Raw genomic sequence first — 144179 nt, forward strand, 5'->3', positions numbered from 1 at the left:
GACTATTGGATCCACTATTGGTGTCCACTCAATCTGCTGGAGTCTGTCTTCGCATGCAGGGGGTACCTTAATGTGTGGCAAACCCTAACATTTGCCTTCTGTTTGTCCAAAAACAAATTAACAGTTCTGGATAATTTGTAAATAGTAACTGACCAACTTCCCCCCAAATTGTAATCCTGGAGCATGTCTCATTGTTACAGTATCATTACACACTCAGCTTGCTCGGCACTCAAAAAAATAGTTCAAACTGTTTTTGTGCAACAGGCTCATCACAGCTATCTGCCAATCACCCATTCCCACCACCCTTCTGAGTAATACCCCTCCCCACCTTCTCACTATATAGAAAGGTCTGGTGACTTCTGTTTCAGTGTATCTGAAGAAGTGTGCATGCACACGAAAGCTCATACCAAGAACTAACTTAGTTGGTCTTTAAGGTGCTACTGGAAGGATTTTTTTTTGTTTTGACTATGGCAGACCAACACGGCTACCTAACTGTAACTGTTTTTGTGCATTACGTTCCTATTATTAGCCTGCCACTTTGAAATATGCAGTAGGCATACAGTGCAGCCTTTTTCATATTTACTCAAAAGTAAGCCCTGTGTTCAGTGGGGCTTACTGCTGAGTAAGTGTAAATAGGATTGTAATTATATTAAGTGTCACTGTAGTTTGAATATATTTTCAGAAAAGGTCAGGTTAACTCATTTGATGCAACTGACATTATGAATTTAGCTTTAAGTCTTATACAAATGTGAAGTGACCTTATTGTGCTATATGTCCTGAGCATTGTTTTAAGGCAAAGCTGGTTTAAAAAACATTTAAAATCAATAGAGTATATTTTCCCAGATAATGTGACATGACCTTGTGATGCTGGAAGGAGAAGGTATTGGGGTAAAGTGAGGGGAAAGTGGTGTGTAGAGAAAATAAAAATGTGTTTTTATTAAAAAAAATGTCTATGAGTTCAGGTCAGTGGAGTCGAAGAAGAATGGGTGTATACATGGAATATTGTTAATCCTGTGCATAGTAACTGGTTATCCCAGTTACTAACAAATGCTAAAGAGAATAATGTGGGTTTCCAAATTAATTGTCTTTTAGTATGTTAGGGAAATGATTTTTGCAGCACTCTCTTACACGTCTACTTACACCCAGTAAGTAAGCTTACTCTCCAGTACATGTACTGTATATAGAATTGCAACCTCATTTTAAACTTAAAAAATCAGCTAAAGGTAGTTCTGACTATATCCAATGTGATATTGTCACTAAAATCCTAATGCTTTCAGTGGAAGAAAATTCTATGCATGGTTTATTTAGTGCAATCCTATGCATGGTTTATTTAGAAATATCCCACTGTGTTAACTGCTAAGTATGCATAGGATTTCCAGAATAACCTAAGCACATTTACTCAGAATTTCTGATGAACAGTACCAGCTCCACAATAATCTCCTGTGTAGAAATGTCTTTCATCTTGACTATTTTCAGCTGAATTGAGGTCTTGGTATAAAGAAACATGAATCTGTTTCTTACAGTTTAGGACTTCATTGTGAACTTAAGCAACTTGCTATTTTAGTTTTTGTTCAACTGTCTAAAATGAGGCAGCAGTTCTTTCTGAAGTTCCCCTCTTGGTTATCATAAGCAATTAACTCTATGGCTGTTCATCATCATATGTTACTGACTACTGAAATCCATGGGATGGAAAGCAGAAGGCTTAAATGAGAATGCAGAAGAGAAGAGTTTCAAATTCGGGGACTTTCCATGGTGTTGGCAAACCTATTTAACAATTATTTCTTATACTGTAGTTAAGAAATATCTACAGAAAAGGGACATCTTCAGTGGAAAAAAACCCCATTGAGCTGCTAAAAAAGAAGAGTAATTTCTATGCAGTATTTGAGAACATATTGGCAGAGCTATTCATGGACAACATTGTTTTAAGAAGTGAAATCATGGTTTTGAAATTTCAATACCAACAAAATCATAATCCTGAAATATCAAATAGATTTGGGGCAGAATATTTTGCTCTGATTTTTTTCTGTGCAATACTATACCAGAAATTGTTCATGCACATTTGAAAGACTTTTTAAAAAATGTAACGAATGTATTCATGAATGCCTATAAAACTTATCTTCAATATCCCACTACAGAGATATAAGCATTGGTGTGTTTCAAAAAATACTTCACTATACCATATTACAGGAATGTAACCTTACAGTATCTCTCTGTCTCAGACATAGTTCTTTGCTAGCACTTCCTTTGGGAGAACCTTTAAGTGGAAACTGAACCTGGAACCTCATGAATACAACTTATGAGCTGTACTAACGAGCTCTAACACCACCTCTGCAATCACTAACTTGCATGCTTTGGAACAAACACACTAACAGCCTAGTACTGTACTAAATGTCATAGATGTAAAGGAATTCCCCTTCTTCATGCCTGCTCCATAAGATGTCCGGAGGTTTGCAAAACAGGAACAACCTTTTTCTGCAGTAGCTCCTTGCTTCTGGAATGCCCTCCCCAGGGAGGCTCGCCTAGTATCTGTTACATATCTTTAGGCACTAGGCAAAGGCACTCTGCCCATGCCTTTGGCTAATATAAACAATCCACAGTGGTATCTCGGATACGCTTCAGGTTACAGACTCCCCTAACCCAGAAGTAGTGCTTCAGGTTAAGAACTTTGCTTCAGGATGAGAACAGAAATTGTGCTCCGACGCGGCAGCAGCAGGCCCCATTAGCTAAAGTGGTGCTTCAGGTTAAGAACAGTTTCAGGTTAAGAACAGACCTCCGGAACGAATTAAGTACTTAACCCAAGGTACACTGTATAGCCTTTTAAGCTGGGAGGGGGGTTGTTTTTGTTTGTTACTGTGTTGTGTGTTTTGATACTGTAAACTTCCCAGTGCTCCTTGGGTGGTATAGAAATTTAATAATTTGTAGAATCATAGAACTGTACAGTTGAAAGGGACCCAACCCCCTGCAATGTAGGACTTTCAGCTAACGCATCCATGACAGATGACCATTACAGTAATTAAAAAAAATAAGAATTACTTACTAATACGAAGCAGAAATATTTTGGATCTTTTAAAAATATACCTGCGTGCCTAGAGAGGGATAGAAGTCCTGCCTAGGCCAAAGACATTGAGGCAGGATACACTTGTCCTCTTTGGTCAGAGCCCTCCCTTGGAGTGTTTTCCCAGTCTGCATCTGTAGCAAACTGTTTTTCTGATGTTTGTTTTTAAGGTGTTTTAGTGTTTGTTGTTTGCCGGCCTGAGCTCCTTTATTTATTTCATAAATACATAAATAAACAAACCTGAAGTTACTGGGAGGAACCGATGGTCTGGGGGGTTTGGAATTTAATCCTGAGGAGACTGAAGTGGAAAAGAGAAACTTTGCCACTCTGGAGAAAGCAGCACACTGAAGCAGCCACCCTGGGAGAGGAGGCCCGCTGAAAGCTTTGTTGTTGGGAAAATATGCAGACCATGGAGTGGAGCAGCATTTCCAAAATGAGGGCTTGCATACAGCTGACCCAATGTGTTCAGCTGCCTCCTTTGACTCCTTTGCCAGGTATGGTCCATGTGCCCCTTCCCCAGAATTACAACACACAGTGTATAAGCAATTGTATGCAGTCAGAATATCTTGATATTCTATATCATTGATATTAACTTCTCTTTTTGTTGCAGATCAGTATCGTGCCATTTAGTAATTTTATTCAGTTTCAGTTTTCACATTGTTTGGATGTATTTGTATTGAAAACACTTGCTATGTTGACACATGATACTTCGGCACACAAAGTTCTTGCATGTGAAAGCACAGTGTGGATTTCTGGGCAAAGGGGCTGTTTACTTCTTAATATTAGAAGCACAGAACCTGTTGGCATGTGAAATCTTACTTCTTTCCCCCCTAACACTGCAAAGAAGAATTGTGCATGGGACTTAAGGAAATAAGCTCCCATATTTGCTGTATCAGATGAAAGGCCCATCTAGCATCTTATTCTCACAGTGGCTGAACAGATATCTGTTGAAAGCCCAAAAACAGGCCATAAGTGCAATGAATGCTTGTCATTCATAGCAACTGGTATTAACTGGCATATTGCCTCTAACATGAAGGCTCTAAACTTAGCCATTATGGATAATTGCAACTGATAGCCTTATCCTCCACGAATTTACTAAACATCTATTAAAATCACCCATGTTGGTGGCCATCACTACATCTTGGCAGAGAGAATTCCATCATTTAACTATGCATGGTGGGAAGAAGCATTTTTTAAAATTGTCTGTCCTGAATCTTCCAACATTCAACTTTACTGGATGTCTATGTTTAAAGTATTGAGGAATATTTTCTCTCTTTAAAACTAGCCCCTCCCCAACTGTAACCTTTCACCACAAGGGATCTGCTTCATCCCCTTGCTCTTTTTGGTTGTCTAATTGTGAACCCTTTCCAGTTCTAGTCTCTTTGATGAGAAGTGACCATAACAATAAACATCATCCCAAGTGTGGTTGCCCTGTAGTTTTGTAGAACGGTGTGACAATACTGGCAATCTTATCTTCAATCCCTTTCCATTTATCCCTATCATGGAATTTGCCTTTTTCAAAGCTGTTGCACAGCTATCCACTGTGACCCAATGGTCTCTCTCATTCCTAGTCAGCCAGCACCAGTTCAAGCTCTCTTAGCATAGCATATACCTGTGAAATTAGGATTTTTTGCCCTAATGTGCATCAGTTTTCACTTGCTTACACTGAATTGCATTTGCTATTTTACTGTCCATTCAGTTTGGAAAGATCCTTTTGGAACTCCTGGCAATCTTATTTTAACTGCCCTGCACAATTTGGTGGTTATCAGCAAACAGGGCTACTTCACTGCTCACTTGTAACTCTATAGGGCTCTTCTTATGTTACATTAAGTGTGCAGTCTTTGTACCTTGGTACACAAGTAGTAGAGCTGTACATGTGTGGTTATTCACATGTAACATTCAGCAAGTGAACAATCTTTAGTCTGCACACATCTGCTGCAAGCAAAAGGAAATAGATTCAGTGACTTATTACAATTGAAACAATTCCATTTTACTGGCAACAAGGCAGGGCATGTCAGTCATGTTGAACTTCCTGGAAAAGTTTCTACAAAGGTTTACATTCAATAATAAGAATTGTGGCAGTGTGGAATTTAGTGTTGCTCTTCATTTCCCCTTTCTCAAACTTGCTCTAGTGAGCTTTATAACTGAAGTTCTTCTCACCCAGTGGGGTGAGAAGAACAGAGGTCATAAGACTATAAAGTCCAAGGTCTAAAATTAACTAGCTTCACCACTGGAGTTTGGAAAATAGGAAAAAACGAAGAGCAACATTGCATCCCACTCTGCCACTATTCTTACTTGGTAGGAAACTGTTTCAGGAAATACATCAGGACTGGTATGCCCTTGTCTTGCTGCCAGTAAAACGGAATTGCTTCAATGACGCATGTGACAAGAGTCATTGAAGCCATTTCCTTTTGGTGGTATCAAAGGCATGTTGACTAGCGATTGCACATTCTGTGAAGGATGCATGTGAATATATGAATGAGTGTACACTCATTGAATGTAACGTGTGAATATCACTAATGAGCAAGTTAAAAACAACAACTTGTTCATAAAGCTGATCTTTGGAGGATCTGCATCTCCTACATCCCCCCTCTGGGAAAACTGTCCATTTTCTTATTCTCTTACTTCCAGTTCCTTAATCATTAACTGATCCATAGGAGAACTTGCTGTGCCGCAGAACAAGATGTCCTAGACCTTACTACAAGCGGAGAACAGATCTGAACTCTCAGGATCCGGGTAAGGCGGTGATTCGCACCCAGCACTTAGCACAGGTATCTCCCGGCTCAAGAGAGGCAAAGGCATCATTCTGCGGGAACAGCCCAAGCCTTTGAAGAGCACGCTGCTTCCCGATTGGCTGGAGCCGCCTTTCTGATTGGCTGAGCATGTCCGGCGGGGGCTGGAGAAGAAGGAAAGCCCTTTTCCCATCACACGGCCGCCGGCGTTCCAACTTTCGGGGACCGGCGGGGTCCTAGCGCCCTCTCCCGAACGTTCCGGCGCAGGGCAGAAGCGATGGAGGGGAGGGAGACGCCGGCAACGGACCCCGCGGGGGGCAGAAAAGACGAGGAGCCGCTGCCGAGGCCTCCCGCTCCGGAAAGCGGCCCCCAGGAAGAAGCGGAAGACTGCGGGGGCCTCTGGGAGCTTCCCGTGGAGCTCAGCGCGCGGAGGCCGGAGTGCGGCCGTTGCGGGTGAGTGACGCGGCGCGAGGCTAGAATGAAGGCAGGCCGCCGTGGCGCGCGGAGGTCACGTGACACCGCCTGTCCGCCCGCCCGCGCCCCCTAGTGGCGGAGAGGCGGCGGTGCACCTTCGCCAACCTCTTTCCACCTCCCCGCTTCTCAGTTTTATGGCGCCTCTGAGGAAAAGGAGGATCTCTGTCTCTCTTTCCCTCCTCTCCTCGCTTTGTTGCTGTCTTTAAATAGAGAAACAAAATTAAAAAAAAATCCTTCCAGTAGCACCTTAGAGACAATTTATTAAGAATTAAATTAAGGACTAAAAGAATTAAGATACAACATGAAGTGTGCATGCACACGAAAGCACAATAGCAAACTTAGTTGGTCTCTAAGGTGCTACTGGAAGGAATTTTTATTTTTATTTTGTTTCGACTATGGCAGACCAACACGGCTATCTTCCTGTAACTTTAAATAGAGAGAGAGATTAGATAGGCGGCTCGTTTGGATAAGATAAGATATGATAAGATACTGCTTTTATTTCCTGCTGCTGCTGCTATCAAGAAAGACAGCTGTGGTGCATAGTGGTTAGAGCAGGGGGTCAGCAAACTTTTTCAGCAGGGGGGCGGTCCACTGTCCCTCAGACCTTGTGGGAGGCCGGACTATATTTTGGGGGGGAAATGAATGAATTTCTATGCTCCACAAATAACCCAGAGATGCATTTTAAAGAAAAGCACACATTCTACTCATGTAAAAACACCAGGCAAGCCCCACAAATAATCCAGAGATGCATTTTAAATAAAAGGACACATTCTACTTATGTAAAAACACGCTGATTCCCGGACTGTCCACGGGCCAGATATAGAAGGCGATTGGCACAGATGCATACCCATGTGTTTAGAAGAGCATCAAACTGCGAAGTCCAAAGTTCCAATCCCTACTCAGCCACGAAGCTCAATGGGATGCAGTGAGACATACCTTTGAGGGAATACTCATAGGATCCCCCATTACATTTGGGTTTGACAGAATATTACAACTAATGATCTAACCATAATGTGACCTTTTTGAAGGCATATGCGATTGCCACTAAGCAACATGCATTGGTGGCACTGTGCTGCCATCTAGTGAGCAATTGTGTTCTTGCAAGTTTTTGTATTAAAAAAACACCCCTGAATCTAAAAACACCCCATGCATCTTATTTATTTTGGCAATTGAAGTAATTGTGGTTGACTGTGGTCCATGAATTTCATCGCATCTACTCAGAGTACTTACTTAGCAGTACGCAACCCCTTGCATGTTTATATAGGCACATCTGTGCTGTTACTGTTGTCGATTCCAGATAGGATAGGATCTTTTTTGACGAAAGGTACTATTGGAGACGGAGGAAAAAGTCATTTCCCCATGTTTCTTTCACCTTCCACAAGCAGCCCACTTCAGCAGCATTTCAAATAGAAAACTACAAATGGGACCCCCACAAAAAGTAAATTAAAATGTCTTAACCTGGCACCAAAACAGTTGTAATGTTAGCGGAATATTTGTCTCCTTGGGGGTGGGGTGGGGCATTTCAAAGTTGGGTGTGCCACCACAGAAAAGGCCTTCTCTTCCTTGTCACTACATAAAAATTAAACCAGCCTCTTCACCCACTTGCGCAAACTGTGGTGTTCCTTGCCTTTCTTGCACCCTTCCCCGCTGTCCCAGGAAGATGATGCAGCCCTGCAAGGAGCTGTTATAAAACTGTTAGACCCAGGATGCTGGAACTGGCAGCAGGGTCTTTGGAGAAGGTCACAGAGGAGAGGCAAGCAGGTGCCAAAGCTCACCTTTCCTCATTTGGCCCAGGGCAGGATTAAAATACTCTGAGGCCTTAGTAAGGTAAGGGTAAAGGGACCCTTGACCATTAGGTCCAGTCGTGACCGACTCTGGGGTTGCGGCGCTCATCTCGCTTTATTGGCTGAGGGAGCCGGCGTACAGCTTCCAGGTCATGTGGCCAGCATGACTAAGCCACTTCTGGCAGGGACCGAGCAACGGGAGCTCACCCCATCATGGGGATTCGAATTGCTGACCTTCTGATCAGCAAGTCCTAAGCTCTGTGGTTTAACTCACAGCGCCACCTGCGTCCCTAAGTGGCCACATAGCATTACCTTAAAGGTTGATTGTTCAACGGACAATGAAAATGGAAAGAATGAAGTTTTGTATTTGCTATATAGGTATGTAGGTGAAGATGCAACTAAAAACTGACTATCTGACTAGCTTTTGGGGGGCAGTGGTATTTAGAGGCACCTCATAAACTGAGGCCCTAAAATGTCGACTACATAGCTTGTGCAGAAATCTGGCATTGCTCAGGTCAGATAGTCTCATCCCTTTCTCTTATTGGTGGGCTGCTGCAGTTGCTTAATTTGTTCTTCTTTTTGGGGGAGTTTTTGATTTCTCTTGAATTGTGAGAATGGTGGACTAGAAGTTACGGTAAATTAAATCAATATATACTTGGCCACAGAAGTTAGCCCTCTTACCTATTTTATATATCCTTGGGCTGACTCTGGCTTCAGTTCACCTAAGAAATTAGAAATATATATAAAATTTGCTTGTCTGCTTTACCTCCTAGGCTTTCTTGCTGCCTCCTCAATTTTCTAATTGGATTATGAAATCTTAGCTTGTATTCATGAAAGTAGAAAAGAAGAAGAAAGAAACCTGTCTAAAATTATTTATGTATTACAGTATATGTATGTATGTATGTATGTATGTGTCAGTCCAAAAACTATGATTCTAATGTTTTAACAGACCAGGTGGAGGATTCACTTAATTTGCACAGTGGAGTCTTGCAAATAACTGCCTTGTGCTCCATAGCTATGAAGTTGACTGAACTGGTGAAATTTAGTAAATCAGAGTTCTGTTATAAACTATTATTCCACAGTCCCTCTGTGAACTTTCTATCATAATCATGCCGGTGCTTCTGGGCCTTAGAGATATCTGCTAGCCTTGACATTTTTGCTCGTGTGAGTAACGGCTGCCATCACCAAGAGAGGTTTATTAAATTTAACTTTTGAGATTTGTCAGTCAGAGAGAGAGAGGAGTACCGGTATTTGAAATGGCTCATTTGTAATTCAGCGGAAAGGCTGCCTTGATTTAGAGAATTAATGCACTGGCTAATGTGCTAGATGGTGGGAATAAGCTTTGCAGGTGATGAGAGATGTTTTAGTCCCTCCTAATTAAGTCCCTAATGGGTATGTTTACAAGCCATCAGAGCTTTTCAGATGTAAGCTTTTCAGAAAAAGATAGGCCTTTCAGTCCATCTCAGTGCCTTGACAGGGTAGAATTACTTATATGTACTTCTTGCAGTGCTTCCTGGATAACTGTTGCATGGTGAGGTTAGGTGCTCTTTTTGCAACAACTTTCATCATTTAATAGATATATCTGTATAATCCACCAGTTCTTTGAAAGTCCCTGCTATTTCAGGAAGCCTATCTGAAGACTTTTTTAGAATCAGTTTTTAGTTCCAGTCCTCTTTCAGACATCCCCTCCATGTTCGTCCTAGTAATAACCTCGGTTTGTAGCAGGTATGTGTATGTTTTGGTGTTGTGATAACAATGTTACTGTATGTATTGACACATGAGCAGCATTTACCAAACTTCTCCAATTCCATTTCCCTTTCTAAACCTACTCTACCTTTCCCCTTCTCCCAATGTTTTGCATGCAGAAGATCCCCAAGCTCAGTCTTTAGCATCTGTCCCAAGCTGTGAAAGACCCCAGTCTGAAATCCTGTTGAGCCATTCCCAGTGCTGAGCTAGATAGATCAGTGGTCTGGATTAGTTGTTTGATTCGGTATAAGGGAGCTTCACCTGTTGGTTGGCAGATGTGCGTAGATCCTCGTATGTAGCAGAGTGCACATTAGTCTGCTTTGGTGTACAAGGATGTATAGATGAGATAATGGGATATTATTTTGTAAGAGAATGTGTCCCAGTCCTCCAACTCTTTTTGCCCATCTTCTGCCATTCATCTGCTTATGCGATGCATACAGCTCTGAATTTAGTATAGGAACGATGCTTTGCACTTCCCTAGAGCATCTAATGCATGGGTAGGCAAACTAAGGCCCAGGGGCCGGATCCGGCCCAATCGCCTTCTAAATCCGGCCCGCGGACAGTCCGGGAATGAGCGTGTTTTTACATGAGTAGAATGTGTGCTTTTATTTTGTTACCGGAAAAATCCGAGGGCTCCCTTGGACAAAACAAAGACACCAACCAGGATAACTTGGAGCAAAACAGCAGCCAGTAGGCTTGGCCTTTATTGAACTGTTGCAACAGGGTGTTCCCCTCACTTGCAGGAGAGAGGAAAAGACCAAGAAGAATAGTGTGCAAGGTCTTATAAAAACTTTTGAAATTCCCCTCCTCTAGGTCAAGCCCACCCCCAGAAACATCATGCATACATTACAGAAAGGAGGGGTTGAGGGAGGAGTTGATGGTAACCTGAGTGTCCTGTCACCTGGCTGGTTCCTCCTTTCCCCCTCCCCATGAGTCACTTCCAGGAGACAAAGTGGAGTTTGCAGTTTCCTGCCCCCAGAGGGAAGATCTGATCATTGTCCTTTGTTTCAGTCCATGATGAATCCACTCCCATATGCAAGTTCTTTGTGATCTTGATTGTCTTCTGTCTGGGATCATCAGGGTTGGCATAACAACTGGGCAGGGCTCCTGTGGATGTGCTGGGATGGTGAAGGGATTATGGCTGACCAGAACCAAGCCATCTCCCTTTGATAGTCCTTGTCATATGGAGTAAAATAAAAATGGAACAGTGCAAATCCAATGTATGGCTGATTTTTCTATGAATTTATAACAGAAGTGTGGCGTATGTAGTGTGTGAGTGTGAGTGAAGTTTGTACAAACAGAATGATTGGGGTGGGGGGGTTCCTGCTACAATTTAAAATGCTTCTCTGGGTTATTTGTGGGGCATAGGAATTAGTTTATTTTTTTTCCTTTCAAAATATAGTCTGCCCCCCCCAGGGTCTGAGGGACAGTGGACCAGCCCCATGCTGAAAAAGCTTGCTGATCCCTGATCTAATGCCTGCGAAGGGGACATAAAGATGCTCTTGGAATAGAAGAGGACGCAAGTTTTTCAGGAAGTGACCTGAAGAATTGGAGAAGTGGTCCCCCTCCTCCTGCTTACTTAAGCTGCTGAGTGTTCCCAACTCTCTCCTCAATGTACACTCCATGTACCAGAATCAAAGTTGTGTGGCTTCTAGGGATGAGCAGTTCTGGCAGTGGTAGCTATGGGATGTGTTACAAGTGTGTGCACATGCTGTTCGTCTTGCCCAGATGCATTGGACCATCGTCTCATAGTTTCTGTACCAGCCTATTTTTTTCATATGGGCGAATAACACCATTTCACTTATATGAAAGGATGTAAAGAAAATCAAATGAATGCATCCTTGGAATAGGAGTTAAGCAGTTTCCTGCCTCTAGTAACCCCAAATGAGCCTAACTTCTGAACCCTGTCTTGGGTCTTGTTTTGAAACACTGCAGTCCTTTGCATATGTACTCAGAGGTCTTTTGAGTTGTCACACAGTGTTTAATCCTGTGGTTTAATCCTAGGTAAGTGTGCAGCTTCATCTTGCAGCATTGGTAGTCCGGGAAATTATGTTGGGAACTGGATGGATATTGGGAATTCTTAGATAAACTTAAATAGGAATAGTTGGTTTCACATACCTTCTGATTTGTTTGGCATTTGTTTAACAATTAGGATTATTACCACTACTTGAACATCTGTTTGACTAGTAAAATCTAGTCACTGGAATATAACTTGGATATCTCCCACTCTCTGACACCAGAGAAATATGAACTAACATATTTGTTTTTATTTCAATCTCATACTTGCATCAATATTAGTATTTGTTGTTTAGTCGTTTAGTCATGTCGACTCTTCATGACCTCATGGACCAGAGCACGCCAGGCACTTGTCTTCCACTGCCTCCCGCAGTTTGGTCAAACTCATATTAGTACCTTCGAGAACACTGTCCAACCATCTCGTCCTCTGTCATCCCCTTCTCCTTGTGCCCTCCATCTTTCACAACATCAGGGTCTTTTCCAGGGAGTCTTCTCTTCTCATGAGGTGGCCAAAGTATTGGAGCCTCAGCTTCAGGATCTGTCCTTCCAGTGGGCACTCGGGGCTGATTTCCTTAAGAATGGATAGGTTTGATGTTCTTGCAGTCCATGGGACTCTCAAGAGTCTCCTCCAGCACCAGAATTCAAAAGCATCAATTCTTTGGCGATCAGCCTTCTAATATTAGTATACTCGGGGCTTTTTTCAGTTGGAAGTTGCCAGAACTGAGTTCTGGCACTTATCAAGTAGGCGCCATTGCCATTATAAGAGAACAAGGGAGGTGTTCATGGTGAGATCCGACATCTCTTTTTCTAAAAAGATTACACTGGGTATACTGCATGTTCAATTCTTAAATGTGGTAGCACACTGAGTTAGGATCACATTTTAAGACTTGGTTGGGGGTTGATTATTACATGATGAGTTTTGATCTTTTCAGGCCATCCGCCCCGCTCTCATTCCATTTGGCTGCTACCTGATTTGATCTGTTGACATTAAAACACACACACACAATTAGACATCATTGGATGGCCATGTCCCTTGACTGATAGAACAAAGAGCCTCTGCCTGTAGCAGTGACTAATCTTGTTAATTAATGTCATTACCTTTTGATTGGCTTTGTCTTCTGTGATTGTATTAACTGTAGTCTTGCCTTGAGGAGTATGGGATTGAGAAAAGAAGGATATTTCAGTGCAGATTGAAACATCATAAGCTGTATCAGTATTGTTATAAGAATCCTAGGGTCCCAGATATAAAATAAGCGTTCATAAATTTACAAGGCAAATACATACATAAGTATATAAACCACGTGTCTAAAATAGTACAGGAGAACAATCCTGAAGTCATTTTGACTCTCCCAGTGACCTCAAATATTTCTTGGCAAGGGGGAAGGAAATGGGAAAGTCTCTCCATTGTCTTTTGCTTACCTGTCTTAAGGGCGTACTTGTGTGGGTGAATAGGATCAGCTTGTGATTCAGGAATTAAAAGTATTTACCGCCACAAAAGAATGGCCTGGCTGTCCAGGTAATGCAATCAGTGACCAGTGATCAGGTATCCTGGCAGACAGGCTTTCTTCTGTAGACCGCCTCTTTCTGTGATGTATGCATGGTGTTTTGGGGGTGGTCTCTGGCTACAGGGTGGGCAACTTCAAAGTCTTTATAAGAGTTTGCACACCATTGTTCTGGGTTCCTCTTGTTGTAAATAAAAATATGCCCTTTTCCCTTATGGGGTATCCAAGAGCCCATATAGAGTCCTTACATAGGTTCCCTATTGGTAGGAGAAAATAACAGAGGCCAACCAGAGAATATTGAGAAGCAAAGCGGCTAGTAAGCTTGATCTTTATTGATCTGTTGCAACAGGGTACTCCCCTCACACGCAGGAGAGGAAGAGGACCCCCAAAAATGCTGTGCAAGGGTTTGTAAAGACTTTTGAAATTCCCATCCTCTAGATCAAGACCACCCCCAGAAACATGCATACATCACAGAAGGGGTGTAACCTAAGACCACCCCTCAGATACATCCCACCTACATCACAGAAATTTAAATGTTGTTTTTCTCCTGTCACAGTTTATCTCCTGTCTGGCAAGTTACTTGACTGGATTTCCTGGGGAGCCTGGCCATTCCTTTGTAGTGGTAAAGTATTTATTTCCTGGGCCAGGTCACAGGCTCAAACCTTATTCAAACAGACATATCCTTGAGACAGGATTTGTGAGGAAAGAGACAATGGGGAGGCTTTTCCAGTTTAACCTTGCAGAGAAAGGATTTGGTCAGTTTAGGAATCAAAATGGTTCCAGGTTGGTCTTCCTGTGTTGATCTATGTATGTGCAGTTATGAACATTACCATATATTTAAGACCATAAAATTCCTATCACACTCTCCTCCCTCCCTGCATTGGGGGGGGGGAGTGAGGGACCCTGTTGCAACTGTTTTAATAAAGATCAGGCTTACTAGCTGCTTTGCTTCTCCATATTCTTGGGCTGGCCTCTGTTATTTTCTCCTACCAATACAGAACCTACATAAGGACTCTATACAGGCTCTATACGGGCTCTTGGATACCCCATAAGGGATAAAGGAGCAGTTTTTCCCCCTTATAACAAGTATATTCACTGAAAAGATGACCTATTTTTGGATAACCTATTTTTTGCCTTTCACCACATTTCACATATTGTGGTAGTGGGAAAAGAGAAAACTATCCCCCCCCAATTGTCCACTTACGAAGTGTATTAATATTTTCCCAATAACATTCCATTTAATGAGAAATTTGAAAACAAAACAAAACCACTGTTCCCAAGATTTGTATTAACAAACCTTTGGATCATAGACTGGAGGTGTCTTATTAAACATGTTAGAAAATGCTAAGATTTTTTCTCTAAAAATATACACTCTTATAATTGGTGAAAGGCTTTTGTAGTATAGTTTGTAAACTCTTACAAAAAACAACAGCACCGAGAGCAAAATAAAGTCAATGAATGATAAATCTATTGATATCATTGGAACAATTATATTTGCTTTTGCATCCTGAAAAATCCTTTAAAAAAACATATTTGACTGACATATATGTTGATCATTATCTGGCTGTAATAACCCTAATAAAGGTAAGTCGCCACTTGCCATTCTTGAGGCAAAAATGTCTGTCTTCATCAGCATTTACATCCTGCTTGATATCTCTTTAATCTTAATTGCTTCTGCCAAGTCCTCAAAGTTTAAACAAAGATTCTGGCTGCAGGCTGTGCGTATAAGACATCTAGCCAACTGCAGAAATGAATTGTTGCCCGAGACAAATGTGATAAGGCCTTCAAAATGCTGAAAGAGAAATGTTCAAGAGGCTTTTGTTTAAAGCAGCAAACCGTGTAAAATACTTGCTATTATTCTTGCCCTGCCACAAAGATATGTCCTAAGTATCGGATGATTTTTTTCAATGGAATATAGTGAATAGTTTTCAAGAGGAAATGGGCTCTTGGATAATCTCCTTTGCTGCTGCTCTCACAATCAGTTTAGGTACTTTTCTCCATTGGCTGCTTTTTTCCTTTGTTTTGGAAATTCTTGGCAATATTCTCCGATTTGCAGAGTAGGGATTTGCAGTGACAGAAAAGGGAGCAGTGAGCCAAATGTATTTTCTCTGCAGGTACTCCTTGTAGAGAAATATTAGAGTAGGTGGGCCTGTGGCAACACAACCTGCTCTAAAATGGAGATCTCCCTCCCGTGAAGGATCCACAGGGAATAGCAACGAGAGGCTCCTGCATCCTGATTCACAGTGTTCTATAATAATAATAATAATGTTGTTGTTTAGTCGTGTCCAACTCTTTGTGACCCCACGGACCAGAACACACCAGGCACTCCTGTCTTCCACTGCCTCCCGCAGTTTGGTGAAACTCATGCTGGTAGCTTCAAGAACACTGTCCAACCATCTCGTCCTCTGTCGTCCCCTTCTCCTTCTGCCCTCAATCTTTCCCAACATCAGGATCTTTTCCAGTGAGTCTTCTCTTCTCATGAGGTGGCCAAAGTATTGGAGCCTCAGCTTCATGATCTGTCCTTTCCAGTGAGCACTCAGGGCTGATTTCCTTAAGAATGGATAGTAGTAGTAGTAGTAGTAGTAGTAGTAGTAATAATAATAAATAAAAAATTTCTTATTTATACCCCACCCATCTGGCTGGGCTTCCACAGCCACTCTGGGCAGCTTCCAACAAAATATTAAAATACAGTAATGCATCAAATTTTAAAAGCTTCCTGTGATGGGACGATGAGCTGCTTGTGCGTAAAATGCAAGTCCCTCAGAGTTTGATCAGGCTTTCAAACCTCTGCCTGTGACGGAGCCCCTCCAGCATGGCTGCGTCAATCACTAGTAGAATCCGAAAGTGGCTGCTTTCGGAAACGTTTCCAACATAAAAGCTCCTTAACGGAAACACGTCGTCTGGCCTCTCGGCGTGACAGTTTCCGTCGAGGTGTGGGTGTCCCTATAGGAGGTCCTGAGACCTCCCCACTGGTTTCGCTTGAAGCGTCTCTGAGCCATCCCTCCGACTCACTTTCCCTTGGAGTTCTTGCTCGCCCTCTACTGGTTCCCTCTTCCGCTGCTACTGCTCTCTCACCCTCAGTGAGCCTTTGCGCCTCCGGCGCTTTAGATGTCAGTTCCCTGACATCCACCTCCCCTCCAGGGCCCCCTTCACCCCCTCCCGTCTCCTCTCCTACTGGCGGTGAGGAGGTAAAACCCTTGAAAGAACCTCCCTCATCTTCCGACGTCGCGAACACTTCCTTCCACTTGTTGCTGTTCCTACTCTCTAGGTACTCTTCGTCATCAGAGTCCACTCCCTCTTCCAACTCCGACTCCGCGAACCCTTCCATTTCCTCTTCCTCATCGGTGGTGCCGAAATACTCCCTCCTAAACCTTGCTATCGGCTGAGGTTTCCTCGGGAACCTTTGGTGGAACGTTTCTGTTAAAACCTCGTCATTGACTTCCTGCGCACTTACCCAGGTGTTTTCTGACTCCGGTTCCCCTTCCCACGCCACTAAATACTCCACCTGATTTCCCTTCCACCTGGAATCGAGGATTTCCGCTACATGGTTGCGGCGTTCCCTCTCTTCCAAGGCTGGTCCCCTGACGTGCTCCCCTTCACCTCCTCCCCTGTATGGTGACAGTAACGACCTGTGGAACACTGGGTGCAATTTCATGTGATTGGGTAATCGGAGTTTGAAAGCTACCGGGTTGACCTGCTGAATCACCTCAAAGGGTCCCAATCTTCTGGGCCTCAGTTTCTTACAACCCCCTTTGAACGGCAACCCTTGGGTTGACAACCACACTTGATCCCCCACCCTTATGGTTTCACCTTCCCTTCTGTTCTTGTCTGCCTGCTTCTTATATTGTGCCTTAGCCCTTTCTAAGTTGAGCTGGAGCTGCTGATGGATGGCTTCCATCTCTTCTACAAAATGTTCAGCCGCTGGGACGCTCCATCTCTCCCCTCCTTCCCCTGGAAATGCCCTGGGGTGACACCCGTAATTAGCCAAAAAGGGACTCATCCCTGTGGACACATTCTCCGCATTATTGTAGGCAAATTCTGCCAACGCCAACTTTTCGACCCAATCGTTCTCTCTGTCATTGACATAACACCTAAGATATTGTTGAAGAATGCCATTTGCCCTTTCCGCCTGCCCGTTGGTTTCAGGGTGCCGGGCAGTTGAAAAATTGACTTCCACGTGTAACAAGCTCATGAGCTTCCTCCAGAACCTGGAAGTAAATTGTTTGCCTCGATCTGAGATCACCCTCGAGGGAGCCCCGTGCAACCTAAAGATATGTTCCACAAACAACTTCGCCGTTTCTTCCGCTGTGACTGCATGTGAGCATGCTACAAAGTGGCACATCTTAGTTAACAGGTCTACTACTACCATGATGGCTGTTTTCCCCTTGGACCTTGGCAGATCCGTCATAAAATCTATTGATATCGCTTCCCAAGGCCGTTCTGGTGTGGGTAAAGGTTCTAATAACCCTGCCGGCGCCCTTCTTTCCCCTTTGGCTCGCTGACATTGGTCACACCCTCTTACATACTCCCTTACATCTTCCCTCACCTTAGGCCACCAAAATTCCCTGGTAACCAACCACATGGTCTTGTGTTGCCCAAAATGTCCCGCCGTGGGGCTATCATGCAACTGCTTGAGTACTCTCCCCCTCAATTCACCTTCGGGTATATACAGTGCCCCTTTGTAATACAATGCCCCATTTCTTTCCTCAAAACCTCCGGGGCTCTCGCCCTCCCCCCTGAGACCTCTGAGCTTATCCTGGGCATATTCATCATTTTCCGTTTCCTCCACCAGTTCTCGTTGCCCCACCATCGCCGCCCCACACACCCAGCGGTCCTCCGGGATGACATGTCTCTCTTCGATCACCCCCTCCCCTTCCCAATATTCTGGTTTGCGTGAGAGCGCGTCCGCCCTGACGTTTTCTGGGCCTGGCACATAACAAATCTCAAAGTTAAATTTGGAGAATTCCTGTGCCCATCTCACTTGTCGTTGGTTGAGCACTCGAGCTGTTCTCCAATACTCTAAATTTTTGTGGTCGGTGCACACTTGCACCTTGTGTTGTGCCCCAATTAATAAATGTCTCCACCTCCGGAATGCTTCGTGAATGGCAAGCAGTTCCCTGTCATACACCGTGTAATTCCTCTCGGACTTATTCAGCTTCCGCGAGAAGAAGGCACACGGTCTCCACTCCGACGCACTCCTCCCCGGTTGAAGAAGGACCGCCCCTACCGCCCGGTCGGATGCATCTGTTTCCACTCTCATGGGTTTTCGTAAATCCACATGCAGAAGTTGTTCTTCCGAGGCGAAAGCCCTTTTCAGTTCTTCAAAGGCTCGATCCGCCTCTGCCGTCCAAACAAATTTCTTCTTGCTGCTGAGACAGTCGGTGATGGGCGCCGTCAAGTGGGCAAAGTTCTTGATGAACTTCCGATAAAAGTTCCCAAATCCCAAGAATCTTTGCACGTCCTTCTTGGTCTTCGGTGTCTTCCATTCCAGTACCGCTTGGACCTTGCCTGGATCCATGGCCAATCCCTTGTCTGACAAGCGGTACCCCAGGAATTCCACCTCCTTGGTATGAAACTGGCACTTCTCCAGTTTCACCCACAGCTGGTTGGCTTGCAGCCTGCCCAACACTTCTCGAACGTCCCTCACATGCTGTTCCTCATTTTCCGAATACACCAACACGTCGTCTAAAAAGGCCACACAATTCTTGTAGAGCAAAGGTCCCAGAACGTGGTTTATAAAAGCTTGAAAACACGCGGAGCCCCCTTGTAGACCGAAGGGCATAACGAGGTATTCAAAGGCTCCCAACGGGGTAAACATGGTGGTCTTCCATTCATCTCCCTTCCTTATGCGTATCAGATTGTACGCCCCCCGCAGGTCCAGTTTTGTAAAAATCTTTCCCTTCCTTACTCTGGTCAAAATGTCATCAATTCGGGGCATAGGGAAAGCCAGGGGCTCCGACACTGCATTGAGGGCCCTGAAGTCACACACCAGTCTCGGTTTGTCTGTGTTCTTTTTGTCCACAAAGAACACTGGGCTGCCCCCCACCGCTCGGGACTCTCTGATGAAACCTCGCTTCAAGTTTTTGTCAATGAACTCCCTCAGCTCCTGCATCTCCCTGTCTGACATGGCGTACAGCTTGCCTACTGGGAGTTGGGCCCCTGGGAGTAGGTTGATTTGACAGTCAAAGGGTCTATGCGGTGGCAGTTTGTCTGCTTCCCTTTCGCTGAATACGTTGCTCAGATCTGCGTATTGCGGGGGCACCTTCCCTTTGTCCATCACTTCCATCCCCGCTAGGGTGACTCTGTCTCCTCCCGAAACCTTCCCCTCCTTGCAGTGTTCTAGGCAATGCGCTGACCCAAAGGAGACCACCCTCTGATGCCAGCCCACTAGCGGATCGTGTAGCGCCAGCCAGCTCATCCCCAAAATGATGGGCGCTCCTCCCAGGATGGCCACATTAAACGCTATCTGTTCGGTGTGCCTTGCCACTCTCATTATCATCGGGACAGTCTGTTGGCTAACTTCTCCCCCCAACAGCTCTCTGCCGTCAATCGTAGTCACCTGCAAGGGGTTACTTAAAGGGATAGTCTGTATCTGGTGCTCAGCTGCAAACTCCTTACTCATGAAATTACAGGAGCTGCCTGAATCCAAAAGCGCCTTGACCTTTAGTGGGTGTCCGTTTGGCAGTTCTAGTAACACCTCTATCACTAAAGCGGGTCTGGGGGGTTCTGGCATGGGCACTTTCATTGCTCTTTGGCCTGGCTGCTGTGCCCCAACGGTGGCAGCCAGGCGTTGGCTTTTACTTGCTCCTTGCCTTCCTCTTCCTTTCCCCCAACAGCTCCTGCCATCCCTTGCCATTCCTTTCTTTGTGGGCAAACTCTGGCAAAGTGCCCTGGCTGTTGGCAGAGATAACATCTCTTGGCGCTCTTTCCCTCCTTTTTCCGCCCTTCACTGGGATTTGAAACTGCGCGCGCCCGCGCTGTTCCAACTTCCATCGGCTCTGCCGGCGGGAAAGGTGGCTCTGGAATGTCTGGAATGCGGAACTCCCTCCAACGGTCTCCTTTCCCTTCCCGCTTTTCCATAGCCCTCGCCTCCTGGCGCGCTCCTATGGCCAGCGCAGATTTGGTTAACTGGTCCATAGACTCCGCCCTGGGGCCCCGGGAAAGCTCATCTTTGACGGTTGAAGAAAGCCCCTCTTCGAAAAGCATTTGGATGGGCTCCGCCGATAGGTCCCACCCCAATTTGTGAATCAACATGGTAAATTCAGTCCAGTACTCACGGACAGATCTGCTTCCTTGCTGGCAAGCCATTAACTGCCTTCGCACCACCCCCTGCTCAATATCGCTGGAAAACATCAGGTCCATGGCACGAAAAAACTTCCTCGTGTCCTTTAAGATCTCATTATTCGCTGCCATCAGGGGTCTAACCCAATCTTTCGCCCCGGATTCGAGATGGCCAATCACATACGCCACTCGCGATTCCTCATCGGGGAAGTCATCAAACTGCAAGTTTAGAGCGTATTGCATCTCTGTTCTAAAGGCATGATAGTTCCTGGGATCCCCCCCGAATTTCTGCACCAATCCTGGCACCTTTCTGGCGAGCGGGGTGGTTTTCTCCTTTCCCTTTTCTGCATCCTGAGCCCTCCTCTCCTCAAGCCTCGCCGTTTGCAGCGCCAACTGGATCTCCAACGCCCTGTACCTTTCTTCCAGGCTTGGACCTCCTCCAGCTGCTCCTGCTTCCCCGGTTCCGGCTGGATTGCTCATGATGCTTCTCCCTGCACAAGCTGGCTTTCGGAGACTTTCGGATTGCTGTGATGGGACGATGAGCTGCTTGTGCGTAAAATGCAAGTCCCTCAGAGTTTGATCAGGCTTTCAAACCTCTGCCTGTGACGGAGCCCCTCCAGCATGGCTGCGTCAATCACTAGTAGAATCCGAAAGTGGCTGCTTTCGGAAACGTTTCCAACATAAAAGCTCCTTAACGGAAACACGTCGTCTGGCCTCTCGGCGTGACAGTTTCCGTCGAGGTGTGGGTGTCCCTATAGGAGGTCCTGAGACCTCCCCACTGGTTTCGCTTGAAGCGTCTCTGAGCCATCCCTCCGACTCACTTTCCCTTGGAGTTCTTGCTCGCCCTCTACTGGTTCCCTCTTCCGCTGCTACTGCTCTCTCACCCTCAGTGAGCCTTTGCGCCTCCGGCGCTTTAGATGTCAGTTCCCTGACACTTCCCTTAACAGAGCTGCCTTCAGATGTCTTCTAAAAGTCTGGTAGTTGTTGTTCTCTTTGACATCTGGTGGGAGGGCATTCCACAGGGCGGGCGCCACTACCGAGAAGGCCCTCTGCCTGGTTCCCTGTAACTTGGCTTTGGAGACTCTCCTTCAGATATACTGGGCTGAGGCCCTTTAGGGCTTTAAAGGTCAGCACCAACACTTTGAATTGTGCTTGGAAACGTACTGGCTTTGACAAAGTTTTTTGGGTGTGGCTGCATCTCTAAAGGTACTCAGGGCAGTATTCAAATAATTACACTCGTGGGTGAACAACTGCTTGCACAATGGGATGTTCCCGCTCGCCTCCCGCTTCGTGTCCCCTAACTCTGCAGGGCAGGTTTGGGACAGCAAGGGTGGAGGAGAGGGGGCAAAGTCCCACTGCTTCGAAGCCTCGAAGTATAGGTTAAAGATAGACAATATGTTAAGGAGTTTAACAATAAAGAGTAGAGTGTTTTGAAAACTGAAGTATGATACCAATATTTTTATTGTAAACACCAAATTACACATGTATTCACAATTTCTGATAAAAACGTGATATTAACAATGTGTCTCTTAGGTGAATTGTGTATTAGGTAAAGGTAAAGGTACCCCTGCCCGTACGGGCCAGTCTTGACAGACTCTGGGGTTGTGCGCCCATCTCACTTAAGAGGCCAGGGGCCAGCGCTGTCCGGAGACACTTCCGGGTCACGTGGCCAGCGTGACAAAGCTGCATCTGGCGAGCCAGAGCCGCACATGGAAACGCCGTTTACCTTCCCGCTGGTAAGCGGTCCCTATTTATCTACTTGCACCCGGAGGTGCTTTCGAACTGCTAGGTTGGCAGGCGCTGGGACCGAGCAGCGGGAGCGCACCCCGCCGCAGGGATTCGAACCGCCAACCTTTCGATCGGCAAGTCCTAGGCGCTGAGGCTTTAACCCACAGCGCCACCTGCGTCCCTGAATTGTGTATTAGTTCATGCTTAAAATAAATAAAAAGTGTTGCTGATCGCCCCCCCCCCCCGCATCCCTAATGACTAGGAATTCTGTTTTGGTGCCCACAACCCAGGTCCCAGGAGTCATTTGGCTCCTAGCTTTGCTACCCAGTTTCTAACACTTATGAGGAGATGCAGTTTTTAAGGCATTGAGGTCCTGCGCTGTGTACAGCTTTATAGGTCAGCACCAGCACTTTGAATTGGGCCCAGAAACTAATTGGCAGCCAGTCTCACACACACACACACACACACACACACATCATCCAAAACAGTTTCAAAACAAGCCAGATTCCCAGTGTGGAATGAGAATGCAAGGCAATTAGTCACACTAAAATTAGCCAACCCAGATTAATGTATGTAAAAGAGAGAGAGAAACAGAAGTCCACAATGTGAGGAACACAGACTAGTTGCATGGCTCTTTGGGTTCAGAAATTCAGTTTTCTATTTACTGTAAGGCAGAAAGCAAGCGGGAGAAGAGTTCAAGCAAAGACACTATGCAGATAGGGCTGAGCGATATATCACTATATCCAACACCGGTTTGAAGTTATGATAATAGTTTCATAATATTTGAGCTGGCGATATATGGTGAATCACAATGTGTGTAAGGGCTAGACTAGGCAGTATCTGGTTTTCAGTATTGCGATAACTCACCAGTTAAACGTTGCAATGTTATCACAGCTAAACACTGCAATCTACCGCAATGTCTGAAATAAGGATGGAACTATACAGAGGCAAACAGGACAATGTCCTGGCAACTGCTACTACTTAGGGCAGGGGTTGCCAAAGTTTACCAGTTCACTTCAGCGGAGATCCCTTCATGGGTGTGATTTCCAGCAGACGTGATTTCCGGCACCGCAGAAGCAAGTCCTTGCGCCGTGCCAGTTTAGCGCAGAGTCCAGGGACTCGCCAAGTGGATGGCTCGGTTCGGGGGTGGCTCGTGGGCCAGTTAAACGACCCCTGTGGGCCGCTTGTGGCCCATGGGCCTTAGGTTGCCTACCCCTGACTTAGGGTCTAAAATGGATAAATGACAATATTATCAATCATCACACAGTTTCATCAGATGCTGCTTCTTCTGTCACCTAGTAGGCCTGCTGGCAGTCTGGCAGTCCCAGATTATTTGTATTCACTATGACTCATCACTGTACTTTGGATTGTCCTGAATACCAACATTTAGTAGCCAAGCCCAAAACTAAAAGTCTCAATTGGATGCATTTTGCCTTGCCTGCTGATGAAAGTTGACCATGAGGCGATTGATAATCATCATTTATCAGTTTTAGACCCTTAAGTAGTAGCAGTTGCCAGGGCATTGTCCTCTGTGTAGTTCCTTCCTTATTTCAAATATTGTGATAGATTGATATATTGTGATGTTTAGCTGGTGATATATCATGATACTGAAAACCAGCTATGGCCCAGCCCTATATGTGAATAGGAAGAAGTCTCAGTGGTCCTTCCTTGGAGCTTTGTAGATTTAAAGGGATAAGCATGCTCTCCATTTCAGGCTAATAAAAATACATAAGCAAGGTAGATATTGGCTCAGATTCTTACTGTGTGCATGTACTTTTGTGATAGGCTTTTATTCTCTTTAAATAATTACCCTAAGCACTTAGAGTGATATGGACAGCTCTTTGTGGTTCTCAAGAAGAGAAATCAATAGAGTAAATAAATAGAGATGAGTGTCCTTTAAAGCTTCATTGAGCAAGTGATCGTCTCAATCCTTTTCCACATCTTTTCATTTTGACGTGCTTGCAAAGTAAATCTATATAAAGCTTTCTTCATAAGTTATTATAGGCAAGGTGGGTGGGTGTTCCAAAATACACAGATAACAATTAAAGAGGCTTAACAAAACAAAACAATAAACTCCCACAAGCTTCTGTCTTCCTTAAAGCATGAAAGTGCTCTGCAAGAAAGTATTTGGCAGAGATGCTATAAAATAGCAGTGGTCTGTTGTTATCTAGATTGTTGCCAAGGGACCAGAAATCACACTGAGTCTTCTCCAACCAAGCACTCGCTGCAAAACATATTTACCTAATTGTTTCTCACTTCAGAGAGATAATAATTTTATTTGGCAATCTTGGATTTTAATATTGCTTTTCAGTGAACTTTTCTGAAGTTTGACTCATAAAGGGCATACCTTTGGAAAGCAAGCTGTCTTGTTAGCTTTCTTAATAGAACAGCAGGTTAATTATACACCTCGGTAGCTCAGGTCTTTATAGGATGATGAAAGTAGCTGTGTGTTTAAAGCCAGATGTAATTCTTCGTGCATTTTAAAAGCCTCATTTCAAACACTTAGGTTCTCACGGTTCAGACATCTGAAGGCTCCTTTTTTGTTTTGCATACAATATATGACATTCTTCATGGCAAATGCATGTAGCTGCCTGCGTCTGGACCCAGACAAGGGACATAATCCTGGCTCTCCTCTGTACTGAATAGTGGATGTGCTAGAGATGGTTGTCTTACCTTGATAATGGACTGAATGAGATCCAACAAACTGAAGCTCAATGCAGATAAGAATGAGGCATTGTTAGTGGGCGGTTCCCTAGACTGGTTGGCTGGAGGTTGGCTGCTCTTAATGGGGTTGCACTCCCTCTGAAGGAGTGGGTACACAGCTTGGGGGTCCTCCTGGATCTTTTGCTGTCCCTTGAGGCTCAGGTGGCCTTAGTGGCATGGAGTGCCTTTCATGAGCTTCGGCTGGTGGCCCAGCTGTGCTCCTGTCTGGACAGGGATAGCCTAACTTCTGTGTTCTATTCTATGGTAACCTCTAGGTTAGATTACTGCAATGCCTTATATATGGAGCTGCCTCTGAAGAGGGTTTGGAAGCTTCAGCTGGTCCAGAATTCAGCAGCCAGGTAACTCACTGGGGCAAGATGATTTGAGCATATTACACCGATCCTGGCCCTACTGTACAGTGGTACCTTGGTTCTCAAACTTAATCCATTCTGGAAGTCCGTTCCAAAACCAAAGCGTTCCCAAACCAAGGCGCGCTTTCCCATAGAAAGTAATGCAAAATGAATTAATCGGTTCCAGACTTTTAAAAACAACCCCTAAAACAGCAATTTATTATGAATTTTACTATCTAACGAGACCACTGATCCATAACACGAAAGCAATAAACAATGTACTGCAGTCACACAATCAATCAGTAGCTGAACTGGGTTCCACAAAAACAAAACAGCCGCAAAAACGGAGACGCAAAATAAATAGCAAAAACAGACAGACCTCAGGGTAACGCTCAAAACGAAAGTGTGGCACTCAAATCGGAAGCACAAGACTCAAAACGGAGCTTGTTCATCTTCCAAAATAAGTTTGCAAACTGGAACACTTACTTCTGGGTTTGCAGTGTTTGGGTTCCAAGTTGTTTGAGTACCAAGGCGTTTGAGAGCCAAGGTACCACTGTACTGGCTGCACTGGGCCCAATTCAAATTTCTGGTTTTGACCTATACATCCTTAAATGGCTCTGAACCGCAGTACCTCAAGGACTGCTTGTCTCCTGATGAACTGATCCAGACCGTGTGATCATCATCTGAGCCTCTTCTTCATGTGCTACCTCAGTGAGAGGCCGGGATGGCAGCAACACGATAACAGGCCTTTTCTGCAGTGGCTTCCCGTTTGTGGAATGCTCACCCCAGGGAAATTCATCTGGCACCTTCATTCTACAGTGGTACCTCAGGTTACATACGCTTCAGGTTACAGACTCTGCTAACCCAGAAATAGTGCTTCAGGTTAAGAACTTTGCTTCAGGATGAGAACAGAATGCTCCGGCGGCGCGGCAGCAGCAGGAGGCCCCATTAGCTAAAGTGGTGCTTCAGGTTAAGAACAGTTTCAGGTTAAGAACAGACCTCCAGAACGAATTAAATACTTAACCTGTGTATCTTTAGGCACCAGGCGAAAGTTTCTTTAGGCCTTTGGCTGATTAAACATTATATGCCCTTTTAAATGTCTTTGTGGGAGCCAGTTAGGTTTTTGGTTGTTGGTTTTTTGGTTTATTATGTATTTAGTTTATTATGTATATATGTAAATACATCTCTCATTTTGTATTTTTATGTTGTGAACCACCCTGTGGCCTTTGGATGAAGGACAGTATAAAAATTTAATTAATACTACTACTACTACTACTACTACTACTAATATTAATAGTGGCAGCAGAGCAATTTGTTCTCAGCTACTCAGTGTTCATAATACACTTGTTAACATGAAGTGAGGAGTTCCAAAATATACATGTAATAATAACAATAATTTATTATTTATACCCCACCCATCAGGCTGGGTTTCCCCAGCCACTCTGGGCGGCTTCCAACACAATATTAAAAAGACAATAAAATATGCTAATCGTTAAGGAAAGTGGTAAGATCAAACTATATTTATACCGCAGTTTTCTTGTCGTTGATTTTTTTTAAAAAAAGATTTTGAGTGACAATAGACCAGTTTTCAAACAGCAAATTATAAAAAGTAGTTTTACCCTGAGCTGAGCCACATACAGTCTAAACCATGGTTTAGTTTTGCACATGCAAACTTCTGGGAGCCTGTGCAAACCCTTGGATTCAAGCAATCTCTCCTGCTCTTACACAGCCAGGAGGCAGAAACCATGATTTGGTTTCTCTCTCCCTGATTTCTGGCTTGTCATTATGTACAAACCAGGAATTGTGGTTTACAATAAACTCTAATCAACTGCAAAAGCAAGTCAGCTTCAAATGGGGGGTTATGAGCCTGGTTAATTTAACACACTGGAGTTTATTTTAAACCATGATTCCTGATTCGCATGTAATGAAAAGCCAGGAATCTGAGAAAATGAAACTGAATCCTCCTTTATTTCTTCTCCCAGCCAGACAGCAGGAGGTTAGTGGAGAGGAGCAGAGGACTTGAGCCTGAGGTTTCACTTGGGTTTATAGAGATTTTGTGCACATCAAATTAACTCATGGTTTAGTGTTGCATGCAAACTGGGCCATTGTCGCCTCCATCTCTGTCCCTCGTCTAATACATCTGTTAGTTGTCAGGCACGAGGCTGTATTCGGTCATCAGACATTTTGAATGGGTAAAAATAGATGAAGACGCCATTTTTTATCTCGATTCCAGACACAAATTTAGTGCATGAGACATGTGGAGCTTCCAAACTTGCTTTGCGAGTTAAGGACGTCGTACTTGCACTGGATCAATCTGGTGTGGCAAATCTGTGTCTTTAGCCTTTCTTATCCTATTCCCTTCAAGTATCATAAAATTTGCACACCGCTTGATTGTAAACAAAAAGACAAAACCCTCAAAGCTGTTTACAAAAGATAAAACAGTAAAATCAAGAAAAACCCACAACCCTAAATTAAAACATACAATGCTAAAACATATTAAAATCCCCCCAACCTTCAGAGCATTTGGGTAGGTTTGTCTACAGAGGGGTGATTTTAGCAGGCACTGAAAAAGAGTACAATGAAGGCACTTGCTTGATCTCAGTAGGCAGGGAGTTCCAAAGTAAATGTCAGTTCTACCACACTAAATGGTCAAGTTCTTTCAAATGCAGAATGGGTGCTATGTGGCACATGTAGTAATGCCAATTCCACCCATTGAAGCGGTCGAGTGGGCACTTGTGGGGTAAGGTGATTTCGTAGATAAACTGGTCTCAAGTTGTGGTGCTGTGGTCTAAACCACTGATCTTCTTGGGCTTGCTGATCAGAAGGTTAGTGGTTCGAACCCTTGCAACGGGGTGAGCTCCCATTGCTCTGTCCCAGCTCCTGCCATCCTAGCAGTTCGAAAGCACATCAGTGCAAGTAGATAAATAGGTACCGCTGCAGAGGGAAGGTAAACAGCATTTTCGTGCACTCTGCTATCCGTCACTGTTAAGTTGTGGGTGAACATATCAGACAACACAGCGATTCTTCAAACAGCTCTTGTTTATTCACAGGCCAGAACAGAACTGAACTGAAAGGTTCAGTCAGCCTGCTTATATAGAGCTCCAGTACAACGTAACTGTCAGGGGCTCAGGAGCAGAGGCGCAGGGAAGAGAGGAGATGGAGAGCGAAGGGGAAGAATCTGAGGGCAGCGTAGGAGAAGATGACAGTGGCCCGAGAGATTCCATGAGTCTCTCCAGCGAATCAGAAGATTCACAGAAGGGGGCGCCCATGGCCAGAGCAAGGGGGACACTCCAGGAGCAAGGGGCCAGCGGGGACTCCCAGAGCAGCAGTTGGAGATCAGGACCAGCTTCCCCACCAGAGCGTAGTGGGGGGGGAAGAGTCCCAGGTATCGGGGCGAGCGTCTCCCCCAGCAGGGAGAGGAAATGAGTCAGGGCTGGCCACGCCTCCATCGGAGAGTCAGGGTACGGAGGGGGAGTCAGGTCCAGCTAGCCTCCCGGAAGAGGGAAGCAGTGACAGAAGCAGTGTAACGGTCAGGAGGAAGGTCACTGGCTGGGCGCGAGCGCCAAGTTCAAATGTAAAGGAGCGCGGGACAGCAGAGAACCCAGATTGGGAACCAGGTCCTAAAGCCCGCCGGAGGCAGGGGGAGGAGTCCGGGGACTCTTCAGCATCGGAAGAGTCCAGAAGGGGCAGTACCCCGGCGGGCAGACGGACCCAGAGGAGAAAGGAGCAAAGGAGGAGGTGGAGCAAGGCTAGGGTCTTGAAGTGGTGTCTGGGGGGAGGAGATTCAGACGGAGCTTCGGCGGTCTAGGGTTTAAGACGTAGAGCTGCACGCCACGGCTGTGAAATAGAGTTTGAACTTCAATAAAGACTTTTGTATATAACAACGACCTGGCGTTGGTCCTCTGTGAGCTGGGACCTTGGGCAGTTCTGACAGTAACTGTAACAATTTTCTAAAACTATCCAATCTCACTTTCAATCCCAACGTCACTTTCGATCCCTTATTTGCATAACTATCTACAGTATCCCCCTGCTGGCCCAGGGTGAGAACTTCAGTACATAACAGTCACAGTGTTCTGTTGCGCCAGAAGCGGCTTAGTCATGCTGGCCACATGACCTGGAAAGCTGTCTGTGGACAAACACTGGCTCCCTCAGCCTGAGAGTGAGATGAATGCCGCAACCCCATAGTCGCCTTTGACTGGGCTTAACTGGCTTAACTGTCCAGGGGTCCTTCACCTTTACCTTTTTATAATACAGTGGTACCTCGGGTTAAGAACTTAATTCGTTCTGCAAGTCCATTCTTAACCTGAAACTGTTCTTAACCTGAGGTACCACTTTAGCTAATGGGGCCTCCTGCTGCCACTGCACAATTTCTGTTCTAATCCTGAAGTAGTTCTTAACCCGAGGTACTATTTCTGGGCTGTAACCTGAAGTGTCTGTAACCTGAAGCGTCTGTAACCCGAGGAACCACTGTAATAGTAACACATTGAACATGGCCCAGTAGCAAATTGTCAACCAGTGCATATTTATGAGCACAGGTGTTATCTGCCAACAAGGCTGGATAGCTCAGTCCATAGAGCATGAGACGCTTAATATTAGGGTCATGGGTTCAAGACCCACACTTGGCAAAAGATTCCTGTATTGCAGGGGGGTTGACTAGATGATCCTCGTGGTCCTTACCATTAGGGATGCGGGTGGCGCTGTGGGTTAAACCACAGAGACTAGGGCTTGCCGATCAGAAGGTCAGTGGTTCGAATCCCCATGACGGGGAGAGCTCCTGTTGCTCGGTCCCTGCTCCTGCCAACCTAGCAGTTCAAAAGCACATCAAAGTGCAAGTAGATAAATAGATACCACTCCAGCGGGAAGGTAAATAGCGTTTCCGTGCACTGCTGTGGTTCGCCAGAAGCGGCTTAGTCATGCTGGCCAAATGACCCAGAAGCTGTACGCCGGCTCCCTCGGCCAATAAAGCGAGATGAGCGCCGCAACCCCAGAGTTGGTCATGACTGGACCTAATGGTCAGGGGTCCCTTTACCTTTTATGATTCTAAGGCCTCACTTTTGTCAGCCATCACACTGCAGCATTCTGCACTAACTGCAGCTTCTCGATCAGGCATGTGAGAAGCCCTATGTAGAGCGCTTTGCAATAACCCAGTCTTGAAGTAACCAATACAGTAGTACCTCGGGTTAAGTACTTAATTCGTTCCGGAGATCCGTTCTTAACCTGAAACTGTTCTTAACCTGAAGCACCACTTTGGCTAATGGGGCTTTCCGCTGCCGCTGCACCGCCGGAGCACGATTTCTGTTCTCATCCTGAAGCAAAGTTCTTAACCTGAAGCACTATTTCTGGGTTAGCGGAGTCTGTAACCTGAAGCGTATATAACCCAAGGTACCACTGTACATGAACTACTTGTGGCAAAGCTTTCCTGGACTAGGAATGGCCAGAGCTATGATTTTGTACTAAATGTGCTTTGCATCTTCTTTAAGGCTTATTCTTTTTGAGCTTGGGCAAAAATTGAGCTTTCAGGTTTAAATCTGGACTGTAGAGGGCAGTGGTGTATTTCATCATTGCATATTTTTCCTGCTTTAAAAATTTGATACGGAAAAATTCTCACTGGCTCTTTAAAACAATTTCCTTATGCCTGTATATGTCACAAGAATGCTTAATGCTTCTCTTTCTAATTCATTTTAAAGATATCTCAGCTAATGTATTCCCACTCATTTGACCTACAATACATGCATTCCGTGTTTTATAAACTAGTAGGAAAAATCCATGTAGTAAGTTGTGCAGGGACTGTAAAAGCAAACACAAAACACATATTTTAAAAAGTATTGAACCCAATTTTACAGATATTTAGTGTTGTTGTTTTTTAACAGGTTTTCTATAAGGGGCGGAAGGAGGCAGTTTTTGCAAATTCCACCTTTCTCTTGCAGCCCTCAATGCCATCTCTGCTGCTCCCACCAAATGCTGTCACAAGGGTTTCCCCAACCCTTGGATCAGATTTGGGGATGGGGATAAGGGCTGCAGAAGGAGTGTGAATGATAGAAAATAGGCTTCTCAGCGCCCCTTCATGGAAGCCTCCACAGGATCAAAGACCTTCTATGAATGGTTACAATCAGTGGCGTAGCGTGGGTTGTCAGCACCCGGGGCAAGGCAAGTAATTTGCACCCCCTAACCCATGGATTTGCGCCCCCTAACCCTAACCCCCAGATGTTGCGCCCGGTGCGGCCGGCCCCCCCTGCACCCCCCACGCTACGCCACTGGTTACAATGGGGGGGGGCAATAGCTAAAATGTTTTGATTTGAAAGACAGTTAAAATGATCCTTGAATCTACTCCTTGACGACACCTGATGGGTGCTTATTTTTATATGTTTTATTACAAATATTGTGTGTTTTAAATTCTATTTTCCCTCTCTGATTTTTTTTTGGGGGGGAGGGTGTTATTGGGTTGTTCTTATTTTTTATTCTGTTTTTATTTTGTTTATGTATTTTGTGTTTTTATATTGCGATTTTATCCTGTGAACCACCCTGAGACCTGTGGGTATAGGGCAGTATACAAAGTTAATTAATAATAATAATAGAATAGAATTCTAAAAGAAATGTGTTTATAATTCCATGTGTTGTCTAGTTTCTTTGTTCTGGAATACCTGAAAACGACAGGTTCTCCTGCAGGTATGAAGTTACAGGCAACGCATCCTTTATTAAAATGTGCATATCTATGGTGTTTTGTTTTGTTTTTTAAAAATCCTATGCCCAGAAAACTGATTAATCTTCTTCTTCAAGTACAAAACAAAACCCCAGTCCAAACAAGGCATATAATAAAATAAAAATAAAATAAAATAAAAATAATTCTGTTTTGCAGCAGCTGGTTGCAAATTGGTTCTAATTAGTCTAAAACAAGGAGGCAGTGTGCTCCAGTTATTCGTAAGTGAAGGTAATTGTCAGTTGCGGACGTCACTACAATTATATATTGTATTATTATTTCTTTAAAAGATTTGTATACCACCCTTCATCCAAAGATCCCAGGGAGGTTCACAACAGAAATACACAGACTCCATTAGTTTCTCCAAAGGTATAAACTCTCAGTTGTACACAGTAAAACCAAACAAAGCTGCTACTTCAAGGTTCCACTTCATTTCCCCAATTATTAAGGTTATTATTATTATTATACTTATGCGTTTTAGTGAGAGTCCTGGAGTCCTTGCCTCTAGCATTGACTGATAAATAGCTCTGAAAATAAGCTGACCTAATGCGTACCTTAAAAGCATTCAACAACCCTTCCTCCCTTGACACATGTCCTTTATTTACATTAATCTCAGGCATTCTCCTCCGTTTTGCTTTGCATAGATTGTGAGCCAGTTTATAGGATTCAGCTGATAAACAAAAGAGCATCCTTTTAGCACCGAAGAGAGATCTCCATCAGTGGAGATAGTCCATTTTAATGAGTACCTGTGTATTATATTAATACACAGATGGGCTTCTGTGGAAGAAAGTGGCTTATTTCACTTGACCCCAATCCATATACTGTATGCCCTTCTACTGGTTTCTGAGTGCCAGGGGTAAGGCAGATAGAAGGTATCCAGGGATAAGACCTTCTCTAGGGTGGTAAAGGTACCCCTGCCCTTACGGGCCAGTCTTGCCAGACTCTAGGGTTGTGCGCTCATCTCACTCTATAGGCTGGGAGCCAGCGCTGTCCGCAGACACTTCCGGGTCACGTGGCCAGCGTGACAAGCTGCATCTGGCGAACCAGCACAGCACACGGAACGCCGTTTACCTTCCCGCTGGTAAGCGGTCCCTATTTATCTACTTGCACCCAGAGGTGCTTTTGAACTGCTAGGTTGGCAGGCACTGGGACCGAACGACGGGAGCGCACCCCGGCGCAGGGATTCGAACCGCCGACCATGTGATTGGCAAGTCCTAGGCGCTGAGGTTTTACCCACAGCGCCACCCGCGTCCCCTCTAGGGTGGTACACTGAGGTTAAAAAAAGAAGTCCATAAAAATGTATAGCCTTCATTGTGTAGTTTTCTTGTATGCTAAATACACACCTTTTCCCCCTAGCCTGAGATTGATTTTGCTCTTTGCTTTTGACTAATTCGTTTTAATAGATTTTAAAATAGTTGAAACTTGGGACACTACAGTGAAGGGCAGCTAAGAAATCTAATAAAAATAATAATTTCAAGTACAGTATAAAATCTAGCACTAAAGATCTATTATTATTCTCCCGTAAAGCAAGTAGGTCTATTCTATTGTTAGTTTGCACACATTCAGTATATAATGTAATTTCAGAGCATATAAAGACACTCAGCTTTTAATGTGCTACAAGATTTCCAACTACTTAAAATATATGTAAGTTGTCTGCACACATGTTCCAATACTCATTTTTCAGAACCTACGCCTCATTTTTCTGGCCCTAGTCTTGTCCCTTTTAATACCAACTTAATATGCAGAAATTAAGCAGCTACAGTGCTTCCAATATTTTATATCTGTTCCAGGAAAGAAACTCCATCAGCCTAATTTCTGCAAGTTCTGCTGAAGGTACAGGTCATTAAAAAACGTTGGCAATTCTAGCTCTAGCTTAATGAAAAGCAGTGTTTTCTAACCCAGAGTTATGTGCTGATGTCCTTTAATTACTTGGGTCCTATTAAACTCAGCTGGAATTCAGTGTATAATTTACTTGGTATTTTAAAATTCCATTCTATTTTGCAGAAAAAAATACGTGAGCTACAAGTCACTTTTGATTGGTGTTGGTATGTCAGTGTTGGGAAACTAAGAACATATTCCAGAGATGGGATGGCTCAGTTGGTAGAGCATGAGACTCTTAATCTCAGGGTCGTGGGTTCAGTCCCCACACTGGGTGAAAAGGGGGTTGGACTAGATGACCCTTGGGATCCCTTCCAACTCTACAATTCTGAGATTCTATGGGAAAGTGGTATAGACAGCACTACTTTAAACCTGCTTTTGAGGAAATTGGGAAATAAACAAAGTGAACTGATGCTGACCTAATCCTGGAACAGAAGGTGCTTTTGAGAAGTTTCTCACCAAATAAATGACTAAATAGTCATTCTGCTGCTTTAAATAAGGTGTATTTATACAAATATAGCTGGGACGCGGGTGGCGCTGTGGGTTAAACCACAGAGCCTAGGACTTGCTGATCAGAAGGTCGGCGGTTCGAATCCCCGCGATGGGGTGCGCTCCCATTGCTCGGTCCCTGCTCCTGCTACCCTAGCAGTTCGAAAACACATCAGAAGTGCAAGTAGATAAATAGGTACCGCTCCGGTGGGAAGGTAAACGGCGTTTCCATGCGCTGCTCTGGTTCTCCAGAAGCGGCTTAGTCATGCTGGCCACATGACCCGGAAGCTGTACACCGGCTCCCTCAGCCAATAAAGCGAGATGAGCGCCGCAACCCCAGAGTCGGCCACGACTGGACCTAATGGTCGGGGGTCCCTCTACCTTTATAGAAATAGAATGGCAATTCCCAAACATACTGTTGCCACTAGAGGGCATATAATATACTGAGACCTCTTTATCCAACAGATCTATGTAAATTAAAATGTCCCATGTAGTAGAAAGTCATGTTTGGGTATGTATTCCTCATATTATGCAGATCAGATTTTTTTTTTTAAAAAAGGCTCTTCTATACTCTATCACTTTCTGTTCCATTTTAGTTGATACCACCTGAGAAGTCATATTCTGATTTGTCTCTCCACCTTCCCCCCCACCCCTTTTGCTATATCTGAGCTGTGGTTAACATGCAGCCACCCAAATGTTGTTAGACTCTTGCTCTCATCAACCCAGCCAACATGGTCAATGGTCAGGCATGACAGAAGCTGCAGTCCAACAACACCTGGAGGACCAAAGGTTGACTACACCTGTTGTATCAGTTTCAGTGAAGAGAGTGTGTGTGGCATCGTTCAAAGAAATTGGTAGTGACTGGAAAGTAGGACAAAGGCATCCATTTCAAAATTCTGAAGGAACACTGCTTAGTGGTTCCCCCCCTGAAGTTTTTCTTAATTAAGTTTTCCAAAATTTAACACGTACATTTCAATACATAATAAAAAAACATTTCCCCCCCCCGATTTCCCACCCCCTTTTCTATGGTGTTTCTCTCCCTCTGCTGCACCCTACCTTCCATCTTTTAAACCTTAACTACTATAATCTTTAATCCCTTCTGTTGCTCATCATTCAAACCCTGCTCATGAGTTCATCATATAATAAAATTTCTTTAAATGATCTGTAAAGGATTTCCATTCTTCCACAAAACCTTCACCATTACGTTCTCATATTTTAGCTGTTAACTTTGCCATGCAAAGACTGGAGTTCTAATTATTTCAGGAGGCCCATCGCAAAGTTAATTCCATCAGCTTATCATGAGGTTATTTTACATGTAATGTCTTCAAAGTTTATAGCCCTGATTAAAATTTCTCTTTAGCAGGAAGCATCTTGAATTCAAGATTCAGTATCAGCGGATGTTTAGCAGGTTCAAAACATTTCTATAGGGTCTTATTTTAAGGTGTAAAAAAGGAACTTGCACACCTGGGAGGTCAGGGAGTGAGGAAGTGGTAAAATCCTATACATCAGGTGTTGTTGGACTGCATTTCCATCATCCTTGACCATTGGCCATTTTGGCCAGGCCTGATGGAAGTTGGAATCCAACAACATCTGGAGAGCACCAGGATGGGTAGAGCTGCTTTACTTATCTACTCAGAAATAAGTCCTGTTGAGTTCAAAGGGGCCTACTCCCAAGTAAGTGGGTACAGAATTTCAGCCTAAAACATAAAGGGGAGAGGGCTATGAGATTTGATATCTAAATGGAACATTCCATGTGCATGAGACGTATATGGAAACTGGACACTTAGCCTAATTTAGCAAAGCTTTTCTTATGCTCTCAGGTACAGTCGTACCTTGGAAGTTGAACTGAATCCGTTCTGGAAGCCTGTTCGATTTTCAAAACATTTGGAAACCAAAGTGCAGCTTCTGATTGGCTGCAGGAAGTTCCTGCAACCAATTGGAAGTTGTGGAAGCTCCATCGGATGTTCGGCTTCCAAAAATAGTTCAGAAACCAGAACAGTCACTTCTGGGTTTGCGGCGTTCAGGAGCCAAAATGTTCAAGAACTAAGTTGTTCGAAAACCAAGGTACGTTTGTGTTCATATGAGCTCTGAGAGGGGAACTGGGAATTTCAGCCAATTCCCTTTCTGTGATTTTTATTTTATTTTATTGGTGCTCTGAAAAACGTATCTGACAGTGTGAATATTGCTGCCATCAAAATCCACAAACTGCTGTCTGATAACTCACACTGCTCTTAGAAATGCGGGTGCTGGTGGTGATGTGTGGAACAGAAACATCCTCTAAAGTCTTCATTAATGAATTGTTCTTAATGGCTATGTTTAAATACCATTAGCACTACACCTTGTTCAGCAAAATGAAGACAATAAGTATATCATGTCATGCTCACCACTAAGTCAACTCACACAACTAAGCAAGATGCATTAAAAATGACAACACTAAGGTTCATTAGTTCTTGACTTTCCCAGCTAAGTTAAAAACAAAAAACAATAAACTTTAGCAAATGTCCCTGGCATGAGATTGGTTTTTAGTGCTCTTGGTGTCGTCCAATGCCATTCAATTAAAATATAGACATAATTCAAGTAATCATAACACTGTTCCCTTTTTACTTGTGGGCAACTTGCATTACAATTTGTTAATGGAAATTACCCGCATAAATCCTTTCTTTTTAAATGAGCCAATAGAACCCATAACGTAGAGTTCTTTCTATTCTTTATTTAATTCTCCCCCCATTTCCCCCTCTCTGTTCCCTTTCTATCAAATGGTCATTGGAATGGAAGAGTGAAGAAATGCTTAGTCAGATTTTCTGTCATCATAATGTTCGAGTAAATAATGTGTTACGATTTGTTCTTTGCAGCGATGGATAGGCAATGTTCCCCTAGGCTAGATTTGAAGTAGCCCTGACTGAGACATACTAATTAGGACTCCATTTTGATTGGGTCTAGATTAGTTTTAAATTTTAATTGGGACCCATCATCTCATGGCTTCAGATTGTCAGGATCAGCCACCTTTTCTTAAAACCATGTTTGCAAAAGGGGTGATGGTGGGGAGCCATGGCATTCCAAGGCCTCAGAATTATGACCTAAATGCTGTTGTGCGAGTATGCACAGCCTTATCTATTGTTCCTAGAAACAAGAGTGTTAAGTTGTGGGCGAACATAGCAGACGACACAGTGATTCTTCAAACAGCTCTTCTTTATTCAGATGTCAGAACAGAACTAAACTGAGTAGCTCAGTCAGCCTGCTTATATAGAGCTCCAGAACAAATGTAACTGTTGCCATTTTCTAAAACCATCCAATCACTGAACGTCACTTTTCGATCCTTCATTTGCATACAAAACTATCCAATCACTGAACATCACTTTTCGATCCTTCATTTGCATAACTATCTACAGTATCCCTCTGCTGGCCCAGGGTGAGAACTTCAGTACATAACAAAGAGGATGTTTTTGTTTTTTCAGCATAACCTTGGCCTTAATCAGGAGACCTAAAAATGCTGCAAGCTCTTCTTGCTGCCCAAGTTTGCAGGAAATAGCCGGCTGGCAGGCAGCTTAGTTAAAAAAAGAACTTATTTTGAAATGGACATGAATTTAAAGGGATTCGTGGTTGTGGGAGTGAATAAAAGAAATTTGGCTTTTGAACTCTATCAGTATCTAAACTGGGTGCTACCACTAGTTCTTTGCAAAGCAGACAAATAGCTGTTTGTCTTCCCATTCTATAGCAAATTCATCATTCCATTTTGCAGGGATTAGAAGCTTGTGGAAATAACATATTTGTTATTTCCAAATAACATTGGAAGCTCCTGCAGCCAATTAGAAGCCCCATCAGACGTTCGCAAACCAGAATAGTCACTTTCGGGTTTGCGACGTTCGGGAGCCAAAATGTTCAAGAACTAAGCTGTTCAACTTCCAAGGTAGACTGTATTTAATAACAAGTCACCCGCTTTTATGGAACGCGGGTGGCGCTGTGGGTTAAACCATAGAGCCTAGGACTTGCCGATCAGAAGGTCAGTGGTTCGAATCCCATGACAGGGTGAGCTCCTGTTGCTCGGTCCCTGCTCCAGATAAATAGGTACCGCTCCGGCAGGAAGGTAAACGGCGTTTCCGTGTGCTGCTCTGGTTCGCCAGATGTGGTTTAGTCATGCTGGCCACATGACCCGGAAGCTGTATGCTGGCTCTCTTGGCCAATAAAGCTAGATGAGCGCCGCAACCCCAGAGTCAGCCACGACTGGATTTAATGGTCAGGGGTCCCTTTACCCGTTTTTATATTTTTCTTACATACTATTTTAACTTTTTACTTGCTACCCATTTTCCTCACTTTCTCTTTCTGTACAGATTTATCTTCCCTTCTTTTTCTCCAAAATATGGTTGTGGCACCATAGGTGCAGCTCACATGGCAATTCACACCTTATCATGGGTGAAGCTGGAGTATGGAGTTATGGAAGACTTACACAAAGTTTTAATGATGTTTTCTCCCAGTGCTGTTGGGATGCATTTAACCTCCACCTGGACAGCAAGTTAAGACATTATCAGCTGCTTCTGCAGCAAATGCAGACAGCTAATTACTTTGCACCTTTCCCCAGGAGGGCCTCAGAGCAAGGAAAAGGTAAATAGAAGAAGATTAAAGCTCCTTCCAGATTATCTCTGGACTGCACTCAGAATCAATCCTCTGATTATCATAATTTTCTGCACAGGTGCCTTTCACATCAGCCCTGACTATTGGCTCAGCTGGCTGGTGCTGACAGGTAGTTAGGTCTCCTGGAGGGCCAGAGCTTCCTTATCCCCAATTTACTGAGTCTTGACCAACTCAAAAAAGATACAAACAACAGATGTCTTTACAGAACAAATCAGGAGACTTCTGACATGAAGGTATTAAGTTGTTGAGCTCATTGAACACAGAACTGAACGTTTTTTTCTTTTTAAAGAGCTAGACATACTGCAGATTATGATGCAAATCAGAGGCACTGAGGCACCACATGCTTGCCTTGGGCCAGCCCCAGTCGCTGATGGCAATCTATTTGTGGCAAGCCTGAATTAATGGACACCTTGGCCTTTGTCGGCTGTGGCCTGCTCCTCAGTGCAGATTCTGCTTTCCTCCAGACATCTGTCTCTCTTCCTCCCTCATAACATTTTAAAATGCAGCCCAAAGACATATATATATTTATGCTCCCAATTGTGCAGAGATGATTTATCTAGTGTATCTTATATTTAAACATAAGCTTGAAATGTGGTTCTTCTGTATTCTGCTGTCAGGAACGAGGCTCCACTTATATCCATGGAGACTTGTGTCTCCAGTAGCCTCAGAGCTACTTACCCATACGTAACTAGGAAGGGCTTGCATTGATTTGAGACTAAGAACATCCAGTGGCTCGCTTTCTTATTTAGGAAAGTTCTATCCAGCCGTCATAAAATATATCCCAGGGTGGGATACAGCAACCTTGGCTTCCCCTTTCAAGGGTCTGTAATTGTGTGCCTTGCAGACCCCTCATTTACCTATTTAGGAACACCAAAGAAGCTTTTTATGTTGGTATTCTCAATCACCTCAGTTATAATTACTGAAATAAGGGGAATAGCTGTAGCCAGATTCCCAGGGTCCATCCCAAATCTGAGTTTTGTGTAAGCCTCGGTACGATAATGTCTGCTTCACCCTGTGGTCCCACAACCAATACTCCCTGCCTGATGTAGATAGTTAATGCAGCCGCTCAAGTAATTTAATACCGTCCTTCCTTCCCTAGAGTTCATTAGCTGACTTTGATGTCCTAAAAGTTGAGCACGAATATTAAACTCATCAGGAAATATATTGGCTGCTTTAAAGGCCTTTCCAGTGGGGATGTACTTTTATGTGTCTCTTCTGTTATTAACTTCAGTAAGTGACACTCTACTACTGTAGACATTTTGCCACATTTGTCCCAATTTGGACTTGTTGAATTGTGACTGGAAATCATTACAATCTGATGGATCTTTGGGAGTAATGAGAAGTGAATTGATGATGTCAGGCTAGGTGTCAACGAGAGAAGAATCAGGATCAAAGCTGGCATTAGTTGTCACCCTTTTCTTTGCTTAAAAGGAAAACAACATTTAAATGGACATTGAATCCTGACTGACAGCAAGCAGTTCCTTTCTTTGAACTTTTAAGATGCGAAACCCTTCTCCTGTATTTGCCCTAGACATCTGAGTGAATAGCAATTCACTTTGCAGAAAACCTTAGTGTGTCTAGACTACTCTGCCATTAGTCTTGACCTCCACCCTTAAACCATCTTCCTCAAATCACCGCCTTGCTCAATTTTTCTGTGTATACCTTTTTTTGGTATATTTATATGGCTGTCTCTAGCCCTGTTCAATCATTCATATTCACATGGTTCTCATCTCATGAGAGAGCAGTGAGGCTGTGCTTGGTGGCCTACTGCCATGCACTGGTGGGAAAGTCTGAAAGGAAGAATCTGTTTTAAATGTGTTGGTGTGACGAAAAAGTTGGTTTTGCTGGACAGGTTGAATCAACAAGTGTTTCTTTCCCTACCAGCAAATGGTTAATGAATGGCAGCCTCTGATTGGCCGTGATTCTAGGAGGGAGAGTTTAAAAGGAGAGGATTTGAGGAGAGACAGGTAGTTAGGAGTTGGGGGTTGGTTAAGGAGTTGAGGGAGTTAGGAGGGTTGGTTTTGGACGGTTGGAATTGAGGTTGGAGAGGTTAGAAGATAGGTAGGGAGACAGGTTGAGAAATAAAGAGTGAATGGGAGAAAGAGTTGCTTCTGGATCAAAAAAACAACTTCCACCGTGAAGGACAGAGTGTGGTGTCCTGTAGGAGGAATAGACTGGAATTTTACTGGGAGACAGAGGTTGAGGCAGGAGAAGTAGGAGCTGGAAAGGAACAGCCTGCTTGGAACTCAAATCTAGTCTGGAGGGGAGAGATTCTTCCAAGGAAAAGAAGAAACTCCCAGACCCAGTGAAGGGAGGTGATATGGAGAGCCCTTTGGTCTATTACTTAAAGTACCTCAGGAACAGGATTGTTAAAGGGGGTGGATACCTGAAAGAAAGTATCGCCGTATAAAGGAACCAAACCTATACAGTCATACCTAGGGTTGAAGTAGCTTCAGGTTAAGCATTTTCGGGTTGCGCTGCGTGGCGACCCGGAAGTAACGGAGCGCATTACTTCCAGGTTTCACCGCTTGCGCATGCGCAGACGCTCAAAATGACATCACGCGCATGCACGGAAGCAGTGAGTCGCAACCCGCAGACACGGATTGCGTTCGCTTCGGGATGCGAACTGGGCTTCGGAACAGATCCCGTTCGCATCTAGAGGTACCACTGTAATTCAAAAACAACTGAGGATGAAGTAAAGTGAAATCACACTCTTTTCTTGAAGTAACCCAAGTTTAATTAGTGTGTGTTATATACTATCTTGCCTTATACAAATCTTCATTGTTTATTTAAAGAAAACCTGTCTGAGACTCCAACTTACTAGTTATCCCCTCACAAAGGTCCCCCCGCAGGATACTCAGGGCTAGAATTATAAGAGGAAAGGAAAAGAAACCTTTGGGCAAAGGGTTGTTCAGTCAGGTGGGGGCAATTTATCTGAGTGAGAGAGGGCCCACCGGTGTGAGAGGAAAAAGTGCCAACGTGCCCATCGCAGTTGGCTCCCATCATGATTTAGAACCAAATCATGCAGACCAGGTTCCCATGTATGTAGAGCAGAATCTGTGCTTCAGACCTTGCCCAAACACATGTAGATGTGGGCAGGGGGAATAGCAGGGGTTGCAAGAGCAGAACCAACTAGTGGAACCCCTCCTCTGCCCCTTGTGTATGTAAGGGTAGTCTTGCAAGTATGATTGCAAGGGCTTCATTTTCAGGGACTATGGCTGCTTCCTTGTAGCTCACACAGGACTCCCCCCGCCCCCGCTCAAAAAATGACAGTAATCTTAAAAGTGATTCCAAATCTACCGGGCACAAAGTGAAGCGATATGTCTCAAATGACGATTTGAGAATGGATATGATAGAGGTGGCAGATTGGCAAGCTTGATGCAACATAAAAGAATTTTAACAGTTAATTCACTCTCCTGCTTGTCTTTGACTCATATTCATCAACTGCATTTGAAACACACAAGCCTCTTGTTTTGGGCAATTGGATTATTAAAAATGGATGGCTTTCTCTAGAGAATTCCCTGCTCATTTTCAAATATCACACTTTATTGAATCATTCATTTAAGAGGAAAAAAAACGATCTACAATCTCATTCTTATGTCGGAAATTAGATGCATATTATATCCCTATGAATAGATTGAGCTGAAGATTGTGAGCACCTGTTTCAGTGTTTTTTATGCCTGTTTTTAATTTTTACAAGAAACATCATTCAGTAACTCTGATTTCTCCCCCATTCTTTTCATATAATTTTCTGATGGTTATTACATTGGAAACAAGAAATGTTTTGAATATTTTTCTCCCCAGTTTCTGTTTTTCTGTACACCTGTGATCATATTATTCTACTGCCAGCTTCAAACGAGCCATATGCAACTGTGTTTGAAAAGTGTCCTAATGATAGAGTTTGCAGTTGGAAAATATTTATATGAAGATGGGAATTAGTAAACATCCTTTTGAGTTCTAACCAGGATTATCCCTTTGGGTTTTGGTGCTTAAAACCATTTTATGATCTAGATGGTTAAGCTGTACTGAGAGATTAGCACATATATACAACTCCTGTTTCCTAAAACTAGCCACAATAGCTCATTTAGAGAAGGCTTTTATCACTTCCCAAACTTTCAAGCACAAATATTTACAGAGTTCCTGAAGGAATTATAACATGGGCTGGGAACTTCAGATTTGGACTCCTAATATGGCCTTCCAGAACTTTCTAGTTCACTCTCAGAAGTTTCCTCCAGCCATATCACCTCCCAAACTCCACCCCTCATCAGCCTTGAATAGAATTGTAGGACCATAAGCATCATCTAATCTAAACCCCTGCATTGCACCCTTCTCAAATGATTTTGCTTGGCTGATCTATGATATTGAACAGTTGTTATCATTACAGTGGTACCTCAGGTTAAGTACTTAATTTGTTCCGGAGGTCTGTTCTTAACCTGAAACTGTTCTTAACCTGAAGCACCACTTTAGCTAATGGGGCCTCCTGCTGCTGCTGCACCGCCGGAGCATGATTTCTGTTCTCATCCTGAAGCAAAGTTCTTAACCCGAGGTAATATTTCTGGGTTAGCGGAGTCTGTAACCTGAAGTTTATGTAACCTGAAGCGTATGTAACCCGAGGTACCACTGTATTAATTTGATGATCTGCCATTCACCAATAGATCCCAAAACAGGTTACAGCAATTTAAAATTCAGAACTAAAAACCAGCTAAAACATATTATGATCACAGGAATAAGGTGGGATACTTTTATCAAAATCTTTAAAAGGTTAATGAGACTGGGTTTACCCTTACAAAAGCCATGCTGATTCTGCTTCAGCCAGAATTCTATAGGCTTTTTATATTTTATAAAGCTTTTCACCATTTTTCCTGGAATAGATGTTAAGCTAGCCATCCTATTGTTTTCCAGATTCTGGCTGGTTCCCTTTTCAAGCATTAATGTTACATCAACCAGTCCTTGGGTATGGAAGCTGATCTTAGAGATAAGTTACACATTTTTGTTACAAGATCAGCAATTTTACATTTCAATTCTTTAAAGAACTCAGGAGAATGCCAATGATTTGTCCATTTTTAATTTGTCAGCAATCTTAGAACTTTGTCTTTTGTCACCACTATTTGCCTTAATTCCTCAGATTCCCTTTCTGAGAAATAGGGATAGGATCTGCCCTATCTCTTTTGCTGTCTAGACAGATACAAATAATTCATTATGGCTCTTATGCGATGTATTCATTTTTAACGTTCATACTCCCACCCTTTTGTCAATCAAGGACCAAGGTAGCTTACAGAGTTAAAATTTGCAGCAGCACAAATTGAACGGAAAAAAGGGAATGCGATAAAACAGCCAATTAAAACAGTTGGCTCATAAGTATTAGGAATTGGCTCCAGCCTCCAACTGAAGGCAGCCTTGCGTAGAATATGGCCCAAAATTACCTCCTGGATTCATTTTCACTTGCTTTCATCTTGCTGCCAACATCAGCCAGGCATTCTGTACATATCAAACATGTACGATGAAGATGGAACGAAAAGAAACAATAGTGTTGGAATGACTGTTGCACTTATGCTGATCTTAGATGGAATCTCCACAACAGGGGGCCTTCTGGCTTCACTTGAAAGGAAGGGAAACAAGATGGAAACTGGTTGGACACACTTTTTATCATTGTTTGACATTCATATTATATCATATTGAAGAAAAATCTTTCAGGAGTGGGAGAGAATATAAAATTCTTATCTATGAATGTCATCATACCTGACTATTACAAGCTAGACTTGGCTCAACTGAAAGCTGTATAATTTACAAAGGCTTTAATCAATATTTACTGCAGTGTGAAGGAAGCAGGGATCAATATTATTGAACAGGCCTCCACATGATAAGGCCCATGGGCGGACGATGGCCCAAATCCTGATAATTCATGCCACCGTAGAGGAATTCCAAATGCCTGCTGTTTCTGGCCATTTCGTACCACTTCAGGGAAACATTTACAATCCATATAAGACCATGAAAAGTGTTGTCTGTGGTGCATCGTTAGGTCTGATTGCATCTTTCCTACTCTCCCTGGAATTTAGATATACATAACAGAAATTGTGCCAGTTTTTCCAGACTATGCCAGCCAGCCATGTTATGTAGCCTACTTGCATCTGAAACTCCCTCACTACGAATTTCTAGGAGAGTGAAATCCTGGTGTGCTTGTGCTGTTTAATTCAGCAAGGACCATAAACAGAGCAAAAAGGATGGCACAAATGAGAAATACTACTATGCGCACTTGTGCTCAAGAACCCAACTAACACATATCCTTTTGAGTCTTTAACTCACTTGCCATAGGGTAAGTTATACTAGAAGAATTAGCACTTGGACAATAGACCAAAGCTTGGAACCAAAGAATTTATGAATTTATATCATTCTAACTGGGGCTGAAGGGACGTGGGTGGCGCTGTGGGTTAAACCACAGAGCCTAGGACTTGCTGACCAGAAGGTCACGGTTCGAATCCCCATGACGGGGTGAGCTCCCGTTGATTGGTCCCTGCTCCTGCCAACCAACAGTTTGAAAGCACGTCAAAGTAGATAAATAGGTACTGCTCCAGCGGGAAAGTAAACGGCGTTTCCGTGCGCTGCTCTGGTTCGCCAGAAGTGGCTTAGTCATGCTGGCCACATGACCTGGAAGCTGTATGCTGGCTCCCTCGGCCAATAAAGCGAGATGAGCGCCGCAACCCCAGAGTCGGTTACGACTGGATGTAATGGTCAGGGGTCCCTTTACCCTTTACCTTTTTTAACTGGGGCTGAAGGGAGTTCCTCCAACAGCATTTGAAGGGCCACAGGTTTCCCATCCCTGGTTTAGCCAAATACAACTTAGAGCCTATTTGAATGCCTACTCTGTGGAGGTGACAGTGGTGAAGACATTTTTCACCTTTCCTTAATGTCCAGATCCATGAGGACGGCCATCACCATGGATGGCCAAAATGAGGAAGTAGTCCCAGGATTCCAGAGAGACAGGAAGGGGAGACATAGCAGGATCAGGACCTTGGAGAAGAACCATGGAAAGGATTTCAGAATCACAGTTAGTACCGTATTGGCCTGAATATAAGCCGCACCTGCAAATAAGCCACACCTTTAAAATTCAAGAGGGGGGTAGACAATACCCGAATATAAGCCACTCCCTTGAAATTCTGCAGGCACTCACACCTGTAAATGGCAAACGTAGAAGAAAATCCTACGGGTACTAGAGAGGACCCACAAGTGAGTTAAACACACATTCGTAGCACCGTAAATGCAATAAAAAAATCAATACTGCACTGTAAAATATGGGGAAAGCGATGAATGACATTAGAATTAATTGCACAACAGTCTCAAGCTCACAATTCGGCAATAAAACATTTTGTTTTGTTACGTTTTACCATATGTCTGTTTCAACAGTGATATCGTAAAAGCCAGTTTTTGTAAGTTCACAAATTTAAGCCGCACAGAATTTGGGGTGGAAAGTGCTGCTTATATTCGGGCCAATACGGTAATCCCGCAACTGAGGCCGGAAAGTATCCATGTGGTGTCCTGCAGCAACTGGCAGATCCATAAATCCTGGATTAGGTATTCATTAACTAGAGACTGTATCCCCAAATGCTATATCTGGCCAGCAAAAGGGCCTGGTGTCTTTCTTCACAGTTGTTGCCTTCTTCTGTGTCCTGGAGTTTCAAGCTGTGAGGATTTCTCCTCGGGTCTCCTGAACCTCTGAGGAGCCTGTGGACCAAGAAGCAGAGTTTGGTGTCAAGAGTGTCTCCTTGTGGTTCAGGAAAAGAGATACAGGTTCCATTGAGAGTGACTCCACATGGGGCTGACCACTGAGAGTCTCCATCTCCTCCTCAGCGCTTCCATTGTCAGAAGACTCTGCCTCTGAGGATTCTTGCTCTGGGCCCATGACACCTTCATTATATACCATCTAGTGGAGCTCTTCAGAGCAGTTAAGGGGCTTATTCAACAATATCCATATCCATGCATTCATATTTTTTTAAAAAAATATTTATTAAGAATTTAAGAATTACGAAAAGAAAAGAAAAGAAAAAGAATTAAACATAACAATACAATACAATACAATACAGAAACAAAAACACTTCATATACATAACGAAACAAGACAAAAACAATTAAAAACACATCCAATACTTTCAATATTATTATCTTCCATTTACTTGTTTCAGCGACCTCCTCGCACCTCCCTTTTTTGTATTCCACTTCAATTGATTGTTTCAGCAAATCCTTTCCATCTTCCTCAATTTTCTGTCCTATAATTTATCTTAACACATTCTAACCTTATTTTCCCCTTTAATCCATTTACAATATATTGTACTTAATTTTTTATAGCATTTCTGCTAAAGCCATGTAACTTCATTCCAACATCTTTCTAACATTCATTAATTTTACAATATTTCTGTAGATAATCTTTAAATTTCTTCCAATCTTCTTCCACCGACTCTTCTCCTGGTCTCGGATTCTGCCAGTCATTTCTGCCAATTCCATGTAATCCATCAACTTCACCTGCCATTCTTCCCGGGTGGGTAAATCTTGTGTCTTCCAATACTTTGCGATGAGTATTCTTGCTGCTGTTGTTGGATACATATCCATGCATTCAAGGCAAATGTATGTAGGCTTAAAACCTGGAGGATACAAGTTGTGGCCCCACACTTGCTGGTTCCATTTCAGACCTTCCCATGTTCACCACAGTGCTCTGAAGGAAAGTTCTGAATGCAATTATAATCCTTTTCCAGGATTGGAAACCTCAGTACAGTGGTACCTCAGGTTAAGAACTTAATTCGTTCCAGAGGTCCGTTCTTAACCTGAAACTGTTCTTAACCTGAAGCACCACTTTAGCTAATGGGGCTTCCAGCCCGCCGCCGGAGCATGATTTCTGTTCTCATCCTGAAGCAAAGTTCTTAACCTGAAGCACTATTTCTGGGTTAGCGGAGTCTGTAACCTGAAGCATATATAACCCGAGGTACCACTGTAACTGAGATGTTGAGGACAGGTCTGTGTGATCTGTATTCCAAGCATATGGCTTTTCTGAAAAGGATTACACACCCCTTAAAAAACTAGGGATTCTGTTGCATTGCCACTTCTCCTGGCTGATGTTTTACTTTGCTTAAGTAACATTTCAAATTGATGACCACAGCCATCTCTGTGAAAGCTGCCCTTAGCAAATGTGCAAGCCAGGCATTGACTGGGCTGGGGGCTTATGCCAGGATAAGAACACATTGCAGTAGTGTGAATAAGATTTCTGCTTACCGGTTAGTTTCTATGTGGTTCTGATCTACAAAATCCTAGTTACCTAAGGTCAAGCCTGTCTGGGTCCCAGAGCTATCTGGCCACTTAATGGAAATGCATGTTTAGAGAAATCCAGCTCTCTCTTTTTAGGAGACCATGAAATCCTCCCAAGTATCTGAGCAAAGGGGAAGGTTTGATTCATACTGCTATTTCATTAATGGATTATTTCTGAACACTACTGATTAAATCATGTTATTTAATATTGATTTTGTGTGTATGAGAGACAGAAAAGAGCCATTATGCGTTGTTTCTTCATATATTCTAAAAGTTAGTAAAACAGTGAATTGACTTACTGCAAATCTTCATGCTAGATCTTTGGTTTTGAATAATATATGTTGGGGAGGGGGAGATGTGTAGATAATTTATGAACATATAATAACTGCCTGTTGCCATAATTGCAAGCTGAGATTACTTGAATTCTTAGAATGGTAAACAAATATAATTTTAATTGTCTAATGTAAGTATAAGCATAAATAGTTAACACCACTGGATGTTTCTTTAATGAGATTGTATTTGAACAGAAAATGTGCAGTAACTATAGAAGTTACTATAGGAATTCATAAGGTGTGTGTTGATCTTCAGACTTTGTAGCGTTTGGCTTTCTCTCACTTTCTCTCTTTTGGGCTGTTGAACTCCTAAGTATCTTTTACTGTTTAGTGAAATTGATTTCCTTCAATATGTGACATGACTTCTGATTGAATCACAAATGAGCTGCTGCCATCATTCAATCAGAAACATCTGCTTTCTAATATTACAGACGTTGGATTGGGTCCAAATAATCTGCTGGGTGAGTGGAAGCACTTATGCTAGGGGTAGGAATGTCAATTTCACACCTACCTCTTTCTGTGCTCCCTAAAAACCCATGCTGGAAAGTTGTAGATCTGCCATCTTCAGCATTTTGTACCACCCCCTCCCGCTCAGGTAAATGTACTAGAAGACCCTCAGAGGTATAGGTTCTCCTTCCAGATGTACAACAAAATCTTAATACCTTGCTGAAGTACCTCTGTGTCTGTTCTGTGCCTGGGTGGGAGATTTATATTTGATTTAAATATTTGTATTCCATTTTTCCAGTGACAAATTCCAAGCTCCAAGTGGCTCACAACCACTATACTGTCAAACACAATAAAGCAAATTAACAACAAATCTCTCAAAATGATTTGCGCAATTCCATAAAGTCATAGTGCGGTAATTCAAAATATCAGAAAATATAAGAAATTATTTATCAAAATGATTAATACAGTTCAACAAAGTCATAGCAACTGTGTACATCACATGGTGTTCCACTGAAAGAAAGTGGGATATAAATTTAAGAACGTCTAAGACATTATGGACTTCCTTTCTGTAGGACTATCAGGGCCGACCCTGCTATTGGGCAGAGTGATTTTATGTGTTATGAAAAGTGAGCAAATTGTGAGTTACATAATTTATTATTGATGTATTTATTCACTTCTGGGAGAAAGTGCTTGTGGGATTTTCCGTCTTGGAGGAAAATAACTTGGCCAACCTTGTATACTATGCTCCAAGATTTGGGAGAGAAGATGCTATTTTCTATTCCACCTCAGGCAGTACAATGTGTTGGTTCAGTGCTGACATCTATGCCATACTGAGTGATGGTGCCTTGCTGAAAGCTACATGATGACCTTTGTGGCAAGGATTTGAACACGTTGCTGGAACCATTCATCCTCATTTAGTTTCTCTGGTGTGAAGAATGAATGAATGGTAGATGCAGACTTCTGAGCTCTTCTTTTGTACAATCCTCAATGACAAACGTAAGGGCAGAAGCAGTGCTCTGTAGATTAACCCTAAATGATAGGTATGGTTTCTGAACACATGGTCTTATATCGGTGGAAGTTGGTGTGTTCAGGCAAGTTTAAAAATTACTATGCTTGGAGGGTGCGTGTACAAGTCAAATATTTCCAACTCTTCAGTGTTTCTGAATTTTCACCTAAGAGTCTGTTTGCTTGTTTTAGAGCGCTACAGAACCACACAGTTGTTTGGGTTTTTTCAAACGTAGCAGAAAAGCACTCAGGCAAAGATGCACATGTTACATAATAAAACTGCATTATGTATTAACTCCTGCTATAAATATATGCCTGCCAACCTAGCAGTTCAAAAGCACCTCCGGGTGCAAGTAGATAAATAGGGACTGCTTACCAGCGGGAAGGTAAACGGCTTTCCGTGTGCTGTGCTGGCTCGCCAGATGCAGCTTATCACGCTGGCCACGTGACCCGGAAGTGTCTGCAGACAGCGCTGGCTCCCGGCCTATAGAGTGAGATGAGCGCACAACCCTAGAGTCTGGCAAGACTGGCCCGTACGGGCAGGGGTACCTTTACCTTATAAATATATATATTTCTACTCCTTTCTATCCTATAGCCGTCCTGAGAAGGTGTGTTTGTGTCCATTCTTGCCAGTCCACCCACTGAAAGTCTCCACCTGTTTATATATCATCCAGCATCCAGCTGAGGTGAGTAATGTTGTGGGAAATGCAAAGGTTCAACTAGCAAGTTAGCTCAGCAAACAGGAAATAACGCAAGTGAAAACTGGCTTAAGCCCTGTGAAATCCAGTCACTTTTAAAGCTGTTACCAACCTCAGCGACAGTCTCTAACTTTATATGCTAAAGCTTACTTGTTTTGTGTTTGCTCAAGCTGTTTGCTGTTTTCTCCTGTGATGAGAAAAATAGTGCAGTTTAGTACAGTGGTGCCTCGCAAGACGAAAATAATCCGTTCCGCGAGTCTCTTCGTCTAGCGGTTTTTTTGTCTTGCGAAGCAACCCTATTAGCGGTTTAGCAGCTTAGCGGCTATTAAGGGCTTAGCGGCTAAAAGGCTATTAGCGGCTTAGGAAAAGGGGGGGAAAGCGAAAAAAATTGCAAGACTTGCAAGACGAAAACGTCTTGCGAAGCAAGCCCATAGGGAAATTCGTCTTGCGAAGCGCATCAAAAAACGGAAAACCCTTTCGTCTAGCGGGTTTTTCCTCTTGCAAGGCATTCGTCTTGCGGGGCACCACTGTACATACTTCCTTTCTTTCATTGTAGCTCTTTTGATTATTGGTTTGCAGATATTTCTGATTTTAAGTTTGAAATAACTTTCCTTCACTTTATTTTTTCTGCCAGCTAGAAATAGTTATGTTATACTGTATATCATATCTCCCAATCAACACACATTATTGTTGCAAGCTTCACACAGCACATGGTTATTAGGCATTGCACAAATACTGTAAATACAAATATAGGTATGTGTGGTTAATTTCCTGAATATTTTTGTTTTCCTTCTTTGTACAAGTTCAGGTATATGTTTGCTTGGTAATAGGTTGGACCCAATTGTTTGGGGATAGGTATACCATTATTTTGCCAAGGGATAATGGTTTTTAGAGGTTTTCTTCCTTATCCTGTGAGTCGTAGTGTTTTCAGGTTTATAATACAGGCAAATCCAGTTTTGCATGTGTTCAAAGAATGACGTAAATCTCTTTGTTTTGTTTTTATAATCATATGAACTGAAGGAAAGTAGAGTATTACGAACTGTACCCCTTCTGGCTGCTTGTCTACCTGAAGAAAAATGCAAAGTCTTGATTGGTCGTCGCTTCAGTGAAGACAGGTAAGGAGCACTGATAGTTTAACTTCCATTTATTCTATGAGCAGTTACTCATAATTGTAAGTTAACTTTGTGTTAATTGGCTCAGTGTTTTATAGTGCACATACAATGAAGGTGAAACAAGCTAATGTACCAATGTGCCTAAACGAAATAAAACAAATTTTAGACACTCCCAAGCAAATGGCAATTCTTCTTTTTACATCTCCATCTCCGAATCCATCATTCATTCCCTGTTTATTTACTATATGAATTCCTTCAGATCTGCTTCTTGGCTTTTTGCTATATATCTGATATATATATATATATAATCTTTGTCCAGTTAGTTGACGGTGCCTCACATAAATGTGTGTTTCACTGCCATTTTATTTGAGTAGGATTCACCTAAGTTGTTGCGTACATGAAACAATGTCTGCTCACACAGTAAGACAGGCATGGCCAAACTTGGCCCTCCACCTGTTTTGGGACTACAGCTCCCATCATCCCTAGCTAACAGGACCAGTGGTCAGGGATGATGGGAACTGTAGTCCCAAAACATCTGGAGGGACAAGTTTGGCCATGCCTGCAGTAAGAATTTCCGGTCTCCTGCCTGCTCTACGCCACTGCACCCCCTAAATTTGTTTTGGCAGGTTGGGGGAACCCTCAGAACAGGTTTAGGGGATGTGTGGGGTGGGAGCAGTGGGAGGAAACTCTCACTGCATGAGTAGCCCATGCATGGATACCACCCTATGTTCACATCTAGTATAAGACTCTGGCTTTGCGTCAGGTTTGCATCCATTCCAAACTTCTAAGTCACATATCTCCTAACTCTGTGGGGGGATATATAGATTTTTTTGCCCATGAGGAGCAGACTGCAATGTTGACTTCACTCAGCGGTATATCACAGGTGAAACCACCAACGCTTCTGAGTCCCTCTGTTAGCAGGATCCACTGGAGGGAGTCAAAACTCCCTTCCTCCAGCAGGCACTGCTAGCAGAGGGACTCACGAGTGGCGGTGGTGGTTTCACCAGAGATATGTAAAGGACCCCTGGATGGTTAAGTCCAGTCAAAGGCGACTATGGATGAGCAGCACTCATCTTGCTATTAGGCCGAGGGAGAGGGTATTTGTCCACAACCGACTTTCCGGGTCATGTGGGCAGTATGAATAAATCACTTCTGGCGCAACAGAATACCGTGACAGAAACCAGAGCGCATGAAAATGTCGTTTATCTTCCTGCCGCAGTGATACCTACTTATCTACTTGCACTGGCATGCTTTCGAACTGCTAGGTTGGCAGGAGCTGGGACAGAACAACGGGAGCTCACCCCGTCACGGGGATTCGAACTGCCGACCTGACCTTCTGATCAGCAAGCCCAAGAGGCTCAGTGGTTTAGAGCACTGGAGCTGTCTCAGCTGGGAAGTGGGGACTTTCCCAATCCCCAGCTGAGCTGCACAAACATATGCTGCGTTGTCCCAGCCTGCGAGCCCCTGGGTAAAACCGCCGCAAGGTGAGAGCTGGGGCAGTTTCACCCAGTGTCTCACGGGCAGAGGCCAATGCATATTGTTTTTTCAACATCGCGGTATATCGCCAAACCGTTTGGCTGGTGATACACCGCCATGTTGAAAAGCTGATATTGCCCAGCCCTGCTCTGGGCAATGTGTTATCATCTAGATGTCTACTGATCAGGATGCAAGTTACTTCTCTTTTCTCAAGGAAATAAACCAGGGGTCAGCAACCATTTTCAGCTGTGGGCCAGTCCACCGTCCCTCAGACCATGTGGGGGGCCCGACTATATTTTGAAGAAAAAAATGAACGAATTCCTATGCCCCACAAATAACCCAGAGATGCATTTTAAATAAAAGCACACATTCTGCTCATGTCAAAACACCAGGCAGGCCCCACAAATAACCCAGAGATGCATTTTAAATAAAAGCACACATTCTGCTCATGTAAAAACACCAGGCAGGCCCCACAAATAACCCAGAGATGCATTCTAAAGAAAAGCACACATTCTACTTATGTAATAACACACTCATTCCTGAACTGTCTGCAGGCCAGATTTAGAAGGCAATTGGGCCGCATCCTGCCCCCAGGCCTTGGGTTGCCTACACTGTGTAATAATCTATAAATGCAAGAATTAGTATTAGTAACACCTGAACCTGTTTGTGGAATCTAAGGCATCTCAACCCCTTTTAAGCTACTCTTTTTTAGTGTTCAGCTGTTACCTCATTAGAGACCACACATGGTATTTGCATCTACTGAGTTTTCCACCAGTTTGGGTTATTATTATTATCATTATTTAACGAATTTATATATCGCCCTATACTCGGGGGGTCTCACTGCGGTTCACAGAACAAAATGAAGATATAAAACCACAAAATACATAATAAAAATAAAAAGAATAACCCAATAGCCTCCCCTCCTTTCTGGCTCATGGCTAGCATCCTTTGTATCTCCCTAGTTCTTGGTCCTCTAACCAGAGCCATCTTCAGAACAGAGTGCCCTTTGCACAAACCTCTTGTCTTCTGTCTTTAGTGAAGTTCTAGCCCAGTTTATCCTGCTTACACCTAGGTAGTTGCACTCCCTAGTCTGTCACTATTTAGAGAATTGCCACCTGAGGAATTCCAACGCTGAGTCACAACCACTGAATGAAAAGGCGCTGGAAATGTCTCTTCAAGGGCTGGAGGTAGAATAAATGTGATGGCATGAGCGGGAAAGATAAGATGTTTTGAGAAGTACGGAGAAATGAAGCAAATCACGCCTCAGCCCAAAGGCACACTGAAGCAGCATAACATGCACCTCAAGATCAAATTTTAGATTTCATAGTGCCTACTATTGCTCAGTGTAATCTTCTGGCAGAAATCTTTTGAAAGAAATGTTATTAACTTCATAGCACGGGGGGGGGGGAGGAAACACCAAGCATTTTATCTATTTACCGTCATGCTGAATTTAAAGTATTTCATAAATAAATAAAGCTATATCCTGTAATGTATAATACTTTATTTAATTATCATTGTGTATTTTTGGCCAAGTGCTTGTTCTATTATTCATCATGAAAGTTCTGATGAAGTAGTGAAACTATTATCCTAGGATTTATTTAACTCTTTTAAGAGATATTTTTACAAGCATTTTTTAAATCATCAACCCTTTTTCAGTTGAACAGTAGAGTATCCTAATACAGTTGTGCCTCGGTTCTCTAATGAAATCCATTTGGAAACTGAGGCGCAGCTACCCATTGGTTGCAAGAGCTTCTTGCACTCTGTGGAAGCCATGTCGCATGTTCGGGTTCTGAAAAACGTTTGACAATGGAAGCATTTACTTTCAGGTTTTTGGTGTTTGAGAATCGACACGTACAACAACGGAGGCGTTCGGGAACTGAGGTTCCACTGTACTTTAAAGCAAACACTACCAACAGATTAGTAATAAAATAATCAATTTTTCATGTCATTAAGTTATTTTATTGGAGCTTTAAGGGTGATTTTGCACTTGGTTAAGCAAACGTTGGTGCTAATTAAATTCTTTGAAAGCCATTTCTCTATATTATCATAGTTCTGCATTTTTATTTTTATGAAGCTAAAATAAGCCCATTTGTTTTTCTGATATCATATATATATATATACATATATACTCCTTTTATTATTTTGGCATCTTTTTAAAGGTCCCCCCAAGACCTTCAATTATTATTTTAATAAATTAAAATGCTATTGATGTTTCAGAGGTACTTACAAGAACAGAATCTTCATATTTTGTGCAGACAAAAAACAAAACAAATCTAAATCTTCAAAATTCATCACAGATCAACCTGAAAATCAATCTGAAAAGTTTTCTATAAACTTGCAGTACTGAACTGCTGAAGTACAACAAAAATGTATTGGAAATTGTAATGGTTCTAGGGGTTGCTCGTGCGTAAGTTGCCGCCACTCCTGGCTAGGTTACCTGGTTGAACCCTTTCTGTCTGGACAGCCTTTCACTTCGTGGCTGTCTCAGTCGCTGGCAGAATCCGTCAGTGGGCGTTTCTTGAACCTCTTCCAGCAAAGAAGTTCTTTGACGCCAAGTCTCCTTCTACTCTCCCTGTGCAGAAGTCTTCTGCGCAGGGAGGGTGTGGGCAGCGGAGTACCCGTGCTCTCCCCGCTGGTCTCCGGTGAAGAGTCCTGGAGCCTCCTCTCCGATTCCCCCATCTGCCGCCCTTCTCCACTGGTGTTACGCCGATTTCCTTCCCCAGCAGATGGGCTGCCTCTCTCCCTACTGGGACCCTCTCCGGCATCCCTCTGGAGCCTTCCCTCCGCCTCTAGCTCCGATGGCAGTTCCCTGACAGAAATGAACAAGTTTAGTGGGGGGACACATTGAAAAGCTGCTGAGACTTTGCAGAATGAGCAAGAGTTTACTTCTCCAAATTCAAGGTGGAATGCTTGTGTCTATAGAGGAAATCTGAATAAAATAAAATAAATGTAGCTCTCAAGAGCAGTTTTGTGGTGATGGTGCCAACTAATTATGTGATGTATTTTACTGAGCGCATTGGCCATAGACAATAAGTATGGTAACTATCCTAGGAAAAATATAACTTTAGAGATAGAATGCAGAGAGTAATCCCTTTCTATGTTATCAAAGTTTGTTTCCTTTTTGCCAAAAAGAGATGCCTAAAAATAGAAGAGAATGGCAAATATAATCTGGGGTTTTCTTTATGAAATATAAGTCTGTAGTCACAACTTGGCATTACAACAGACAGCATTTTAGATTTTAAAAATTCTGCTCAGGAAAGCAAAAATATATCCAGGAATAGCATGAAATCCCTGTCCTTTCTTAGATGAAATTGCATGGCCGTCTCAGCCCTGTCTTAAAAGTGGAGCAGCATTCTAAGCGGCAAAGAAAAATGTAGTTCTATATGATAAAAAATATGGCTTCCAAAACAAAAAGGACTTAGAATTTTAATCTCTCTTTCAAGATGGGTTTTGAAAATTCCCACACCGCCCTACAAGTATCTATATGCATTCTGAAATGGAAATTCTTCTGCTGATATATCGGCAAAGGAGTCTGGTTTCTTGTCAATTTGCCACAACACACCATCCACAAATGTATGGAGGACCATTTATACTCATATCAACCTGGCTCTGCACCAAGATCTTTGGAAACCATTCTGCATGGTTTCCATACTGTCTGAGATGGGGTAGGTAGCAGTTAGGGAGAGGCCCTCATCAGTTGTTGCTTCCCACTTACGAATTTTGCCCCTTGAGGCTCATCTGGTACCTATAGAGATGTGTTTTTAAAAAATTAAAAATCTAGACTCTTTAACTCAGGCATAGGCAACCTTGGCCCTCTAGATGTTTTCGGACTACAATTCCCATCATCCCTGACCACTGGCCCTGTTAGCTAGGGATCATGGGAGTTGTAGTCCCAAAACATCTGGGGGGCCAAGGTTGCCTGTGAAAAGTATGTTCATTTTGGGGTTGAGAGGACCAAAGAAGGGAGCATGTTCCTGTGTATGTAGACCAGTTCTGTGAAACATGCACCACTTCTGTGGAGACATTTCCTTCTGGCTTCTCATATCAGTTGAGGATTACGATAAAGGCGCAAAACCCACTTTCATTTATTTTTAGTAATGCTCAGTCCTTAGCGGCTGGAAAATGCTTGAAGTGGAGTACCTCTGCCTCAATCAACGCTTTCCGTTTGTCCTCAGTTTACATTGAAGCAGCTGCCAGGCTTTTCTCAGCCTCTTTGAAGCACATAAGGCTCAAGAGGAAAGTCCTTTCTTTGTAAGAAAATCACATGTGTATATAGAATGCAACTTTTATTTTTCCCTTTACATCCCGAGATGTAAGATCTTTACAAATCTGGCTCTGATCTGGAGGGGCAGGGGAATGTTGAATTTTGGGGTTCCCCCTCCCTGTGATTCCTTGAGTCTTGGGAACTTCAAAAAGGATGAAGCCACTCTGATTGAAGTGGGATTTACTATTCAAACACCTGCCACTCTTTGGTACTGCAATATCCTTGTTTCATGCTTTGTTTCATAACGGTGTTCCAGTCTTCTATGGATTCACTCCTGCATAGGCTGATACAGTAGGACAGATTTTTTGTTTTGTTAATTTAAGTAATCTCTATGTTAAACACAAACCATTGAAGCTTTTATTTTAATAGTTAATACAGTGGTACCTCGGGTTATAGATTCTTCAGGTTATGTGTTTTTGGGTTGCACACTGCGCCAAACCTGGAAGTACCGGAACGGGTTACTTTTGGGTTTCGGCGCTTGCGCGTGCGCAGAAGTGCTAAATTGCGCTTTGGGCATGCGCAGAAGCGGCAAATCATGACCGCGCGTGCTCAGACGCAGCGCTACGGGTTGCGAACGTGCCTCCCGCACGGATCAAGTTCGCAACTCGAGGTTCCACTGCACTACTGTATGATTGGCTCAGGGATGAATGTCTTCTCAGGAGCTCCCTCAGCTCTGTGATTCTCTAGTTGCAAGCCTTTGGCTTGTCAATAAGGAGGACTTCTAAAATGATCAAACCAGTTTCTTTTGCTAAGTTGATAGCCTTCTCCAGGTCTGTTAAGTATCTCTTCCTAGTTGGTAAAATATGATTCTCTTAATCTCTTTTTTTTATAATAATATTTATTAAAATTTTGTTTAGACAGTAAAGAACATACAGAATAACATATAATTTTCCAATATCCACATTTCATTCCCCTCCTTGGACTTCCTCGCAACTCTCGTTCCTGCATTCCAAAATCTTAAATTTTTCCAGCAATTTATTAACTTGTTTCAATTCTTATAATATAATTTTCGAATATTATATTCCTAATTTTAGATAATTTAGATCACAGTTTTAAAGACTTAGTTTTAACATAGTATTTATCCAAAATTTGTCTTTTCTTTTAATTACTTTTAAGTTCATATTCCTTTTAACTAATTTATTGGTACCATGTTGTTGCTAATCTTACATCTTTCTTAGCATTCATACAGTTTGCAATGTTTTTGTAAATAGTCCTTAAATTTCTTCCAATCCTCCTCTACGGCTTCTTCTCCCAGGTCTCGGATTCTGCCAGTCATTTCCGCCAGTTCCATATAGTCCATCAGTTGCATCTGCCATTCTTCCAGTGTGGGCAAATCTTGGGTTTTCCAGTATTTAGCGATGAGTATCCTTGCTGCTGTTGTAGCATACATAAAAAAAGCTCGGTCTTTCTTTTGCACCCTCTGGCCGACAATGCCCAGAAGAAAGGCCTCTGGTTTCTTAGGAAAGGTATACTTAAATATCTTTTTCAACTCATTATATATCATTTCCCAGAAAGCCTTAACTCTAGGGCAGGTCCACCAGAGGTGAAAGAACGTTCCTTCAGTTTCTTTACATTTCCAACATTTATTATCTGACAAATGGTATATCTTTGCAAGCTTGACTGGAGTCATGTACCACCTGTATATCATTTTCATAATATTTTCTTTCAAGGCATTACATGCCGTGAATCTCAGGCCGGTGGTCCATAACTTTTCCCAGTCAGCAAACATGATATTGTACCCTATGTCCTGTGCCCATTTTATCATAGCTGATTTGACCGTTTCATCTTGTGTGTTCCATTTTAGCAACAAGTTATACATTCTTGAAAGTATCTTAGAACTGGGTTCTAACAGTTCTGTTTCTAACTTTGATTTTTCCACCTGGAATCCTATCTTTTTGTCCATGATTCTCTTAATCTCAGGTGGTGGGTTTGAGCCCCATATTGGGCATAAAGATTCCTGCATTGCAGGGGTTTGGACTAGATATCCCTCGTGGTCCCTTCCAACTCTGCAATCCTACGATTTTAATGTAAGCTAAGTAGCAGCTGACATATTGAGGTGGCAGTGCTTACTTAGCCGCCCAGAGTGGCTGGGGAGACTCACCCAGATGGGCAGGGTATAAATAATATATTATTATTATTATTATTATTATTATTATTATTATTATTATTATTACCCCCATCCTCCCGACAGCTGTGTTGCTGCTGATTACTAGGAGGAACAGGCAGCGGTGGAGGAAGCTGCTCGGGCGCCTGGGGCGGGGCGAGCCACCCTTAGGGGCAGGGCGCACCGCGGGGCCTCTGGAGTCTGCCTGCCTCTTCCCACTCAGCTGTCCTATAGCTGGGGGGAGGGAGATGCAGTGGGCAGACCGTTTGGGCAGCGCGGAGCCTGTGGGTGCCCAAGCCACTGCGTCTCTCCCACTGCAGGCCCCGTGATGAGTGCCGCCCGGCATTTTGTCACCCCTCTAAGTGGTGACACCCCGGGCGGACCACACACCCCCACCTCCTTCCTCCGCCCCTGGCAGCAGGGAGGTTGGCAAAGCGATCCTGTTGATCTCACTGACCTCTCTATTGCCTTACCCCTCTCCTACCCAGTAAGCAACAGTGACTCTGTCAGGAGGTCAGGTGAGTACTGCTGCTGAACCATGCCGTCCACTACTAGCTAGGACTATAAGTTGTCACAGAAACTAGCTACAGTGGGCGGGAGGCGTGCCTTTCTCCTCCCCTATCGTGGCTGGAGGTGGTGTCATCAAGCCTTGTTGGCATGTGGCTGGAAAACCAGCAAAGAACCCTGTAGCACCTTAAAGAGCAACAGAGGTATTATGACACAAGCTTTGCGGGCAAAGTGTGTTTCATCGCATCCTGGGAAATGCATATATAACTGTAGAGGAAAAAGTGTAAACTGTGAGACCAGAGGGAAACCTAATGTAAAATGAAAAAGAAAATGCGCCAAGGTTAAAAGCATGTAAAATAGGCACTGTGGCCATTCATAAAGTTGTGTTGATGAGAATGCAGACATCCTGGCATAGATATAAATTAACAATTCAACATTAAATGTGTTTAATGCATTGTTCGGTGTTCCTAAATCTAAGAGCTGAATGCAGTCATTGGATCATTTTATAGCAACCGCCACTCCCTAATGTCCATACATGGTTTTTGCTGCCTCTGAAGGAATGAAACTGTTCCACCATTTTATGTTTTCTTCTTTCTTATAAAATGGTTGGCTGCTTCCTTTTTTTTTTTTTAGAGGTCTACATTATACAGGAGGGTTCAAAGTTAAGCCTGAGAATTTGCCAAAGGGAAATGAAACTTATAGATTTAATGGGGGGAAAGATGTTTGGGGAAATAGAAACTATACCAAGGTTCCACTTCCCCCTCTGATTGACTAAGACATTTAGGGAGGGAGTTGAAATAATTTACATATAGGGAAGAAAAAGAGAGAGGGGGGAATATGCTATAGGGTAGAGAGAAAGAGTTGAGGCACGGGAAGCTAGTACAATTGGAGCAATGTAAAAGGAAAAGCCTAAAGAGAAGACTGCAAATGAAACTAGTCCCTGAATTCTGAAACAGATGGATATTGATAAACACAGTCTTGTCTGCGCTTAGGATCAGTTTGCCTTGTATTATTATGCTCTAATGGGGAATGGTTCAATTGTTTTATAAAATAGGTGTTTCTTTAAGAACATCTTTTTCCAGATTGTGTTACCCTGTAAAAACCATAAGTTGAAAATTGTGGTTTTTGAGTTTAAACAACCCGACCCCATGCCCAGTTGCCTTCCAAGTCTAGCCAATAGAGAGGGTTGACTGGGACATTAAAAAAATAATACTTCCAAAGATCAAAGAGCTGTTTCATGAAGGCAGCCAAGGAAAGAAGATAAAAAGGTAAAGGGAACCCTGACCGTCCAGTCGTGGCTGAATCTGGGATTGCAGGCGCTCATCTCGCTTTATTGGCCGAGGATGCTGGCTTACAGCTTCCGGGTCATGTGGCCAGCATGACTAAGCCGCTTCTGGCTAACCAGAACAGCACACGAAAACGCCGTTTACCTTCCCGCTGGAGTGGTACCTATTTATCTACTTGCACTTTGACATGCTTTCGAACTGCTAGATTGGCAGGAGCAGGGACCGGGCAATGGGAGCTCACACCATCGTGGGGATTCGAACCACCGACCTTCTGATCGGAGGCTCTGTCCTAGACTCTGTGGTTTAACCCACATCGCCACCCGTCTCCAAGGAAAGAAGATACCTGCTTGCTAACAGTGGGGAAGTCAGCAAAAAAGGAGGGGTTGGCAGAGCTGGTTTGCTTGTTTCCTGTCCCTCTTCTGGGGAAGTCTGGTCCATCACACTGCTCCTTGCACCCCACTATTGTTCTGCCTCCAAAGGCTATCAGCTTTCTGCAGTCTCATTCACCAAGGTAATAGGAGTGCAATACACAGGTTTCTTTCCCTATGCATTTAGGTAGTCCTTGAGAGAAAATGGTGTTGGGTGGAATTATTTGGGGAAGATTGTAAATAAGTAGTTTCATTCTGAAGAATGAAGAATTGGAGTTTCCTAAGCCAGTGGGGCTAAGTATGTTAAACAGATTTCATATGTGTGAATACTTAGAATCCAGGTTTATCATGAGGCGAAATGGGATAGGCAGGATCGAAAAAGACGAGCAAGTTCTATATTTGTACTCAGAAAGAAAGAAAGAAAACACTAAAGTCATTTTTTCAATATTTCTGTAGGTACCCTGAGCTGGCATCTGTGTGCAGAAATAAAAATACCTTAATATTATATCCTGGAGCTGGAGCAGCAAATTTGGAAGAGGTCGACTTGAGCTCACCTGATCCCTATGTGATCATTATCATTGATGGAACATGGAGCCAGGCCAAAGATATATTCTTTAAGAACACCCTTTTTCGAATACCTAAACAGGTAAGGTTTAACACAGAGACTTAAAAATGAAGTGTGCTTCTGCCTGAGTCAGTTCCCTTTGCAGACACCTGCAACACAGCATTTGCATATACCTTTTATTATTAATTTAATATGGAAAATGCTGCTCCAAGTGCCCCCCCCCATGCAATTATGCTTGGAATTGTTAAAAGTTGTTACTGTTGTTGTTGAAAACAATTTAAAAAAAATAATCATTGGGGTAAAATTCTTGGAAGAGATGCTTGAATAACTCATGACTGGAGTTTTTGCTGACCAATGGCTTTACATATTCACATGTTGATGTAGTAGGAGGGTCCTCGACTCCTTTTAGTAGCTGAAATACTAGTCCTGTTTCATGTTGTTTTTACTCAACTACGCATTTGATCAATACCGTGACCTAAGAGAAATTTTTACAATGATGGCTTCTGCAGCAACACCTGGTATAATCTCTCTTCATCAAAAGTTATCTTCAGCAAAGGTAACCTTTGATTACATTGACAATAGCCCTTGTGTGCTTGATAGAAATTCCGCATTTAGTATGCTGTAAGCCTTTCTGACAGGTTTTAGATCAGGCTGAGAACTGCCAGGTCAGCAACTCACAGAAGTATAGAAAACTGCCTTATACAAGTCAGATCGTGGCTCTGTCTAGCTTGATAGTATCTTTATATTGACTGACAGCAATTCCACAGAGTTTTAGGAAGGAGTCTTCCCAGCCTTATCTGAAGATGTCAGGATCTGAACCTGGAACCTTCTTCATGAAAAGCATTTACTGTACCACCAAGCTGCAGTTCTTCCCCAAACCACAAGCCTTTTAATATTAAACGTAATATGAATTAATTTAGTTATTTTGTTTATAGAAAAATATTGCATCCTGCTTTTCTCCTGCGTTTGAAAAGTATCCTGCTTTCTGACTCCAAGAAGGGGTTGCAAATGAAGTATAAAACCACAAAGGTCAAAACCAAAATACTATTATCATGAAAGCAGTTGCAAAAAAAAAGCTAAAAGCAGCACCCCCCCCCCGGGCACAAAGAACACAGAAACTGGAGGTAATGATAAAGTAATTAAATTGATCAACAGCAAAATCGAAGGCTTTTTCTCCTTTAAAAAGAGTGTTCAAATGCCAGTGGAACACAAATAGAGGAGAAAGGAACAGTCGAGTAGGGAATTCCTCACAAAGGGCACTGTCTCAGAAAAAAAGAAAGGCAAAATGACATACAGTATATCCAGATTTGTGCTTCTACAGTGGTACCTCAGGTTACAGACATTTCAGGTTACAGATGCTTCAGGTTACAGACGCTTCAGCTTACAGACTCCGCTAACCCAGAAATACTACCTCGGGTTAAGAACTTTGCTTCAGGATGAGAACAGAAATCGCACGGTGGCAGCGGGAGGCCCCATTAGCTAAAGTGGTACCTCATGTTAAAAACGGACCTCCAGAATGAATTTAGTTCTTAACCCGAGGTACCACTGTACTGAGATTCAAGAATAGAGGCTAGAATGGAGGTCTGTGAATAGAATGCCTTATATCTCAATGTATGGCTTGGCTGGCTCAATTGGTTAGAGGGTGGTGGTGATAATGCCAAGGTTGCAGGTTTGATCCCCAAGTGGGACAATTGCATATTCCTGCATTGCCGGGGGTTGGACTAGATGATCCTCAGGGTCCCCTTCCAACTCTATAATTCTATGAATACTGATCGTCTGTGTAGTGTTCCAAGTGAGTAAGAATATATATATTTTTAAAAAAGATTCTCTACCACAAGTAAGGTTTGTTACCTTCTCATCCGTTTAATGTTTTGTTTTGCTTTTGTTTATTAGTTTTATTAATTTCAGAGTGGTTTTCATGGCCTAAATAAAGCCTGAGAGAAGAGCAACTTAAGTTAATGCATCCTGAAGCATTATATAGAGACATTTAAAAACAAAAATGAATTAATGCATCGTTCTAGCTCGCAAGCTCCATTAGTTATGCTGGTCCTTATAAAATTCTCATGCAATGTAAAATTCTCATGCAATTTATTAATACGTTCCTTCCGCATATCATTTTTATTCTTCTGTTACAATTTCTTTTTTTAAAAAATTGCTGAAGGTCTGCCCCAGTGGCATAGCGTGGGTTGTCAGCACCCGGGGCAAGGCAAGTAATTTGCGCCCCCTAACCCGTGGATTTGTGCCCCCTAACCCGTGGATTTGTGCCCCCTAACCCGTGGATTTGCGCCCCCTAACCCCCAGATGTTGCACTCGGTGCGGCCGGCCCCCCCTGCACCCCCCACGCTATGCCACTGATCTGCCCATATGTGGAACTGGAACCATCAGTACAGTTCTGAGTTTGGTCATCTTAAGCATGGTGAACGGGTGGCTGAGAATTTTGTCGCATAATCCTAATTGATTATAGGTTGTTCCTGCCCACCTCCCATGCGATTGGACCAGGATCTGGCCCTTACATCCTTCAGAGATGAGGGGCCCAGTCCTTGAAACAGTTTGGAGCCAGGTTTTCCAGTTTGAAGGGAGAGAGAATCCATCAAAGAATGGCAGAGTTTTGAGATGTGTGTTGGCATGTTTAGTGCGTTTTATGAAATTCAGTGGGGGTACAGGGTTTGTGAATGCAGACTTAGAGGATCTGCTCCCTGTTTAGGAGTGCATCTTTGCTTCCAACACAAGCTGCTTATATATTTGTAAAGTAAAACAAATATCACAAAGACACCGTAAGCCCCCAGTGCTTACTCAAAGGGTCTAAATCCTGTAGCATCGCTACTGGAACTTTCCACTATTTGTGGGGTAGGGAACACATTGTCTTGCTGTTATTGATATACTATTAAAAGCAGAAAATCTTGAATCCACATGTAAAAGAAATACAGTCGTACCTTGGTTTTTGAACAGCTTAGTTCTTCAACGTTTTGGCTCCCGAACGCCGCAAACCCAGAAGTGAGTGTTTCAGTCTGTGAACTGTTTTTGGAAGCCAAACGTCTGATGGGGCTTCCACAGCTTCTGATTGGCTGCAGGAGAAACCACACTTTGGTTTTTGAATGTTTTGGAAATCAAACGGACTTCCGGAACGGATTCCATTCGACTTCCAAGGTACGACTGTATAGGGTGGGGAATTAATAAGTCTAGCACTCTCTTAGCCAGTTTAGGATTGTGTTGTGCTTAAAACTTGTGATTGTACATCTCCCTTTTGGGTTTGAAGGAACTAGAAGTCAAGGTTCAGGAGAGTCTGCTATTAGTAGGTGCAGGCTGTAGAAGGGAACTACTATTGCTAAATCTATTTAATAATAAACTCATTTCTATTCAAGACATGCTTTTTTGAGAGATACCTTTAAACAACATAACAGATACAAGGAGCTCTCAGATCTTACCATAGCAACTAGCAACATGAGTTTTCTATGAGAAAAAAAAAAATTCACTCATTCATAAAGAAGCAGCTTGAGGAAATAAAGATCCCATACAACTAGGGCAAAGTTTATATGTACTGTGTTACTAAGATATTGGGCCACACTCCCTTCAGGCATGAATCTCCCAGGACATTCTATACAAGATCTCAAAGTAGCTGTTTTACTACAAAGGAATTTCAGAAATAGACTGGAAAGAGAAGCTGCTGAATTGCAACTTATTACCAAACTTAAAACCATGGAGAGACCTGGTCTGAACAAAGACATTGGATTCTTATCTCTTTATACATGACAAAGCCATTTTTCACCTTCTCTCCCCTTGCTTTTTCCTGTAAGACCTATTGCAGTCGTTAAGAGTCGTCAACAGGCTCATCACAGGTATCTGCCAATCACCCATTCCCACCACCCTTCTTAGTAATACCCCTCCCCACCTTCTCACTATATAGAAGGGTCTGGTGACTTCTGTTTCAGTGTATCTGAAGAAGTGTGCATGCACACGAAAGCTCATACCAAGAACTAACTTAGTTGGTCTTTAAGGTGCTACTGGAAGGATTTTTTTTTGTTTTGACTATGGCAGACCAACACGGCTACCTATCTGTAACTAGGCTAAAAATTGTTAAGAAGCAATAGCTACACAGATTGTGCCTGTTTGCTGTTGTTACAGAACCTGAATACTCATTAAGTGGTCAATTCACACAGTGAAAATTGATATGCTGAGAATATGGTCAGAGAGAGTCAGACAGAGGTTGGCATGTAAGGAAATGAATATTTCAGTTGCTTTGCTGCACTCCCAACACCTAATTCAGCCCTAGCTTTTTAATACAGCAAAATTACTTAGAATGGTTGGGTCATGGCATGGTAAAAAAATGTTTTTGGCTTGGTGTAAGGGGAAACAATCTTATAGTTTTTTCAACATTTATCACTAGTTGACCATAAAATGTAACCTGTCAAAAGTGTGTGTGTGTGTAAAATTTGCTAACCTGTCAGTGCTAAACTCAAACTAAGAGCTTTCTAATAACTTTATATCTCATTCTGCATTCATTAGCTGAAACCTCTTCGGAACTGTGCTAAACAGCTGAAAATGAGACATAATAACTGTCTGCAAAGTTCATAATAATGTTCTTTTTCATAAAATTTACATCTGAGGACTGTAATATCCGGCTGCTGCTATCGGTAAAAGTTATTGTTGCATGAACTGCAGCTTCCTTTTATGGCCCCAAAGATCAGCCAAACACAGGTTTAAAAAGCATCTCCCATATTTTACTGCCATTAATACAAAGGTTATATTATGACACTATTTTCTTATACTCAAGCTGTCTAACCCTTTGAGAGTAACCTGTATAACACAGAAGTAAAGCGCAATCTATGCTTTGCTTCTGCACAAAGTATGCAGTATTTCTTTCTTTCTCTAGAGAATTACTAAGATCTTCTTCTTTCAAAATAAGTTCTCTTTTTCTGCCAGCATTTATTTGCTTCTGAAGTTATTAAAGCAAGGTTTTTATTACTAGAAATAATTTAAATTTTAATATAACAGTTGCCACACAAAAACTTGCACTAGTTGCGGATTGCACTTTTGCCAAAAAGTACATCTGAGCAAATGTTGAAGCCAGAACTTTATGTTACATTAAACACAAGTCCATCTCTAAAATGACAATTGTGTGTTTAATTCCATTCTTCTCTTTCATAATGCCTCAGATTGCAATCCTATATTCACTTAACCTAGGAGTAAGTCTCATTAAATTTAATGGTACTTGCTTCTGAATAGGAATGTGTACGATAGTACTCTAAAACAAACCACATAGTACATTTTTCTCACATTCCTAGCAACAGATAACTCATAAAACACTTTCAACGTAATACTTGGAAGATGATAGACAGATAGATAGATAGATTATTTTAAATGAAAAAGATGTCAAACCTCCCAGATCTAGAAACTTCAGTTGTTTGTTAACAATGCAGCAGATGCTTCAACTGTTTGATATTTTTTGATACCATGTTTTATATATGCTGTAAGGCACCCAGAATGGCTGGGGAAACCCAGCCAGATAGGTGGGGTATACTACTACTACTAATAATAATAATAATAAAACGTTCATATGCATTTGTGCACACACTTTGAATTGGAATCAGTGATACTGAAAATCTCAGAGCTGTGGATTGTTTTTTGTGTATTCAAAATAGCTGACATACATATCTGTAGCAGAGGTAATTATCTATATTGTGATAGGGCTGATAAATAATAGCTTGCTATCAAAGGTACTTTGGATGTGGGTGGTGCTGTGGGTTAAACCACAGAGCCTAGGGCTTGCCGATCAGAAGGTCAGCGGTTTGAATCCCTGCGAAAGGGTGAGCTCCTGTTGCTTGGTCCCTGCTCCTGCCCACCTAGCAGTTTGAAAGCACTACAGAGTGCAAGTAGATAAATAGGTACCGCTCTGGCGGGAAGGTAAACAACATTTCTGTGCTCTGCTCTGGTTCACCAGAAGCAGCTTAGTCATGCTGGCCACATGACCCAGAAGCTGTACGCCGGCTTCCTCGGCCAATAAAGCGAGATAAGCACCGCAACCCCAGAGTCATCCGTGACTGGACGTAATGGTCAGGGGTCCCTTTACCTTTACCCAAGGTGCTTAGTGAATTTGAACCTTATCCAAGTCATAATCAGAGTATGACTTCTGAAATGGAAGAGAGAGGCAATTGTGGAGAGTTAAAATTTTCATTAAATTGTTGGAAGCTGCTTACATGCATAGTTCTCATGCTTGTTTCAGATTTATTGCTGTTTATCTTGCAGATGTTGATCAGATTTTCCACAGAAGAGCTTATAATTATGATTTAAACCTTTTCAGGAAGTCAAAGGGAATATATATCCAATAAATAAAATGCAAGATTCCTCTCATTTTCTTATCCTAAAGTGTAAGTGTTGTATATTCCAAGAAGCATAAAGAATGTTCTAGGACTATAACAAAACAGTTCCCCTTCCCTTTTACATGTAAATTATGTATATGCATTTTGTATTTCAGCATAAGAGTATTTCTGGCATACTATTTTTGCAAACAGCATTTCTTGCAGATAATCACATAAAATTACAGGTTTCTAAATGTATCCTCTGTATGAGAGATTCTGTTTTATTTTCAGGATGAGAGGTACATTTTATCGAACATGGCCTGCCTGCCTTTCCTCTTACATTTTTGCAGAAGTTAGTTCTGCTAAATTCAGTGGGATTTGCCATCTAAAAAGTGCCTCCAGCTTTTGTGTAGCCCCCCCCCCCCCCGTTCTCAGATTCTAAATAGTGCCATTTGAATATAGATATAGAAGAGAATAAGATTCCACATATTTTTCAAAATACATTTTTGAGTGGGATATTTTTAGTGTATTTTTCTTTCCACTTGGTTTTAATGTATCTATGTGGGAGTTGTGGGTTTTTTGGCCTGTTTTTTGGTTGTAAGTTGCTTTGGGTTCCCCTGGGCAAGATAAAGTTACGGACAAATTTAATAATAATAATAATAATAATAATAATAATAATAGATTAATGCATGTGCATAGAGAATTGCATGCAAGAAGCTTCAGAAAACCAAGTTGACAGAGCTTGAAGAAACAAGATAATGTCTAGAAAATCCCGGACCATTTGACTACCCAGTTCTAAACTCTTGTAACTATGTCCAAATAATGTTATTATTCTGTGTGACTGACTTTTATATCTGCCTGAAAAAATTGCATTTTTCTGTTAGCATAGGTAGTCTGTGTGTCTCGCTCAGAGGATGGAAGGGGCTATATTGTCACAGTAAGTTGATAGAATATGTTTGCAAAACATAGCTTAAAGTTGTCCCCTTTTTACTGAGTATTGTTGTGTAAGGCCATCGTTTGTAACGCTTCATATACTTTTCAGGAGCACATCCATGTGCTTTACAGAAGCGTACTACCCTGTGATGTTTTGGTGCAGACACAACTGAGAGAGGCTATGAAGGGGCCTCACATGCACCACAGGCCTCCTTGCAGCAGCTGTCACAGTTGGCGAAGGGGATGCTAAAGAAGCGTTGCATTAAGCTGGCCCAGCAGATACAAATTAGTTCAGCGAAGGGAACACGTTTGTGTGCACAGCAGGCGCGGCTGCACAGTTAGGCTACTGGTATTTTGCACGAAGCAATCACTCTGCGCCGCGAGAGAGGCTGCTTTTCACGAAGGGCGATATCCATAGCAGAGTGGGGAACAGATGGCTAAAAAGCACTTGACCTTATCATACTTCGTTATACGAATAAACAAAGTTGCAGAAGCTTTTTCCTTAGTGGCAACAAACCAAATAGTAAACAGAAAACACACACGTTTAATCTTTAAGCTGTTTGAAGCCTACTTTGGGGGGCACAGCAAGAAAGGTGCATCTAAAACAAGCAAATGTTGTGCCCACTAAAAGACCTACAGTGAATTGGCCAGGTATATCCCAAACGGGCTCCATGATCACTGCAGATGGTGATAGCAGCCACAAAATTAAAATACGCCTGCTTCTTGGGAGAAAAGCAATGACAAACCTAGACAGCATCTTAAAAAGTAGAGACATCACCTTGCCAACAAAGGTCTGTATAGTAAAAGCTATGGCTTTCCCAGTAGTGATGTATGGAAGTGAGAGCTGGACCATAAAGAAGGCTGGTCGCCGAAGAATTGATGCTTTTGAATTATGGTGCTGGAGGAGACTCTTGAGAGTCCCATGGACAGCAAGAAGATCAAACCTATCCATTCTTAAGGAAATCAGTCCTGAGTGCTCACTGGAAGGACAAATCCTGAAGCTGAGACTCCAATCCTTTGGCCACCTCATGAGAAGAGAAGACTCCCTGGGAAAGACCCTGATGTTGGGAAAGATGGAGGGCACAAGGAGAAGGGGACGATAGAAGACGAGATGGTTGGATAGTGTTCTCGAAGCTGCCAGCATGAGTTTGACCAAACTGGGGGAGGCAGTGGAAGACAGGAATGCCTGGTGTGCTCTGGTACATGGGGTCACAAAGAGTGGGACACAACTAAATGACTAAACAACAACAACATCCCAAATGGAGTAAAGCCGCACAAATGTACAGCATTGCACTGTAAAGTTACTGTTAGGCGACTTCCAGAATGGTTTCTTTTCACCAACTCAAGAAAATAAAAACCATTCCAGGCTTCTTTCACTTCACTGGGGGTATGTTTGTGAGTAATTGTTTAATCACAGAAGAAAGGATGGCCCACAACCTAACCCAGGGGTCAGCAAACCTTTTCAGCAGGGGGCCGGTCAACTGTCCCTCAGACCTTGTGGGGTGGACGGCGATCTATATTTTGGAAAGGAAAAAAAAATGAATGAATTCCTATGCCCCACAAATAACCCAGAGATGCATTTTAAATAAAAGGACACATTCTAATCATGTAAAAACACATTGATTCCCAGACCGTCCGCGGGCCGGATTTAGAAGGCGATTGGGCCGGATCCGACCCCCGGGCCTTAGTTTGCCTACCCATGGCCTAACCCTTTAATGTATTCACATTCTGCCCCTTTTTTAAATAGTGAGTCCATATAGAAGGTGTTTAGTGATGTTTCCAGAAAGTACACTATCCATTCATTTTATAGAGAACATGTTTTTTTCCAAACAAACAAAAAACACAAGAGTTCAGACCCTAAATTCTTTAGTTGTACTTTAAAGCTGAACAGTCATGAAAGGTGACACATCAGTAAAATTTTTCTCCATTGTTGTTGATCTTCAATCCAATAACAAGCAGAATCCTGTTCCCAGCTGATGTGAGGCAAATCGTAATAAAATTTCCCTGGAACCAGCATCTGTATTCAGCAAGAGGCAGGCTGTGCAAGAAACTGCTGTTTTCAGTTATTGTTGCTTGTTTAGAGCTGAGCTGAAATTTTGTAAAGTGCAATTTGCATATTGAAATATTAATTTTAATCTGAGGAGAGCTTTCCATTGAACTAAGTAGATAAGAAAATGGTGTGTTTATCATTCAGTCAAATTCTAGGCCACAGCACTCCTCTTAGGAGTTGCGAAAGAAGTCAATGCCTCAAGGAGCCCTGCGGTTCTGAGCTAGTTCCCAAGGGTCTGCTGGAGTAAGCAATAGTTTTTAATTAACACCCACTGTACTCAGAGAAGACAAAGACACACTTAAGTGGTTAATGTATCTGGAAGTAGAATGGGTGGGCTCAGCAGCCTTCCTGTGTTGTGAGTTGCAATTTCTCATTCACTTTCCTCCTTGCTTCTCTTTTAACCAGTAACGCCTGATGATCCTAAGTAAAATATTCAGTTTATGCATGCAGCCATGTCACTCTTCCTTGAGGTGAGACAAAGAACCTCCTGTGCAGCAGGGCCAACCTCAGGAAAGTTCCCGATCTCAGGAGCAAGGAAGCTATATAGTCCATAGTTTCAAGGCCTAAGTTTGGGGGAGCTCTCTGACCTAACTCTGCACAAACTTGGGCACTTATGCTGTGGCAGTTTACCCTGTGTGATCTTTCTCCCAACCCATATTACTATGACTGAGGTGCAGCAGTATGTGATGTGGTCAGGACTAAAAGCCCTATGTACACAGCACAGCAATATGTGAAAGGCTATGGACAGAGCTACATATGCTTTCTTAAGCCCTTGACTAAGTTTTACATCAAGTCTGTCTATACTTTGTGATCCATAGTTATGCCTTACGCATGTAACTGGAAAACTATGTAGTCTTCTCGCAAGAAACTTTCAGGTAGCCTCAAGTGTTGTAATACAATGGTACCTTGGCTCCCAAACAAATCGGCTCCAGAACGCCACAAACCTGGAAGTAAGTGTTCCAGTTTGCGAACGCTTTTCAGAAGCTGAACATCCTACGCGGCTTCTTCCTGAGTGCAGGAAGCTCCTGCATCCAATCAGAAGCTGTGCCTCGGTTTTCGAACGGTTTCAGGAGTTGAACAGACTCCCGGAATGGATTAAGTTTGAGAACCAAGGTACCACTGTATACAGTTATTGACTCTCACGTGTGTGTGTGTGTGTGTGTGTGTGAGAGAGAGAGAGAGAGAGAGAGAGAGAGAGAGAGAGAAAGGGTTAACCTGAGCCTTGAGCTCAAGTTACCATTGTGGGTAGGGCTTAGCTTGCTCTCAGCAGTCTCTGCTCCCTCCTCCCACTGGCTTCCCACAGTGTTTCTGGGAGCATGCAAAGGAGGAGCCATGCAGCCATGGCTCCCTGCAAGTGAAACGAATCTCTCTAAAACAGATTTAAAGTCTGCATTTTTTTTTTAACCCAAGATTGCATGTTTGCTATAACTTCTGGAAACTCTGTGAGTTTCACTTATTTGCAAAGCTAAGATTCTTGTTATTCATTCAAGCCTAAGTATTTTCATGGGGAATGTTTGTTTAAAGGTGGATTAGAGAAGACGTAAAATCTTACCAAGTTTTAATGTGCTTGGAGCTATCCTCATTGCGCTAACTCTGCTACGAGAAAAAAAGAGCTTTCTCCCAAACCTTTCTCTCAATCATTGAGTGCAAAGCTCTTGGTTTATTACCTTTTGTTCATATTCATATGGTTACTGCAAACTTATATGTATGGAGAATACCTCTATATAAATTCAGAACTCAGATATGTTTTCCTGAATATGGGCTTTCTCAATCTTTCCTCTTCATTATGAACAAAACCATAAATACTTGTAAAATCTGCAGCACCTTCACTCGCAAGTGCCATCATTTATCAGCTTTATTTATTTTCTGCCAGTTTTCACTATTGGAAGAGGTTTAATCTTCTCATACTGTCACTGATGAATTTTTTCTTCACAGAACTGGACTGCAGGCTTCTGATAAGAACTAAAAAACGTTGTCATCCTGCTGGTCATTAGTTGGAAAAATTATTTTATACTTGAGGTTGTTGGTGGTTGATAAAACATCTTTCTAAAATAACCTAGTTCAATAAGCCTGAGCATTGCTCTTTCAAAACTGAGCTTCAGGAGAAGCTACATGTATGGCTGATTCTCGTGCCAGGTTTCTTCACGGAAGCCACAGAATATTATCTTGAAAGCAGGCACGTTGTTCCTTAGGCTTTTTTTTTTTTTTTTTTTTTACCTTCGGGCCTTAGGCAGATGTCATAGGTGGTGCTGAAACTGGTTATCAGGGAAATGTAAGAAACCTTAGGCTTGGGAGCAGAGCATATACTCAGGCTGTAATAATAATAATAATAATAATAGTACCCCACCCATCTGACTGGGTTGCCTCAGCCACTCTGGACGGCTTACAGAATATACAGTATGAAAACATATAAAACATTAAACATTAAAAACTTCCTTATACAGGGTTGCCTTCAGATGTCTTCTAAAAGTCAGATAGTTACACATCTCCTTGACATCTGACGGGAGGGCGTTCCACAGGGCGGGCACCGCTGTTGAGAAGGCCCTCAGCCTGGTTCCCCGTAGCCTCACTTCTTACAGTGAGGGAACTGCCAGAAGGTCCTTGGAGCTATGTAGATCTCAGTGTCAAGGCTGTAAGATGGGGGTGGAGATGCTCCTTCAGGTATACCGAGCCAAAACTGTTCAGGGCTTTAAAGATCAGCACCAACACTTTGAATTGTTCTCAGAAATGTACTGGGAGCCAATGTAGGTCTTTCAGGATAGGTGTTATATGGTCCTGGTGGCCGCTCCAGTCACCAGTCTGGCAACTGCACTCTGGATTAGTTGTAGTTTCCAAGACCCCTTCACATAGAGCACATTGCAGTAGTTCAAGCGGGAGATAACCAGGGCATGAGTTGCCCCAGTTTTTTTGGAGGGGCAATGGCTAGCAGTTCCTTTGTAACTCTTACATGGATGATACTAGCTGGCTACCACTTGGCTACTTGTAGCATGGAATGGTAGCTTAAGTTTCACAGACTCCATGTGTCTACTTCAGTGCAGGCAAATCTGGGATTTGGGTTGATCCTTCTACATCTGGTAGTCTTCTGGCTTCAAGATAGTAGATAGGAAACCATACGATTGATTGATTGATTGATTGATTGAATTTATATCCCACCTTCATCCTGAAGGAACCCAGGGTGGCAAACACAATTTAAATACAAAAACATTCTAAATTACAATTCTAAAGTTAGAACATTCTGAGTACAATTACAGTTTTAAAATCTAGGAGCAGTCATAGTAAAAGTAGTTACAGTTAAAAACATCATTTCATCTCCTGATCTCAGGGTTGCCAGGAACAGTATTCTTCAGCCACCAAGTGTCTGGGTGATGTTTTTAAATTGTTGCTGAAAGTTAATAATGATGGAGACCGAAGCACCTCACTAAAGAGGGCATTCCACAAATGGGGAACCTATATCAATATTGCCTGAATAATGCATCTGTTGAGGGAATGACTGAGTAGTTACAGTTTCCCAGCATTTTGGAGGTTGAAAGAAAATAGAAAACCCTTAACATGAAACATTAAACCAAAAACTTTTTCGTTAACTGAATACAAAATTATATTTGTGGTTGTGTGTAATGTGTGTGCTGTAAATTAAGCAGTGCAACTTAGGTTTGGCTTACCCTTTGATATTACATGCTGCCACACAGGGCCTGCTCTACCATTAGGCAGAATGAGGCAGCTGCCTCAGTCAACAGATGTTGAGCGACAGGAAGCACCTGAAGTTGAGCTGTATGTACCATCTGGCCCCTGCCCTGTGACACCTAAGCTAGCCGACTGCCCTCGAGTATATGGCCCCATTGTCAGTGTTGAAGAAAGACCCAACTACCCGTCCAGTCAGGAGGGGAGGGGTCCCACCTTGTCATTCACCTCAGCCCAGTTTCCTAAAGTTAGGGGAAAGAGAAACCCTTTCACTCATATTTCCTATTGGTTAAAATGGTAATTTTAGGTTTTCACAGTGCAATCCTGTGCATGTTTGCTCAGAAATATTGCAGTGGGTTTACTGAGCCTTACTCCCAAGTAAGTGAGTATAGGATTGCATGGTTCATGCTATACATACCTCATCAGATAGGTCAGCCATATTTACCTTAAATATATTTTGCTACTGCATGTGACTTCTCTGTTCATAAAATGTATTTGTTTACTATAAAGGGTTCTTATATTTTTGTAATGTATTTTTATATGCAAAGGATATAGAATTAAAAAAAGACATGCTCTTTCACTGCAGAAGGAGGACTATCCTTTGAGACACTTTATGTTTGTTTCAATCTATGGGCTTCAAACAAAAGTGGTAGTCTTTGGGACTACATAATGTTGATCCTTTTGGTATGTTTTTAGAGGAGTGTTGTACAGAATTTCCTCAATAAGTTTTCTTATTCCTTTCCCCTGTTGCTTTTTATTTTGTTTTTTTAACTTTTAACCTAACAGCACAATGTACAGTAATTGGAAGTGAATGCTATTTTCTTGTAGAGCTGGCTATCTTATGTTTCTGGGAATCCTTTAATCTTCTTGCTCTTTCTGTTTCCTCCTGGATTAGCAGGAAACTGTCAGTCACCATCATCTGTCGTGATGCTGGTGGCCTTCTTTCTTCAATCGCTGTGTATTTTGTCTCTGTAAGTAAGGGGGAAAGGTAAAGATAGATGCACCAGCCTTGTCTTGGACTACTAGAGCTGGCACATAAAAAGCATTTCATCTTTTATTATTCAGCGGCTGCACACCCATGTTATTCCCTGTTCCTTACCAGATTTAGACTGCCATCCTTACTGGAAGAAGGATTTGTGCCAAGTTCATTGTACTAATTGTAAATAATGCTGGTATGTTGTAAACGATAATGACAGCAATGATAAAATAAGTAGAAGCCAGAAGGAGAGACAAGGGCTCCTTTTACATCTTAGAGGCTGTTTTTTTAAAAAGAAAAATCAGGCAAAAGATAGGTAGATTAGTCTTGAAGCCTGATGTTTTACCAGCTGTCTCTGAAGAGATGGCGATTTTTCACTCTGTCAAGCTAGAGGGGAATGTTCAGTGTACATAAACTACATTTTCCCACTGCAGATACAACAACACTTCTTTTTTCTTATGGTACAACATATTATTTGCTATCTTAATTAAATTTTCCTTAGGCTAATTACCCACTCACTTCTAAATGTGTATGGCATAAACACTTTACAATATCATTTTTAATTTTAAGAAACCCTAGGCATTCCTAGCTCGCATTAGCCTACCTTTATTTCTGAGTTGCTGCATTAAAAAAAGAAATGTGCTCAGTTTTACTATATAGTATATGCAAATAGATGATGCTGATGAAATGCACAGGGTAACGACATCACTCAGCTAATAACTTGACACATGCAGCATACACCCTGCAAACATGGTTATTTTCAATTAATTCTAATATATGTCTCACAGCACATGTAGAAATGAATCCTTCATAGTAGTAGTTGCCAAAATACACATTATTTTGCATTAAGTGAGGGTAGGGGCCTTACACTGCAATCCAGACTGCAGCCAGGAAACAGCAGGGTTGCATCTGCAGTCTTGCCATTCAAACAGGATTGAAGGCATAGGAAGGCAAATGACTGGAGTTGGTGCATCAATCGGGTCCAAATTGGGCCCAAACAGTAGGGCTGAACTTGGGATCCAGCCGATCCTGGGCCATCTCAGCCCCACCCTTGAAACATCCCATTTGTGGGCTTTCTGCGGGTGCCACTGATGAGGATCCTGCCAGCGGCACACCAGAACAGTTGCACATCAGATTGATGCTGGCATCACTCCAAGGGCAGAGGCCAGCATGGCTGGGAGGGGTATCTATCCTCAGTCCAAACCCACAGCTCCAAAGGCGGTTTGGATTGCAGCCCCATTTGAGTAGGTGAGACCTCCAGGGATAAAGGTAAAGGTACCCCTGACCATTAGGTCCAGTCGCGGATGACTCTGGGGTTGCAGCACTCATCTTGCTCTATAGGCCGAGGGAGCCGGCATTTCTCCGCAGACAGCTTCCGGGTCATGTGGCCAGCATGACTAAGCCACTTCTGGCGATTTATCTACTTGCACTTGACGTGCTTTTGAACTGCTAGGTTGGGAGGAGCAGGGACCGAGCAACGGGAGCTCACCCTGTTGTGGGGATTCGAATCACCGACCTTCTGATCCACAAGCCCTAAGTCTGTGGTTTAGACCACAGTGCCACCCACGCCCCATCCTCCAGGTATAGGTCGGTGTATAAATTGAAATAATAATAATAATAATAATAATAATAATAATAATAATAATAATAGGAAATCTGATCATAAGTCAGAGAGTTCCTTGGAAGATTTGGACAAACCTGAACAACAGACAATGTCTCCACATTTTATATGTGTATTTATGCATGCATATGTATTCATATTTTTAGTTAAGTGGGGCTTGCAATGATGGCAAACGGGGCAGTGCCCCCTCCGAAATACGAATCAGTGTGTCCCCCTCCCCAATAGCTCTATCACACTCTGCGCTGAGTCTTTACATTCATTCACTCTGTAAGAACTCACCCTGCCCTGGTTTCATTAAGAAGTCATAGGGTTGCCATATTTCAGAAAGCGAAGTTGTTGAACCTTTTTAAGGAAGCCACCAAAATTGGGAGAAACCTACACCAAAAATAGTGATTTTGAGCTGTTCCCACTGCTTTCCCCCATTGCATTGCCATACATCTGGGTTTCCCCTGACATTTTTCCACCTCGGCAAAATTCGCTCCTGACGCCATTTTTACACCTGAAAACCAGGACAGAATTTTCCTGACGTACGGCAAGCCTAGGCTAGTATAGCAGTAGGAGACAGCTGCTACTGCGTGGACCTATTTTGTCTTTTGCCTCGCCAGAAGTACATATTTTCCCCCAGTTTAAAAATAGCCTCAGGTTTGGTCCTGGGAGCTACCGCTCAGTCCTTTTGCCCAGTTTTGCTGGGGTTGGTCAAAAAGGCATACCCAGAGCCAACTGGGGCACAGCTTTTTGTGGCTTCCATTGCTTAAGGACGCCTCCAGCCAGTCATGTGGCAAACAGCATTGTTGCTGCATTTAGCAAGCAAAGCTATGGGGCTTAATCCTTGGTCAGCAGTGATGGGAGAGACTGACACTGCAGAGCCACCAGCCAGCATGACTTGCGCAAGCTTCTGGCAGCAGGGATTGCTTAGGGGGCACAGAGACTGCTTTGAGGGATGAGGGAAGGTGGTGGAGAAGCCACGAATCCTCTTTCACCTTGTATTTTTCAGCTAATTTTTAAACAAGCTTCAGAGTTTGTTTCCAAGCCTATCCCAGATGAACATAGCCACTTGAATTCTTTTACTCTGATCATTGTGAATTCCAGGAGCAGTGAAAGGTGCATTTCCAGTAACATTACATGCAGATGGGTGCTGTCAAGTGGGCAACTCTTCATGCTGGCTTGCATGGGGTTATGCATTCATTAGCTGCTTGGTTAATGCAGTTACTCTAGCATGCCTGTGCCCACCTCATATAAGCCAGCTTCTACACATGGATCCTGCTCTCTGCATTTGATTCTGAAAGTTGTCTTTACTGATAGAATTGGGGGAAAGGGCTTATATCCTGTTCGGCTGGGGTTTGAGACTTGCAGAGGAACAGGAAGCAGTAACAAGCACTTCATTCAAGTCAGACAGCTTAAGACAGATCAGCACCATGGACAGCTCCCTGTAGGACCTTTTAGCTGAAATATATAGATGTCTCAAGAAAGGGTAGAGTCGCCTTAAGGCAGTGGTTCTCAACCTTGGGTCCCCAGATGTTTTTGGCCTACAACTCCCATGATCCCTAGCTCACAGGACCAGTGGTCAGGGGTGATGGGAGTTGTAGGCCAAAAACATCTGGGGACCCAAGCTTGAGAAAGGCTGCCTCAAGGCATGGGTAGGCATACGAAAGCCTGGGGGCTGGATCCAGCCCAATCTCCTTCTAAATCTGGCCTGTGGATGGTCTGGGAATCAGCATGATTTTACATGAGTAGAATGTGTCCTTTTATTTAACATGCATCTCTGGGTTATTATATAGTCCAGCCCACCAGAAGGTCTGAGGGACAGTGGACTGAAAAAGTTTGTGAAAAAGTTTGCTGACCCCTTAAGGCAGGACCTCACATCACCCCACCCCGAAACTGCCCGCAAATATTTACGAGCCCTTAAATGATTCTGCAGCCAAATGTTCCTATGCAGCTGTGGAGTAGGAAATGCTACAAGGAGAAAATTCAGACACATTCTCAGGATGGAACTGTAGAATGTGAGGGCAATGTCTTCCTACAAGTGGAATGACCTGTAAGTTGTCCGAAACAGAGTCCTGTTTTGGGTGACTGATGTCCCAGATGCAGGGGACATAATAGTTTGGGGTGCAGTATGATGACAAATAAGGAATGGAATATGTTTTGCCGGCAGGGGGGAGAGATCTTGCAGTTGAGAAGAACATCTATTGAAGTTCTAGCAAACTTTAAAAATCATTTTTTTAAAAACCCATTAATTATCCAATTCTTACATTCTTTTCTGTGTGTTCAGATTAATGGTAACCTATAGGTAGGGATTTGCCATTTTGTTTCTTTTGTGTACAGCAACTAACATAATGTTAAGAGCATTAACAGCAACTACAATATACATGGCAGCTCTTCAGTGAATACTAGGACAAAATTAGGCCACAGAATAATTTTAGGCTCTAGGTGTTGACCCTGTGGCAGAATGTCTTAAATGGGATAAAAGGGGGTTTGCTTTTTATCTTTATTTTTCCTTTCATACTTGTATAATTTAGTTCCATATGAGGAAATGCCACTGTGGGAGTAACTGTGTGTGGTGAAATGCATTTTGCAGATGGCAGTTTTTATATATTTCTTGGATGTATTTTGATTTTAATATCAAATGAAGTATAAAGAAAAAAATAAGCATTGCAACTGTTTGAATTATAATGTAGAATATAACAACATGCAGCTGTGGCGCAGTTAATCTTCCAAAGCAAGACCAAGTGTTGACAAATTTTGGAACATCTCCATTTTGCTTCCTTACAAACCCAGCTAACTTGGCCAGCAGTACTATTGCCTCATCAATCACTCCTCCTAGTAGCAAACTCAGCTGGTGAGTGCTGACAGGATTGTTGCCAAAACAGGGCCAAAGAGAAACAAGGCGGAGGTATCAGCACACTCAGGTGAATCTCAATATATGCACAAATCCATTTTTTAAAGCTCCCCACTTCCCAAAAATGTAAAGAGGCGACCTCACAAAAAACAGTGAGGACTGAGCCCAGCAAGCCAAGGAATGTACAGTGGTACCTCAGGTTAAGTACTTACCGTATTTTTTGCTCTATAAGACTCACTTTTTCCCTCCTAAAAAGTAAGGGGAAAATGTGTGTGCGTCTTATGGAGCGAATGCAGGCTGCACAGCTATCCCAGAAGTCAGAACAGCAAGAGGGATTGCTGCTTTCACTGTGCAGCGATCCCTCTTGCTGTTCTGGTTTCTGAGATTCAGAATATTTTTTTCTTGTTTTCCTCCTCCAAAAACTAGGTGCGTCTTGTGGTCTGGTGCGTCTTATAGAGCGAAAAATACGGTAATTTGTTTCGGAGGTCCGTACTTAACCTGAAACTGTTCTTAATCTGAGGTACTACTTTAGCTAATGGGGCCTCCCGGTGCCGCTGGAGCACAATTTCTGTTCTCATCCTGAAGCAAAGTTCTTAACCTGAAGCACTATTTCTGGGTTAGCGGAGTCTGTAACCTGAAGCTTATGTAACCTGAAGTTTATGTAACCTGAAGCGTATGTAACCTGAGGTACCACTGTAGTTAGGATGGGAAATAAAGCATGGAGAAATAGGAAGTGGAATGTCCCACTTGATTGAAATGCCTGGCAAAAATTATGAACAGAAGCTTTTAGCAGTGAGGTTGCGCTGCAACATTTTGTTGCAGGCCCTACATCTTTGCTCCTCCTTTGTATATGTGTCATAGCAGCCCTTCTTAATTCACAGCTGTGTTCACTGAATTTCATTTTATTGCTTTCTGCCTCCTCTTCCTAGTTATTTAGAGCAAAAGGGACACATTCAATGCTATTTGGTCATCTATTCCTATCAGCTAAATCATTTGCCATCCTTTCTGGTTAGATTTTATCCATAATTCTGAATTTTTCAATCTTCTTAGATATTGTTTTATAAGCATTGCCCTACATAACTTCTTTCACTTCCCTTTCACGGGTCAAGAAATACTCAGTGCCGTTAACAAAGAAAGAAATGGAAGTGTAAGTAATTAGTAGCCCTCAAAGCATCCCATGCACAGGTATTATTTTTGTCTTTCGGCACTTCTGATATTTACAGTTAATTTAAAGTTAAATAGCTCTGGCAATCTGCATAATTACATTTCTTTTCTTTGTTTCATGGCCCTGCCTTGAGATCCCCACTCTGCTCTGTGCCTGCGCTTCCTTGCAGCACTTTTCTTGTCCATTAATTATTAAAAGAATAGCACTGCATAAAATATTGATCTGTTGCCTGACATTCATTTCAGAAATATATGCAGGGGGGGGAAAGGTAACACGAGGAGCCTTTTCAAAAGCTCGCCATTCCACTCTTCTGATTCCTGAGCAGAGACTTTTAAAAATGCTAATTCTGCTTTACTCGCTATTAATTATGCATTCCATAACTATTCAGTATGAATATTTTTCAATGGCGTGCTATTTTTTTAAAATTAAAAATTGACATTTTGACCAGTCCAAAGCATTTGTTGTTGTTGTTGTTGTTTAGTCGTTTAGTCGTGTCCGACTCTTCGTGACCCCATGGACCAGAGAACGCCAGGCACCTCTGTCCTCTACTGCCTCCCGCAGTTTGGTCAAACTCATGCTGGTAGCCTCGGAAACACTATCCAACCATCTCGTCCTCTGTCGCCCCCTTCTCCTTGTGCCCTCCATCTTTCCCAACATCAGGGTCTTCTCCAGGGAGTCTTCTCTTCTCATGAGGTGGCCAAAGTACTGGAGCCTCAGCTTCACAATCTGTCCTTCCAGTGAGCACTCAGGGTTGATTTCCTTCAGTATGGAGAGGTTTGATCTTCTTGCAGTCCATGGGACTCTCAAGAGTCTCCTCCAGCACCATAATTCAAAAGCATCAATTCTTTGGCGATCAGCCTTCTTTATGGTCCAGCTCTCACTTCCATACATCACTACTGGGAAAGTCCAAAGCATACGTCTCTATAAAGGGATGTCATCTTAGTGAAGTTTCATGCCCCAGAAACCAAGAGGAGACTATTTGCCCACATAGTAGTGATGCTTGGTGGTAAAAAAAAATTAAGCGTAGACCCAGAATATCTCATAGTCAAACTTACCTACGGTCAGCTCCTCTCAGGGTAACTGATACCTCTGAGATAACACGCAGATAGAATTGCACTAATTGATAGCAATACAAAATGTTGATGGCACCAGCCTGCCAAAGGAATAGATTCCAAACATTTGGCAATGGTTTCCAAATGCGTAGGAAGCTGTGATCATGAAGAACAGTCTTAACTAAACTCTGTTTCTCTGAATAGAACTAAAGCATCGCTCTTTCAGATTATATGGCACCCTTTTCTGAAACAGCCCCAAACATGGACCCCTCATTTCCAGTCCTGAGGTGGAGCTGCATCACTCTGCTTCAGTGTTTGTCATACATGCCAGCTCCGCACCCCTTTTTTTAAAAAAATAATAATTAGGGAGTCAGTCCCCCTCAATGTTCAGACGGCATTCAGCCCTGCTCCCTGGCTCCTTGCAACATCAGGACGTCGAGCAATGTTGCGAACATGATGTTAGGCTATCACGGCAGGCCCTCCATCATCTTGTACTCAGACCCCTGAAAAATATTGGTTCGCTTCAAAGTACAGTCTGTTCGACTTCCAAAACATTTGAAAACCAAGGTGTGGCTTCCAATTGGCTGCAGGAAGCTCCTGCAGCCAATCGGAAGCCGCAGAACCCCTGCTGGATGTTCGGGTTCCACAGAATGTTCGCAAACCAGAACGCTCACTCCTGGGTTTGCAGCGTTCGGGAGCCAAAACGTTAGACTTGCACGTCGTTCAGGATCCAAGGTACGACTGTACAGAAAAGTCGTACGAAAAAACATGTTACAGAATTTGTATGCACAGAAGCAGTTTTCCCATAGTGTCAGGGAACTGCCATCAGCTCAGAGGTGAGAGGTGGAAGGGCAGTTGTGTTACAGGGAGCTTCTGAAGATCTTGCGAAGCAGTTCCTCCTCTGGCGAGGAGGAAAGCCCCGCCTCCAGTGGGGAGGGGGTGCAGGGACCAGGAGATGCTAGGGAGAGCCTCAACACCGAGCCTGAGCAAAGCGGAGGGGAGGCAAGTCCCCCTTTGACAGTGCCCACTCTGTGCAGTAGGTTTGGGCGCAGAGAGGGGAGGAGAAGGATGGGGGTCACACGGCTGTTATGCTGGGGTGGTACAAGGACCGGCCACACCCAGATTCTGCTAGCGACTGAGCAGACATGGACTTGCGATGCTCTGCACTGTAAATAGTTTGTATTAATAATAAAGCCCGGAAAAGACAGGTTGGAGTCTTGCCTGTTTGCTCTGGAGCAACCACACCACCACCTGACAGCACTCTGGGCATCTCTGAGGTTGCTCGGGGGTAGCAGCGAAAAGGCAGCACGATGAGTAAGCCAGGGACAGGTGCTGAGACAGAGCAGGAGAAAGTCATGAAAGCACTGATGGAGAGGAACAGGGACCTGGAGGCTCATGTCGCTACTCTCTCAGCCCGGTTGGAGGAGCGCCGAGCCCAAGACAGCCAGGTCAGAGTCACTCCAATTGGGAGAAAGGTCCCAGTGCTTGTGAGCAAGTTTGGGGGGAAGCCTCAGGATTACAACGCTTTTAGAACTGAGACAACCACACCACCACCTGACACATAGGGAGACTCACTTGGGAAATCATTGGGTTGTCCATACAGGCTTCCCACCTGCAGTTCCATGTTAGTGTGTTGAAAGAGAGAGTAGTAGTCTGTTTTCCGGCAGCTTGGTCATTGATTTCCTCTGCCACTTTTCTGATTGATGCTATTTGTGCATGGCCAGTGTGGGAGTGTCATCAAGTAGCATTATGATTAGCAAGTGACAGCAGAATTTCCAGGTACACTATGAGAGTAACCTGGCTTTTGTAGATCCTGTATAGCTGTTGCTGTGCTTTTGAATCTACTGCTGTGTGGACATAAGAGCATGATTCCATACGTTAGCCCCAGTGTGGCAGCCACCCAACATATGGGGACCATATGATCACCTCGTCCATGTTCTCTTATTCCTTAGCTTTGAATTACTTTATTTTAATTCAAGTTTCTTCTAGCAAGCAAACTCCTATTTCTCAGATGCTTACTAATAATTCTCCCTCTTCCAAAGTTTTGGAGCAAAATACTTCTCATTGATTCTCTTGTGCTGTGCATCAAGACTAATATAGGGCTTTGTCTAAATGCCAGCATCTAGCTGTAAAGAAATGCATTTAATAAGATGAGCTTCCATACCTTGATAGCAGCAATCATGTAGGAAATTATAGGGGGAAGGATTTATGACCTAAGTGGAGATGGAAATTTAATAAGAGGCTTTCATCACGGCCACGGAAAAGTCATGGAGTTCTTTTAAGTGCAGTTCACATTATGCATAAAATGCACTTATTTTCCTAACATTTCTGTAAATATCTCATAGGTAGCGTGATTACATACTCATATGGAAGCATAAGAACATGAAAAGCAGAAAGGTTTCGTGACATCAATTTCCTTTTTCTGCCTATCCATTCCTAACAGTTGCATGGCAGCTATTCCCTATAGAATATAGCAACATGGAACTCTTAAAATGCCACTTTAAATTAAAGTCAAGATGTTTGAAATGGCTAACTTATTTATGCTCTTGATGCAAATTTCAGCAATGGGCTGAGGCTTACTTTGCGCATTGCTTTCTCTGTCAAGAAGGCAGCTGGTGGAACTTTAGCAGCAAGCAGAGAGAAGTTAGAGCTATAGCATATAAAAGCAAAAGGAAATATGCACCCCTATTCGCCTTAAAGAAGGCATTTTATAAGATTTTGACACGCAATGCTATACTTTTTATCTGGGCCATATTGACAGATAGATAATACCTGCAAGATATTTCACATTGCCCAAGACCTGTGTCTTTTTCACGTGCTGTTTGGATTCCTTGCTGTTCACTGCTTTTGCATTTCATTTAATCACCACTAATAGGTTGCTCATTATACCCCCCTGATTTTAATGTTAATTCTGTTAAAATCTCAAGATCAAATGTTGCTGAAAATGACAGTGGCAATTCCCCCACTTCATCTCAGAGAAGACTCTTTATTTCTAGGAGTTACCTTCTTCTGGGATATCAGGAATCTGCACCCTCACCGTTCCACCTCTTTTTGGCTATCTGCTACACCTGCCCTCCATCCTTTTATAGTAGTCTTGTTCTACTGTTATGGACTGGCTGGATGCAGAGGAGTGGCAGGAGGTACCAGCTAGGGAACCCTCAAGCGAACCTCTTGGAAAGAAGGCTCAGAGCTTGGTGGTGGGACAATAATGAGTGGTTAGAGGGAGACTGGGAGAAGGAGGTGTTGGAAACTGAAGAGGGAACAGGGTTAGGTGAGCAGGAAGAGGCTGTGGCAGAGAGCAGGCCAGAATCAGAGGCAGAGGCTTGTGAGGAGAGGGGAGGAGGGCTGCCGAAGAATTCAGGGAGTCTCCCCCTCCTGCTGCAACCAGCTCCTCTTCTCCTTGGTCTCCCAGAACATGAAGAGGAATAAAGAGGGCAGAGCAAAGAGAGACAAGACAAAGGAGCTTCAGGTTACTGGGGAAGCACCTGGGAGGAGAGGAGCCTTAGAAAGCGATGGAAGGATCTGTGTGATATATAGTAGAACACACAAACTATATTTGGCATTTCATACATTTGACACCATAAAAACCTGATCATATATTTACTCAGACCACTTGACTTCAGTCTAATGTTGAAGTAAGTAGGATTGCACTGTTAGATTAAGTCTAAATATTTCATGGTCTCTGTGCAGTCCCACAGAGTAACAATGGAAACTTAACAGGATAAAAGACTTCTGGTGAAAGCACACCTTCAGCCTTTAGTATACATGCACAAAGCGGGGGCTTTGTGGAGCATTGCATACTTTGGCCTCAGCATCCCCTGCCAAAACGGACCTTGGATCCACTAAATTTGCAGCTTAGGCAAGCAGTCTCAGCATGCCTGCCTTGTGAAATGTCAGCAATGAAGGCACATCCATCTACTTGCATGTCCTTCAACAAAGCAGGGGAGGCAGCGGTTGTGCCCATTGCAGGTTTGGTAGTAAAAGCAGAACAGCTGCATCAAGCTGCCTTTTGCAGCATAGACAAAGATGTCCCCTTGGCACCGAAAAAAATAAACTTAATCCAGATGTACAAATAACAACACTGTAGAGCGAAAAGAGAAAAGAAAGTAAAAATGGAAAGGCCTAACTTACATTCTTGGGGGGAAGCGGAAGTTTTCTGCTGGGATAGCTCATTCGGTAGAGCATGGGACCCTTAACCTCAAGGCCATGGGTGTGAGCCCCACATTGGGCAAAATATTCCTGCATTGTGGGGGGTTGGCCTAGATGACCCTTGCGGTCCCTTCCAACTACAGTTTTATGAGTCTATGATTCCTCTTGATCATTGCCATATCCTTTTGGTCATGCATACTAATGGCTGAGACTGAGATTCCTGCCAAAACTCTTTCACCTTTCATTACAAAGTTAGGTGAACCCAGGGCTTGCTCTTGTGACAGTACTAGTCAGTACAGGGTATCAGCACATGCTGTCCATGGCAACCATTTTGTGCTAGCACCCATGATACTTTTATTAATACAGTGGTACCTGGTTTCCCAAATACCTCCATTGTCCACCTTTGGTGGACATGCCCAAGGATTAAGACTTTCTGGGAGATGATCTATAATGAAATGAAAAAGGTATTTAAATATACCTTCCTGAAGAAACCAGAGGCCTTTCTTCTGGGCATGGTCGGCCAATCGGTGCCAAAGAAGGACAGAACTTTCTTTATGTATGCTACAACAGCAGCAAGAATACTTATTGCAAAGTATTGGAAAACACAAGATCTACCCACCCGGGAAGAATGGCAGATGAAGGTGATGGACTACATGGAACTGGCGGAAATGACTGGCAGAATCTGAGACCAGGGAGAAGAGTCGGTGGAAGAAGATTGGAAGAAATTTAAAGTTTATTTACAGAAACATTGTAAAATTAAGGAATGTTAGAAGGATGTTGGAATGGAGTTACGTGGTTTTAGCAGAAATGTTATAAAGGATTAAGTAAAAATAGATTGTTAATTGGCAAGAATGTAAAGCTACATTATATAATGAAAAAATATTAGGATAAAAACAAAGATGGAAAGGATTTGCTGTAATAGCTAATTGAACTAGAATACAAAAAAGGGAGGTGTGAGGAGGTCAAGGAAACAAGCAAATGAAAGATAAGTTATGGAAGGATTGATTTGTGTGTTTTTTTCTTAATTGTTTTTTATTTCTCTGTATTTTTGTTTTTTTCCCCTTTTCTTTTTCTTTAATTTTGTAACCTTTCAAAACCTTAATAAATATTACTTAAAAAAAAAAAAATACCTCCATTGTCGTACATTTCGGTTCTCGAATGCTGAAAACCTGGAAGTAAATGCTCAATTTTTGAACATTTTTCGGAACCCGAATGTATGATGCGGCTTCCACTGAGTGCAAGAAGCTCTTGCAACCAGTGGGAAGCCGCGCCTCGGTTTTGGGACATTTCAGAAGCCGAACGGGCTTCCGGAATGGATTACATTCAAGAACTGAGGTACCACTTTATATGAGTGCTGGCATGAAGTGGGGAAGCCCATATGTGTGACTACACAGATGACCACTCAAAGAAAGGCTAGCTAACTGTTTTCCTTACCTACTAAGCCTGAGCTTAGAGCTGTTTTACTTAAAAGTTATTTATAGGGAAGAAAGTGAGACTACAGAAGTCTATAAAAGAGAGGCATGTGTTTTACAGTTTTCAGGAATATTCAGACGCATTTCTTTATAAGCAGTAGCCAAGAATTGGATTCTGCCATCTTTACATACTTGCACACAGCTCTCATCTGTGTTTAGTTCCATTGACGTCAATGAAATCTACTCACTAAACACTCCATTCAGATCAGGAATGTGAACATTTTGAATAGCTGTATTTTAAATTACAATCAGACTTGTGATTAAGGACAGTCTGTATTTCTCCCTAGATCAGCAATTAACTTTAAAAAATGTTCTTTCACTTAAAGTGACACATAGTTGTCATTGTGTAGAAACATATTTCAATATATTACAATGAGCTACTGAGGATAGCATAAAAACAAACATAATCTGTTAATGAATCATTAGGCAATAAGCCCCTTTGTGAAGATAAGATTTAGTACAAAGATTGACACTCTGGGCTTTTGCATTTTGCAAAAAAATAATAATGAACTATTCTGTTCTCAAAATAATCAGACACTAGTAATATATCTCTTACTTGCTAACTATAAAATTGTAATGTGTGCATTAACTAAAATATCAGTCATATGTTTTGCTGATCCATTTGCAAAAATGTGCTGACTAGCAGCTGTAGATGAAGATGACGTTAAATAAAGAATTATAATGAATCTGCAGCAAGAAACTTTAAGCTTTTTCCTCTACTCATTATAAAATGTATTAAAGTAACCTGCAGACAGGGCATATATTTTCAAGTCCCTCCAAAGTATTCTAATCACTCACTAATAGTTCATATCCATTTTGACCCATTTTTCCTGACAGTCCTAAAAATAAAATAAAAAACCAACGAAAGCTAGTATTGTCGAGTTGGGACTAAAGTAAACATGACTGTCCTTTTGCTCCTCTGTGACTCCCAGTTGTCTACAGAGTTGCCTTTTCTGCCACAAATGGAAGGAAATAATTAATGCTTCTCACGATGAATGGTATTCTCTCTGCAAGAAGGATCATTTGGTATTCTAGATGGATAGACATGGAAGCACAAAGTGGGCAGTCACTGTCTTGCACTGTGCTTTGATCCATCATAAAGGAAGTCCTGGAACTAACTTATTGGGGCTTGTTTTGGTCAGTTCAGTATATGTTGAACGTATTATAAGGCTGGGGTAGCTCAGTGGGAAAAGCATGAGGTTGTTCATCCCAGGGTTGTGGGTTTGAGACCCATGTTGGGCACAGGATGCCTGTATTGAAGGGGGTTAGACTTGATGACCCTCATGGTCCCTTCCCACTCTACAACTCTATGGTTCTATGGATGATTTCAACACCCCATGAATTGTTTTTATAGTGAAACAAACTATTTCTCCACCACTTTTACTAAAAGGTATTCTCTGCAATTGCAAGTAACTGGGTAGCAATCCTCCTGCCCTGTGATCATGTGTGGTATAAGGTTTTGTTTGGTTTTTAAAAAAAATGTATATACAGTGGTACCTCGGGTTACATACACTTCAGGTTACATACGCTTCAGGTTACAGACTCCGCTAACCCAGAAATAGTACCTCAGGTTAAGAACTTTGCTTCAGGATGAGAACAGAAATTGAGCTCCGGCGGTGCGGCAGCAGCAGGAGGCCCCATTAGCTAAAGTGGTGCTTCAGGTTAAGAACAGTTTCAGGTTAAGTACGGATCTCCGGAATGAATTAAGTACTTAACCCGAGGTACCACTGTAAACATCTGAGATCCTGGTCAGCTGTTGAGTCTGGCCATATGGAGAGGACAGTAGTACCATACTCATACTTCTCCATAGTTATTGTTGTTAGCAGGGAAATGAGAATACACACACACACACTACAAAATCTAGGCTCCCACATAGATTTAGGAGTACATCAGGGTTGACAAACCCTGGAATAAATTCTGAACTAGATTAGAAAACATTTTGTTATCCCTAACATCTTGACTCAGGTGAAGGTGTGCCTGTTCTCTGGTTCTAGAGAGACTTACAGGTATGATCTTGTTATTTGGTTAATGTGACTGTCAAATAGGTTTTTTAAAAAATAATAATAATCCTGTATTTCCTTGACACTACAAGGTGTCTACTAAATTCAAATTCCATAGAAGTAAAACAATCACAAAAACTTAAAAGCCCAAGGAATGCTGACCTTGTAAACCCCTAAGATATCTTTCCTCTCCTTCAAATGTCAATCCCACTTAAGTGGGAAAAAGGAGTTGTGGATCAGCGAGCATATTAGAAGTTCTAGCACTGCATAGCATTCTATAGAGGTTCTTTATTTAAAGATTTGAAAGGTCAAGTAGATAAAAAAAAAACCCTGCAACCAACCCGACAACTGAGCAATGTCCCTTTTTGATGGTTTTGTCTGGCAGCCCCAGTACTCACCTTGCTTTGAGCATCTTGTGGCTTTATTTCCTGTAAACATCTGTAAAGTGAGGGAACTGGTAATATCCATCAGACGTTTTGTCAAGGCTTTTTATTTCACTATGCTTTTACTGTTTAATTTTTAGTCTTCTAATTGCTGGTCTTTGCTTTTTAATCTGACTGCTGGTTTTAAGCTCTCTTTTTATTATGCAAAAGCCGAAGTATGGTAACAGCTTTATTAGAGAACTGACCAAGGTGTCACAATGCCATGAGCGTTCTCCAACATTTTGCAGATATGAAACCTGGTGGTTATTTGCTTCTGTTTACTGTTCTAATTGGAATACTCCAGAGTAACTGAACTTTTATTTCCAGAAATAAAAATGGATGAATGTCCATTGTTGTTTTGTCCCAGTGGTCCTTGGTGCAATATAAAATCTGTTAACGCATCTTTCATAGTGTAATCTAATTAAGTTTGCATAATGCCTTCTGCACTCCATCTTAAGAGGGTTTGTTGCAAGCTGCAGACTTTGGGAGTTTCCCATCATGTGTGGTTTTCCTTGCTCATTCTCCCCTCCCCCCCTTGGATGTTTTGTTTAGCATCCAGCAGCGCTTGGAGGATCTCAAAAGCTTATTATTTGGTGACATTTCAGATGATGGTAATGAAAGTTTTACCCTACAGTGATTTTCTCATTTATTTTAATAACTTAGCATTCTTTTGTGGCAGTGGGTCTGAAATACATGCAGGTTGCAGGATAGGGTGGGGTGGAGGGAGAGACGCTCCGTATCTACAATAGGATATCTGTACACACATGCATAAGAGGGACGCGGGTGGTGCTGTGGTCTAAACCACAGAGCCTAGGGCTTGCCGATCGGAAGGTCGGCGGTTCGAATCCCCGCGACGGGGTGAGCTCCTGTTGCTCGGTCCCTGCTCCTGCCAATCTAGCAGTTCGAAAGCATGTCAAAGTGCAAGTAGATAAATAGGTACTGCTCCAGCAGGAAGGTAAACAACGTTGCTGCTTGGTTCGCCAGAAGCGGCTTAGTCATCCTGGCCACATGACTGTACACCGGCTCCCTCGGCCAATAAAGCAAGATGAGCGCCACAACCCCAGAGTCGTCCGGGACTGGACTTAATGGTCAGGGGTCCCTTTACCTTTTACACACATGCATAAAGAGCTTCATGTCATAGGTCGTGTTATTGAAGACATAGGATTATTTTTTGGAAGGAGAATATGGTTGTATTGTAGCTGTTGGGTGCTTTAAATCACAAACAACCAGTTTATCTGTTTAAGTTGTGCTTTTAAAGATCTCTTTCAGGTGAGCATCTTTTACTGCTTATTTTGAAAATGTTTTACCTAGTTTTTATCTTTGTTCTTTAGACATTTTTCTTTTCATGGTGGGGGTGGACTATTTCTTTTAGCTACAGTTGATATGTCCTTATAATATGCAGGTCATGTTGGAGGAATTTTTATTCTAAAAAGCAGTATATGTGTGTGTGTGTCATCATAACAATAGTAGTAGTAATAATAATAAGTTCTAAGATTGCTGAGCTTTTTCTATGTTGTGACTGTCAAAATGATCTCTAGTGACTGTTAGGAAAGAAGTAGCATGGGGAAAAGTGTTTGATTAAGGACCTGGAGGAGTTGAGTCCTTTGTTCTGAATTTGGGGCTGGTAGTGGCGCTATGGGTTAAACCACAGAGCCTAGGACTTGCCGATCAGAAGGTCAGTGGTTTGAATTCCCATGACGGGGTGAGCTCCCGTTGCTCGGTCCCTGCTCCTGCCAACCTAGCAGTTCGAAAGCACATCAAAGTGCAAGTAGATAAATAGGTACCGCTCCAGTGGGAAGGTAAACGGCGTTTCTGTGCGCTGCTCTGGTTCGCCAGAAGCGGCTTAGTCATGCTGGCCACATGACCCAGAAGCTGTACGCCGGCTCCCTCGTCCAATAAAGCGAGATGAGCGCCGCAACCCCAGAGTCAGTGACGACTGAACCTAATGGTCAGGGATCTCTTTACCTCTACCTTTAACCAAGAGGAAAAGGGGCAAGGCAGCAGGAGGGTTGGTCTGGTATAGCCAACACAGCAAAGACAATCGGCCACTGTGTTTGTGCTTCCTTCCTGCCCATCTTACTCTTCTTGGTTACTAACAGTGATCCCCCACATTGGGAAGCCAGGCAAACAATACTGCTCTATGGCTGCTACTTTTAGAGACCCTAGTTAGTCTCCCCCCCCCTTCAGTGGCAAAGGTTGCCACAAAATCCTCTCCCCCCCCCATTCTTTTCCCTCTCCTTTTTGTAACTGTGGCTGTGTTGTGGTGCTTGTGTACACACGACTCCCAGAGGCACGACACTCTGGGGAAATGAACATGGCAGCCACAACAGTTTGGAACTTTTTCTGCAGCATACACACTCTATAAAACACTTTATTAAAAAATAAAATAAAAATCTGTGGAGGGAAAAGACATTGCAGCAACTGCAACTGATAGCCATTGTCGTTTGGAGGCCTGTATACACTATGGATGCCTTTATCTGCACTCCATAATTGTGTCCTAGCAACACCCCCAAACTGTCAAAGCAGTGAACCTGTCACACTTATCAGGCATCATCAGCAAGTTATAAGTATCAAACACTTAATAAAAGCTAAAAAAAGCCCTTTTAAGAGTAGTTTATAAATTCACCTGTGAGCTTCACTTGTTGGCAGTGGAAATAAACATTGGCTGATTTACCTGAAGCCCACGCAGCCAGCATATCTCTTGTGTATTTTCTGTTCCTTCAGTGTTCCTGGGTGTTTTTCATCCGTAAGTGTGGACTGTGATGGTTTCTTTGGTTGCTGCTCAACACTCACTCGACCTTGGATGTTTTTATCACCAACCTCTCTAATCATTTTCATTGAAAACCATCATTGATTTTGCCTGCCAAGCTTTCCCCCTTGTCAAACATCTGAAGAGTTCTGAGAAGTCTGTCCTTTAAGTATTATTTCCAGGTTATTTCCAGATTGTTCTGTTTGAAATTTAAAATTAAAACAATAGAGTTTTATCACCCCAATTCACTTCATAGCATTGATCATACTCAGAAAGTGATGCTTATAAAACAGCCCGAGGAAGGAACGGTGCTCATTTTTTCCGTGTTACAAGTACAGCCAAGGGGAAATAATAAGGTAATCTCTGAGGGAAAATACGTTATATCTGTGTAGAGCGAGAAATTAAATTAGTAAATCAATCATAAACCTGAGAAGGAGGCTTACTATTAGTGTTCTGTGGGGAAATAAAAACTTTGTTGGTAGAATCGTTATCGTAAGCTGCCCAGGGAACTTCATTATTGGGTGACATATAAATACCATTAATAAATAAATGCTGCTAAGCCAGGTAACAAAATGCTTCACATGGTCAGAGACACCCCTTCTGAACACAACACCACAGTGCAACTTGAAACTCGATCTTCGGTTGGCTGCAGCTTTATTCAGTCCCCTAATGGGATTAGAAATCCCCTGCCCTGTTTGGGCGTTCAGTTTCCATGTGTGATTGGAATGGCGCGAGGACAAACTGGCCGACTGCCCTCTGCACCACCTCTCCATGCCTATCGCCACTAACCTCCATGCAACGGAGGGTGAATTTCTGCAGCAGGGAGCTCCTGATGTAGCTGTCAGGAGCTCACCCTACACTTGAGTAATAATAATAATAATAATAATAATAATAATAATAATAATAATAATAATAATTTATTATTTGTACCCCACCCATCTGGCTGGGTTTCCCCAGCCACTCTTGGCGGCTTCCACAGAGACCAAAATACACTAAAATGTCACACATTAAAAGCTTCCCTAAACAGGGCTGCCTTCAGATGTCTTCTGAATGTCAGGTAGTTGTTTATTTCCTTGACATCTTATGGGAGGGCGTTCCACAGGGCGGGCGCCACTACCGAGAAGGCCCTCTGCCTGGTTCCCTGTAGCTTTGCTTTTCGCAATGAGGGAACCACCAGAAGGCCCTCGGCGCTGGACCTCAGCGTCCGGGCAGAACGATGGGGGTGGAGACGCTCGTTCAGGTATACTGGGCCGAGGCCGTTTAGGGCTTTAAAGGTCAGCACCAACACTTTGAATTGTGCTCGGAAAAGTACTGGGAGCCAATGTAGGTCTTTCAAGACCGGTGTTATGTGGTCTCGGCAGCCGCCCCCAGTCACCAGTCTAGCTGCCGCATTCTAGATTAGTTGTAGTTTCCGGGTCACCTTCAAAGGTAGCCCCACGTAGGACCCTGGCAGAGACACATGCCCAACTGGCATGTTCTCTCCCTCCTGTTCGATCGTTCAGGAGCTTCAGAAGTTTTCTTCAGCCCGAACATCACAGTGACCAATGCCAACAGACATCAGCACACTTAGGGACCCGCAGAGATTGCGCAGCTTGTGTAACAGACCTCAGCAACTCAGCATTTTGGCTAATCTACTTTATTTACATATAAACACACGGAGCACTGCATCAGACAGCAAAGAGCACTAGCATCAGATAGCAAAGAGAAAAAGAACAAAGGACAATAGTCCCACTTCACGGAACACAGTAACACAAACATCCTGTCTCCATCACTTCCCACTTTGTGGAGTCAAAACATACACCATCATGTGAAAGACAGCAATCCCATGACTGCAACCATGGAGCAAAAATTCTAACATCAGCCACCCTGCATGGTTGAGAACCCTGATCACGCATGAAATACTGCAATAATGGAGGGACAGTGGTGCCGAGCATATCCACACTCTCCTGTGTGGGAAAGCTGAATGCCTGAATAGGGCTTACCTTGATTATGATTCTACAGCCTTCTTATATGTTGTACCTTAGATCTGCTCTCAGTTACTGCTTTGGGGCAGGAAGTGAATATAGCAGGTGCAGAATTGCAGTGTCCATTGCCTAAATGCTCAAGAGATCTCCCCCACCTTCGATACCCTTATGAAACAGACTCGGATATCAAAAAGGAATCCATAGTGAATTAATAGGTACGATCTGATCCGCACCACACATTTAAAACAGATCCAGTGCACATTTAAACCATGCGACTTCTCCCAAAGAATCTTGAGAACTGTAGTTTCAGGGTGCTGGGAATTTTATCTCTGTGGTGAGGAAACGGCACTTTTCTGTAATCTCAGGATTTTTGGGGAAGTCATGTCCTTTTAAATCACCACCTTTCTTCTCCATATCTGGTACAGTGGAACCTCAGTTTTGGGGCATCTCAGAAGTCAAACGTTTCGGCTTTCAAATGCCGAAAACCTGGAAGTAACTGCTTTGGTTTTCAAACGCTTTTTGGAATCCGAAAGTGCCACGCGGCTTCCCTACTGAGTTTTACGGATGTAAATGATTCTGGAAATGCAGGCTTTGGTTTCCAAACGTTTCAGAAGTCAAATGGTCTTCTGGAACGGATTACGTTCGAAAACCGAGGTTCCACTGTATTGGGGTGTTGGAGGTGGGTGCTGTACTAAGGAAGTGTTCGTGAAAAAAGGAGTCTCTCCAGGATGAAGTGTTAAGAAAAATTTCAAAGGCATTGGATTTTGCATGTGTCTTGACTCTTCAGACTCACTCTGTACCAACTCTTTTATCATCATTGATATGAATATTAAGAGGATGTGCTACTTTGGCTTTCCATCCAAAGCTATTCCATGCTATTATGTCTGAATCTGAAGGATCATAATGAATAATGTCTGAATACTATCGCAAAGGCTACTGTGTCATTTTTCAGAGGCTGTTTATAAACCCAGTGAAAGCCTTTGCAGCTGATAAAACACACAGCCTAATGGGAGATTGACATTTTTCTTTCCTGAAAAAATGTTTAAACATATGTGATAGTGTGAAGTGCTTATCACTTAAGGCAGAACTAATTAATCAACTTAAAGTATTTTTAAAGTCTGCAGATATATATTAAAACTCTCCAATAAATCACATGAATTCGTTTTTTTAATTGTACCTTTTTATAACAGTGTACTAATTTTCATTTATAAAATATTTTGCAAGTACATTTTTAAAAATTAACCCTATACAGTATTTTAAAATGGTTTAGGTTTTTAAAAAAGTTTTTACTGTGAAATATAACACATGAACAAATACAATGGCAGGATTTAAATCAATATAGTAAATGATAGCAGATTCAAACCAGAGTTTCAGAATCACATTTTTAAAAAACAATATTATGCTGACTTTTTATATTTATATAAAGTATTTTTAGACTGCTGTTCAGCAAAGCTTCATAAACAGCTGTGCTAAGTGTAAAGACCAAATTTATTCTAAATTCTGTTTGCGTTACTATTGAATATATAACCATTTTTAAAGATTATTAGTGAATTATAACCAAAAAATGTTGCACTATAGCAGGCATAGGCAAACCCGGCCCTCCAGATGTTTTTGGGACTACAGTTCCCATAATCCCTGACCACTGGTCCTGTTAGCTAGGGATCATGGGAGTTGTAGGCCAAAAACATCTGGAGGGCTGAGTTTGCCTATGCCTGCACTATAGTGTATACTTATGATAATTCTCAACTACTACAAAGTATAATGGTGCATATTTTAAGGACTGCTTTTCAAAATAAAGGGCTCTTATAATAACTTGTTCCTTTAATCTACAATTGTTGTTGTTTTCAGGTGCAGCTGAGAACTAGCCTTTCAAGTCAGTATGTAATTCGTACCCAGCCTACAAATGCATGCCTGTCAACACTTGAATGTGCAGCTATTTCCCTGGCCATCATGGAGAAGAATGATGGTATTAAAGAAGTAGGTAATTTTACTCTGCTAATGGAATAATAGGGTGAGAACAAGGCTATTTCACAAGGCTGTTTCACAAACAGGGCTGTATTTATTGGCCAAGGACCATATACCATGCATATTTATAGTTGCAAGTTGTTAACTTCAGAGATTTAACAGAAGGAAGAAGCAAAGTTCTCCTAAGCATTTTGCACTTTCTTGCATGACATACATCAACATCTGTCAAAAGCAGCTACATAAGTACTGCTTTTGGGATACTTCATTCCATATATTTAACTATGTTCTAAATAAAGTTGCAACCCTAATCCCATTTACCTGGGAGTAAGGCCAGTTGAATTCAGTAGAACTTACTCTGAGGTAGACATAGTTAGCATTATGGTGCAAATCACGTCTTTTTTAAACAATGTTTTTAAAAGTCAGCAAAAATATTTATAGGTTCTAACGTGAATCACAGACATATGTATAGCAGCAAAGTTAGACCCTTGGTTCTTTGTTCTTCTGACATTGGCTATTTACAAGAGCAGAATAAAGGTATAAGTGTTGTTAGACTAAAAAGTGTGCCACTCCTCTTTCCCCTCTGAGGTTACATAACTCCTTTTCTTATATTTCATAACATTTCATGCCGAAACAAAGGTTGTTGAAGTCAGGCTAAGCAATTATCTTCTTTCAGGGTAATGAAATACATAAATGTTTATAAATAGGTTAAACAGCCACTCTGTGGTCCAAAGGCACAACGCTTTGGAACCCCGAAGAATAATAAGTCAATGCCAATCCAATTTCAACCAAGCAATTAATAACAATCATTCCTGCATGAGATACTCTGCAAAGATGACCTAAACAACCCTTGAAGTGAGCTTGAAAATTAAAATATATTTGTAAACACATCCCAATGACTCGAAGCATTCTTCTAGCCTCAGCGTATGACCCACTGGGTTATTTCAATCTACTAATCAGCTTAAAACTGTCAGATATCATTATAAGAATTGGGAACATGACAGCTCTGGAGTTTAAGTTTATTCTACTGGGTCAAAGAACCAACAATAAGACATTAGCCTTTGCTGTGCAAGTGGATCTCATGGGTCTATGATGGAAGACTCTGTCAAGATTCTAAAACGTCTCCAATACACTTTGGTAACTACTACTGGAAACACTACACGATTGTTAGCACTCCAAATGAGAATCCTAAGAAACAGTACCATAATGACTGTTTCTCATTGTGGGTTTTCAGAATAAATAGGCTTTGGGACAGGGCTCAGGAACCTTGGCCCTCCATCTCCCATCAGCATCCATCACCATGGCCGGGGATAGGGAGAGCTGTCATCCAGCATTATTTTGGCAGCCACCACGCCTACCTGCCCTACACCTGACAGGTAAAGGTGTGACTCAGTTGAAAGTGGGGTTTACAGGCTTTATCAATCACCTGATTGTCAGGCGTGGGGCAGCTTGGCTGGGAGCGGAGTTTGTGATGCATGCAAAGCCTTGTACTTCTGCCGGTACAAAGCGTTGTTCCTTGGCCTGCACAGCTTGATTTCAAACCATGTTGTCAACGGAAAATGGGTCACCTGGTGATAATTGTGATGTCACGTGACTATAAACGTGACCCGTAGCTGATAAGGAAGATAAGGATCTGTGCCCCCGCCCTCCAGATCCAGTTCCTCACTCCTGGTCTTTAAATGAGTTTATGGCCTTCACAGCGATGGATACCCAATCTAACTTGCCAGGTTTCTGTTTTCTGTTTCAAGCTACAAGTAACCTTGTGTTATGCACCACCCTCCTTATGAATGCTTCGGATTATGAGTTCTGCTAACCTGGAAGTGGGACGCGGGTGGTGCTGTGGGTTAAACCACAGAGCCTAGGACTTGCCGATCAGAAGGTTGGCAGTTCTAATCCCTGTGATGGGGTGAGCTCCCATTGCTCGGTCCCATCTCCTGCCAACCAAGCAGTTCAAAAGCATGTCAAAGTGCAAGTAGATAAATAGGTACCGCTCTGGCGGGAAGGTAAACAGCATTTCCATGCGCTGCTCTGGTTCACCCAAAGCGGCTTAGTCATGCTGGTCACATGACCCGGAAGCTGTCTGTGGACAAACACTGGCTCCCTCGACCAGTAAAGTGAGATGAGCGCCGTAACCCCAGAGTCGGCCACGACTGGACCTAATGGTCAGGGGTCCCTTTACCTTTATCTTTAACCCGGAAGTAGATGCTCCCGGTTGCGAACGTTGCCCCAGGATGCAAGCGGAAGTCATGTGCCGGCGGTGCAGCAGCAGCAGGAGGCACCATTAGCGAAAGCGCACCTCATGTTAAGAATGGTTTCAGGTTGCAAACGGACCTTCGGAACAAATTAAGTTCGTAACCGGAGGTACCACTGTACTAAGATTTGTAGCCAACATTTGCTGAATTGTTAATGGGTACTGGCTTTTCAAACCTATCTGAATTGCGTTTAGCAAACATATTGTTAGTGAACCTCCCTGTATTTTGGTGTTTCTTTCCTCCCAGTTTTATGGAATCAAATATATCCCGTGTGTATTTGGAATATGAAGGTGTACTAAATACTAGCACACTGTTTAACAGCCCTTTGCACATTCAGAGTAAGGGAGTGAGTGGCACCATGATCTAAACCACTGAGTCTCTTGGGCTTGCTGATCGGAAGGTCGCTGGTTTGAATCCCCGCGACAGGGTGAGCTCCTATTGCTCTGTCCCAGCTTCTGCCAACCTAGTAGTTCAAAAGCACACCAGTGCAAGTAGATAAATAGGTACTGCTGCAGCAGAAAGGTAAATGGCATTTCCGTGCGCCCTGGCACTTGTCACGGTGTCCTGTTGCACCAGAAGCAGTTTAGTCGTGCTGGCCACATGACCCAGAAAGCTGTCTGTGAATTAATGCCCACTCTCTCACCCTGAAAGAGAGATTAACTGCACTCCATAGTTGCCTTTGATTGGACTTAACCGTCCAGGGGTCCTTTACCTTTACCTTTACATTCAGGGTTGATAAAGTTGCATGCAGTTCAGAACTCTTCCTACCCTTCTTGTATTTTAGCCTTTGCAAGAAAAATGTAGTTTTCTGTTGTGTTTCCCCCCCCGCCCCCCCGCCTCCACCTTCCCACTTTTACCTAGCACCAGCACAATAGAGCCAAAATTAGCAACACAAAGAAATGTGTCCAGGAAGCTTAGAGCACGACAACAACAAAAAGCATTGTATTAAGATCTGCAACTACTTTAAACAATGTGCTTGCAATTCTTCTGATCATTTTTATATCAAGCACACATTTCAGTTATATTAAATATTTCATCTCAACATGTGATAAAATCCAGCCTGCAAGCTTAAGCATAATTCAGTGGAAGCTCCCTTTGAAATCAGTGTGAGTTCCAGTGTGCTCAGGAGTGGGATATCAGTCATTTACTTGGTGCAATGACAAGCCTGTGTTAACTCAAGATGAAATAATATCTGAAACCTATGTATAAAAGCTTTTTCTCTCTCTCTGTCTCCATCTGTCTCCTTTTTTCCAGACTGTCCTCCGTCCTCTTCAAGCCCTCTGCTCTTTCCAGCTTCAACACGGCGCCCAAGTTCATCACAGCAAGGAGCACCTTCTTAAGAACGGTTTATATGACAAGCCCATGCCAAAAAACAAACGCAAGCTCAGAAGAATGGAGCTCTTAGTGAATAATGTTAAAATTTAGCAATGTCATGTAGAATTAGGTTTTTTTTTTTTTTTTAAAAAGAATCCTTTAAAATGATGAAGTGGAGTTTGATATGGATTTAATCCAGACAATCATCTCTTTTGAAAATGGACAAAGTTCAGGTGGCAACTTGCCAAGGAGTTCAAACATTATAATAATAATGAAAAGCAGAATGCCTGGACCATCAGGGAATAAACAAGAGATATCCTTCACCCATACTCTCACCCCTGTTTATCAGTCTGTGATCTTTAGTATGGCTTCTTTAATTTTTTTTATGGGAGGCTTTTGGCATTACTGCACAAGGAACATAATTTTTTACAAGGCAGCAGTTAGAAGAGAAAATTCCAGTATGGGGATTTTGATTTGCAACAACAGTGGGAATGAAATAACAATTTTAACATTTTTTTCCGTTTTATTTCTTGTTCTGATTAAACAATATATCATATAAACCTTCGTGTCCAGTTCACATTGCAGGATGTCGGTAAGAACAGACTAGTAAATGTGATCATTGGAGAACAAGGTATTTTGTCCTGTCACTCAGGAGAGCAATTACACAGTGCAATACACTTGTATGTGATTAGCATGTACATTGTCAAGGGAGAAGGCATCTCCAAAACATGCAATGGATGTGAGCTAGAAAGCTGCAGTCAACCATATTTCATGATTAGGAGCTTAACCATGATCAGGCAACACACTAAGCCAAATCTTGGTTTAGCTGCTGCACGGAGCTAGAAGGCAACAGAGAGCAGCAAAGTGGGTGCAAATATCACTCCTGGAGCCTGCATGCTTCTGCAGTCCTGATCAGCCATAGTTTGGCTTCCTGTGAGTTGCAACCTGTGTTTCCTACAGCCTGGCCACAGTAATCTATGCTTGAAGAACCTCACAATGGGATTGCTACAATGCACTTTACATGAACTACCATGAAGACAATCTGATAGCCTCACCTCATACAAAATACAGCTGATGCAAAACAGCCTACCTGTTGAGCAAGTCAGCTAGATGGGACCAGGAGGCACTGATCCTTAAAGCTCTTCACTGCCCACCTTTGACCTACCAGGACAAATTTAGGACATAGGTACTGATGCATAAAATAGCATCTCCCCAATATCTGCTAGCCTGTGTTCTTAGCTTGGCAGATAAGGCCCTCTTCATGATCCTACTGGTTGATATGGCCTGTGGGGTCGTTGTCTGAGACAGGGACTTCACAGTGGTGGCTCCCTGACTGTGGAATTCCTCCCCAGGGAAGTGCAGTTGCGCCTCACAATGTTAATATTCAGATGTCAATTAAAAACCAATTCATCTGTGCATTTGGACAACAAACTCCCGGGGATTCATCAGTTTTGTTATTAATACCGATTTTTAATATCGTTTTTAAGGATTGTAATTTTTAGTTAATTATTAATTATTGACTGTGTTTTTTACGTTGTGCACTGCCCCAAGCTCCTTTAGAAAGAAAGGTGGTGTATAGGTGTAAATAAATAATAATAATTGGTGGTATCTGACAAAGTAGTTCCATTAATGCAAGGACTTTGGGCTTCACGAAGGAACTGTGCCTCACGTCTTTCTTGCACCCCACATGCGCCACCTAGATGCGTTCTGGGGGCTCCCTCAACCCTCCAGAGCACATTTGGGGAGGGTATGCAGAGAGAGAAAGAGGAAGTTCAGTTGCACAAACGTAAATCCTTGCGCTGACGGACAGGGCCGTCTTACCCATAGGCGCTAGGGGTGCAGGGCACCCAGGTGCCAGGCTCTCAGGGGCACCAGGCTGAGAGTCCAGGGCCAAGAGTCTGGGGAAGAGCCCGTCCATCAGTCGGAGCACCGCAGCAGGCTGTGAGTTCGGCGGAGACCAAGCCACCGAGAAGCTGAGGTGGCCGGCCAGTTCTGTCCTCCTGCACGCCTGGGACTGGGCAACCGGGGGGGGGGTTGCCAGGCGGATCTTTGCACCCCTGCGCCGCATATGCTTAAGACAGCCCTGCTGACGGAACTGCTTGGTTGGAAACCACCCAGTACTTTTTAGTCATGTGTCAGGGATTGGCATTTTATACCAATGTTACTATTGTAACACAAAATGAATATGTGGTAGAAGCTGAAGAAGAATGTCCTGATTCAATAATGTATGGTTAACTGTATTTTGTCTAGATGAAAGAAATTAAATCAATACTACTGAAAATATGGGTTGCAAGGAAACAATGTTAATGCTGACATAGAACATTCTTAACTGTAGATGTATCCTGGCTGCAGCAGTTGTTCCTGTGAGAGCAGCAGCAATTAGGCTTTGTAGCCAACATATTCCTCTTAATGGAGGATGTACTCGCTTCCTTTGATTAATTTTTACTTGCTTCAGACTCATTAACGCAGTAGTATTTTCTTCTGTACCAAAAATATTTTTCCCCCTTCAAGTTTTTAAGAAGAGAGAAAAATCTAATACCCTAGATTCACAGTTTAAAATGTCTTGGTACTATTAGTCAAATAACCCCTTCATTTATAATGCCACAGTGTGAATTTTTATTAAATGTGGATTAATGTTTCGTGTATATGAAAGAGGTCTGTTTTGGCACCCTTTGCAAGTCTTCTTAATACTTTAGTATGTTTTTACTCCTTTGGAACTACTCAAAAGAATGCTTTGTATAATGAGATCTTTTGGAATCTCAACCTTTTAATTTTGTTGAGGTTTTTGTACATTTAGAAGTGGTGCTGTTCCTGTTTGCCACATAGAATATAGCTGGATCAGCTTTCTTCATTGTTTCTCCTCTAATAATTAGTTTTATTAACTCTGTCTTATATCCATGTTTATTACAAGTATAGCTCACTGGTTGCTACTGTTTTCAGGAAATGTTGAGCTGCTTTTCAGTTATAAGTTACTAGCAGCCCTATACACAGCATAGTTGGAAAATTCTGAGAAACAAAAAATAAAAAAGAGTGCACTTGTGAAATAAGTGGTCAAAGTCGGTGCAGTTTTGAAAGGTTCCATCCGCCATCTTGATTCAAAATGGCATCCAGTTGTAGCCAAATATAGACAGAGTTACTGCTCAGTGCACACAAGGCTCCTTCTATTGACTGATGGGACTCTGATTCAGTGGAGAATCCTGCTAGAGAAGGGATAAGGAGCCTGATTCAAATTAGGTGCTTGCTGTAGCACTCTGGGGGGACTCTTAAAATGACTGAACACACGCCAAAATGACCGGAAGAATCCGAAATCAGGAAGTCCAAAATTTTAATAAGGAATGAGGAAAATTTATAACTTATCTTAAAGACCATTGTAAACAGTTAAAATCATCAGTAGGGTTGGAATATCACTTGTAGTTTAAGGGTGAATACTGAACACAGTGGAGATGTAAAAGATTTGGATCATCATAAAAGATGCTGGAAGAAATGATCAATAATCAAGACCCACAAAGGGGAGGATGGAAGTGCAGGAGGTTCCTAGGAATCCTGTTTTTATTATCTATGTTCAATATATGACTGTAAAATTTTGATCTGAAAATCCAAATAAATTTAAATAAAATAAAATAATTGAACACACATAACACTCAGCTTAAACACATATAGGTCTATCAAGATTAGTGACACAGTGTGTTTTATGGTTGATTGCATTGTCTTCATTATTTACAGAAGAGCTTGTGTTCCTTGAGGAGTCAAGCTAAATGGACATCTGGCAGAGCTGCATAAGCCTTCCACTTCCTGTAACAGCCTTCCTGGGCATAAATGGGAAGGGAGAAGGGGGCCATAAATGGGAAGGGATCCTGTCCATTGACTGTTCAAATGTATCAAGCAATTTATTTGTCATACAATTTGGTCTTCAGTTTTGCGGTATCTTCTTTTAGTATTTCGGTTTATTTCTATTCAATTGGTTGATTACTCTTCCCCATTTGTTAAGAGAAAAACACTTCAGTCTGGCACTTGTCTTATTTTAGTTTATCTCTTTAGTATTTTTTATTCAGAAATTGTATTGAAAGAAAGCATCACGAAAGTCTGGACTTTTTACGGATGGAACAGTTTTAGGGTTTGTGGTATAAGTTTTCTGAGCAAGGATTGAGCTCTAACTTCGCTTTCCCCTCTATTCCTCATTACTGTTAATTATCCAAATGAGAGAACTTACAATGAATTAATGTTGCATTTGAATACTTGAGTAATTTCCTCATGTTTCTTTTCTGTATTACATGGATGAGTTTCGTTATTGTGAGTACAAATTACATGAACCTTTTGTCAAATGTGAAAGCTCAGTTTGTTTCTTTAAAATGCTCAGAAGTTGCAATCAGAGAACTGACTACTTGCAAGTTATTTTAAGGAGACAAACTTTTTTTAAAAAAAAAATGCATTGATAGAAAACAAAGTAAAATTGACCTTGAAGCAAGTCTCACTGAATTTTGCGAGACTGCTAAGTGGACATCCGTACAGTTGCACTAGCATAAATGTGATTTGTGATTATGCCTACTCAAGAACAGCAATGTGGTTTTGTCGTTCACCGCTCTGGGGAAGCTGTGTGGATTTGTTGCCTCTGTACTGGCAACAAGTGAACTCAGTTGTTCCTCTCTTTACCTCCTAGGCTAATTTTGAGGATAGAACAGATTACAGTCATACGCTGGAAGTCGAACGGAATCCATTCTGGAAGTCTGTTCGACTTCCAAAACATTTGGAAACCAAAGCGCAGCTTCTGATTGGAAGCCATGGAAGCCCCATTGAACGTTCAGCTTCCAAAAATAGTTTGCAGACCAGAACACTCACTTCTGGGTTTGGGAGCCAAAATGTTCAAGTACTAAGCTGTTCGGAAACCAAGGTACAACTGTATTACCAGTTATACCACCTGGACATCCTTAGCAGAAAGACATGGTACTGGGGTCTGTGTGTTTGTGTGTGTGTTTTAAGCAACATAACAATTTGTTATTATTATTCATTTTATACCCTGTGGAATCCATTGGAGAATCTTTAGCAGCAGTTAACAAGAAGTGATTATCTGTCATTGAATAATCTGCACCTATCCTGTAACAAGTTACTCTTGGATACGAATGTTGTCTGATCAAAATCTCCATTTGCCCAAGTCCAAATCCTGCTATATGTACCTGTATAGTCATTGTCTTGCCATTTAAATCAGATGTGGTAAAACTTCACTAAACTACAACTCCCATCAGCCCTTGGAAGCATGGGAGTTATAGTTCAGCAACTACTGGAAGGCCAAAGGCTCCCATGCCTGATTTAAATATTCAACTCCGTATTTGCTTCAAAGCACATTCTGTTAAGGACGTCACTGAAATCAATGTGCCTTTTAGCAGAGCAATTGGGTCACCAGCATTTTAGAAGAAAAAAATATTATTTTTTTCTTTCATTCAAACTGCTGCTTCGGATATGTGCAGGTATTAGACATGCATAAATACCTCATCCATGGTGTGTGTTGGTGGTGGTGGGGTTTAATTGGAAGAAAATAAATGTTCATTTCTTGACTCTGTGCTCAGTTCAGGAGACAAAAGAAAATATGTTGACAGAGCATAATGGCAGAGCGGTTCCCGTTACGTTGGTGATTTCTACATGAAAATACCTAATACATAATTTAGAGAAGGCAGAAGCAAGTGCCTGGGTGGCCAATGACTCCAATGAGAAAATCATGTTGGAACCAAAACATGCTATGTAAAATGCATGATAAGACTTAGTGCTCAATTTTAAATTTTAATTGACTTTGGCCACATGAGGCAGGCCGATGTACAGTTAAGGTGAATTCCCAAACAGCTTTTTGACATGCCAGCTATTAGAAGTGTTGTAAGTAGTTCGTGGTAATAAAGAAAAAAAGGGGTAGGTGGGGGAGAATCGAAGAAAGATGCATTAGTTAACCTGAAGTGATACCAAGTGGTCGCTTGACATGAATAACAAGCCTTCCTTTATAACATTAAGGCTATAGTGTGGAAATTTGGAGTCAGTGCTATTGAAACAAGTTTTAAAAATCTCCTTTTCAAGTAGAGATATTAAGAATTTAATGCCGCATGCATTTTTCTGAAGACCTGGAATTGATGGCACTGCCGTCAGTATTGTGGGTAGAAGGCTGTGGCTTTCAAACTTTCTGCCTTCAAAGAACCCTTTCCACATCGGCCGGTCTGCCAAGGAACCCTTTTGCATCTGCCAACAAACTTGGGTATTGCAAAGAATTTTAAAGTATGTTCCAGTTCACAGAAGACAATGCCAAGTAACATCACCCTGCATAAATTGATGCATGGAGCATAAGGAAATGGTAGAATGCTGAGGAAAAATAGAAAAATGTGTTAAGCTAGTCCAAAATGGCGTGTCTCACAAATTGCCTGAATTTGGACAGTTCTTACTACTCATCTCCAGCTCATACTACAGGTGTAAATTCAGCCTGAGTATACCCAGAAGCACACCCAACCTTGTGATTACATGTTACAGGGATAGATCCGTTGTTCAAAGCACTGTGTCTTCTGTTACTGATCTCACAGAAGAACCTCAAAGAAGTTTCTGAAGGACTCAAGAATTGTCTGCTACACTGCTTGCAAACAACAGGCATTTGAGATTGAACTGAAACATCAGACTGGCTTCATGGTTACAAGAAATGTGCCAAAGAAACCTTAGCCCAGTTTTAAAATTTACAGCAGAATCTTTGTGTCTTTGGCATAAAGAAGATGAATAATATAGTATGTACTGCTTGTCTTAAATGCTTGTGGTGCTTCCCATACCTTATCTCAAAAATCCTTAGAACAACTTGGCAACTACTTCAAGACTAAAACTTAAAGATAATGGTTTGTCTGATCCAGTGAGTTTATGATGGAGTTGAAATACGAAATATGCTCACTTCGTGCTCTTAAGCACGACATCAGACCAGCTATCAAACTGCTTAAAATATTGTTTCTACTTCCAAAGTTCAGAGGTGAACGTGGATATATACTGCATGCAAGGGGGAGGTATCAGCAGCCTGAGGGAAAGGGAAAAGAATGGAGTATTCTGGAAGAGGGGAAGTGACTGACTGGAACACTGAACAGGAACACTTCACACCACAACCTTCCATTGCAGGTCCTCCTTTTTCAAATACAAATGTATAGGTGTCAAGAGAATTCTCAGAATGAATATATTGGATGAACAAATAGATTGACCACTTGTAGTGTGTGCCCCTCCCCCCAAATTGTGGCATTAAGACATCTTTTACTCCTGATTCAGTGGTACCTCTGGTTATGAACTTAATTCGTTCCGGAGGTCCATTCTTAACCTGAATCTGTTCTTAACCTGAGGTACCACTTTAGCTAATGGGGCCTCCCGCTGCCGCCACACGATATCTGTTCTCAACCTGAAGCAAAGTTCTTAAGTTCTCAACCTGAAGCAAAGTTCTATTTCTGGGTTAGCGGAGTCTGTAACCTGAAGTGTCTGTAACCCGCGGTACCACTGTAATTGTTTCACCCACAGGTTATAGAGGCAAAATTAGTAGTTACCAGATTCCTTCAAGATGAGAGGGTTTCCTGCTTTTCCAGGCCTGTCTTGCCAGGATCCATGGTGTTGGTCAGTGAGCAATACTGAAAGCTGCCTCAAGCCAGGCTTTATCATAAACGTAAGGGAAGCTTGATGATGAATCATAGAGTTGGAAGGGACCCTGAGGGTCATCTAGTCCAACCCCTTGCAATACAGGAATCTTTTGTCCAGTGTGGGTTTCGAACCCATGACCTTGAGATTCAGAGTCTCATATTCTACCAAGCAAGCTAGGTCCTAGCTCTGAAGGTGTTCTGAAATTTTATTTTACTCACCAAAGCAAGTGTGATAGTTCCTAACTCAAGAAAGAAAATACATTAATGTCTTTTCTTGCACCGCAATAACATCTAGCACGCTCTCACCACTGTCCTGCTGCAAATATTATGAAGGTTGCTGTGCTTAGCAACTCTGTAACTCGAGGATTTGGGCTTCTGATATCTGCTGCCTCTTTTCTCATTAGTTATTTTAGCCCCAGCTTACAGCTGTGGGTTAGGCCTGGGAGTATTTAAGCAGAAGCACTGTCCATGTAGCGTTGACATGAAAGTGCTGCAATAGCAGGGCCTGTCAGAAACCGGCATTAAAGAAATATATGGGAGTCCAACTTGGAGAAACTTCTCTTCCTCTCTTTTTAAAAGTTCATTAAAGCATCTTAAGGAGTGTCAGCACAAAGCAGCAAGTTTAATGGGGCCATACAAAGCCCCTGCGATGCTCAACACAAGATTTAGAGGCAGCTCATCTCCCATTGTTCCTTACCTGCCAGTAAAATGTTTATAACTGTGCCAATTTATGAATGTATCAGCATCTTGCCAGAAACGAAATGTAAGGTGCTCAAGTCTCTCCTGCAACTGTTATTATACTCTGAGATAATTTTACACGATAATGATTCCACATGGCCCCAACGCATCACATTTCAGTACAGATCGGCTGTCAAATATACAGCGGCACCTCGGGTTAAGAATTTAATTCATTCCAGAGGTCCATTCTTAACCTGAAAGTGTTCTTAAACTGAGGTACCACTTCAGCTAATGGGGCCTCCTGCTGCCGCCACGCGATTTCTGTTCTCATCCTGAAGCAAAGTTCTTAATTGAGGTACTATTTCTGGGTTAGTGGAGTCTGTAACCTGAAGCGTCTGTAATCCGAAGCGTCTGTAACCCGAGGTACTCGGAAATGTCAAGTGATTTTGACCAGCAATAACAAAACCACAACCAGCAGAAGAAGAAGAGAAGCAGAAGAGAAGCAAATTTGCTCCATTGGTTGCTATCTTGAGTAAGTTATGTTCAAGATTCATTAAAGACAGGACTACTTCCGCACTAGACTTGTACTCAAGCGGCTGGAATCGAAAGACACATGGCTGTGGTGCAGGGGCGCCGACTTATAAAAAATATTGGGGGGGGCGGGGGCCCATACCGACTTATAAAAAATATTGGGGGGGCCCAAGACCTCCAAACCGCTGCTGCTGGGGGAACGAAAGGGGCGAGCCCCGGGCTGCCCCGACCTTAAGTGAACCTGTGAGGGCCCGCCCTTTGCGGCAGCCGATTGGCTGCCGCCGTGGGCAGTGAATATTAATGAGCTAGGGGGAATCCCCGCTTCTTGCGGGGCTGACGCCAGCCCCGCGAGATTGTTGAAGGGTCGAGAGCCCGCAACCCCACCCCCTCTCTAGATCGGGAGTGGCTTTGTTTTAACTCATTACTGAATGTATTTTAAAAGGTAACTATCGTCAAACAAGGAAAATAAAAAATACCAACATAATTTTGTGATTTTACAAAGCATAATATAACTAATAATTTTCTTAAATTATTGGAGGGGCGGAGCCCCCCAAAACGATTTTTTCCCCCTCAGGCCCCATGGAGTCGGCGCCTATGCTGTGGTGTCCTCACTCCGCCCAGCCACTTTGCAAAGCTGGGATCTGATCAGATCCCCAGCCTTGCAAAGCAGCATAGGGCTGGCTCAGGGAGGGCAGCATGACCATCGCACACACGCAGATGCACGCACACACACACTCCAAGGTGAAAAATGTGCCTGGGGTGATTTCCCCAGCACACGCACACCCATGCTACGCCCCTGATGGGTGTTGTTGCCAGGCTGCTGAAGGCTGCACACCATCATCAGAAGAAGATGGCTTTATAGAGCTGTTAGGCATTCTCTCTTTTTGCTGTGCCCTGCAGATTGTGCCAGGAGTGGTTAGTGCAGCAGGTCAGTTGCCTGCTCTCGCTCCCCCTCTATGGCGTTTAGTAGCATCCTGAGACATTAATGTAATGCAGGCGTCAACAAACTTTTTCAGCAGGGGGCTGGTCCACTGTCCCTCAGACCTTGTGGGGGGCCGGACTATATTTTGAAGTGGAAAAAAATGAACAAATTCCTTTGCCCCACAAATAACAGAGATGCATTTTAAATAAAAGCACACATTCTACTTATGTAAAAACACGCTGATTCCCGGACCATCCAGGGGCCGGATTGAGAAGGTGATTGGGCCAGATCCGGCCTCCAGGCCTTAGTTTGCCTACCCATGATGTAATGCATTACATTTTCCAGGCACAGAAATAAGTGATGGGGAATAAAGTTGCTAAATTTCTCTGTGTTAGGCTGCCATTAAAGACACATGGGCAGGTTTAGTTTTTAAAAAGAAGAAGGTAAAGATATATAGCACCAGGGATAATATAATGGAATTGGTGGTGACAACTTGCTTTGGCCATCGCTCACCCCCTGGAAGAGCCCTTTGAATCATCCATGTGGCCACAATCTGAGTCTGTTGTAGAATAAGGGATGGGTGAAATATAGAGTGAATTAACTATTGAAATTCCAGATGGGATAACTCTAATGTTTAGCACCCTTCAAAGGTTTGCCTCCACACTTAGGGTTAACATCTGGAGTGTCATAGGCCAGGAGTCAGCTTCACCTGCTGAACTGCAGCCTGAAGGGGGAGTGACTCCACCTGCAGCTGATCAGCCTTCAGGGACACAGAGGAGAAGGTACTGATGAGAACCAGCTGGCTTCAGCCTTCTTAAGCAGAGCTTCCAGCAGCAGGCAGATGTTGGAAACAAGGTTTGTAGACCTACCTTGCTGCTTTCTGTTTGTCTGGACCCCAGATTTCCTGACCTCTGGATCATCTGACCACACGGATTGCTCTTCATCTGACCCTGGGACTGAACCTGGCTTTGGATGCTGAATCTGCCTCCAGGTAAGTACAACTCAGAGACGCTTCTGGTTGGCTGGCCTCCACTGAGCTCTGCATGTTGTTGCTCAGCAACGTGACTATGACACGGAGGAGGGGTGAGGTCATGGCTCCAGCTCTGTTCACAACCTAGAATGTCCAGCTCCCACCATCCCCATGGTGATATCTAAACAGAAGGCTACTAGAACATGTTGGGTCCATAACACTGGAGAAGTAGAATCATAAGGCATGTCCTGTTTGTATTATATGCAAATTTTTTTAGCCGTGGGCCGGTCTACTGTCCCTCAGACCTTGTAGCAGGCTGGAGAAGCAGCACAGGAGGGGGGGCTGGATGGAAGAAGAGGCAAGGGGGGTAAGTAGTCCTCCCGAGCCCCAGCTGCTGCACTTACTTTCCCAGACCTGTGATCTGAGCACCCCTGGCCCCTTCTCCCTCTCTCCAGAAGGGGAAGTGGGAGCCCTTCCCTGGTGCTTCAGCCTCAAGGACTTTCACTGGGCGCATCCTTCGGTGGTGGGCTGTGCTTGGGTTTTCTGGGAGCTGGCCCGCCAGGCTGGGACTCTCTGGCTTCACCCCTTCGCTCCGCACGCAGCCCCTCCTGCGGGGCTGGAGTTCACCTGGCTGGGCTCGCTGGGCGGTGCGCTCGCAGTGCAGAGTGCCTCTGCAGCAGTGGCGGGAACAGTGGCGGTGGCTTCTCCTCATGCTCTTTCCCCAGGGCTCCCGCAGGCAGGATGGTGGTGGGCCACAGGGTGGATCCATAGCTGGTACGTGGGGGGGGGGGGGATGGCGCAAAAATAAATATGGTGGCACAAAAAATAATAATGAACAAAATCCCCATGGCCCACACCGATCCACAGACCATCTGCAGGCTGGATCCTGAAGGCAATTGGGCCAGATGCGGCCTGCATACCTTAGTTTGCCGACCCCTGTATTAGACTAGCAGTGGGAGCCTTTTCAGCCCATTGGGCCAGATCTTTAGCTCCCCTCCTGCAGCAGTCACTTTGCCCACCTGTCAACCATCTGTCATAACCATGGTATCAGATGTGCCATCTTTCATGCTGCATTGCAAAGGAAGATTCCAAAGGCTTGAAGTCCTGCTTGGATTAGCTGGACTCGAATTCTCAATCAGAAACTCTGTAGTGTAGGCAATACTGGCGGGACTTGAAGCCACTGCCAATCAGCTGACAGGAGCTGTCTTTAAGAACTGCTTTTAGCAGGGATTGTCTACACTAATGTGTGTCGCTGGACCTAGGTGGGCTCGAAGTCACTCTCACCTTCATTATACACCTTTAGGTGCCAGGCAAAAGCATTCCTCTTTAACCAGACTTTGGGTTGATTGACACCCAATGCCCTTTTAAAATGTGTTGGGGTTCTTATTGAGTGGTTTTTGTTTTTATTTTGATTATGTATTTTGTGATTTTATCTTGTGAAACGCCCTAAGACCTGAGGGTATAGGGTGGTATACAAATTTAATAAATAGTAACAACCTAAATCCTCTATGTTTCACTGTTGTTTTTTCAGTGTGGCTGAAAACTCTTTATAATATAAATTTGAATTTAGTAGTGGTCCATTTTATACCTGTGCACAGCATAGGCTTGGACACAAATCTGGAAAACACTTCCTGAGTTCCTGACTTGAGACGAGTCAAATGAGTTATGTTTGATGGGCGTGTGAGAGAGAATGGCGAGGGGAGGTTTGTCACAACTTGGGGAAAGCCAAAGAGAAGAGTACAAGGACTAGGAAGGTGAACACTCTGAGGGTGTTCCTTGAGCATGCCATGCCGTATTCCAGATGGCTAGAAAAACATGGGATTGCCTTGAGCATCTTTGTACAATATCAGCTTTGTCAGTAGTGTTACCGTCTGTCAGGGGTTCAGGAGTGGAGGCACAGGGGAAGGAGGAAGCGGAGAGCGAAGGAACAATCCGAGGGCAGTGTAGGTGAGAAAGACAGTGGGGCAAGAGATTCCATGAGTCTGTCCAGTGAGTCGGAAGATTCACTGAAGGGGGCACCCATAGCCAGAGCAAGGGGGTTCCCGGGAGGGAGGCACCAGAAGCAAGGAACCAGCGGTGACTCCCAAAGCAGCAGCTGGAGATCGGGACCAGTTTCCCCACCAGAGCGTAGCGGGGGGGAAGAGTCCCATGTGTCAGGACCGGTTTCCACTCCAGGGGAAAGAGAAGATGAGGCAGGGCTGACCACGCCCCTGTCGCTGAGTGAGGAAATAGAGGGGAAGTCAGATCCAGCGAGCCCCCCCCCCGAAGGGGGAAGCAGTGACAGAAGCAGCGTAACGGTCAGGAGGAAAGTTGCCGGCTGGGCGCGCGCGCCAAGTTCAAATGCACAGGCGTGCGGGACAGCTGGGAGCGAGGATTGGGAGCCAGGTCCTAAAGCACGCCGGAGGCATGGGGAAGAATCCGGAGACTCTTCAGCATCAGAAGAGTCCAGGAAGGGCAACACCCCGGCGGGCAGAAGGACCCAGAGGAGAAAGGAGCAAAGGAAGAGGTGGAGCAAGGTTAGGGTCTTGAACTGGTGTCTGGGGGGAGGAGATTCAGATGGAGCTTCAACGGTCTAGGGTTGAGACGTAGAGCTGCGCGCCGCGGCTTTGGAATCGAAACTGAGCCTTAATAAAGACTTTTATATATAACAAGAACTGGCGTTGGTCCTCTGTGAGCTGGGACCTTGGGCAGCTCTGACACCGTCCCTTCTGAATTTCCATCCATTCCTGCTTTGTGGCATGTGGCTGTCAGGAGAGCCTTGTCTGTTAGAGAGGGGTAGGGGAGGCTCTGACCCAGGTTAGGAACATCCTCGGTAGACATATGGCAGGTTATGTTGCCTCTCTAGGAAGAAGCTACCTGACTTTCAAGAGAAGTGATGGGGCCTGTGGCTTTCCAGACATTGTTGGTCTAAACTCCCATCTATTGATTTTTGATCATGCTGGTTAGGGATGATGGGAATTTCCAGCATCATTGAGACCAGGGGTCAGCAACCTTTTTCAGCCGTGGGCCAGTCCACCATGTGGTAGGCCGTACTATATTTGGCGGGGGGGAAGATGAACGAATTCCTATGCCCCACAAATAACTCAGAGATGCATTTTAAAGAAAAGGACACATTCTACTCATGTAAACACATGCTGACCGTCCGCGGGCCAGATTGAGAAGGCAATTGGGCCGGATCTTAGGTTGCCTACCCCTGATCTAGACAACTGCAGCTTCTCTATTCCTGTTCAAGAGATTAGTTAGAATGGATAGCTGTCTGATCATATTGATACCCTGTTTTAAATAGTTTCTTCATCTGTTTGTTTGTTCTTGGTCTCAGAGTAGCTATGTTTTACAAGCTCTCCTGTACCACCAAAAATATGGAAATGTAAACGTGTAATTCTTTGTATTAGTCAGTTCCTGGGTATAGTGCATGATTTGTGATATGATCACAGTTCATGCTATTTCTCTGTTCCTCTGCTTCTATTATTATGCATTGCGCAGCACACTTCCAACAGGACTATAAATTAGGACAGTAATTCCATCTGGGTTTCTGGTGACAAAAATAGAGATTTTTAAGCTGTTTCTGAAAGTTCCTGATGATGCTGAGACCCCTCAAGTGATATTAGCAGTCTCCTGGTGTGTGGCTGAGGCAAGTTTATTAATTCCCTTCCCTTCCAAGAAGATGTAATTAGTAATTAACCACAATTGCCTTGTCCAGAGGAAAAGTTACATGATGTAATTAAGATGAATGCATGTGGTATTACCAGGTGTTCAGATGGGCAAAAATGAATTAATAAACAAAGGAGCAAATCCATTGTGAAACTCAACCGCAAATGAATCATTGGTTCACTTCATAAGATATCTGTCCCAAGGTCGTCACATTAGGAATCACTATGGCTACCACCTGGGCTAAAGGGGGATTAATTTACGTCTGAGGTATGCTGATCAGTGTCTACTCTGAAGTTGGGCAGCTCTTTGAATGCCCATAATAGTTGTGTTTTACTGCATGGCTACTGACACATGGTACAAAACAGTGCCATTGATCACAAGGGCTGATATAGATAAGCAACAGAAAATTATTCACAGAACGGTTAAAGAAGTTCTGAAAGTATTCCTAACAAATAAATTAGGCAGTCGCAATATTGAGAGAATGTTGACTGAGACAAATGCCACTGGACTTAAGTTGAAGGGTCAAGTTTTAGTCTTTTTAATTTTTACTATTCATTAAATTTGTACAGTGGTACCCCTGGTTATGGATGCTTCTGGTTAAGTATGCTTCGCATTACACGCTCCGCTGACCTGGTTCTCCTGGTTACAAACTTTGCTCCAGGATGTGGGTGAAAATCACACGCTCAAGGCACGCGTGGAGCAGGAAGCACCATTAGCGAAAGCGCACCTCAGGGTGAGAATGATTTCTGATTACGAATGGACCTCTGGAAAGGATTCAGTTCGTAACCAGAGGTACCGCTGTATACCCCCTTCATCTGAAGATCTCAGGGTGATTCACAGCGTAAATAGTCTCACCATTATAGACAAGTATTTTTTTCTAGCACCTAGCTAGTGCCCCATCTTCTGTATAACTAAGATGAAGCAGAACCAAGATCAAACACAGATATTCTAGAACCAGGAAACTAGTCAATAAGCTACATTTTAAAAAATTATTTGCCTGCTTGATAAATTGGCTGTTCTTAGTTTAATTGTCTGCTGCATTGAATTTATGAGCCCCCAATTAATATGTGGTTCCTTGACGTGGCAACATACTACAGTTCCTGTTCATTTGTGCCATTGATGCATATCTCATGTACTGTCAAGTCTTCTATAGGTGATGCACTGCATGCAATGAACACCCAATTTGCCTTACTTTCCTTCTCCAACTTTAGAACATAAGAGTCTTCCTGGACCAATGGTCCATTTACTCCAGAATTCTGTTTTTCATACTGCCCATCCAAACACCTAGCAGGACCTGAGCACTCTTCTCTCCTGCTCTTTCCCGCAACTGGAATTCAGAAGGACATTTCTGTTTGTCCACCTTGCCCTATGACATTTTCAGTTCAGGGTCATACTTGTTTACCTTCTCATGATAAACCTGCTCTATATTTCCTGCATCCTGATAAGGACCAAGCTCTTCAGGGTCCACTAGCCACCTATTCCGTCCCTTCGTCCAATGGATGAAGGAAGAGGTTAATCAGAAGAAGGGAGCATACTGGCAAAACCTATCTAGTTGATGTTGATCAGAGCGGATCTAAATTTAATGATTGTCGATATGCCATTTTAAATGTTGAAAGCATATTGCATTCTCTGGGCTCATCCACACTTCCGCTTGTGCCGTGTCTAAAAAGCATGGGTCCAAGTGGTTTCCAACTTGACCCAAGCTTTCTAGGCATGAATCCAAGCAGTTTTCGCCTTGCCCTGCTTCTTTTCTAGGGAAAACCTCTCACGTGTTATATCAGAACTAATGGCATTCTGTGGAAAACCTGAATTGCTGTTTGTTCCGATTGAGCACTAAAGAGCAGTTTTTCCCAGTGGGAAAGCAGTAGAACAAGAAGAAAGGTGAATAAGTCCTCTGTCTCATCCATAATCTTGTAAGGCAGATAATTCTCACTTCTGTTGCCCTGGGCTCCTTTTGGAGGAAAGTTGGGATATAAATAGAATAAATAAATTTATGTACTGAGCTGCCCTAACCATGATTATTCTGAAGTAAGCCCATTAATTCAGCAGAGCTTTCTTCCAAACTTACATGCATAGGATTACAGTCTGAAACTTGAACAAGTGACTTCAGGAAAACTAAGTTTTGTTTTTATTTGCATTCCAGATACAGTGGTACCTTGGGTTAAGTACTTAATTCGTTCCGGAGGTCTGTTCTTAACCTGAAACTGTTCTTAACCTGAAGCACCACTTTAGCTAATGGGGCCTCCTGCTGCCACTGCACCGCCAGAGCACAATTTCTGTTCTTATCCTGAAGCAAAGTTCTTAACCTGAAGCACCATTTCTGGGTTAGCGGAGTCTGTAACCTGAAACGTATGTAACCCGAGGTACCACTGTATTCAACTTGTATTTCATCCCTCTACCCAGATTTAAGCATGTAATATATACTGAAAAATAATGATAAACTGAGGACATGGCTAAGAATGTGACCAGATTTAGGCTTTAAACTCTCCTCATCATAGTAATCTTTAACCAACATTAAAGCATTCGGCATTTTTTCAAGAGCTTAATGTACAATCAGCAGGAGAAACAGGGCACGTTAGGCCTGTTTCTCACTTATTATTACCCCCATATATTCATCATTTAATGTACATACATGCTTCCAATCTGCATTCTTCCAGCGCCGTAAAATGGTCTTTATAGTCAGAATATGAATGAAAATAATGCCTGCGATCTCTAATGGCTTAACTTTAACAAAACCCACTAAGAACTTTAATGGGCACCATTGCTATTCCACTTTTAAATAATAACTTCTAAAGGGCCCTTTTGTAAGGAAAAAAAAGCATTCTAGCAACATGAGCAAGAAGTAAAGTTGTCGTGACTTTACCCTTTGCTGGGGGAAAATGAGCAAGTCACAAATATGTCATCCTAATGAAGTCTTCTTGTGATTATATTGCAATTTGGTCCCTGCTGCTTGCAAATGGAGAGGCACTTCCCTGCCCTGACTTTCTAGCACCCAGCCGAGTTAATGCAAAACGTGTAAATCTCTTCAAAGCAAGGAGGTTTGCCATGGCTGGATGGAATTCCACTATGCTGAGGTATCCATTAGGTTTGGAGACAAGCTAATTAGATGTCTGTCTTTTGGTGGGGAGATATTAAGTCTTAAATTCTAGGGCATCTAAAGTTTGTGCAAATCCAGGCATCAATCAGTTAGACAAAGGGAGAAAAAACAAGTCAATTTTATTAGACTACAAGACCCAGTCAGTTGATTATACTGAGAAAAAACAGGACTAGTTACTTTAACGGAGGGTTTGCTCTTGTAATTGATTAACTGCTGCCGTCTGCTCTATTGACCTTCGTTAATTTGTTGTATTGCCTGTCATTCCTTATCTTGGGCTGTGTGGAGAGGATTTTTAGGTAAACATCGACATGGGGAAAGTCAGAAGGGAACTTCAGCTGCCTCTGTGGTTTAAGTTTAATTGTATGCATAGTCAGACTTTCTTGTTGAAATCACTGTTGTGCTGTTACTATTTCAAGCACAGAAGCTTATGCCTGAAGCAGAGGAGAAGGAAAGGAAGATACACGCTGAGCTGATGTGAAACAGGCCACAACTTTAATTCATGAAATTTCCCTGAGAGCAGCATAAGAAGAATAGGGAGACGGCCCCATTACCCCCGAGTTTATGCAGAATCAATTTCTGGCTTTTTGTTTGAGTGGTTACTAAAAGAACAGATCCAATGTACAGTGGAACCTCGGGTTAAGTTCTTAATTCGTTCCGGAGGTCCATACTTAACCTGAAACTGTTCTTAACCTGAAGCACCACTTTAGCTAATGGGGCCTCCTGCTGCTGCCGCACCGCCGGAGCATGATTTCTGTTCTCATCCTGAAGCAAAATTCTTAACCTGAAGCACTATTTCTGGGTTAGCAGAGTCTGTAACCTGAAGCGTATGTAACCCGAGGTACCACTGTACAAATGCAGAAGAAAAGACAGTCATCCAATATTTTACTGTATTTTTGGTTTTTATGGAAGCCGCCCAGAGTGGCTGGGGAGGCCCAGCCAGATGGGTGGGGTATAAATAATAAATTATTATTATTATTATTATTATTATTATTATTATTATTATTCTGCCACAACCCACCATTTCTAGCCTGGGAAGATCGTTAGTTTAGAAAATGTATGGAATGCTAGAACTCGGACAAAATGTGCTGAGGTGTGGGAACGCAGAGAACAAATTAGCTGCCATTGATTTACTGGCTTCCTTGTTCCAGAAGATTGCTTCTTGTAATAATGCTAAGTTTTTGTTTTTAGGCCTTCTCTAAATGTGGAGTTCGAATGAAGAAGTTTCTAAAAGCATTGGTTTGTAATCCCCTATAGACCTCTTGAACTTGAACCCACCCCCCCTTATACAAGTACATAAATGTTAGAAATGTGCTGTGTAAGCTGGAAAAAAGTACTATGCTGATAGTGGAGCTAGGACTGCATTAAAGATAATCACATATGGAGCTTGACATCAGATGTCAAGGAAATAAACAAGTATTTGAAGGCCCTGTTTAGGGAAGTTTTTAATGTTTGATGTTTTATCGATTATTACTACTACTACTACTATTATTATTTGGGAGCTGCCCAGAGTAGCTGGGGAAACCCAGCCAGATGGGTGGGGTATAAATATTAAATTGGTGTTGTTGTTGTTTTATTGACCAATGAGTCAGGGTTCCAGTTCCCTGTGGCTCTGGAACCTGGAGGTTAGGAAATGTCAGACAAACAATTAGTCTGTGGAATACCACTGAGCATTGGCTAGAGGAGGGAACTATAGTGGTACCTCAGGTTACATACGCTTCAGGTTACATACTCCGCTAACCCAGAAATAGTGCTTCAGGTTAAGAACTTTGCTTCAGGATGAGAACAGAAAACGTGCTCCGGTGGTTTGGTGGCAGCAGGAGGCCCCATTAGCTAAAGTGGTGCTTCAGGTTAAGAACAATTTCAGGTTAAGAACGGACCTCCGGAACAAATTAAGTACTTAACCCGAGATACCACTGGACAAATTGACTGGTGTCCCTTACAAGAGGTTCCTTATAGGCCAGAACAGCTCGCTATGGATTTGATAGTGGGAAAAATATTTGATCTTGATCTTCACCTTGTCTTGCTTGTTGGACCTTGCTTCCCACTGGCTTTGCAGAGAAAGGGGCATTTTTACATTCTGGGCCTGTCCCCTTCATTTCCATCCTGTGATTCTTCCTTATGCTGCTTAAGAAAAAAACTGTACTCAAAGGACTTAGCTGTACAGCTGCAAATAAAATGTTTTAAGTATGTCTTAAGTACAATATATAATGTGACACTAGATGGCAATGGTGAGCCTGATGGAAAATTCAATGTATTTTTAAACAGCATTTTCAGAAAAGTTTTTAAATGTGTGTAGATTCCACCAATGGGATGCGGGTGGCGCTGTGGGTAAAACCTCAGCACCTAGGACTTGCCGATCATATGGTCGACGGTTCGAATCCCCGCGGCGGGGTGCGCTCCCATCGTTCGATCCCAGCGCCTGCCCACCTAGCAGTTCGAAAGCACCTCTGGGTGCAAGTAGATAAATAGGGACCGCTTACCAGCGGGAAGGTAAACGGCGTTCCGTGTGCTGCGCTGGCTCCCCAGATGCAGCTTGTCACGCTGGGCACGTGACCCGGAAGTGTCTGCGGACAGTGCTGGCTCCCGGCCTATAGAGTGAGATGAGCGCACAACCCTAGAGTCTGGCAAGACCGGCCCGTACGGGCAGGGGTACCTTTACCTTTACTAGATTCCACCAAAGTTTACTTTAAAATTTAATTCTATCAGTCTGATAATTTTAAAGAGATACCTGTACCTGAGAGCCAGTGTGGTGTAGTGGTTAAGAGCGGTAGTCTTGCAATCTGGGGAACCGGGTTCGCGTCTCCGCTCCTCCACATGCAGCTGCTGGGTGACCTTGGGCCAGTCACACTTCTTTGAAGTCTCTCAGCCCCACTCACCTCACAGAGTGTTTGTTGTGGGGTAGGAAGGGAAAGGAGAATGTTAGCCGCTTTGAGACTCCTTCGGGTAGTGATAAAGCGGGATATCAAATCCAAACTCTTCTTCTCTTCTTCTTCTTTTAAATATTGTTAAATAGTTCCTTCCTATATCTTGTCTAACTTTCTGAAGTCATTGAATATTTTTTCCTGTCTTCCCTCTAGAATTCTGCACATATAATTTCACTTCATCAGCATATTTAATTAACACCCCATTTAATTCTTCTTCCAGCTCATTAATGGAGCTAGAGAAATGGTGCTATGATTTGCATTCTCTAATTAGGTAAGGGGAGTAAAGAACTTCTTGTTATACTTACAACTCTTGGATGCAGGGAGGGGAAATCCTCATTTAGTCCTACCATTTAGTGTTATTTGTCCTACCATTGCTAATATCGGAGGAAGAGATTTTGCTGGAATTAATGAACAAAAAGCCACATTCCCTTTGACAGTTAAGAGTCAATGAAACTCCATTTAATGGCATTATCCAACGTAATCCATTCTCTTTTCAAACTTCACTCTGAAAAGCCAACAAAATCTTAGGATGGGAATGCTTTAAAAACCCTGCTGGATGCTAGAAAGCTCCTGGATTCTTTTCTTTGCATCGTGATGATTAATTAATAGAAACAGCTTGATAAATGTTCAAGTTCAAGAGTCTAGCTTCCTCTGAAGCGTTTGCATTTGGGATGGCAGTCAAGCTGAGACAAGAAAGTTGTTGCCTCCAGACTCACAACTTTGATCCTGCTTTGACTGATGTTGTAGAGAACTGAGAATTCTTCCAGTGATGCATCGTAAATTCCCAGCAGTTTTACCTTCAGGATGAGGCCGAGGAAACAGTAAAACAGCCAGTATACATATTTAACCCTCAAAGTGCATTGTTACATCTTGTTCCCCCGAACTTATACCATCTGCCGCTATCCCCCGCTTTACCAAGATTGCTGCAGGTGAATACCAATATTTATGGATAATGTCAGGAGTTTAAAGCTAATCTCACTTGTCTGATATGACAAAGCACCCTGGGTGCCTACTACAATGGCGAAACCCCAACACGAGAACCTAATACAATGAAAAATTGGTACTTAGCTTAACAGGCTGGAGAATCCTCAGCTCAAGCTGAGTTCAGAGCGATAACAATATGTCTGTTTGAAAAGCTGCTCTAAAATACTCAACTCGCAGGTACAATTTCCACATTTATAGGTATGTTAAGAGAAAGAGAGGCACTCTCAGCAGGGTGAGGGGACTGGGTGAGGTCAGTAATATAAATTGTTTCTTCTTCCCTGTCTCCAGAAAAAGGAGATGGAGGAGGTGATTTTTGTCATAAAGCCTTCTTGTGTGCAAGTGTATTTTCTCAAAGTTTGGCTAGATGGCACTTCCCACTTCCTCAGCTGCCCGGTTCAAGGAAGGTTCTGTTGAGGAGCTAGCTAGAGAAATTACAAGGAGGGCAAGAGCCAGTATATGCATGCTTGGTTTCAATAGGTATTTGAAAACCATTCAGAAGCAAAAACCTTTCAAAGTGTTTTCCCACTTAGTAGCTGTTTTACCTGACCTCACTTCTATGTCAATAACTGTGGGGAAGAATAGAGTTAGGACATGTTCATTGGGCTTTTTGTTTGTGGGAAGTGGAGGTGTGTGTGTTCAGATGCATTAGCGCAACACATCTAACCCTACAAGGCACATGATACCCATATCAAGTCTTGACTTATCACCTCAATAATCTACAGGACAATATAATGCTCATGAAACCAACATGGGTAACAGTATCCACAGCAGGCATACATACCAAACCATGTTTTGTAGGCAGTCTGTTTCTGCACTTCCGTTTGAAACACCATGGGTTCTAGGAAGCTCCTGTGTAAGTCCATAATTTAACTCCAGACAATGCAATCTGTAGGTTTAGTTGATAACATTGCTTATTAGGTTGGAATGTAGGTTCAAGGCTGAACGTTGTGCTCCCATAAAAAGTTATACTCAACTGCATAGCTTGATCTTCCTTGTATGTGTGTGTTGGGACAGAGGGGAACTGCTTTAGTTGCGGCAATTCAAAGAGTAACTGTCGCTGCAGCGTCAAGTGACACCCTGTGCTTGCTTAGTAGCATGGATCTGTGTAGTATGCCTCACTGTTTATTCAAATATATTTGCGTGCCAAGGCCCCGTGACCAACGGTCCCCTAGCGGATGAATAAAACACACAAACAAGCAGATTTTGGTTTATGGGTTCAAATAGACCACAGCTTTATTGGTTATAGATGTGAGTGGTTTGGCTTATGCGCTGGGTGAAGCCAGCCTATATATAGACCCACCTGTCTGCAGGGACTCCATCTGAGGGTAAACCACTGGGAGCTCTAAGACTTATATCAAATAGAGGCTTACCCAATGCCTGACCTCACAGCGTTGTGACGATTGCTACGAGGTAGGTGAAAATCAAATGGGGGAGCCAATTTGCCAAGTAGAAATAATTCCTGTCTGGTCCCAGCAATATGGCAACTGACGATTAGTCCATAGCAAGGTTGTAATGCATTGAAGCAGAAAAAAGAGGGCAAGGTGGGTGGGAGATCTGGCAAAGGGTACAACAAAATGGCCTCTCCACTGCACTGGAGTTTAAATTCCCTGCAGACACGCCCTCCGTCTGTGCTGAATGGTTGGTGAGGCCCAATCCTTGAGCGGGACCCCACCCAGCACTGATGGCATGGGGAGGTGATGGTAGGACATGCTCCAGTCTCCAGCCCTCGGCCGGGTGATGCAGGACCTGGGGCCCAGCCACAACACTACCCACCAAATGAGGTAAGCGGACATATCGCATAGCACTAAGTTACTGGGCTGGGCTGGAACAAGAGATCCCATAGTTGGGATCCCAGGGAGCTGCCATTTGCCATGCTGTTGTAGACCCATTCCCAACTGTATAAAGCCTCATAGTTGCCATAGTCATGCAGGTCAGGTGACTGCCATCGCAACAAACTCGGTAAAACATGGACCCTGGAAAGGCTACTCAGGATTTATTTGTGTTATCTCAATGTTATATTCTGGGTTAGGCAGTAGCACAAGAAGTCAATATTTGAGCTGTGCCCTCAAATGCCACTGAAATATAAAGAATAAAATAAGAATAGTGTGTCTATGAAGAATGGGTGGAAGAGCTTTACATTTTATGATACTACAGGGCTGGGGAACTGGATTCAGCCAGAAAGGTGGATCCTTATCTTCTCCCATCCCCTGCAGGCTAAGTTTGACAGGTAGATGAGGCCAGTCATGCATTATGATCACTGCTGATGACACAATATGCAGATGACAAGCTATCATTGTACTATCATAATACTGTGCATGGAACTGTAAGGATCTGACAATCAGCTGATCACTGGAGCTTTCACAGTGCTGTGCATATTAGCATAATTGACTTCCTATAATGTTGTTTGGGCTTATTTTTCACAACTGCATTTATGTATTTTTGCACAATTGCATCTCTGACTTTAAAACAACAGACCTTGTTTTAATTGGATGAATAAGATTTTGCATTGGGTTTGTATGGTCTTTTCTTATTCTTCTGAACATAAACACACCCCTTATCTAGAAAGCTAACATGTCCATAGACGACGGCTAAAACATATGGGGGTTTTAGCTCCTGAAAATGTCCACATATCATAGTCTGCAGTTGGGATCTATATGCATCAGCCAGGTGTGGACAGGATAGGAAAGAGACGAAAGCAGAACATAAGAAAATCCCTGCTTTATGGTCCAAGGAGTCCATTTAATACAGCTTTCTGTTTCCAAGAGTGAGTGGCCAGGCAATTCCTTCCAGGAAAACAACTGTTTGTCTTAGTCCCTTAACTGACACACAGAGGTACCTTTCAGTTGCTATAGCTACTGAGGGACATATCTTAGGTGCACAAGTGAATCTTCCTTCCCACCCTCTTCTCTGCAGCTCTCCCCATCCCAAAAAAACTATCCAGATCTACTGAACATTGTGGGGTTTGTTGTATGGGGCTGCAGTGGGAAGGGAGAATCGCCTGAAATCAGGCAGAGGAATCTTTCATCTTCTTGTGTGCTTGTTTCAAGCTATATTATTATTATTATTATTATTAATTATTCATTAAATTAATTTGTATACCACCCTATACCTACAGGTCTCAGGGTGGTTACAATATAAAACCAATAAAGAAGAAGAGGAGGAGTTTGGACTTGATACCCCGCCTTTCACTCCCCTTCAGGAGTCTCAAAGAGGCTAATATTCTCCTTTCCCCTCCCCCCCCCAACAACAAACACTCTGTGAGGTGAGTGAGGCTGAGAGACTTCAGAGAAGTGTGACTAGCCCAAGGTCCTCCAGCAGCTGCATGTGGAGGAGCGGGGAAGCGAACCCGGTTCCCCAGATTACGAGACTACCGCTCTTAACCACTACACCACGCTGGCTCTCTAAAAAGCAAAAACAATCCAATAACCCCCCTTCCTTGCACTAAGCTATCGTGTAAGGTGCACAATAAGTCATGTATTAGCTGATGGAAGTTCTTTTATCTGTCAAGGACCAAGTGAAGTGTGTTGTTTGACATAAATTCTTTGTTTTGAAAACTGTTTCCTTGTAACCAACTTCTATTATTTCCATAGTGTCAGAGCCACCCGTTGGTCCCAGCTCACAAGAGACCCAAGTCCAATCCAGTTTATTTACAAAAGTCTTTATTGAAGATCATTGCTCCTTTTACATTCCATCTCCGTGGCTCCACGTCTGTAACATTAGATCGCTGAAGTCCCCTCTGAGTCGGTACCGCCCCTACACCAGTTTAAGAGGCTTGTGCTGGACCACCTCTTCCTCTCCTTCCTTTTCCGCAGGGTCTTTCTGCCCCCCTGGGTTCCCCCCCGCCGGGACTCGCCCGAGGCTGAATCCTCTGACGCCTCTGCCCCCCTCCTTCTTGCTTTGGGGCCGGGCTCCTCCCCAGGGCTCTCCTCACTTCCGCGCGCCTCCACATTTAAACTTGGCGCGCGTACGTTGCTCCTGACCTTTCTCTCGACCGCTACACTGCTCCCGGTGCTACTCTCTGCCCCTTCCGGCAGAGCGTCCTGCTCCGATCTCCTCCCCCTGTCTCCTTCTTGCTCTGCTCCCTCTGACACACTGGTAACTCCACCCCCTTCACTCCGTTCCGGCGGAGAAACCGGCTCCGATCTCCCACTCTCACTGGGGGCTCTCCTCTCGCTCCCCTGCTCCTGATTGCTTCCCCCTTGGGGTCCCCTTGGTCTGACCAGGGGGGCTCCCTTTTGGGAGTCCTCTGACTCACTGGACAGACTCACGGACGACCTTTGGTCATTGTCATCCTCCTCCTCGTCTCTCTGGGATTCTTCCCCCTCGCTCTCTGTCTCCTCCCCCATCTGCCCTTCTCTCCCTGAAACCCTGACACATAGCTTTGGTGGAAGTGAGATGAGGGCAATGTAACGGGGCCTAATATCCATAGGGTGGCAGTTATATAATTGTTATGGCATGACAAAGCCCAGGAGCCATTAGTTAAATATTGCTGCCCATTCTAGCCTTGGGACTTGTTATAGAGGTGGATAAAATGATACCTTAAGTGGCTGAAAGGAAATGTCTTAATGGAGACATGCTTTTACTCAAACCACCTCAAGCATCCATTCCTGTAACGCTGTGGTGTTACCCATAATGAATTCAAAGGTTGGCAGGCTTCATTTGTTTGAGATGTGTTGCTCAGGTTCCAGCTACTTTCCCTTCCTTTGAAGAACACTGCTTTAAATATCATGCGGGTAGAACATAGCAGAGGCCGTGTCTGGTGTTTTCTTATTTTTGTTTGATACCCTGGAAAGCTTTTGTTTTTTTTAGCCAGGCATTTAGACTTGTTTCTTGAGAACAGTGCGATGGCCTTTTCTCATTACAGTCTTTCTTGGCAGTGATCTTAAGCCATGCCTATCCAGTTTGGCTTAAAGGGTGTCAGCACAGTTACCGCATGACTAACAAAACCACCCATAAATAAGTAAATCTGTATGCACCCCTCCCTCCCCCTGAAGCTGTCAACCAGGGCATATAGGGATGAGAAATCCAGTCAGAATTCTACTCACATTCTCCATTTGTAACATTTCTGTTGACTGCCAGAAAGGTTGGGCAGAAAGATACTGCCTGCAGTTCTTTTAATGGCTGCATGTTAACCTGCCGTTTCACCCACTTTCATTGGGCAACAAATTACTGACAGTCTCTTAGATTCTCATGGACCAGAAAATAGACAAAACCAAGAGAGAGAGAGAGAGAGAGAGAGAGAGAGAGAGAGCACATTTTGTTCTAAAGTGCTTTATTTTAAAACAATGGGAGCACTGTTACAGTTCTTATGTTCCATTACTCAACATGTTTCTTTTTATAGACTGATCTTTGTGGTATTCTGTTCTTCTTGGGCTTGGGGCTTGCAGGAGAAATAGTATTGAGTACCAGACTAGGCAGATTAGGACCCTGGACAGTTCCCTGTGGTCCCTGCTATCTGAATTAAGGAAAACATTGTCTCAGCCATGGACCAAGATCAGCTGAGAATTTAAGAAGGCTGGCAGGGCCTTCCCTTCCAGTGGCTCCATCCCCCTGGAAGATCGGCACGCCATCTTTAATGAGCCTGTAGCCTATTCTCTACTTGCATACTCCTGCAAAATAAAAGAAAATTTATTTGTATCGGCCACTAACCATAGCAATATAATAAAGTGTACTGAAGATAGAGGTAAAAACTTTAACTATAGAAAATACATTTTGGGGGTTTACATCAATAATCAAATAATAGATCTTATTCTAATTGCCCCCACTATCTTGATCTGCTAAAAGAAGGGACATACTAGCAATGGTTGAGCGACCTGGCATGGACAATAATAGAGGGGTAATAATCTGCTGCAATCTCTGGAGTCATTCTCGGACTCTGAGGATGATGGGAGAGCCATTTCCTCACACCACAGAGAAGGAACAATCAATCGATCACTTTATTTGTATGCTGCTTTTCCAAGGCGGCTTACAACATATAAAAAAAATACAAAACTACAAACATAACAAAAGTAGTCATAAACAATAAACAAACCATCAAAAACTACACAACCAAATGCAACAATTTCCACATAAATCAGATCCAAAATAAAGATACAAAAATTCACAGCAGCAACCCCACCCCCCACCCCAAATCTAAACAGTATCCCAGCCCAAGATTCTGTTCAGTAGTCTCAGCTTTTGTAGCTGGAGTCAGTCAGGATTCTGCTCTCCCCACTCCCAGCCAGGTGGGAAAAGGTCTGCAAGGCAGGCTGCAGGTCTTCCAGGACTCTCAACGATGATGGTCTCTGGCCTCTTCAGCAGTTTGAGGTCTCTCCCTTGAATGGGCCAACTAGCATAGCATCTGAATCTGAGTCCTCCACAGACATTTCGAGATTCTGGAGGAGAGGGATATGACACTTGATAGGCTATACTAGCAGGCTGTTCTTAAAATACACCTATAGTCACATGTTGAGACAGGAGAAGATGTAGCTACTTCTAGAGTTGCTGCTGAATTTTTGGCCTACCCGGAGTTTTCAAGTTCATTTTCTCTGAATCAAGTTGGACTGAGCTGATTTCTCAGCGCTGGGGCATGATTCACTGGCAGAGGAAGTGACATCACAGCCTTAACATAGACAAGTCTGTCAATAAACATTTGCCTACCCATTGAAGTTGGTGTACCACGCTGGGCTTCATAACCATCTTGGGAAAACGCCAGGCAGCTGCTTTCTTCCCCCTCAAGCACCGCTCGGGATGATCCTTCACTTCTCTGTCCTGATGCGCTTCTGCGACACATATCCGAAAATATGTGCACACAATACTGTAGCAGAGTCCAAGCAGAAACTAGGCACAGGGGTGTGAAATCTCAGCTAATTGATTATGTACAAGATCAAGTGTTACCAGTGGTGTAGCGTGGGGGGTGCAGGGGGGGCCGGCCGCACCGGGCGCAACATCTGGGGGTTAGGGTTAGGGGGCGCAAATTCACGGGTTAGGGGGCACAAATTACTTGCCTTGCCCTGGGTGCTGACAACCCACGCTATGCCACTGAGTGTTACAAAATAAAGGAAACATGGCTCCTCTCTCCTCCTCCTCTGAGAGAGAACAGCAAAAGTACAACAATAACGGAACAGTGTAACTCAACTTCCATTCTCATGACTCCAATAGTATGGAATGTCAACACAGACATGTGATGAAAACAATCACACATCAGCAGTGGAGAGAATGAAATCCCAACAACTGGCACATTTTATTAAGGAATGGTTCATAATCTTCACACAACATTTTCATGCATCCTCTGGAGAAGGCAAACATGGATCCAGTGCCATTAAGAACACAGAGCCTAATGTGTATGTTATTGAATAAAAACATGAGGGGTATTTTTGAGGAGACATCTGTTCAACAGGTCAGCACAATGGAAGTGAACCACATTTATGTCTTAGGCAACTTTACTTACAGAACCTGGAGTTATTTGCTTCCAAAGCTTCCATAGGTGTGTAGTATGAACATTTCCAACAAGCATCTGTTAAGCCATCTGTGTTAGTTTACAGCATGCTGTGCTCACTGCAGCGCTTCATATATGTCCTGTTCAACCCCCCACCTCCCTTTTCACCTTCAATATAGCTGTCTCCTGTCTAATGTGACAATTCCACTAGGAGCTTGCATATAATGGGTATTCTTCATTTTGACTTTGTCAGCCACCTTGGGCGTCTCTTGATAGACAAAGTAAAAAACAAACAAACCACTGTAATAAACTTTTTTGTTTTTACATTTCTGCTAAAACTGTCAACTCCGCTTTCCCCTTCCAACAGACTGCCAAAAAACCCCAATAAACAACATCAAAAATAAACATAGCAACAAGCCCACATCATTAAAATAATGAAATGCCTAACACAATACTAAACTAAAAGCAGCAAAGAACTCAGAGCACCCACGAACAAATAACAACCCAAATAGCAGGAGAATCAAAATCCTGCTGAAAGAGAAGAGTTTTCAGCAAAACACCAGTGAAGAAGAGACTAATTTAAGTTCTTAGGGTAGGCAGTTCCATACATCAGATGTCACTGCAGAAAAAGCTCTCCAACACGGTGTCACCAATAGTATCTCAGACGGTCTTGGCTTGCATAAGAGGGCAGTATCAGTTTCTCAAAGGACAGGTAGATTCACAGGGAAGGAGACAGTATCTCAGTTAGGTTAGTTCCAAGCCATTTTGGACTTTAAAGGTAATAATCAGCACCTTGAACTGCACCCAACAATGAACCCTCCCCAAACAGATAGAGATGCAATTCAGTGGCCTGGTTCTTTTAATCCCATTAGGTAGCCTCCCTGCTGCATGGGATGTGAAAATAAAAACCTGCTGCCTTTTCCTATGACAACAGCATGCTACACATATCTGAAGAAGGCCTTGGAGGCCCCCAGTGCAGTTTAAGGTAGGGGTAGCCAATGTGGTCGTCTTCTTTGGCGATTACTCGTCGCCGAGTAAGATTGTCTTCCATAAACACGGTTTTAACAATGACTCCGTAAGTGACGGTGGAGGCCAATTTTGGATCCACACATCCTTCCACAGTGGGGACATTGGTTTCTGGGTGGGAGCTGATCATGGTGTGGATTTGCCAAACGTGCCTTCCTCTTAGCACGTTTCTCCCTTGCGTCCTGAGTTCGAGTGTCTTCAAAGCCCATAACACCTTTGGTAAAGGCTGTTCTACAATTGGAGCATTCACAAGAAATTGTGTTTCTCAATTGTTGGTGTTTATACTACATTTTAAAAGATTTGCCTTGAGACAGTCTTTAAACCTCTTTTGTTGACCACCAGCATTACGCTTTCCATTTTAAAGTTCGGAAGAGAGTAGTTGCTTTGGAAGACGATCATCAGGCATCTGAACAACATGAACTGTCCAACAAAATTGATGTTAAAGAAATGTGGTAACCTATAACTTCCATCAGTCCCAATGCACAGTCAATTGTCAAGGGTGGCGGGAGTAGAAGTCCTCACTGACATGTAGGAACCAGAATGAACACCCCTGGTTTATGATCCATGATCAGCAATAACACCATGGTTTTGGTATTTTTAAGACTGTAAGACTGGCACGTGTAGTGGGAAACTGACAAACCTTTCTATTTTAATACCTTGTTTTATGTATTTGTGGTACCCTGCCGTGGAGTCTTGTGACAAAGGGTGGGATATATAAATCTAACAATAAATCATCTACCGTGACAGCGGCTGCATACTATAGCCTTGTTCCCTTGCAATCACTACGTTGTATTAGGCCTCATTTCCTCTTTCCAAGCCAGATACAGAACTCACATAGAAACACATACACACACTTCTCCTGCACTCTATAGGCTCTGCACTTCCTGATCTGCAAAAGACCTATGGGAGAAGTTCTATTGTAGCTCTTTAACTGAAATGTGGGAAGCTGGAGAAATTGGCTACCAAGTGCCTGAGATCGCTGATTTTGTTTCTGAGGCTAGTCCTTCCTTTTAATTTTCCGCACTGATTCTTCAGTTTGGCTTCAAGTCCTCTGCCTTTTTCTTGAATGGCGCATGACATGATTTGGATAAACCAGAATCCCACCTGTGTTCCTTTGCCACTCTCACCAAAGTCTGGGCAGTCCGGCTCACTTTTCCCAGAAGCCTAGCTGATCAGTTATTTCTGTTCTCATTCTGCTAAGCAGCATGAGATGTAGGCTGCATCAGGCTTTCTGGAGGGAGAGTAAAGCCTTTACTCCCCAGCAATCCTGATTTTGCCCTTTCCCTCCCCAGTGATCCTGGTGCAGCCAAGAAAGCATCATCCATGATGTTAAAAGTAGCATGGTGTGGCCTCTTTAAATTCTTACTGGTTCTCAGCTGAGAATGGGCTTTCAGCAGGTCAGCTCTATAACTTAAGAACTCAGTTGGGATCTACCCACTGTTGATTTCAGAGTACCGTATTTTTCGCTCTATAAGACGCACCAGACCACAAGACGCACCTAGTTTTTGGAGGAGGAAAACAAGAAAAAAAAAAATTCTGAATCTCAGAAGCCAGAACAGCAAGAGGGATCGCTGTGCAGTGAAAGCAGCAATCCCTCTTGCTGTTCTGGCTTCTGGGATAGCCATGCAGCCTGCATTCACTCCATAAGACGCACACACGTTTCCCCTTACCTTTTAGGAGGGAAAAAGTGAGTCTTATAGAGCAAAAAATACAGTATTTACTCTGATCCTGCTTTCTGAAACCTGTAAATGCTACCTGTAACTTTGCTTGGGCTGCGTATACATCATTCATTTGAAGCACATGATGTTCCCCCAAAGAATCATGGGGATGTTAGCTTACCTGCTACCAAGTGACAGTTCCCAGCAATCTTAACAAAATACACTTCCTAGGATTATTTGGAGGAAGTCATGTGCTTCAGATGTTTGGTGTATATGTTGCCTTGGTGTTTTAAGGGCTCATAGCCTAGCCAGGGAGAGGGCACAGACCATGGGGAAAGGTTATGAGTTTAAATTCCCCATGACTTTCTGCCTACTTGTTTTTGTAGTACAGTGGTACCTCGGGTTAAGTACTTAATTCGTTCCGGAGGTCCGTTCTTAACCTGAAACTGTTCTTAGCCTGAAGCACCACTTTAGCTAGTGGGGCCTCCTGCTGCCGCCGCGCCGCTGGAGCATGATTTCTGTTTTTATCCTGAAGCAAAGTTCTTAACCCTTACTATTTCTGGGTTAGCGGAGTCTGAAACCTCAAGTGTATGTAACCTGAAGCGTATGTAACCCGAAGTACCACTGTACAGTTGTACCTTGGATCCCAAACACCTTGCGAGTCGAATGTTTTGGCTCCCAAACGCCACAAACCCAGAAGTGAGTGTTTCGGTTTGTGAACGTTCTCGACACAGGTTCCATGGATTCCGATTGGCTGCAGGAGCTTCCCGCAGTCAGAAGACGCACCTTGGTTGTCAAACGTTTTCAGAAGTCGCATGGACTTTCAGAATGGATTCTCTTCGACAACCAAGGTATGACTGTACTTTTATGGCAATCATTTCCCCCCACCCACAGCCTATTCGTGAAAATAGTTTTGACACATGAACCAATACAGTCACATTGCAATATTACATATTCATGACTATTGGAAGTCATTTTCTTTTTCTCTGCCTATATTGTTTGATTACTTAGTAGCAAAAGATGCTCAGGCGGTTCCCATTAGCTGCAGCTTCAAAATTAGGAGGGATCTATCCCTTAAGGAGTTTGGCTTTTTTCCTCCCTCATATTTCCCCTTTCCCTTTTTATAGACAAAATTGGTTTTCTTTCCACACAGGAGCTTCAGCTTAAGTAATGGAAACGCTGGTGCTTCGGCATTTCTGACCAAGTGCTTAAATGTGATTTATTGCATCTTGTGTGCAATTCTTGGAACTTGCACCTTTTTTAAAAAAAGTGTGTGTGTGTGTGTGGGGAGATGTGAAACCAGTACAGTGGTACCTCGGGTTACAGACGCTTTAGGTTACAGGCACTTCAGATTGCAGATTCCGCTAACGCGGAAACAGTACCTCAGGTTAAGAACTTTGCTTCAGGATGACAACAGAAATCGCACCGCTGCGGTGGGAGGCCGCATTAGCTAAAGTGGTACCTCAGGTTAAGAACAGTTTCAGGTTAAGAATGGACCTCCAGAACGAATTAAGTTATTAACCCGAGGTGCCACTGTATATATTTTATTTGAGTGCCAGTTTTGTTCTGCTGCAATTTTTCTGTATATAATTGAATTCTGAGCTTTCAAAAACCACGAAGTCTAGAACTGCAGGGCTTGGGGTCTACTGTAATGGAAATCTTGGGTTGTACACTTCTAAAATTAATGCTGCTGTTGAAATGGAATGTATGGGTGTACACCCTCACATTTTAGCTCACTTTCCTTCTGCCAGAGTGGCAGTGCCTCAAGCCCTCCCAGAGTGATGTCAACAAATGACAAGGCCCCAGAGCCCTGTCAGCTCTGCCCCACTTTAAACACATTTCATGGTGGTCTAATAACCCCCTGGCTGGGTCCAGGACCTGCTGTTCTACAATATCATGGATAGGCTCTATATCAGAAGCATTGTGGGAAATTAAAATGGCATCTTCCCAGTGTTCACCAGTGTGTGGTTGCTGCTGCCTGCTAGTACTGCCACTCCCAGCAGGGAAGCCCACCAGGGGTGAACTGCTGCAATAGGAGGGTGCCCACCTGTTTGTGGAGGACTGGGGCCACCCCTTTCTCAAACCTGGGGCCACATTATTCCTTGACTCTCCAAAGGCCTAGTTCCTACTCTGACCAGAAACCCATCAGACAGTTATGGCCAAATCCTAAATCAGTAGTGTTCTCCTGCCATTGAGGGGATTTGCTGCACAGAGGGATGGGCATGTATGTCAGTTTTCGTTTCTCATTTTTTCAATCTTAAATTAAGTCAGTTGTTTGGATAGCATGGTTGGTTAGAGTCTGGTGCTGATAATGCCAAGGTTAGGGTTCGGTTCCCATACGGGACAGCTGCATATTTCTGCATTGCAGGAGGTTGGACTAGATGATCCTCAGGGTTTCTTCCAGCTCTACGATTCTACATTTCCACATCAGTTTGCAAATTGTGTTGGGTTTGTTTTTTTTCTAAGCTCTCACAAAAAATTGCCAGCATTTTAGTGAAAATTTCACCTAACTAGGGGTTGATGTTCCTGCTTGCTATGTCTCCAACCCCACCAACCCACCTTCCCCAACCCCCAAAGCTCCCTCTTCCATTACTTATGGCCCATGCTCCCCTTAGCCTCCCCTAAAAGGTAATGGTAAAGGACCCCTGACACTTAAATCCAGTCACGAACGACTCTGGGGTTGCGACGCTCATCTCGCTTTACTGGCCAAGGGAGCCAACGTTTGTCTGCAGACAGTTTTTTCCTGGTCATGTGGCCAGCAATGATTAAGCCACTTCTGGCAAACCAGAGCAGCACATGGAAACACCATTTACCTTTCTGCCGGAGCGGTACCTATTTATCTACTTCACTTTGACGTGCCTTCAAACTACTAGGTTGGCAGGAGCTGGGACCGAACAACGGGAGCACACCCCGTCGTGGGGATTCAAATCGCTGACCTTCTGATCGGCAAGTCCAAGGCTCAGTGGTTTACACCATAGCGCCACCTGTGCCCCTTACTCCTCCCCTGTTGTTGTTTAGTCGTATAGTTGTGTCTGACTCTTTATGACCCCATGGATGAGAGCACGCCAGGCACTCCTGTCTTCCACTGCCTCCCGCAGTTTGGTCAAACTCATGCTGGGAGCTTCGAGAACACTGTCCAACCATCTCGTCCTTTGCTGTCCCCTTCTCCTTGTGCCCTCCATCTTTCCCAACATCAGGGTCTTTTCCAGGGAGTCTTCTCTTCTCATGAGGTGGCCAAAGTATTGGAGTCTCAGCTTCATGATCTGTCCTTCCAGTGAGCACTCAGGGTTGATTTCCTTAAGAATGGATAGGTTTGATCTTCTTACAGTCCATGGGACTCTCAAGAGTCTCCTCCAGCACCATAATTCAAAAGCATCAATTCTTCGGCAATCAGCCTTCTTTATGGTCCAGCTCTCACTTCCATACATCACTACTGGGAAAACCACAGCTTTAACTATACAGACTCCTCCCCTACTCCTTGCCAAATCTCTGCAGTTTGCCTGCACTACCTTGCTGCCATGCCACCATTCTCGCTTGACCCAGCCCCACCAGCTCACTCACCCAGACCTCCCCCTCCAGCCTTTTCTTGCCCACTACCCTGCAAGGAAGGCTCTAGATTCCTCACAAGTTATTGCACATTGTACTTGCCCCCCTCATGTACATACAAGCGCACTCCCATCATTTGGGTGCCATATTGTGGCCATTTATGCAGGATTTATTCTGTTTGTTTTAGGAGATTTACAGCACCAGAGTCAATTTCTGCCAGAGTTTTCTGCCCGCCCTGCTAAAGCAGTTCATCAAGACTTTTCTGTGCTGCTGGTTGCTGCTTATCAGTTAATGATCTGTGCCATTGAGTGGAAAGCAACAAGAAGCAGCTAATAAAGGCAGCTTAACTTCCTGGGGTTGCTCACAGCTAGCTTCTCTGTGTCTGTAAGCCAATTTCTCTTTTCTCCCCTCCCCAACCCCCAATCTAAATATCCTGCTCAACCGTAACAGTTTTCCTATAAGTTCTGCCAAAGCAAATATTTCCCTCGTGTTATCTCTTGAGGCAAGCTGAAGTTCTATAAATTTCACTTTCGAGATGTGCTTTCTGCTCCACAAAGACTCTGTGTCTAAATGGAGTTTGTTGTGCAGACTTTCTTCTATGTTGGGGTTGTGGGGTAGTCTTTTGGGAGGTGCACATCAAAGGGTTCCATGTCTAGTCCCCTCCCCTCAAATCTTGCTGCCAAGAAAAATGTGACATGATGGAAGTCAGCCAAAAATACATTTATTATGCTAAGTAACACCACACAAGCCCACCAGCCCTTTAAGGCATGGGTAGGCAAACTAAGGCCCAGGGGCCAGATCCGGCCCAATCGCTTACCAAATCTGGCCCACGGACAGTCCAGGAATCAGCGTGTTTTTACATGAGTAGAATGTGTCCTTTTATTTAAAATGCATCTCTGGGTTATTTGTGGGGCATGGGAATTCGTTCTCCCCCCCCCAAAAAAAATATAGTCCAGCTTCCCACAAGGCCTGAGGGAAAGTGGACTGAAAAAGCTTGCTGACTCCTGATTTAAGGGCTGTTTCAGAACCATGTCCACAGTCTGATTCAAAGATTAGGAGGCAATCCAGCCATTTCTTCATTTAGGGTGGGTAAATCAGAATCTGTGTAGTTATTGCTCTGTAAGCTTCTTTCATAGAATCACATATGTCTTTTTTCCTCCCCCCCCCCGCTCCAATTTTAAAGGTGCGGCTTATATTTGGGCCAATACATTATTTTATTTTATTTTATATTTGTATGCCAACCATCTGACTGGGCTGCCCCAGGCACTCTGGGCAGCTCCCAACAAAATATTAGAAACACAATACAATGGTACCTCTGGATAAGAACGGGATCCGTTCCGGAGCCCCGTTCACATCCAGAAGCAAACGTAACTAGCGGTGGCACGTCTGCGCACATGCATGTCGCTTTTCTCCGCTTCTGCATGAGCGGTGAAACCTGGAAGTAGCGCGCTCCGTTACTTCCGGGTTGCCATGGAGCGCAACTCGAACGTGCTCAACCCAAAGCGCATTCAACCCGAGGTATGACTGTAAATCATCAAACATTGAAAACTTCAGGTGTCTTCTAAAAGTCAAAGTTGTTCAATTCCTTGACATCTAATGGGAAGGCATTCCACAGGGTGGGGGCCACTACCAAGAAGACCCTTAGCAAAATACACCTCCCAGTATTCTTCAGGAAAAGCCACAGGACTTTAAAGCTTTATGAAACTGCTTAAATGCATTGTGCACATAGGGGTTTATTGAGGATTGTGACTCTGACATTCTATTGGACTTCCCTGGTGCAGTGGGGAGAGGGTTGAACTATCCTGGTTAAGGGACTGTTCCCTTTGACCTCCTGCAAAGGAGTTTGCCTACTCTGCCTGGGTGATGGTGCCCTTTTCTTCCAAACAATCTGTGTTCCCTGATGAATGGGAATATATATACTGTGTTGCTTGTAGACACACGGCAGAATTATGTCCCAAATAAGCACTGGAAGTGAAAAAAGGACATGTCAGAATTCATTGTTTGTTTTCACTGCAGGTCAAAACAAAAGCCATTCTTTATGACTGCTGTACATTATAGCAGTCAGTTGTTTGCAAAGTGCTATGTATAATATTGGTGAGCTGTGAAGTGTTCTAGCTTTTTTGCTTTTGTTTTTTAATGCCCTGGATGGCTTTTCCCATCTTGCAGCTGTAACCTCTGTGCTTGAGGGGAGCGGTGCTTGCTGACATATGAACCAAAAGCATACGCTGCTCCTCAAGGTGTGAATATTTTTTACACCTACATCATTGATGGAATCAGTCTTGTGGAAGATCCACGGCCATGATGAAATATAGCGCAGAGGGCATACCCTGCGATCAGCAGAACAGTGCAATGTCTTTTGATTTAAACCATTTTCTGTAGTATCCCTTTTCCACAAGTATTTGCAAAAGGGTGCTGAAAGCCACTGACCTGTTCCTGGTATGGCATTTCGCTTCTCTTTCAATATTCCAGACCTTGAATGAGTTGGCTGCTAACTCCAGAGTACTAAAATATATTTGTGAGTTTTGAGTCCTGCCTCATGACAAGCTCTATGCAATTGCTGTTAAATAATCTCGGGACAATTGGCTCTTTCTGAAAAGGCCGTTGTTTGCTGCTTCACTGGAGACTTGAAGAATCGAGACCCAAACTCACAAACACTAGCATGTGTTCATGAACTAATCAATCTTTCAGTTCACATCTTTCCACTAGGCAAGCCTCCCTCTCTCCACACACTGTCCTTTCCCCCAAAGGCATGTGTGCGCCGTGTGAGTAAAATGCACACAGTGCTGCAGCAAAGGCTTTGTGAGAAGAGTGACTGACCCCTTGTCAACTTTATAGACGATACATCTACTTGTCCAGAACGACCCTCTTAGGGATCAGCCGAACGCCTTGCCAAAAGTAACAGGTTTAAGCAGAGGACATTCGAGATCTGAAATATTTTGCAGCTCATAAACAAAGCTGGCAGAGTAAGAAGCAAAGAGGAAACGCAGTAGCTTGCTGTATCGCTTGTGGCACCTCTGTGGCAATGTGGGGATATTTACTAGCCTGCGATCGCTTCCCATGAAAGCACCGTATGAATAATTCACGGCTATTTGGGGATTTTCAAGGATTCCCACCCCCTCCCTGGCATCTTATCACATTGCACTGGTAGATACTTTTATTTTTTTATTAATGAAGCTAGCCGATACCTTCATATGAGGTCCCAAATACTGGAGCCTTTATCTAATGCTTTTGATTCTGCCTTGCTCCTCATATATATATTTTTTCCTTATCTTATAATTAGGACTGTCAACTAATTAAAGTCCTAGCGGCCAATTAATTGGGCTGATTTAACTTGGCGCTTAATCAGTTTAAGCAACTAAATGCTACAGAACCTCGATAAATCTCTAGGGGCTTCTTTTCAGAGAAGCCTGGCACTCTGCTGCTCCTGTTCTAGCACAGTGATGCCCTCCTGCAACACTGCGTACATAAATGAATAAAAAATACTGATCTGGAAGGGCTTTTTCTTAGCAGAGTCCTTTCCCCTGACATGCTTGCAGTCAAAAGACGCCTGCCTTGATCACATGCATGCATGAGCCTGTGGAGGCTGTTGTACATGGGTGGAATTAATTGCATTTTCATAAAAACACAAGAGTCCTGCTGAATCAGGCCAACAGCTGATCTAGTCCCGCATCCTGTTCTTCATGCTGGCCAACCAGATGCCTGTGGGAAACCTTCAAGCAGGATTCAAGCACAAAAGCACTCTTCCCTCCAACAACAACAATAAGAATAAGAATAATTTATTATTTGTACCCTGCCCATCTGGCTGGGTTTCCCCAGCCACTCTGGGCGGCTTCCACAAAGACCAAAAATACACTAAAATGTCACACATTAAAAACTTCCCTGAACAGGGCTGCCTTAAGATGTCTTCTGAATGTCAGGTAGTTGTTTATCACTTTGACATCTGATGGGAGGGCGTTCCACAGGGCAGGCGCCACTACTGAGAAGGCCCTCTGCCTGGTTCCCTGTAGCTTTGCTTCTCACAATGAGGGAACCGCCAGAAGGCCCTCAGTACTGGACCTCAGTGTCCGGGCAGAGCAATGGGGGTGAAGACGCTCCTTCAGGTATACAGGACTGAGGGCGTTTAGGGCTTTAAAGGTCAACACCAATACTTTGAATTGTGCTTGGAAACGTACTGGGAGCCAATGTAGGTCTTTCAAGACCAGTGTTATGTGGTCTCGGCGGCCGCTCCCAGTCATCAGTCTAGCTGCCGCGTTCTGGATTAGTTGTAGTTTCCGGGTCACCTTCAAAAGTAGCCCCATGTAGAGTGTATTGCAGTAGTCCAAGCGGGAGATAACCAGAGCATGCACCACTCTTTAGTTTCAGATGCATTGCTGCTTCCAACCATGGAGTCAGAGCTTAGTTGTCATGGCTAACAGCCATCAATAGCCCTCTCCTCCATGAATTTGTCTAATCCTCTTTTACAGCCATCTGGCTTGGTGGCCATCACTGCCTCCAGTGGAAGCAAATTCCATAGTTTAACTATGAAAGCAACATCCCTTTAAAAAACAAAACAAAACCAACAACAAAACCAGGAATGACTCTGACTAGACCGACAGTATATAGAGATTGCTTCAAGCTGATTCCTACCACCCACTTAAATATCGAGGACAATTCTAGGGTGCTCATGTATGCAGGAAGAAATGGGAGAGGCAATGTGTGAACCAGTCTTTAGGACAGTTCTTGTACTATAGTATTAAACCCCTTCATTGTTTTGATTTTTTTTAATGATGCTCTGATTATTTTTATGATGTTTTGACTATTTTTATTATGCATTTTGTGCTTCATATATTGTAACTATGTGTTGTGAACTATCCTGAGACTTACGGACATAGGGCAGTATACAAATTTTAATAGTAGTAGTAGTAGTAATAATAATATAATAGAATGATAGAATACTCCTGACATAAACCACTTCCTGCTGGAATGAGGTTGTGCAATGACTGTGATCTTCCCTCTTAAGATTGCATAAAACTATCAGCGTTCAGCTGCCCCTGTTGGTACCCATGGAACAGGGGTGGCTTTGACGAGCAAGTGTGAAGATTCGCCCTCCATATGTCCCACCCCACAGCACCTGCTACCTGGAGATGTCAGGGACTGAATCTGGGATATTTTTTTACATGCAAAGCATCTAACTCTGTGTGCGCGCAGCATGGTGTTTATGGGTTATATTCCACCATCCTTGTTTCACTCCTCTCCTCATTTTGCAGCCATTTCCCCTCTGCTTTCTTCCCACTGTTTCAGCTTGCAAGCAAGTATTCCCCCCCCCCCCTTGATTTTGCACATGTCTGTTGGTATGAACAAATCCTGGTGCTGATGAGCCAGAAGAGGCAGTTCAACCAACCGGCATCCTGGTCAGAGCCTGGAGAGGTAGAAGAAATGTACTAATTGACAGAGTGATTTATGGATGCTGATAATCGTTCTCCCTGTGGTCAGCTTTGTCATTTACTAGTAGAACCAAGATTACTCTGCGATTTCTAACACTGGACTCCTTTTAAACTGGTAATAACTTAAAATAGCCTTATAACAGGCAGTACCCACAGCTGTCCATGTTGTTGCTCTTCCTGACACCCTCATAAAGGAATTGTTGTGAGCATATCTCGTTTTATAGCTTTGCCTTCCTCATTTGCTCCTGCTGGCCTTCACAAGGGGTGCCACAAAGCTTTTCCGCCACAAATGTCCCTGGCCAACTCTTAAGGTACTATTTTATTCACAGACTCCCCTCTTTCTTTCTTGCTCCTTAAGCTTCCCAACATTTTTATTTTTTGTTCCCATAAAAAACGAGGGTAGAGAAGCTGTTTCTTAGTCCCCCACAAATCTCCCTCTGATCCTTTCCACTTAAATATGAGGAAGAGGAAGTGCAGGGACGAGGCACTCTGCCCTTGTGAGGAGATCTTGAAAGATTACTGTTATCCTTCAGAAAGAAATGAATGAATATCCTTGCAGCAAGCCAGCCTGGCTAGGTCTGCCCTAGATTCTGTTTCTCCCCTTGTAATTTATATCTTTCTAAACTTGCTAAAAAGCGCAGCTGCTAAGCCAAGCTGAAAAGGACATTTAACAATTTGTGGCCCCATCTGCACTATGCATTTAAAGCATAATTACAAATTTGAAGATTCATGGCTTGCCCCAAAGAATTCTAGGAAATTAAAGGTACTGAAGGTTGTTAGGAAACCCCTATCAACTCCATCCGGCACAACCAATGGGCAGGGATAATGGCAGCTCCTATGCCTTTGTTGAAACATTTATTTATTTGGAAGCCAATGTATACTTCCACATCTGAAGACTGTTACTGACTATATTCTCCAGAGTTTACATCCTTTGACTTTCTCACACTTCTGGCATCCTCCTATTGATATTCCCTTTGTTAGGAATCTTCACTTTTTCTAACAACCCACTCTCTGGGGAAATTTCACATATTGTGTGCTTTGGGATGGGCCCTCCATTCATTTGTTGACCCAAGCCCAAGCGTATCTTTTCAAAGGTTTGTGTTGTATAACTCTACTAGAATGGCTAAAGGTCTCTTTTAGCACACAGTGATAGGTGAGGAAGAAGGGCGGATGCTTTCTGCGGGCAAGATAGAGCTTAGACTTTAGTATCTGGAGAGGGGAAAAGCCTCCCACTTCCTGTCTAGTTTGTTGGATCTTTGTGTTTTTCAGTTCCTATCAGCAATGTTCCATTGCTCTACACCCAACATAAAAATAAGCTTTGTGGGAAAGAACAAAATTATGTTTTAAGAGTATGTTAATGTGTACTCTTCTCAGAATGGCCTTTAGTCCAGTGGAGCTATTTATATATTACAGAACATCTTTTTGTTATTGGACATAACTGGCTGACCCCTACAAACACACCCACACCCACACCCACACACCCATGTTTAATCGTTTTCCGAGATGTGAAGGAGAAAGGATAACTGGGACATTTCAGGCAGTGCCGTATTTATGTATAAGCTAAATAAGCTATAGCTTAGGGCCCCACTCTCTTGGGGGCCCCAAAAAATTTAAAGGAAAAAACCCCTGGATGTACATTTCCAAAATGTAAGATAAAAAACAAATAAAATCAAACCTACATACAGCAACAGTGTTTTGTGTTGTGTAGGCTCCTATGATGTAAGTAATGGGCCCCGCCTGCTAGCCTGCTCCCTAAAATATCACTGGTATGTTCATTTCTATATATAGGGTGCCTACATTCTGCATGTGCAAATGGCCTTAGATACCTATTAGGTCCATAAATTACCATATAGCATATATTCAACACAAAAAAAAGCGACACTTTGTTGTTGACAAAGGACAGCTGGAGATATAAAGGGCCCCATTAACTTAATGAGCTTAGGGCCTCATCAAACCTTAATCCGGCCCTGGTTCCAGGATCAAATGAGAAACAGGAATGGCTTCTGTAATTCTGGGACTGTCCCTGGAAAATCAGGACACTTAGAAGGGTATGTTATGCACTTTCATTCCTGTTTGTGGCTGCAAAGGTATTGGGGCAGACTGCTTTGTTTCCAGTCTCTGTGTGTCTCATAGTTTTCATCTGAAATACTGGAACGTTTCATAGCACAAAGGTTCCTAGTTTGTCATTGTTTTGTCTTGCTTTTGTGGTGTTTCGTCGAAAAGGGCCCCTCTGGACAGTAATAACATGGTAATGTTGGGGAAGCTTCACAGAACAACTAATAAAGTGGAATGAAGTGTGGATGGTCCAGTAAAAATCT

At 43.1% G+C, this 144179-nt stretch overlaps 1 protein-coding gene and 1 long non-coding RNA gene across 2 annotated transcripts; one reads left to right on the forward strand and one right to left on the reverse strand.

Annotated features, from left to right (window-relative positions):
* The first annotated feature begins 5262 nt into the window (after positions 1 to 5262).
* DTWD2 (DTW domain containing 2) lies at positions 5263 to 101551 on the forward strand. Its single transcript, XM_081930765.1, has 6 exons — positions 5263 to 6240; positions 50734 to 50824; positions 51857 to 51951; positions 62410 to 62599; positions 97730 to 97858; positions 101350 to 101551. The coding sequence occupies exons 1-6, from the start codon at positions 6065 to 6067 to the stop codon at positions 101518 to 101520; spliced, it is 852 nt and encodes a 283-aa protein (XP_081786891.1). The 5' UTR covers positions 5263 to 6064; the 3' UTR covers positions 101521 to 101551.
* On the reverse strand, positions 76057 to 112330 carry LOC309380673. Its single transcript, XR_014173011.1, has 2 exons — positions 112035 to 112330; positions 76057 to 76444 (listed from the first exon to the last, which is right to left on the reverse strand). It is a non-coding gene; the product is annotated as an uncharacterized lncRNA (long non-coding RNA).
* Between the last annotated feature and the right edge of the window lie 31849 nt (positions 112331 to 144179).

This window comes from Podarcis melisellensis (assembly GCF_964234715.1).
Source record: "Podarcis melisellensis genome assembly, chromosome: 11".
Lineage (NCBI taxonomy): Eukaryota > Metazoa > Chordata > Lepidosauria > Squamata > Lacertidae > Podarcis > Podarcis melisellensis.

Excerpts from the sequence above, each read along its gene's own strand:
- DTWD2 (XM_081930765.1), top strand. The coding sequence starts at position 6,065 with ATGGAGGGGAGGGAGACGCCGGCAACGGACCCCGCGGGGGGCAGAAAA. Across the intron at positions 50,825-51,856 it reads TCATCCAGCATCCAGCTGAG|GAAAGTAGAGTATTACGAAC; the intron begins GTGAGTAATGTT and ends TATGAACTGAAG. Across the intron at positions 97,859-101,349 it reads AGAATGATGGTATTAAAGAA|ACTGTCCTCCGTCCTCTTCA; the intron begins GTAGGTAATTTT and ends CCTTTTTTCCAG.